We start from the raw sequence: 144,179 nt of genomic DNA on the forward strand, positions 1-144,179 counted from the left end.
GAAAGAGATCAGGGAGTCTTAAACACTGGAAGGGGTCACCTTGAATCTGTGTTGAGTATGAGAAAGGCAGGTATGCCAGCCCAGATGGTCTTTCTTTATACTTTTTATGCTATTACTGCTGCTTGGAATGAAGGGGTTTTATGATCAAGAGCAGAAGAAAAGGATTTAGAATTGTTAATATACTGCTTGAGTGCTTAGCCATTTATATTTACAGTAATTGCTTCTGGGAAAAAAAAAGTCTTTCTCCTGCCAACATGTAGGAAAAATAAAGGCTGATTGAATTAAGTCTGGGAACCAGTTTGATTAGAAACTGAAACAAATCTCCTAGGACTCTAGAAACCTAGTTCATTTGTGGCATTCCTTCCATACTCTAATGGGCTCTAATGCTTGATACCGAATGATAAGAAAAGCTTGTTTCTGAAAACAGCTGTTGTGGGTTTGGTAGCTTGGAACCACGTTTTGAGAGCTGAATGTAAACCATAAATAAGTGGAAATGCAGGCAAGTGAGATTGTTCCTCCTGATAGGATTGGAACCAATGGTCATTGTTTCAAAAATGTTCACAGAAAGGTAATAGAATTACACCTTTCACTTTTGGAAACAGTCATACTGTGTAAAAGATCTGCAATGTGTAATGATGTGTACACTCTGAGACTTATACCAGGCACCCAGAGGTACCACAGATCAGCATTTTGGTATTTGCTGTTTACTGAACCATAGCCCAGTGCCATTATGCTGGGATGATGTTGATACTGCTTCAGAATTGGAAGAAATTAAAACATTTCTGTTCTGTGCTCACATTAAGGTAACTCAGGCCTTCAAATACCTGAAAAATCAAGACCCTGCTTTCTAACTTTCCCATCACTCATTAAAACTTGTAAGGGACATTTGGAGCTCTTCACCTTTAGCATTGTTTCAAGAGAAAACCTGAAAATGAGTTTCTTGAGGCACTTTGCGGGGCACAACTTGGGAGCTGAGAGCAACGAAATCCTTTGGTTGTGAGATGCAGCAGTGAGATTCACTTCCCCGCTTTCCTGCTCCTATTCTTTCCAGTCATCACAGTTAAATTTGGTATGAACTCCTTGGGCCATCCCTGATGTAACCCACAGGCCTAAGACTTGTGGGTCACAGTCCCAGAACAAACTTTGTGGTTTTGCATATTTTTAAACAGAAAAATTATTTTTTTCCTTTATTGTTAGTAGGAGAGATCATATTTTTAAAAAGAAGTTGTGTAATACCAAATAAATGTCTCTGTTTTGCAGGTAGCTCTTTGAAAATGACAAATTAACAACGATTATAATTTTATTTAATGTATAATTATCTATTTTTTACAGAATAAAGAGTAAATAGTGGAAGCAAAGATCATGTCATAACCTGCAGTATGTGAAGTGCTAGAGAAGATCACTTTTTTATGTGGCTACTTCTTTCATCACTCAGAAATGGTGGGAAAATATTTCTAAAATACAACGTGAACAGGCACTGGATTTCAAACTGAATTTCATGAAGCAGCACAACAACTCATTAATACTGACTTTTAAAAATATTTAAACACCTGTTTTTTGGTATCAGCTAATCATAGCAGAGACTTGTTAAATTAAATCGTTATTGGATTATTTTTTTAACTTTTGGCATATTATATGTCAGGAATGAACAATGTAAAATTAGCCCACATTTTGGAAAACAGGTTTTCACCCACTTCGGTGTGTGATGGAGTGATATTTGATAATTTTGCAACAGTTGTAAAATGCAATTTTTTGGAGAAAAATATACAAAACTTTGAGTGCATAAGGTGTACAGTGGCAGTTTGCATTACACAAATTTTGTGCAAATAGAAATTAAAATACCCCATCTGGCATAACCTGGAAATGTAATGCATAGAAACTGTACGTGTTGTTCTGAAAAAAACCTCTTATAACCTTGCTTCCTTAGAACAAATTCATCCTGTTCTACCAGGATGATACAATGAAGCCAGTTCTATCTTCTTCCTTAGCAACACAAAACTTTTACAAAAAAACAAAGAGGTAGTTGGAAGCATTTGAATTACGAATGTTTCCAAACCATTAAACATACAAATATTAAATTTATTAATGATATTCAAGAAGTAGATGCAATGAAAAGTTGATGAATTAACAGATTCAGATGAAGGTTATGTGACATTTACCAGACATCTTGGTGACACAAACCTGTGGACCAGATGGGAGGGTTAGGGAGAAGATGGTGATACAAAGCTGATGTTTCAGTACATTCTTGCACATTTTCTGTGGTTTTTGTTTTGTTTGGTTGTATTTGATGGGATCTTCTGGATGGCTCCACACTCACTTGGACACTGTGCCCAGCGCATTCCTGGGTGCACTTATGATTTCATGGCTTTTGGTTAAAACCTGTAGAATACCCCATCTCCTTAAAAGAGCCCAAATAATTTTTAAAAGGTTTTGTGGACACAATTTCAGTCTCAGCCTTAAGAAAAAGAAAGGATTCATTTAATGCTGGAGACTGAGGAGGAAAAAAGGAGGCTGAGAAAAAGATGGACAGGAAGGTAGTGGAAAGGTAGGCAAGAGAAAGTGGCAGAAAGCATCAGGTTTATATATATGAAAAAATGAACATAAATAGAAAAAACAATGCAGTAAAGACATATTGTTTTTCTTTTCTTTAAATGCCCGTTAAGCAGAGCAGTCAACAGGTAGACAATTATACCACCAGGCACTTTAGATTACATTAGGGTGCAAGGCAAGCTTTGGTCTCCATGGTTTATGATATCCTTTGAACCCTCTGAAAGGATAAATGGTATAATTTGTGATGTGACTCATACAGGAAAGCAGATAATCAGTGGTGTGCCATAATACAAGTGAGAAAAAGACAAAATAACAGTCAAAGAGTGCTTACATTGTGTTCCTTTTATCTTCTGATATTGTTTATCATCTTAGTATTATCATTATTATTTGCTAATGTTATCATATCACCTAATGACAAAAATTCAAGGCTTGGAGCCAGGATGCCAGACAAAACATCCTAATGCTCATGGCAGTTTCTTCCTTTGTTGGTTATTAAACTCTTTCTGTGAATGGAAATAATGATAACAACAAGGAGAAATGTACACCACGCTGGGACCAATTTCCTGCCACACCATGAGTGATGCAAATAAACTGCCTTCTGCAGCTGAAATGATGCCCTGGTTGGAGGGAACCTGAGTGAGGGGTGACAAGTGTGGCAGAAGTGACCTGAATTGTGCTGTTAGCACTGAGAAGACAGATGCCTGATTTAGTTATTTCGGCTGCACAGCTTCCTACTGAAAAATTGAAAATGAAGAAAATAGGTCTGGCAGGGCTGGGAGGTGTTCCTAGTGAGGTTTCAGTACTGACTTTCTGTGGGGATATCAGTTTTATAGCAAAGAGAAAAACTTCCTAGCTTACCATCTGTATCTGTGCTTTGCTTCCTGTGTTTTTATTTATTAAATTAAGCAAAAGGGCACCAGAGCAAACCCCTGATGAAAATGAAGTGCCCCGTTTTTTTCAAGAAATGAATAATAATTCAAAACCAGGCTATCATCCACAGTTTTATGGAGAGCCTTGAGCTATGCTATGTGTCATATTTTTCTAAAGCCCTCTTGTTAATAGTTCTGTAGGCAGACTTGAGTACTCCAAGAATTAGCTAATGTTACACAAGTAAAAATGTCCCTTGGAAAAGACAGATATAAGGAACATTTCTACTGGGGATTGCATTTGATCATGTTTTTTCCATTAGATCATGCTTCTGTGGAGTTCCTCGGCTCTTATTGGAAGATCCTGCTGGTTCTTGGACTGTGATGCAGAATGTCCCTTACATTCATTAGTAGCTTATGTTGGAAGCAGAGGGCTTCTGAGCCCTTCAGCTGTAATTCAACAACATTAGTCTTAAGCAGGAAAGTGAAAATTTATTTACTGAAAGTAAAATATTTGTTTTGGCCAAAATGCAATTTTTGGCACTAGTACTGATGTCTTTTAGGTCAAATTTTGGTAGTAGGCTTGTAAGCCTGGGATTACAAACATAGGAGAATGTAATAAAAATTTGATCCTGTCTCATTCCTCTTGGTGTAAATCCAGAGTATTTTACTGAAATCTATTGCCATCTGACTAAACTTTCTGTTTCTAGGGTCTACCAGTGTACACAGCATTTGGTGTTACTAGCCCAGAGTATGTGGATATTTAGATTTTCTCATTATTACAGAAAGCAAAAAAAAAAAAAAAAATAATAGCCAATCCACTTTATAAGTAACCAGGTAACATAAACTCATGTTACTGATGTGACAATTATCTGAGTTAATAAGTATGATTAATGGTAGCAAAAATAACGCAAAAATGACCTCCTGAGGGAAGTGAGTGTTACTGTCCCTTTTGTGCAGAGAAACTGAATCCAAGAGGTTAAATAGGCTGCGTAGCACTTCCACATAAGATGGAAATGAAAGATGTGCAGACTAATGATGAATTGTGTTATTTGTTAACTTTTAGATTAAACCTCACTGTGCTTATACTTTACAACTTGTGGAAGTAATCAAACCAAGACTGAGTCCTTCACATCCCTACAAGATAAAACCTCCTCTATGTGCCCCACAGATTAGTTTAGCAAACAACCTTTGCTTCATTGCTCTAAAAAAAAAATAATTTCTCTTTGTATGTAATGGAATTTTCTTTCCTTTGTTTTCTAGGATCTTCATGCTTCCAAGAGGACAGCTATTCCCAAGAGCCATACAGTTCCTGTAAATTTGTCCTTATATCTTGGCTTTGACAGCTCAGAGAAGATATCAGTGGTAAGTTTGGAGTCCCTAACAGTTGTTTCTGTGTTTTCCAGGAGACTGTGTAGGCAATCAGTGCTGATATTTCACACAGTGGTCACCTGCTGGAGAGGTGTGACTGTCTGGGGATGCGGGGCAACGCAGATCTCTTGTAACTCTGCAGAACTGGCGCTCTCATCCAGAGAATTAACAGAAATTTTACTTGCTCCAAAGTTTCACTTCCCTTTTGAGTGTCTCAGAATTTCCAGTTTTGATTCCCTAAACTGAGACTTTGGAAATGAGAGTCAGATACTTAGACTTAATAGACTAAAGTTGCTGTGGAGGCTCTGAGCATGCTGCACTGATAATGTCAAGCACCCCAATGCAGATGCTTCGAGCTCAATGGTAGGTGCCTGGATTTAGCAGCTAAACCTAAGGGTTCTGCTTTACACTTTTAGATCTGGCCTATGCTTTTCCATGTCAGAAATTATTTAAGCAGCTATTAGACCTGCAACAAATTGCAGTGGAAAGATCAGCAGAGCATGGAGAAGCTCTGTTTACAAGATACCAGGGACCACTTGCATAACAAACCTGTCAATGATTTGTAAAGTGTACAGGCACAGTACCGTGGAAAGTCTCACTCAAAACAATTGGTTACTCATTACTGTGTTGTTTCAGTGATCTTCTCATCTTACTGGATGTGCTGGACAGTAGGAAGGCCTGCCCATCTCTTTAGTACCTGATGATCCTTGGACAACTTTGTTGCCCTCTCTGTAAATGAATGTCAGCTTTCCTATAGAAGTATAGGACTGCCTAGTGATGTACAGTGCCTGTTTTATTTGAATGTTCTCTGGGAAACAGTTTAGAGAGCATCCATATCAAACAACTCCTGCGCTGCAGTATTTGTACCTCAAAGAGCTAGGTCAAGGGTTTTGGATCAATGCCTAGCTGAGACTGCATACATCATGGGGCCCAGGGAGAGAAGCATTTAATTTCTTGCTTAAAATTGGCTGTTAAATGCAAATGTATCATCCTTTGTGTTATATAAAATCTGAGATGAGTGTTCTGTATTTTCTCGAGGCAGCAAACTGTTGAACAGATTCTCCTCCATTTCAAGGTCTTTCCATCAGGCTCTTGATGAATGCATTAAACTATATATTCATTATAGGTGATGAAAAGTATATAACCTTTCCGGAAAGGAAGTGGGTCTGCTCCATAAATAAATCTAGTTTTGTAAATTAAAGATGTGCTAGAATGAAATACTTGAGTCCTACAGTGCTGAAACTCGAGCAAGGCAAATGTTGTAATGGCAGCTTTGGGAAGGAGAGTGCTCACAGTGGAATGGATGAACCTTATGAAGTACCCTGATGGTCTAAAAATTCAGACTGTGCTGGATCAGGGGAAGAAGTTCCATAGCCAAGGTCCCTTGTGGAGGAAGATCTGCCAGAGTTTCTCCTTTGCTGTATATTAAGGTCTGAGCATGACCTCAGATGAAAGCACCATACTACTCCACCAACAAAGTAGGAAAGTTCTGATTATATTCTGAGAGGTCATCTCTTAATGATCTGTGTCATTTTAGGAGATCAGAGGGCAGGAACTCATAGAACACTCTCCCTAGTTTCTTACTTCATCTAGTGCTGACTCCATTGCTTTTATGTATTGTTTGGAGCTCCTCATGACTGTGAAAACTGGCTCTAACATTGAAACTATTGTAGTAGTCCAAGGAAGAACTGATGAGTCAATGAGTTCCACATATTCCTTTTGGCCAGAAACATGAAAAAGTCTATGGTCTTTCTCACTGTGATTTTCAGGTCAACTACTGTCAGGTGGCAACTAAGTACTTAACCAGATCCATATCCAGTAATGTCAGGTGAGAAGCAGCAGCAAGAAGGTCAGGTATAGCCTTTGCCATATCTTGTAAGTGATTTTCCTGACATGCCAGTACAACTTTGGCTTTCTGTGAGTTATACTTCATATGTTTCCCTAACCACTGACTTCAAAAAAGCCGAAATCATTTACCTCCATTATCAAGATTTCAACACTTCAGTGTTGGTTATTTTTTGTTTTATTTTTTCCACCACCCTTCTTTCAAATGAACTATGAAGCTTTGCATACTTTGGTTCTAACCGTAAGTGCACTGCACACATTTATCCAAGGCACAATTCTCTGACCTTTTTCTCAGTTACAGCTTGCTTCTGGTATCATTGTCAGATTTGTTGGCAGAGGGAATTGGCCACAACTGATGTCCTCCACAGCACTTGCTATAGCAGTTGGATGCCAATGAAGAATGTTTTATAGCAATGGCAGCATTACAGCATCTCAGGGGTTTTGCTTAATGATTGGACACATTCCATGTTGGGATACAAATGTAATCTGTGTTTGTGGAAAAACAAACATCCCAGTTAAGACTAGAGCAAATCCTCCCCGGTACTGACTGTGACCAAGGTATGAGCCAGGTCAAGTGTGGAGAAATAAATATTGACCTCATATAATGGTTCATATGAAAGCTGTACTGTGTTAAATCTGTAGCTGTTTTGCACTGGAGTACCAACTAATGACACAGCCAACTTAAATCTATTGAGTACTACCATATTTTTTTAAAGTTGGCACTCTCCCTCCCCACTCCCAGTAATTCCATTTTGATCTCATGGAACTGATTCTGCTCTAAATGAAGCTCTCAGGAGCCTTGCAAAGCTACTGTAGACAAAGGGTCTACAGTCAGTCACTTACCAGACACAATGTACTTTTTTTATGGTCTAATGCAGCCTCAAAATAAGAGCCACATTTTTAAATTTTAGCATGACAAGTCATGTGCACCCACAAATCATGCTGTTGTCATCAAGGTCTTAAAAAAACATATTTCTTGGAGAAAAAGTAGATTAATGCAGTTAAACAAAGCACATTACAGGAGATGGAGAGAAAAATCCACAGAGGGGAAATTAGTGCCCTACTTATTAGTACCTTTTAAAATCTCTCTTCTGTACTTGAAATATTAAATAGCAGGCTGGAAAAAATGTAATCTTCCTGCAGGAATGTATTGCTTCCTTCAACAGAAATATTAGTCTCTTAACATGCAAGTTTGTCACTGCTTGAATTGTACTCATATTGTGGTGCAAGCAAATGCTTCGTGCTATTGAAAGAGTTTTCCTTAATAAAATGCAGAAGCTAGAATGTTAAATCTTTTGAAGTTGCTGCTAAACATGTAATATTTAGCTTGAGAAGCAATAGTGAGGAAATGAACATGATAAGAGCTCATTCAGTAACAGGCCTAAATTGATTATTTCCTTCCTTATGTAAACTTATCAGTCAGCCCTTTGGGCTCACTTCCGAATACCAGCTCAGCACAAGAGTCTTATCACAAGGAAATGGAATGTAAAAGCCCTGACAATTTTGATAAGGCACGTACTTTAGTTATGATCCTATCTTCCCCCTCCTCCCTTTTAAATAATTCATCTGCACTAAAAGGGGAGATGCCCTCCCTCTAACTTTTGTATAAATAAAAGTTAGTGCTGTTATAGGCAGAGTAAACCCTGGTTATTTATTGTGCTGGTTTCTCAAAATATTCTTAGGGAAGGAAACTAGAAGATGTATTGACAATTAGAAGCAACTTTGGAATGGAGTGGCATAGTGTTTTGAATAGATTATTTTTGAGTTTTTAGAGAGACTCATATGAGTTTTGGACACAATCTAAAGATTCTCAGTAGAGTGGATACTGTTGGAAACTTAAGACTCTCTGGTTTTATCTGCCACTTCTTTATTTGCCACCTTTACCCATCTGTGATGCCGTGGGTCTCTCATCTCCTTGTGATGGCAGAACCCAGACTGCATAAAGATCCAACAACTCACAGTACAAAAGTCAGACATACAAACTGAAAAACCTACTACTCCAACACCAAACCACACACCCAAACATATATGAGGCAAAAGAATACTGACAACCAAGCTCTACCCACCAGCCACAACAGCCTTAAACTTCACAGTTTTAGAAGCCAAAAAACCAGCAAAGCAGCCCAAAATACAAATTTAACTTCATTCATTTGTCCCAGTAAAGTAATAATTTAAAAATGTAAGTAACAAGTTTTGTGGTTCATCGCATACCAGGACAACAAGGCCTGATAAAAGGACTCAAATGACAGTACTGTTTTTGTTTGAGATGTGGTGACATGCTCCTCAAGCAAATGTTATAGGCAGCAAATCCATGACCCAGTAAAATACACTCCAGACCATCAAAGTAGTTCTACAGCTTGATGAAATCCACTCATTTCTAGCAAGAATGACCTAAAACTCTTCAGAGAAAAAAAAAAAAGGTGTGGTGGAATTCAGAAAGAATGTTTTTTAAGCAAACAGTGACATACCAAAGCTGAGTGTAACTTTTCCAGCGAAACCTAAAACTAAGCCAAACTCACCTGATTAATTTTTTCTGCAGAAACTCAAATTTTGAGTCACTTTATGCAAATTAGGAAAAAGTCATGACTGAGGCTGGATTGACATATGATTTGGATTGACTACTTCTCTAAACCTCCTCTCAGTAATAATTATCATCAAAACAACATCTCATCATCGTAAGTCAAGAGGGGTCTTAATCCTGACAGCATTGAATTGCACGGCAAAGATACCATTGATTTTAATAAGGTCAGGATTTCTCCAGAATTTTCATGATGCTTTGCACGAGAAAGCCCTTAGACTTTTTCACAAAACATCCTAAATCCTTTCTATTGGAGAAATGTTGCTATGGCAAGTCTATTTCGTGAAACAGTGGCAAAAATTAGACCGGAAAAAGGTCATGGAGCAAATCCAGAACATTCTTATACGCACATGAACACCCAAAGGAAAAGAAGGCTTCTGATGGAAGATTTGGGATCAGAGTAGATGAATCTGTGTTGCCTTTTCTTCCTGCCTTTGTGCACAATATGAACTTTCATAACTCTGTGTTTTCTTAACAAACTGTACATAACAGGAACAAAATCTTGTTAATGATTTTGGAGAGAAAAAACACCAGAATTAGCAGGGCTAAGGAAAAACTAAACATTTGCAATGTGAATGCTAGGTAGTAAAATAAAAGAGGGTGTAACTGCATTGCCTGTCATTTATTTCTTTGGGCCTACAGCAGCAAAGTCCTCAGGGAAAAGAATTACAGTAGGAGATATTATCTTATTTTACTTCTGTATTTCCTATCTTAAATTAATAGTGCGTAGGATTTTCATTATAATTGATATAATTATTCATGAGTCTATTTTGTTATACAAGCGAGTAAAGAACACTTTGCTGCTCCGTGAAGCCTGGCTTGTTTTACGGTGTTTAAATTAGGGCTTAAAGATATAAGTGAGGGGGAAAAATACTATTGCTGAAATTCTCGGTCCAACAACTGAACTGGTGTTCGGAGCAAAGAGCAGATGGAAGGGCTGGGTTTTTGCATCCGTTTCTGTAAATCCATAGGGAAAAAAAGTTTTGTGACCTCAGATACTCTACAGCAACTGGCTGTAGTGTGCATGGGGTTTGCTTTGTGATACAAAGTTCAAGCACTGGAGAACTGCAGAGCTAGTAATCAGATGGTCTGTAAGAAGGCCAGGTTGAACAGGGCTTGGAGCAACCTGGTTTAGTGGAAAGTGTCCCTGCCCATGGTAGGGGGTTGGAACGACCTGATATTTAAGGTTCCTTCCAATCCAACCCATTCTGTGATTACCAGCACAACCTCTGTTCATGATAGGCTTTATTGGCAGTGATAAAAATGGGGATGGCATTACACTAATCAGTCATTGATTGCTTGAAGATGGAGAACAGGGTAAACCTGGAGGGGGCTTTCAGAGATAATTTCCGGCAAAGCTCAGGTGGGGACTGCCACCTTTACTGAGTGGAGTATTATACTGTGGGAAGAGGCGCATCAGAAAATTTTTGTGGTCTGCTTAAAGGTAGCAGAATTGGTTATTTATTTAGGTCAAATAGACCTGAGTACTTGGAGACTGTGGGGAGCTTACGTAGTGCACTGGCATGGTGTGAAGGAGATACATTCTGGGGGAGAGACACAGACGGGATAAGAGCACAGTTTCTGAACAGATGTCTCATGACATTTCATGGTGATCAGGAAAAAATTGTATTGGCCAGAGACTGTCTAATAAATAGATTTGCAGAGTCCCAACGAAAATTCCTCCAAAACCTTCATATATTCTTATATTTTCATATACTGTGCTTATTAACCATGAGGTTTTGGAAACACATGGTGATCACTCACCACCCAGGCCAGTTTTCAGGCTTCTGTATCAGTTTGGAAGAGTTCAGGCTGAATCAAAGTTTCAGGTATTGTAGAAGATAAACCAGTACATTTTATTGTCTTGAAACTTACAGGAACCGTTCTAAGAAGTTCAGCTTATCTGTTTGGGTTAAGTAGAAAAGCCTAAAGTCAGGCTATTTTTTTGGCTAACAATGATTATGTTTCCTTTTTTGCTAAACACCTAGATATTTATGAAAACAAAGCAGAATATATGTGCAAAGATTCCATCAGGTTTATAGCCAAAATTAATTGCAAAATAATTTTCTCTTAACCTCAATTCAGATTTTGAAAGAGCATTTCTGTTACTTCTCTTTGCCCCTTTTTTTACAAGCTACACTTCTATCACCAATTAAATATAATTCCTGGTAATAAATGATCCATTTTCTGCAATATCCTGAATTGTTGCTGTAAAAGATGCAAGTCATGAATCAAAATGCATTTATTGTATACTGTAGCTCTAGTGTTAGTTATGTATTTATTAGATATTTGAAGCTCCATCTTACATTGTCCCCTGCATTTCCACCAAGCAAATAAGAGGTCAGGTGAGCAACATCTGTTCACTTTGCAGGCTATCACAAGTTTCAAGGGAGTGGTAACAGAGGGCTGTGCCAGCTGGTGTGATAAGCCATGAGGTGACATACAGGTAGTGCTCTGTGACAGACTTAAGCTCTGGGGAACAGTGCAAAGGTTGTGCAACTTGGGGCAGTGTGGAGCTGCTCCAGTGAGAAAGTCCCCAGGGAAGGGTTGTGGCCTGTGTTACCTGTGATGGCAACATCACGCTGTGGAAGCAAATTATTATCACCTCCTATGTCCACCTTCTCCATGTTGTTTAGTGCCTGGTGACTGTGGAAGGGTCAGACCTGTCAGACCAAGTGCGGGTTGCCCTTCTGCTTGGCTGGGAACCAGCTGTTTGCAGGCAGCCCCGGGAGGATTTAGATGGTGTTTTTGCTTCTGTGGACATGGAATACAGGTGAGACAACTGAGATCTGAATCACTGCTGGTGTAAGTGGTAAAAATAACCTGATGCAGACCAGATTCTTGTCCATCTCAAGTGGCATAATGTGATCAGCCAAAAGATATGATCTACGGTAGTAATAAATTGACTTCTGACTTGATAAGTTTTTCAACTTGGTTTTTTTTTCATGACTCCATGAGTGACATAACAAAGAACATTGCACACCAGTCTGTGAAGTTGTTGTATTTTAAATGTATATTAAATTCTCCACTCTACATAAGTTGTACCATGGAACAGACTCATTTCCTCTTTTGGTGAGTTAATCTTGTAAATTAGCATTACAACAAAGCCTGAAGAAGCTCCCTCCCCTTCCATTTCCTTTTCTTTTGTGGTAGATCAGTTATTCACAGGATGTTCTTTGTTTCTGGAATCAACTCTTTGTTTTGCCAAACTTACTTCCACTCCTGTGTCTAGTAGAGACCTGTTCCAAGAGGTGTTCCACCGCCTGAGAACAGGAACAGGCAACAGAAGGGCTTTTCTTACAAAACTGTCTTTGCAAACTTTTTATCTGTTCCCCACCCTAGAGAGGAAAGATTTTTGTTGAAAACAAGTAGATCTGTATGCATTCCCTTTGGGAAATTCTCCTTAGTGCCTTCAAAAACTGCTCCTGAAAATCTGCCTTTGAGGAAATGTCCTGTATATCTAAATAGGTGCAGAGATCTCTCAGACATCTTCTTTCATGGGAATATATTTCTAAAGGAATATGGATTGTTCTGCTTTTAGTGGTTTCAAAATCTTGAGTCAAATCTATGAGGTACATTTTACTTAATTACGTGTATAAGAGTTTCCATTCCTTCAGGTACTGGATTCCCTGCTAGTGATGGAAACTGCATCTTCCATTTCATAACCAATAATCCTAATAACAGCAATCTACACTCTGTACATTTATTTTGTGGAGTGTCATTGACTCTTGAGACTTGCATATCCAAAGGTGACTTTGTCCTGATGCAAATACATGGATACTCCTAGGGTCTGCATTGCCTTGTGTAAGTTTCAAGAGGAAAACATGGTAATAGGAAGACAAGAAATATTAGAAATGTTCATTATAAAGTTGGAAACAAGTCTCATCAAGCCTCGAATGCATTCTTTGTGGATGGAATGGAAGCAGAAAAAAATGCTTCAAAGGAACTGACTGCTCCTTTGTGTGATTCAGGCTAATAGAGAACTGTGTTCATTACAAAATCTTTTGCAGAAGACACGTTTTCATTGAAGGCGGTGACATGTGTGGGTCTAAGATAAAAATAATTCTTATTTTATAAAGAAGTGAGTAACCTCTGTGTCTCATCCTTATGTACCTGACCTGGTACCATGTAGATGGTTTCTACATCATGTCTGTTCTACAGAAAATGAGTGTCCTTTTTAATTGTCTAAGGGCTTGCTGAGAAATTGGTCTGTTAGGGTTACCGCAAATAAAAGAAGATCTCAGTAGTCAATTATTTCTTTGTCTAAAAGAAGTCATTAAATTTGATGATAGAAGCTGTCAATGTATAAAAATATACAACTGAATAGAACGTGAGAACAAATGCTGACAAGTGTAGTATACAACCAGTGCTCTTGACAAGACACAGGATTGAATAAAACAAATGGCTCATAAAGCTCATTTAGCAGGAGGACAGTAAAATCCTTCCTTTAAGATGATTTAGCTTTTTTATATGGAGATAGGGGTCTACCCCAGTGGATGGGGGTGCTTGCTTTTACCAGGCACTGCAGACAGCGCTGCAATATAACTTTAGTTTATTATGGCACTAAAACTATTAAACTCTGACAGTCTTTTTTTCACTTGAAGTGAGGTTTGTCTGTAACCAAAAGGGGACAGCCATTCTTTTCCCATGCTGACTATTGTTTTTGATGAGCAGTCATCTCTGTGTCTTTCAAAAAAGCATGAGCTCACTTTGTGCTAATTGCCTGAGAGGGAAAATATAGAGTTAACTGTAGAGGTTGATCAGTAACTCAAAACTACAGTAGCTCCACTCAACATACAAAAAGGTTAAAGTAGGTACTCCATTCTCTGTCTCATTGATTAGCATTATCCAGATGATAAATATTAGTAACCTCCAATTTCCTGAGGGACAAAAGCTGTGTGGGTGGGAATAGGAAGAGCCCAGGTCAGCAGCCTTCCCACGAGGATGAGGATCTGACTGATGACCCAAGCAAAGGATAACTATGGTGGCTTTCCCCCAGGAGGCAGTCACCTCTGTGGATAGGTGGGGGTGTTGAATATGTGGAAACCCCTTGGAGCCAAGTTTCCATTCACCTGGGCGACCATGTTGGACAGGGATGGGGGGCTGTCTCTGCAAAAAGCCACCATCCCTCTGTCTGATGTCCTGATCTGCTTGTGTCCATCATTGGTCTGTCACCACTGTTCGTGGTAAAATACTGTTCCTGCCAGCACCACCCATGGAGTGCCCCATATGGTATGTGGCTCCTGTAGGATGCCAGGCCCATGGTCCTGGATTCACTCTGTTGTTCCAATCTGAATGTTTGTTCTGGGGAGCACAGAAACTCTCATTCCAACTTGCAAAAGTGTTTTTCAGAGTCACTCTGAGGTCGCAGAGTCCTCTGAATCACTGAGGTCACTTAGACATAACCTAAGTGTCTTCAACAGTCCTTTGAAAATTGCTGGCAGTATTTTCTCTGACCGGGTCATTATCTGCTTACTGAGAAAGAGGATGTTTTGTAATACACTTTTTCTGTCAAGCTGAATGTTTGCAACATGTAAGTCCTCATTTGGACTGAAAGATCATCTTTAAATTCATGAGTTGGGTTAGGGAAAAAAATCCATCACTGACAAATCAACACTTTCAAAACCAGATTTATGATAGTGTTTGAATCTCATGTAAGCTTTAGATCAATGCTTTATTGATTTTACTCAACTATTTCTTCAGCTGAATGAAATTTGGATGAAATAAGATTTGCCTTCCAGTACCAATCCTTCTGTTGATTAAGAAGGGACATATTCACTCTGTCATTAGCATCCTCTGTTAGAGAAGCTCTCAAATACCTGCTTTGTTGAAAAGAAAAAAGAAAAAAATATAGGCTGCCATCACAGGCAGTCCTAAATCAGGGTCGGGTGCTGTGGATCTGGTCCAGGATGACAGAAATCTGGTGCTGTGCAGAGTCTAACCCAAAGTAGGAGACTGTCAGTGTTGCTTGCCCCAGATATGATGCTGACCAGTGGTACAAAATAGCTGGTATTGCAGACTGTCTGTGAGTCTGTCCTCAGCAGAATAGCCACCTCATTCCCAAGGAAGCTTCAACTCTAATCTGAACTTTTCAGTATCTGTTCCATATGGACACCAACAGTGAGCTTTCAGCTGTCCTAGAGACTTTTCCTGGCTCTGTTTCTTCACCTTTTGCTCTATGACAAATCCCAGTAAATGCATATTAGCAGATTGTTTTTATTATCCGCAAATCCCACAAAATTTAGTATGTTTTTCACTGTATCTCTCTCATTCCAAGACAGAAAGAAAAGAAAATTCTCATGTATCCGTGTTAGGTCCAAAACCACAGTTTATGTCATGCCTGTTGTTATTCAGGTTGACCAGTTTACTCTGGTATATTTTGACTTTAAACCCATATCTAACCTTAACTCCAGCATGATGACTCTGTTAAGATCAGACCTTTAAAACTTTAAGCTTTGTGATCCCCCTATAGAGGAGTACCACTATTCTGGGGCTCGAGGTCATTTCATGTCTTTGGTAGCTGTCTAACTGAGCATCACAAAAAAGGCTCAAAATTTTATTAAATCATTGGTTGTATTTAATATCTAACAAAACAAAACAATGAAGTAAGAGCAGCAACCAGCAGGTATGTTAGGAAAACATGGCAGGCTTGCACAGAATGTGAGCTCTGCTTCTTAAGTGGAAGAGACAGACAATTATTTACTACAATTTCAGAGCACATGGCACTAAGTCTCTTGGCCAGGAGAGACGACTTTAGGGAAAGCGATGTTTATCACAGTGCCCTGTTAAGTGGATTTGACTCCAACAGAAATAAACAAAACAGCCTCTGGAAAAGTTTCAGGGCTTTCCAACTGGTGAGTGCTCCCGTGTTGCAGACAGCTCAGGTCATCTATTAGGAGCCAAACAGTCAGTACAAATGGCAATAGGAACTTTTATGTTGACTTCTTCCTTCTATTTTTGTTTGTTTCTTTGTAAAGAAGGTGGATTTCATACAGCTATGAAAAGCTACACTTAAAGACAGTCTCTAGCCTGCCCATTTGAGAGACCCTACATCTTTCAAATACACTCCTTTTCTCTGCTCCTCATGAGGAACCTCCCATTTGCTGCTCTGCTTTTCTTATCTCACACAAACGAGACAATCCTAGTTTTCTGTAAGTGTGGTAAACCATTCAAATTTTAACTAATCAGTATGGAATTTGCTGCCTGCCTTTCAGGATTGGTATAGCTGGTAGATGACCTAAAATGGACAGGTTGTATGCTACAGATTCCAGGTCGTAATCATCTTGCAATCCTGCATTTTGCTTGCAAATGTTGCAAGATTTTTGTATTGGCTGTTTTCTGCAACTAGATGTCACCTTGTTGAATCATTTCTGAGATCGTCATGTTACCAAATTTACCAGGCCCAGCAATATCAAGAAATCCATGATGGGAATCCAGGACTTTTGTTTTCAGGTCAATGATAGTGGTGGAGGTTTTGTAAGACATCCCCTTATCTTCTCCTTTGGTCTACTAAAATCTCTAGACGTGGAATGTGTCTCTGCATTGCCTTACAGTTCTCTGATGCAGAAATAAGCATTTTGATGGGAGAAAGCTCATGAAATCATTTTCTTGTTGGTGTCTCTTGAGACAGTTGCAGTTGTTCTCTCCAAATTTGACATGGGAAGATGAACGTGAATAACTAGGAGAAGGTCATGGTAAAAAAGCAGTTCTGGCCCACTTGTTTCTCCCATACCCTGAGATCCCTGATATACCTTATTCAAAGTAGTATAAATTACTGCTGGCCCTGGAAAGAATCTACATTCAGGTAAAAAAAAGTTAGGAACAGAAGTCAGTACCACTTGATATGAACAACTTTAGAAAATGTTAAAAGACAGTGAAAAGAATGTGTTAAAAAACAGTGAAATTTTACTATCATGCCCTTTGTCGTTAAAATGTGAACATTGTATAGTTTTCTTTCTTAATAGTGGGTTGTAATGGACTTTACACTAAGAGCACATTCAGAAGATTGGTATTAAATACCTTTCCTTGAAGCTTTGGCTGATATGAATATCATTACTCTCAAAAAAGAAAAAAAAGCCTGCATTTTCAGCCTATCATGACATATATGAGGCAAAAAGTAGTTCTCATCCTTAGCAATTTCTATTTTTTAATGGAAAATTTATTTGCATCTTCAATTTTTCAGTTTGGGGTAAAACTTCTGCTTCTGTCTCTTTTTGAAATCCAAGCAAAATATTTAATTCTTTTAATTATTCCATGAGAATTTTATTGTCTGAAATCCTACTATTTTTTCCTGTTAACTAGTTGTTTCAGTGCATTTATGCAAGACAGGCCATAATTTTGATCAATGGTGCATTCAGACTATCAATTACAGAATCCTCTGGAGTTTGCAGATAGGAAATCCAATGGATTCAGTGTCTCATATGCGTCTAATCGGTAATGTGTAGTAACTTATCAGATAACAATTATCCCCAGCAGTTTTGGACAGTATTTCTGGGAATCATCCTTTGACACTTTATTTAGAACATCTGTCAGCATAGATGTTATTAAAATCATTGGACATCACTCAGCAGCCACTATTCCAGTGTTTGCAGAAGGTAAAGAGACCTCCTAGATCACCTGTAGCACAGCTTCTTGAAAGATACCTGCTTATTCTTCTCTGGTTTGAATTTTGTTTTGGTGTTGTTGTCTTTGATGAAAGTGAAAACACATGTAACGTTTCTGGCTGCTTGTCTTTGGTATTGTTCTTGAAATATTTGGTGGTTCTGATGAAATTGTTCCTGTGCTTAAAGAAGTAAAAGAATTCACTAGACAGGGAATGTATGCAATGGTTATCTTGGGGTGGAAAGGATCTCCAGAGAAGGAGTGTAATCTCCCTGCTCAAGCTGGCTCCAGCTAGACCAGGTTGCCCAGTGCTGGTTCAGTCAAGGTTTGAGCATCTATTCCAACAGATGGGTTAATAACTAAGCTTTTAGTGGTTTTGATAGCAGAGCAAATCTGGCATGAGAGAGGTGAAAGGGGAGGATCATGTTGGGGGCATCAGACCTTGCAAGAACTCTGATGTGTGTTATGGGGCCAGGAAGACAGAGTGAGGGGAGCATAAGGATGAGAAACTTCACAAATCTGGGGAACTACCAGGTGCACTCATTGAGTCCAGTGTGGCCACTGCTTATTTGCACACCAGAGAGAAGCAAAATCTCCAAATTCCCCAAGTGACTAGAAATTCTACCAAAACAAGTTTTTATTGAAGAGGTTGAGAAAATAATGATGCATGATGTTTCATTCTGATTTTGATTTCTTTTGTGTTTCCCACTGTATGATTAATTAAATGAAAATAATTTTGAACAGGAAAACTGAGGAGGAAATCCTTCTTCCTTTCCCTGTATTTGTAGGTAAATACTAACTTAATTTCAAACTGAAATATAACAGAAAGGTGCTTCTTTCTGCAAAATGTGTTTCTGTTAGTTACTCATCATCACTTCTTTTGATGAGTATGTGAGCAATTGTACTTTAGACTCTCCTCTTGAAAGAGAACGGGATATGTTTACTAGTGTGATGTATATTAAATGATGCACTAAAATGTATCATACATACTTTACAAACATATGCTTCATAAGGAGGTATCATCACTGCGAAATACCAGCTTCTACTTCAGTATGAGTCTGTGAGATTTTGCATGTCGGCAGCCAAAGCTTCCTAGTGTTTTTCTAAATTGGAATTTTTTTTGCATAAAATTGCTGAAGATCACAAAAGTGTCTTTGCCTAAAATGGGATGCTACTGGGATGCAGTGACTTCAATGACACTGAATTCTTGAATTGCACCTAAGAAGGCTGCTGAGAGTGGTTATCTAAGGTGGTGTGTGCTTATACATTTCAGCAACAAAACTTTGGAAGATTTTGTGTGGGCCCTGCTTCAGCAAAGTCCTTGGTCTTATGTTTGACTGTAGATAAGGGAACTCATTGCTTGTAATGCATGTACTAACACAGTTTACTCTGTCCTAGAAACATGTTGAAAACAGCTTCTGAGTCACTTTAAATCCAGCAGTTTGTTGCAAACAAGATTGCATTGTTGCAGCAGAGTGTTGCAAATAAAATTGCAATGGACCCCCTGGTACATCTGAACCTCTTTCTAACATTTCTTGTAGACTTTTCCCACTCATGAAAAAATGTATGTATTAAAACCAAAACAAAACAACCTTACAAAGCTTCTAATTGCAAACAAAGTTACAAAACCAAATCCACCTTAAGGGGAAATGAGAAACAAACCCAAATATACAAGCCTGGGTCATAATGTTGTTTTCTGTATCGCACACTCATTATGGAGGTAGCTTTTACTTAACCTCTTAGTTCTCACATCACTCATGTTAATGGTCAAGTTTCTGATACCAGGGACATTTATCAACTGATCATCTGTGACTCCATGAGTCACTGTCTCCAGGCTTGACATAAACCACTCAGGCTCTCTGCTAGGGTCACCTGGACTTTGTCACTATTTAACAATTGAAAAGGAGTAGTATTTTCTTAAAGCACAGGCCAGACCCTCCAGTGATGTAAATGAGTACAAGAGAAGTAAAGTCAATAGAGCACTAACGTTTTCCTTAAACTCCAAGGCAGTTGAACAAATGCTGAAGATCTGTTTTCACTCTCTACCTTCTTTTCCTTGCTCATTTGTTCCTTTGCCCTCTTCAGTTAAATCAAACGTACCTAGATATAGGCAGTACTTGAAAAGCAAATCCCATGGCTTATTCTTTCCTATGCCTGCATCTTTCCTGTGGAGAAAATTCTGTGGTAAGAGGGAGAAATGAAGAGGTAATATCTCTTTAAAGACACTTTACCTTTCAGTTCTTGTACAGTTTAAGGTCTGTATCAAACCTGGGACCTACAAACTGCAGATAACTAGTAAAGCTGTAGGGTCCAACTGCAACACAGGGGCCAAGGTGTGTACCCCTGAGTCAGAGCCACTGACAAAAGCATGTTGGAATTTAGTCCTGTTCTTGGCAGTTAGTTTGAGAAAACATACAGACTTTTTCCAGATCAGCCTCAGCGTTTTCTTCTTCCAAGCCCCAGGAAGTAAAAAAATGCATGTTTAATGAACCTCTTGAAAACTCTAGTTCTTGTATTCCTGACCTGATAAGTAAGAGATATTGATGAAGTTTGGAAATTTATTGTAGGGAAACTTTAATCCAAGTGCCCGACATATATTTCTTTAGTACATGAAGTCTTTAAAATATTAGACTAGGTCAGGAGAATCAGACCACTGACTCAATGTAGAGAATTTCTCATTGTCAAAACACTGTTTGAAACTTCTGCTGGGAATTTAGTGCTGCTGCTAATGTGCAGCTGCTGAGTAGTCAAAGGACATGCTTATCCACGTGTCTCTGCTTCTCTACTTCAGCCTGCCCTGAAGAATGTGTCATGGGATCTATTTCTGGATCAATGGCAGAAGTCACCAAACAACCCTTCCAAATTATTCTGTTGACCACATGAAGGCTTAACTCTCCTCTAAAGACAACAAGGCCGATGTAACGTTGAATGCTGTAATTAACTCCATGTGTTTTGAGGCATTAGGGTAGAGTGAAATGACCAGAAGTACACTAATAAATAAAGACCATATCCTGGTATTGATCTGTATGTGGAACTCACCTCTGAAATCAATAGGGAGCACTGAAAAAGAATCAATGGCAGGATATGACCTTAGATAAGCTGTTTTCAAATCATTCGGTCTCTCTACTACAAGAAGACAGGTTACTTTGTGTTATCTAAGCCCTCAAACATCCTCAAGAAGTTTGGGAAGTAGGAAAAAGCCACATGTAAGGGAACTGCTATAGAAAGATTTACATGACAAAATACTCGTGTTTTGTAAGACCTTGATTAGTTGTAAGACCTTGATTAGTTTGTAAGAACTTGATTAGTTTTGTAAGACCTTGATTAGATATTACAAAGCAACTAATGCTTTGTAATATCAACTCTCTGGGTGAAATATTTAAACTGTTTCTTGTAATTAGGACTGAAAGTCTCTGAGAATTCCTTGGGGAAGAGTGAGTGATGTAGTAAAAGGAGCCAATGTTTACATGCACTTCCCTCTAACACAGTTGATAACCTTGCCCTGTGTTATAACATGGGGAAAACTCTACAGAAATGAGGCCTTGAGGCAATTACTCTGCATGAGAAGTCAACCATTTGTTGTTGAAGGGGAAATGGAACTAAAAAGCTCAAGAGACACAGCCTACCTTCTTCTCTGAGATACGGTTTTGACAGATGAGCATGGTATAGTGTGGTTATTTTTCCTCTTCTGGAAATCAAAAAGGCTGAGTTTTGCATCTCATAGTTTATGTTTCTTGGCTCTATTTGCCTGTGTTAGATAAGTACAGTGTGGGATCTTCTGAAGCGCAAGAGGGCAAACAGGCACCTCACTGAAGGAGATTATAGATCCCTTCAGGCTCACAAATTTGATTTCTTTCCTTCAGAAAGCATATGGACGGGATGGGCACATGGATGCCTGGATACTTGTCTAATACGGTCTCAAGATGCAGCTGAAGCTTACACCCAGGCCTAGTTAAACTAACTTTGTTGCTCCCATGACCAGAATGAAAAAATAGCTTTAAGATGGCTGCATGGATATTCCTCTCACTAATTGTTTTCCACAGATGTGAGTATTCATTTTTTTCTCTTTTAATTTTCTGGGAGAGAAGTCCTCAAACAAATGTTTCTGGGAGTGAGAAGAACTACTTTTAATACCCCAAAGTTTTTATGTGAGCTTACCCTGATGAACAGTACAGTAATATGGTATGAGGCATGTCCCATATCAACTAAAAAGAATATGGAGAAAATTGTAGATTTGAACATGGGGGTAGGGAAAGGGGAAAGAAAGAACCAAAGGCATTTACCCGAAGAGTTTCTCTCTTCAGAATAACTCTTTTTACTTGCCCTTGCTTGCCTTCTGCCTTTTTGTTTTTTTTAATTGCATACATGCATTTAATGCATGTGAGATGATTCACCTTGTCAAAGATGGTATAAACCTGCACTTAGAGACTCGTAGACTTCTTGTTCCTAATACTGGAAGATGCAATCCAGCCAAAATCTCCTCTAGATGGCTCCGAAGCTTTCATTACATTACTAGTCTTTGCTCAGATCCTTGTCTGACTCTTTTCCCTATCTGTAGCTTTGTTCTCACTTAGAATTGCATGTTTGAAAGTTCCTATTCCTTTTTATTCATGAAGGAGATCTATGTCAGTAATACAAGCTTTTGCATGCTGCCCCATTAGTGTCTCATCTTAATCCATGCCTTGAGGGTCCAAATTCGGGGAGGATAGAATAATTGAGTCTCCATGCAGATCTTGGACTCTTGTCAAACTGTGCCAAAAAATGTGCCAATTAAAATTGCATTTTCATGACATTGCAAGCCACATGGTTGCAGAAAATGTGGATGAACAAAATGAAGGTTTATAAATTAGGTTTAAGAATAAGACTAATTTCCCCTCCAAAATTACCTGACTTGTATTGTGTCATTGTTCATGATTTAGTCAGAACCTGGAATGCTACCTTCAGATTATGGAAGCTGGCAAAATTCATAAGCTGGCAGAAGGGAAAATATTCACATAACTCTCGGCGCGAAACCAAATCAAACTATTCTTTTTAATTGCAGGTGAGTAATAGCACTCTTACATTTCATACAAACAACGTCAGCACTCTCCTGCTCTGTGATTGATGGGATGTTTTAAGTGGAGTGCTCTAATTCAGCACAGCTGGTCTCTTGCTGGATTTCCCTCCTAGTCCAAGAAATTTTTGGGTTTAGATGTGTTGGCAACAACTTACCCTGTTAAGGCTGAAAAATATTCCTCAAGAGAGTAGATGTTGAATTGTCAACTCTTCACTTGGTCTATATCTCTGCTAGCGAACACCAGGGATTACTGTTCAGTTGTGTGGTTGGTTTTTTGAACCAATTCTTTTGGCCTTCAAGGTCTTGTTTGAGCTTTTTGGACTGAACCATAATGGTCTATCATGAGTAATATGTCTGTGGCCTAAGTGCTTCCTCGTAGTACTTTCAGAAGGAGTTTTTCTTTTCCCTGGATCTCTGCCATTTGGTTGCTTCCCGTGGCTGGGACTAAGAAGTTGGCTGCATATTTAGGAGGCCCCGGTAGAATTCCCCACACTCCTTGAACCCATGTGCATGGCCAGTGGCAGGAGAAGGCTCCCATGAGGGTCACAGGAGAGCACTGATAGGGAAACATACACACTGTGGGATGCTTGAGAACCTCACTTAAATCCAGCAGGGGTTTGAAGAAGGGATTGCACAGCATTAGTGCACAGTTCTCCATACCATGTGCAGGCCATGGTGCTTTGCCAAGCCTAAGGGTATCTAAGGAAAGAAAACTGATGGGTGTTTGAGAAAGCAGAAAGACTAAACCACTTCTATTATGCTTCCAAAGTGGAGGATGTAGAGCAAAAGATGGGATTCTTTAAGGATCTTACCATGCTACAGACTATGGAGATCATTTAAGTAGGCATATATCCATTAAGTTTCCTAGCATCAGACTCATATGGATTTATTTACAGTCCCTGAGTAGAATCCACATGAGCTTTCAGAGCCCTTGGAGTATATAATAACAGGAAAATCATGCCTCTAGTTAAACACTTCCCCAGGGAAAGCCTGGTAAATGTCCAGGGTGGTGATTAGGAAAGGTTAACTTATGATGTGACAAGGAAAGTAGTACAACTTAGATAACACTAGTAAATGACAGTGGTGCCAAAAAATGATAGACTATTCCAATGTGTTCTGTTAGAAATAAATAAATAAATAAACTAAGCAGGTTTTAGAGGAATATCCTGAATCTATCTGTACCCATATACAGTTATTTACTGTTCTAGCATATCAATTTGGATGCTGTGTGTGAGAAACATGTTACAGAAGTAATTATTTAATACATAAGGAATTATATATTGTGTTCCACCTAGGAAAGGATGGGACATTATACTGTGCAGCTGTCATGAGTGAGCACCCACAATGACATTTATATTGGAGGAAAGTAGCAGTAATAGAAAGCATTTAGTGAATGACTGAAAACAAATTTGCAAGGGAGAGACAATTTTCTCTTTCCTCTTGTTGGTTTTATGCTCTGCATATGGTAATCCTTAGATTATGGAGTTAGTAAATCGAATTGATGGGGAGTTTATGCCATAAACAAGTGAAACCCTAAGCTTCCAACATTCAAAAGCCTTTTTATTCCCAAGGATTAGACTTTTGCTTATTATTGATTTTCTTATGTTGGAATTTACAGCATGATCTTCTTTCTTTCTACTGTAGTTATATGAATTATTATTGCTGTATTACTGGCAAATATGTATTTTTAGACTTTGTTCCTAGTTATGTTGCAACCTCTCAGTCTTGCACAGACTCTCAGATATGCTCTCCCTCTTATGCACTGATCTGAAATACAGATTTCAGCAGGAGAGATCATAATGAAAAAAATTAGGGAACACTTTACCATTTGGAATCTAAATAGTTCTGTCTTGCTCAGTGGCTGAGTAATTGCTCAATATTCCGGACTTCCTGTGATGGACCCAGCATGTCTGTTCAGCGCCAAGGACTGTGGTGCTCAGATATCTGATCTGTCTCTGAGAAATCCTGGATTGTCTATGCAGGGCTGTCTGGAAATTGTAGAGCTGGTCTCACAACTCAAGCAGAGCCCTGCACCGACACACTCCAGTCTTGCAATTGGTTTAACTGCTGTTTATTTGGGTCTCGCTGTATTACACTCCACTCCACTGAGGAGACATACTCAAGCAGTGTCTTTTAGAGGAGTTGATGGAGAAATGTCTTAGCACAGTGAAAACCAGAGACTCCTTGCTGATGCTTTGAGATACTGTGGGTATCTGTAAAAACCTCTGTTTCCTCAGTCTGAAACAGATGTTTTATTACACTTTTACTGACTCCAAGGACAAAAAAAAATCTCACTACTTCAGCAGGAACATCCTGACACCAAAATCTTTGTTCCAAATATTATAATGTGTATTTTATGGCATATAAAGAAAAAGTTACTCAAAATACTGACTAGGGAGATGTTTTCCCCACCTGTCCCATAGTGGATAAAATTTGCCTGGACAGTGCTATTATAAATCATATATCTATTATACAATAATGCCAAAACATTAAAATCTGACTGTTTATATACAGAGTAAGGTCTAGCATACATGCCTTACACTGTGGTCTACAAGATGTCTTGCTGAAGTGTGAGCAGCTAACCGCGTGGTATGTCCCTCACTGCTTTCTAGATTCAGGCATTCAGCATAATTTTGGCAGCCAGTGAGATTTAAAGACCTCAAATTCTCTGGGCATCAGGGCAATTCTTCAAGGCATAACAAGGTTTGGGTCAGAAATAAGGAGCTGAGAGATTGTGGCCAGTTGAGAAGGTCTCTCTGTTACATCAACACAGGTGTGTACCTATGGTTGCTTTCTTCCTGGCACAGTTTATTGCTGCTACTCTTTCTCTTCACCTACAGTGGCAAGGATTTCAGTGTGTTTTTACCATTTGAATGGTATTTTTAGTACTGCCAGGGCGTATCTGACTGGAAGTTTTTCTGGGACAGCTCTCAAGGTCTCCCCTCATGCCCAAAGTGCTGCCATCTCTTTCTTTCTTGAGCTGTGTTCAAAAGCAATTGGCTGCAGGAGGCTGATGGCCTAAAGTACAAGAAGAAAAAGAAGAACACCATAAAAATTTGTGCTTTTCAGTGAGGTAAAAATGAGCATATCTGCCACTGAGATTAAAAAAAAAACTTGGGGTTTTTGTTTGTTTAATTTTATCATCTTCGTTTATGGGACACATGAACAGATTTCCTTTACATAAAGGTGCAAATTCAAAAAGAAAAATGTTGCATATAAACTTTTAAGGAAAAAGGTACCCTTTCATTTTTGCCATTTGATAAGAGAATCACTGAACAAGAGCGAAACACAAAAAAAAGGCTGTATCAAATGGATGCTTGTAGTGTGTAATACATTTTTTTTCTGGCTGCAGTTGAAGCTGCAGTCAGTCTCTATGCAGTGAACTAAAGCTAGAAACCTACGTGGTTCAACCACTTAAAAATACTAAAATGACTTTCTTCCCTCCTGCTCCTCCACACTTTCTTCTTTGCAGATGGTAGAGGACAATATGCTGGGTCTGCAATAACACTGACTCAAAATTCCTTGCTAATTGTAAGATAACTTCCTAAAGATTGCAAGCAAAAGGAAGTCAGAGAACAAAGCAATGTCAAGTATGCACATGTCACAACACAATGTGCTGATTCCAAGCCTTTGGAAACATGCTGAAAGACATGTCTGAAAAAAAAAAAACAGGGAAGTGCTTCCACACAGGCTTTCAGCATGAAAACAACAGCTGAATGTGTCTGTTCCCACCAGGAAAAAATACCCTGAAATAACAAAAGGTGCTGGAAAGCTAGAAATGAAATCATCAGATGACGAGTACACCCTTTTGTCTGTTCCTAAAATTTACATAGACTATACTCCCAGTGCATTGTAAACCAAGGGATCAATCTGGAGTAGTGTTTGACTGCAAGGTGCCAAGAAGACCAAGAAAAATGGAATGTATAAATAGGTCTCTCTTACAATGAAGGACTAACAGAACAAAACAGAAGGAAAGCAAACAAAGGGCCACACTTTCAGATAATGTATCTGCAGGAATGCAAACTCCGTGCATTCCTGATCACTCCTGTAGGTACTGAAGGCACAAAAGACAGACTCTTGAGGAGAATGGCATACACAGCGTTTCTTTGTGAAACAGTCTGCACACATTCCCTTCATAACCACAGGCAAATCTTTGCATCATTGCTGTACTCTAAAGATGTAAGTGCTTTCAATTAGGTCTGTCACTGTTGGCTTGCTGAGTCCAATTTTCTGTCATCTTAAGAGCTAAGGGTTGAGTAAATTCCAGGGAAAAATTATGGGATCCCAGTGAAAGACAACATGCACAACCCAAATGAAACACTGAGTGCATCTGACTAAAAACATTACAAAATATCACCTCCAAAAGCAGGGAGAGATCATACCTAAATGCAAATGAAGCAACACTCAGGAATGAATAATGATGTGGCTAAGGCATTTTTCTTTTAAAGCTGACAGAAGGAAATAAAATTATCCCTAGTTTCTGCAGGCCCGAAGTGAAAACCAAGTTGCATAACATTGCATATCAGCTCAGGAATAAAACCTCCATCTCCAGATTCTCTAGTGACTTTATAAAACTGTTCCTTTTTTTCGAGTGCCAAGCCCCAAAGAGCACTTAGGACAAGTGCACATGAGAGGTTTGTTTTGCATTTGCTGCTTCTAGTTGTGCTCCCACAGATACATGCCATAAAATGACCTCAGAGTTTGTTCATGTTTCCTATAGTGGCCATAATATGCAAGAAAATGAAAATCCAATCTTACCTTAAGCAAATTGTTTAGGTACATTTAAGCAAAATTTTCCAGAGATTTGTTAAAACCTAGCATAAGTTTTTCTGCCAGAAATAGAAAAAGTGTGTCTGTGATTACAAAGACTGAATATAAAATGAGCTGAGAAACTATTTCTTTCCCCTGGCTGCAAACTCTAGTATCTCTCTCAAATCTATTTGTCTGTTAGATATTCCTTGTCAGTGTACTTTTGGGGATTCAGATCTTTCTTGCTGATTCTAATTTGGACTCCAACTGTATGAGGCACCATTTAAATTTGGTGTTCAGCTGTCTTCCATAGATTTCCATCCATTTAATGAATTTCTTCTTCCCTCTTGGGCTAAACTGACAATATCTGTCTCTCAGTCTCAAAATAGCAAGTTCATGGAAAATATGGCTTCTTTCAAATCAACATTGGGTTTCTTTTATTATTTGTGTAAACAAGAACCTGACCAAACTGAGCCTTCTGTTTTACACTCAGAGGAAACCCTCTGCCATAATAAATCATATTGCAGATGCCCTTTGAGGCTGAGACTATGCCTGACTGTAGCCAAATGAGGGAGTGATATACTCTGTTACGGCTGTACATGGCCACATAAAATTTGGGAACTGGCAGAAACAGGCAATAAGGCACATGAAACTGTTAGGCAATAAAGGAGAGATGGGGAGTGCACATTAAAAAGAGCTTTTGGTTTGCACTCTTGTAGGGCCTGCCAGAGGTTTTGAAATAATGCAAAGGATGAGCTTGCTATCCTGGGAACAATATTCTAGCAAAGTGCTTTTTCAGGACCAAGGAAATTGTATCTTTGATCGTAATTCCTTTCAGATCCCTGAGTAAATGAATTGAAAACTAACTTTGGGTTAAAAAAAAAAAAAAGGAAGAAAGAGAAAAAAAAAGAAAGGAAATATGAAGATTAAATCCAAGCACTATTATACTGTCCAAAAGCACTGAAGAGATTGTAGCAGGTGGTCCCACCACCTGTGCTTGTCTGCTTCCATTCCAAATAATCTCCTTATCAAATGCAGAGAGAAGCAGACACCCAGGAGGGTCCCACAGGAAGAGAAGTGGCTGAAAAACAGAGTGACTAACCAGAGAGATAGGAACCTGCAGTGGGGAAACTGAAACAGAGTGGGAAACAGTGGAGACAGATCCTTGTCCCATTTACTTGCATATGTACAGCAATGCTGCTGGCTCCAGCCCTTCACGTTTATGTCGTGTTGGTAATGGGAGATAAGAGATCCTGCAATTCAAAGCTTTAAGCTACCACGTTCTAATGGTTTGCAGAGAAAAAGGCCAATCAGACAATGCTTTTATAATAGCACCTATTTTCTTTATCCTTCCTCAATTGCTTCAGGAAATGCTTTAATTTAATAGAGTAAGCAGATGCATTGCGTGAATTCCAAATGGCACAGTAACAACGTAATGATCCCTAACCTCGGCATTGCAGGGAGGACTGTGGTTTGGTTCTCAGTGGGCTGCACTTACAATAGCTTTTTATGATTGTCAGACTTTGACTAAAAGAAAACAAAGCACTGGCTGAAAAAGAAATGACAATAAAGACCATTCCTGTCATGTATCTGAATATTCCTTTTCGCTCATTCTTTTCTGTGCATGAAATTTCTTAGGTAAATACAGCTAGAAGGGGAAAGGTGCCTCAAAGGAGCCTGCTGTTGCCAGTGCGTATCCTCGCATTCAAGTGAGATCTTTTGAAGTGAAGACATTCCCAAAGTTGAGGACTTCTGTGTCGAGCTGCCTGCTGGGCATGATGCACACCCTGGAGCTGATGGCTCTACCTTTTCCTGAGTTGTTCCCTAGTGGAGCAAAGTTCTTGCTCTTTGGGTGGCAGCCAGTTTCCTTCTCATCAGGTCTGCTCACTATGGTGCAGCATCACACTGACATGTTTAAATGGCTTCTCAGCTGGGACTGTGCTTGGTACCTCTTTGCCACCTTCCACTTTGCACCCAGAGATGGTCCTTGAGCTCTTTGTAAATTCTACATCTGGACCCAAAGGCTTCCAGAGCTTCCTGTCCACACCACAGTCTGGAATAAATTGTGATAGCCTCTTATGAGATGGAATCCTCAGTGCTTTTCTTCCTCATGGATAGGACATTTTTCTGTCCTGTAGGGAACCATTTGATAAGAGCCCTGACGCTGGATCTGCCATTCTGGGAAGTCCAGTTGTTAGACCTGGACTTTCCTTAAATCTCTTCTCTGTTTTAGCAACAGAAGAGGATATGGACAAAAGTTAGTCCTGTTGAAACTCATCAGAAAAGTTGTCTGGCACCCTGGGTAAGGGGGACAGACTTGAGGATCCACGTTTTCCGTAGTGATAATTATCCATAAAAATAAATACAGTGTTCTGTAGGAGAGCTAACCTCAAAACATCCAGCATAGCTTCTACAAGCTTTAGTGGTTTGTCCTTATGTAGCATTGCTTGATATTGTTTTTTCAAAGAAGGGAACTTTGGATTTAACACTGCAGTTTTGAAGTGAAGTCTTCTTCACCTTGATAGCTTTTTGGCTCGTTCATTTTGAGCAAAGGTTTTGAGATCCCTGAGAGGAATATTCTGAGGTAAAAGCAGTTTTCTTTCATGAATCAGAAATATTTCTTTCATTCCTTGCATGATGTTGTCAAGACAACAGTGCCCTAATTGCACCTGTACTGTTTGCCACAGTGTTTTGGAGAACAAAAGACATTTTTTTGTTTATATGACTCTCAGAATACACAGGTTTTGATCTAACTTTTAAACCAAAAATGCCATATATACAGAAGACGGTCTAAGGTTCTTGAAGTGTAAAAGTCAGATAAAGAAAAGTGATGGGTCTCTGCAACTGACTCAGAAATATATGACATTTTCTATTATTCTGTAGGGCGATGACTTTGTACCATCATATACTTACAAAGTGTGGTAAATTTTATAGTAACTTCATTAATCAACTTGGCACTTTTACAGTCTCAGCTTGCATTGCACTTAAGATACTTTTTCAATATTTGAATTCCCTGACTAAATCCATAAAGCAAAGAAAGGAGAGATTAAAATAACAAGAACTACATTGACTTCAATTCAGCTCAAAGTTTATTCTGGATTCTGCTGGCTGCTTTTAGCAGAGAAGCAAAAAGTTTGCTCTCCCCTCTTGTGAAAGGGTCATGTTAGAACAGGACAGGCCCTGAGGGACTTGGTGTGAAGAAGTGGTGGTTGTGTGGTGACAATTCCTTCAGACCTTCCCCTTCCTAGAAGTGTACAGTCCTGCTGATCAGAAGGCTTTTGGTAGGAATGTGTAAGGTTCCTGTCAATGTGAATCTTCCTTAGGAATTCTGATCAGCCTCTTAAGACTGGTTAGGAAGAAACAGTTCATGTTGCTCTGAATCTAGTTTTAGGAATCTGATAACTGGGCTAATTAACAAAATCAGCAAAATGCATGTGGTAAATTCAGATCTGGGCAGGAATAATCTTTGTTTCAGTGTGGTCATTTTGATATCGATCACAACATTGGCCAGTAAACAAGAGAAGAAAACCCAATTTTATGTGAAGTTTCTGTTGACTCCACTCCACGGCCATAGTAATTCTTCCAATTCCAGCAAGAGCATCTTTCTGCAGATGACTCCTGATTTTCTTCTTTCTTCAGCTCAGGAAAGCTGTTCTGAAGCAACGAAGGCTCAGTAATCAGGCTAGAATTAATTCCCACCTATATATAAAAGCCATCTGAAGATGTCACCTGACAGAAATTCTGTGCTAAGGTTGCAAAGCCCAGAATTTAAATGTAAGGAAATGTTTTACTCACAGCTGCCAGCAGAACCTTAATTCAAATGCTCTTTGTGTTAAGATATAGTCTTTAATTGCATAATCACATACTATTTTTTCCAAAGGACCTCTGTCTCACTTGGGGCACAGGACCTACAAGAGGGCCAAGTAGAGGTTATACAGGCACACATAAATCTGCCACTTCCTAATTTAGCTGTCCTTGACTTTGCAACCTACGTAATTTTGCTTTCAGAGATATATATATATTCTTTTTCTTACACCATGATAGAGAAGGTTTTCATAAATGGTTTCTTTTGGTGGGAAATGGTTGGATGTCAGCTTGCGAAGGCTCTTAAAGGAGACATAGTTAAGAAATGGATAATCCAGTAAACACAGCCTCCATGCATTTTAAACATGCATAGACTAACACTTCATTTGCTCTCAGTTTGGAGTGTCACACGGTGTTTCAAGTGCTAAAAGATTTACTATGGTTTATGACTCAAATATTTCTAACTCAATTTGTCGTTTAGCACCAAACTCCCCTGTCCTGCAGCACACTCAAAGGCTAAAGGGCATCGAGGCATTCTCCTGCTCAACTGCCCACGGATTGGAATAGCCCTCATGACCTTTCTATTGCTCTTGGGATCTTTTATGAAATTAATTATTAAAATGCAAGGCCTTGGGTCTATCTGTGATGTAATGCTTGAGGTTTTCACTGCAAAACCAGATTTTCTCAGTCACAATAATTTTTATATACTAAACAGTTTCTGCTTGAAAAGAATGATACTGCCCTTCAGTATAATTTTGCTTTTTTAATCCACCTTATTACCAGTTTGCTCTTTTGCAAAGCAATATTAACTGAGTGCATTTCCATTAAATTTCAAAGTACATCTTGGTCTTTATGACTGGATGTTGCTTATAAAACATGCGAGTTCTGGCAGGTATGACCTCGGGTGCAAACATAACTTTATTTGCTAAGAATAAGTTGTTTAGCTCTGTGGCTTTGCTTATGGTTCCATAATTAAAGTGCTTGGACACTATTACAGCAAATGGACTGAAGCTACAGGTATAATGAGCAGTAAACAGAAATATAGATAAGAGGAATGAAGTTTGAGGAGCAGGTTGTCATATCCAATTCTGCTAACTTCATAAATGGAAAATATTCAACCTTGACTTGTATTAATACTTAGAACAATAGTTATCACAAAGAGCCCTTCAGCACAAGAGGACTGTGTTTATTAAGTGGCCAAATCAGTGGGTTTGTGATCTGTAAGAATAATTTGCTACAGTGTATTGGAACAATAATTATTGAGTGGCAAACGCATTTTAAGGTATTTTAGTGGCAGCTCCACAGTTGATCCTACAAACAGAGACTATTACGAATCCAGGTTTTCATGCCTTCAGCAAATGCAGGTTTTGAGTAGGAATTCAGCTGTGGAACATTGAAAACTTTCCATACAGATACGTGCCTGAGCTGTATAATAGATGAGCAATCTGAGGCAGCACTGAAAGAATCCATTTTTCTCTTTCCAATTTTTCCCCATCTGGGTTTACTAGATTACCCAATGAATATGAGCTAATATTTTAGTTTGCAGAGAGTTCTCCTCATGTTTGGAGGAACTGGGAATTTCATAACAGTTTTATGAGATGAGTTTAGAGCTGCTTTTTGGAAATGTGTTTTTAAACAGAGGATGTGTTTTATCTTTCTTTAGAACATATTTTCTTGATTTAACTGGCATAGGTTCATATTTTTTTGAATAATTTAAGCAGTCTGGATCCAGGGCCCAAATTGTGTTGACCTTCAATATAATCCTGGTGAAGTGAATGTTGAAATAGCAAAGGGAAGTTCACTTTTGTGTTGAAGACCAGGGTCAGTGAGAAATATTTCAGCTGTTATGCTATCCTGATTTAGAAGGCAAATGAAAGGCTTCTGTGCATCGTATTGACGTGATGTGACTGAGTGAGTGCAGATGCATCATGATCTGAAGTCTGCTAAACTTGTGTTTGGAGGGGTGTGAATATATAAGAAAGAGTCTGTTCCTGGGAGAAGTCAAACACTGGTTCTGGAAAGATCCCAGCAAATCACAATAAAGTTATGCAACTAATCTTTATTGGTAGGATGTGGTACAAAATAAGATGATTTATGGTTTTATTTGGAGTGTCTGAGCATGACAGACTCTAGCGGTTATCACCAGTGTCAGGTCAGGAGCAGGGCACAGGAGCTTCCCTAAACACTCAGGAAAAAGTGTTACGTGCATAAAACTTGTGGCCCATTGTGGGAGAAGCATTTTGTATTATGTTGAATATTTGAATTTTCTGTTAGGCTGCTCCTTGTGCACCTGACCAAGCCCAGGCCTAACAGAATGACTACGGTAAGTGACAATATATAAGATTTTATGCTTCTGCAGGACTGGAGATCATTTCAAGAAAACTGGCTTCTCAGGGAAAGTAGAATCTCAAATCTGTTACTACTGGTCAGAGCCCAAGAAAAAAACCTTCAAATCCACAGGGGCAAAAGATCACACACACGGCTGTGCTTCAGGCAGCCATACCCAGCCTAAGTGATATTTCTACATGGTCCAGACCTTAACCCGGGCACGGACCCCTCACAAGCATGGATCTGTGTTTGGGGTAGTTAGTCTCACTCATCTTAAGTATTTGGTGTGAAAAATCTGTAGCGGAGCTGTTTTTTTTAATTGGGTGGAGTGGGAGGGGAAGGTGGCGTGTTCCCCATCTGAAATTTGTTATTGGAAATCATTTCTAGCATTTGAAAAATTATTTGAATAATATTTAGATAGTATTAATCACCCATTTCCATCAGCTATTGAAAAGGGCTCAGTGAAAATAATGTTTCATTTTTCAAACTTCTCTCCTGCTTGAAATAAAAATTGGATGTAGAGAAACCTTGAGTTTTTGAAAGCAATATAAAAACAACGGAGTCCTCCTGAAAAAAAAAAAAATGGAATTTGTTCAGTTCCTTTAGAAACCCAGGCTCTGCCTTCAGAGCTTTCTCAACAGTCTATATTTTTCCCAATCACTAGCAAAACAAGGGTAAAGTCTTTCCCAAGGGAAACTGCTTAAGCTTGTTGCAACGTCCGTGAGGAGTATGGGTGCTGGTGGAGAGTGATACAGGGAGGAACTGTGCTGTCAACAACAGGAAGCTGGTGAAAAACGAGCGGTGCCCCTGGGGAGGTGAATGCAGAGCAGATGGCTCTAATTGTGAGTCACACTGTGACAACCGACAAGAGAAATTCTGCACTCTTGACACTTTAAAGATACCAAAAATACCAGAGAGCACATTCCATGGCTTCTTGAAGACTTCCATATCGAGGTAGCTGGGGGGGGGTAGAGCTCCAACTCCTCCTGTTTCCATCACTGAACAGCCCATAAAATTTGCTGTTGATAAGCTTCCAAGCAGCCAAGCATTCTAATACTTAGATAAGTCACTAATGTTAATAAAACCACTGAAGAAATAAGAAGGAAGAGGTGCAAAGGGGATTCATGTGCAGGGCAGCACCAGTTGCTTTAGATACTGATCCTTTCAATTAGGGGTGGTTCTGGATAAGAAAGGGGGAAAGTAACATCCTTGTTTATAAGCACTGTTAGATTTTGAAATATCTGGGGTTTTTTCTTTTTTTTTTTTTCTTTTTCCATCCAGAATGACTGCAGGCATTTCTTGATGTATTTCAATTATTGTCCGGATACAGGGTTGCAGATTTATATTGTGCTTCTTTAGTGGAGTTACAAAAAGTCAAGACCAGAAACCATTCACAGTTGCTTGCCAATTTTTTATTTTGGGATGAATGCCTGGCTTGGGTGGGTCTGCAGATGTCAACAGAGCTACCCCAGAAATACATTTTATTTGCAGTATTTTCTTGCTTGATGCAACTGCTTTACTACCAGTAGTTTAGTACCAGATTATCACTTGAGCATGGACTGGTTGTTTTGCATACACCCTAATAACATCAATCAGCTCCTTTACTTGGAGCTCTGTGACCACTGATATCTGGCTGAGGCACTATTGTTGTTTTTCTTCTGGTCCCATGCAAAAATGTTCCCTGGATATTTGGGGAGGTGTGTGTGTGTGAATTTCATAGTGTTAGAAATATTTTTGGGAGTGTCTCATTCTGACTGGATTCAGATATCTGATATTTTGGCAGTTTTTACTATTTTCCCGATTGTTGATATTTGTGAAAGCTGCTAACAATGGAAAAGTGCATCTGGACACTTGGGAAGGAACAACACTGCACAACTGTTCCTCCTACAGCTGTTAGGTAGCAACTCAGGGGTGCAATTTCAAAGGTGGTAGTGGGTAAGCGCTCGTGCAGTGAGGTGGTGGGTTTGCTCAGGGAGGTCGCACAGTGCAGCACTTCTCAGTTCATTTCAGTATTTCTGAGTTGGAGCTATCTTTATCATTTTCTTTTATTGTTATTTTGGTTTATGTTACACCAGTTAAGTGGCTCTGTAACTTGCAGTACCTGTGGTAGTTGAGTAATGTCCCACTGCATCCTCTGGAAATCCCACCAAGCAGCCTTCCCCTCAGTTCTGCTGTGTTACACTGCTGTTACACCAACGGGTCCTTCTTTGGTCCAATTCTCTCATGTCACCAGTGCAGCTTGAGATAAGGCTAAATTAAATCCTTGGGCATTTCAGAACAAGACTTTGCAACTGCTGTGCCAGACTGACACTTGACCTATTTGCTAGCAGATATTTTATTAATCTTCTGCTGTTATTGCCATTTTTAAGATGAAGTTACTCTGTGAAAAGCCCAGGATTTACACTAACTCGAATTAATCTACTGAAATACTTGTGTAGTTCACACTTAAGAATTTTTAGGTTATGTAACACCCATATACACTGGGTTGCATTTTCTAAAATCATGAAACTTTTTCATATCCAACCCACAAAGATCTATGCAGATACACACGTATGAGTCTCCCAAGACATGCAAAGCCCTGCCATCATTTTGTGGTATCACCACCACCAGAGAAACCTACTGCAATGCAAAGCCAAGGAGCAGGACTCATGTTTGGTGTGAATTTCAAAGTTTGTCTCTTGTGGTGTTACTTTTTCCTACTGGTAGTAGTAGAGAAGAAGAGGAGTAAGTACCATGTCATCTTCTTTTCTTGAATCCTTGGCAGGGATTTTGAGACCACAACTCTTCTCTCCTTTTAAAGGCTTTCCCTTGGAGAAGTTGTATGACACGGTGGAATGTCTTTCTTCTTTATGTCTGTGTTGGCTAAAGGAAGACAGAGGAGCTTGAAAAGGCTCGCCCTCCTCAAGGAACGCTATCTGATTTGTAAGCATTCCTAGAGGTTAAGGCTGGTGACTATCAAGAAAGCAAATACTTCACGCAAGGGTAAGTCCTCTAATTGTGTTTGTGTTGAATAGCTGCCAGATCCCCATGTCAGGATGTCTGCAGTCACGGCTCTGATCTCACCATTCCTTCCTCGGCTGTTGCACAATTGTGTTGCATGTTTGTGGTAGGGGAGAAAGTTGGAGAGCTGGGCTATGAAACCATCTCAGGGAAGGAAGCCATGTTTTGTTTTAGTTGCTTGGTTTGGATAAAAGCCTGTAGGAGATTGAATAACATAAAAACCCCATAATGTGGCCCATTCATGGAAAACAAACCTGGTCTTCTCTACAGATATGTGAAATATGGGCTTGATAGCCAGGTTGGAAAAGGAAATGCCTGTTTGCTGGTGTAGTAGAAATCCCAATGAACATATGTGATAAGACATTACATGTTTTACCTGGTCTCTCACCTGTAGTTGCAAGGTCTTTGGGCTCAGGCTTGTAGGTGTAATGAGGGAACTTTTGGAAAACTGGTTGAAAATCTGCACCTCTAAATGCTCACTTCAAGGATCTGTTGTGGCAGAGAAGTGAGACAGAACGACAAATAACAGGTTGTGAAAGAGGAAAGAAACCCAAAGGTACTGCAGGCAACAAGCTTAGCAGTGGAGAGAGAAGGAAAGAACATCATAATTCCTTCCAGCCACAGCAGAAGAGTTTTGGGGACTCTCAGAACAAGCAGGGATTGAAAGCCACTCGGGTTACACAAATACTCAATTCTGAAAGAAGACAGCAGTTGCCTTAGCCACAGAAATATTGAGTAAAAGTAATATCCTGATCAGTCTCAGCACCATAAATCTTTCTTAGATGATAAAGTTGTGCATTGCTCCAGCTTGGTTAGAACAAAGTAAATGTCACAGAGGTCTAATTTTAATATTGAAAAATAGTAAGAGGTTGGGTTAATCTTTGACCATCATGTCGTCTCACATAATAAAATCTGGGGAGCTGTTAGCGGTGCTCCAGGAGGATGTCAGTTCCACTTCCTAAACCAGGAAGGGGAGAATTATCCAGAGCAATAAAGAGCTTGTACAAATAATACTAGGGAAATCAGAAGTTAATCAGAATACCAACTCAATCTAATCAGTGTGAATAGCTCCCTGCCAACTTCTCTGTTACCTGAAACAGGGGTCAGCTGATAAATATCAACCAGTCCTCTCATTAAAAAAACACAACTAACAAACCCCCTTCATCTCCGAATCTCAAATTCCATCATTCCCGATAAGCAGTAACCAGTTCCTCATCTCTCATTTGCAGTTCATATCCTAAGCTACACAGATTTGCTGTTAGAGATAAGGATATGAAAAAGCAAAGTGATATTAATACACATGTTGCAACCTGTGAGCCTCTCCGAGGCTGCCGTGCCTGGCGTTGGGAACAGAGGTGGTCAGTGAGTCTGCACAGGGACTTGGGATCTGGCCAGGTGCTGTTTGTTTAACATTAGCCTGGATGTTCAAGGAAAACAGTATGAGACATCTGAATGGAGAAACAGATGATTGACCAAAGAGGGAGCAACGAAGGAAGAACGGGAGCGAGAAGGACCCACTGTGTGTCCGTGGGCTGCTTCTGGAGCTGGCAGAGAATGTCTGCCAGCTGAAGGGGGAAGAAGGAGAGGGATCTGTAACCCCAGGCTTATGAAAGATGTCCCCCAGTTGCCACCAAACCATATGAATTACCTTTGGATTCTCATCCCGTGCTCACCACTGTGATGAACTTGTCATAGTTCCAGCCAAGGCAGTGTTTTCTGCCTTTCCCTTTTACCACAGGTGAGATTTTGCTTCCTAAAACCCAGGTAACACCGATCAAAAGTGGCAGTCAGGAAAAGATGGCTCCTGAATCAGTATTCTGGGGCTCGAGCCAAACGTTCCTCCTCAGCCATTTTGTGCAATGTTTTTCTGAACTTTTGTGAAGGCACAGAAATTGCCTTTTTTTGCTTTTCTTGGTAACTCAGAGAAATAATGGATGAGTCAGCTGCACCATAATGCAGAATTCTTCCCTACAACAGGTTAGAGGCTTTCCAGAGAAAATCGTTCTTTTCTGTTCTGCCGACTTTGTTTCTTCATGTGTTTTAGATTTACAGATAAACCAGTCAAAACTAATCAAAAGCAAAACAGAACACAACCAATACAAAATCCCCCCACATACTTTTAAAGGTCACTGATGTAACTATATTTTTTTAATTCCAGCGTGTAGTGAATAAGCAGAGGTTATTTCCTCAAACAAACCAAGGTTTTCTTAGCTTGTTTTCTTGACTTCAGATTTAGCTAAAGTCAAATATTATGACCTGTAATAATCTGAGAACAATATGTCTTTTTTTTACACTCAAATTGCTATTCACTGTCACTTTGCCTGTTAACGGAAAAAATAAAGCCTGTTTCAGTGAGCCACAGGTAAATTAAATTTAACTCAATTCTATGATTGAGGGCAGAGGTCTGGGAGACAAGCTGCTTGTAACAGGTTATATATGCTTATATTTATGGGAAGTCTACACTCAAATTAGAAATAAGTCAAAATGATTTCAGTGAAACATTTTTGCCATTTTTGTCAAAGTGAAAAATAAAGAGAAACCTATAAAATGGATTAATTTACATGATTATTTGTGGAAAATAGATTTATTGTTTCACATTATGTTTCTCTGTGAGCTATCATTCATTTGCTTTTCCAAGGACATGCTCTCATTCCATTATTTACTTTTAATTTCAAAGGGGAAAATAATGGGGTGAGGGGTTTTGGATTATTGTTTCATTTGAAATGCCTGGGTAGTAATGAAATAGTATATTCTGTGCATCCTTTAAAAGCCAGACACCTGCTACTGAAGGGGAAATAATTTCCCCCCACTCCTCACCCCCCCCCCCCTAAAAAAAGAAGAGAAAGAAAAAGAGAACAGGTGCACTTAATGGGCCAGACTAAAGTATGACAGGAGATTTTCGAAGCCACAGATGAATTTAGCTGCACCACTTCCGAGGAATATAAATAAGTGTTGTTTACTTTGGTTTTCTGAAGTTTGAAATTATCCTCTCCAATGTAGGTTTTGGGGGGAAGTCCACTTGAAATAATTGTAGACATTTGAAATTAACATGTCACTGCCACCTCATATGACAAGTGTAAATGCCACTCGTTCATACACAGATTTTCCACAGATTACCAGAATGGCAGAGAATAGTACCAAGCATTGCCAGTGAAAAGCAGCAGTAGCCTTGCCTTACGTCTCCACTTGCTTCACTACTTTTTCCAAACTGTCTTTGAGTGGGGAACAAGGTCTGGGCATTTGGCCCAGGCAGGCAACCCTATCTCTATTTTTTTAACTCTAGTTTTAACAGAACCTTTGCTCCTACCTATACTTCCTGTTGCATTTGTTTATCTAGAATTGTTCTGGAAAATAATGAGTTTATAAAAATGTAACACTGTGTCTTGAATCTATGAAATGAATACATTATTAGGTAAAAAGTCTTTCAATCATACCACTACTCCAAATATATACATACACTGAGACACATATGTTGAATCTATTAAAAAACTACGTTCAAGAAGCTTTGGAATTACACAAAAATTAGACAATGCTGTACAATTAAACCACCATCTGCCTTATTAATGGATAACTCTTGCTCATCTCTGGGTCTAAATCACGTGTTCTGCTGGTCAAAACACACACCAAATGAATTTAGACATGTTATATCTGTGATCTTATTCTAGAACCTTAGTTCTTTATAAGGTCCACCATTTTGTAAGGCCATTGTGGACAGGCAATGAAAACTGTTTATTGAAGTGAGTAAGGCTTATCCTAATTTCCATAAGGAAGCTTTTTTCCCTCATGCATTCTAACCTTAGTAGACTATCATCTTGCTTTATATTCAGTATTTAAAAATTGTTTTGGCAAAGTGCCTGCGTAGTGAGAAATGCAAGCTGCCTTTATTGGACTGTTTTGTTCTTGTTTTTATTTTTCATTAAATACCTCTCATGTTTTTTTCCTTACAATGATCCACTGCAGGTAAATTCAAAGTAAGAACCATGTTATTTCTTTTGTTCCAATGACTCACTCCACTAAGGAACAGATTCTGTTAAGTTGTTGCTTCTAAGATAATATCATACACTTCATTCCAACATAATAATAGTTTTTAATTTGAAGTAATAGAAAAACAGAATGATTGAAAATAACCCATAAGTGATTGAGTGAGCTACATATAGAATCATCCTCAGGTCTGGATTTATCTGTCTGTCTTTTCTATAGATTGGGAGAATTTTCTTTCCTCCTTTTTTTTTTTTTTTTTTTTAAGGCAGTTCTTAATGCTTGAACAAATCCCTTTTTCTTCCCTTCGGTAATGTGGTTAACTGTCTGGAATGTGAGCCACTGGAAATTCTTCCCCACAGAAGAATCTCCATTAAGCTTTCAAACAGAGTTACTTCATCCCCACAGCTGCATGGATAGAAGTCTTTCTAGTGCCTAAATACTTACTGTATATGTCATCCCTAAATTTAATTATTTTTTTTTCCCCAGCCAGAGCTTTAGGAGCAGGTGCTAGCCTTTTGCTTCCTTTCTGCTTCCTCTGTGGGGAACGGGCTGGAAAGAGCCAACTAATTAGAAAATTCTACAGGGAAATTAATTCTGCAAACAGCTGAGGAATGGCATTTCAGTATAATGCTCACTTTGTCTGTCAGCAGAGCACTGGTTGGCTTCACAAGTGGCAGCTCTCCCAGATGTTACACATGTTGTGATGAGACCAGAACTGCATCATATGTTGCCCGTTTACTAAGAGACGTGGTGCTCTGGAAGAGTAAATACACTAAAACTAACTCTGGGACATGCTATGTTGCTGTCACAAGGCAGCTGCGTGGTTTTTTTACATATGCTTGAAGCGTAGCAATGAACCAAATCATTTTTAGTGAGCTTAGTTCCGAGTGTTGCCTTTGCTTTCATGTAGGGCTGAGGTGTGGGGGGGGAGGGTGAGAGGAGACATGCTAAACTACTCGGTGTGAAGGGCTGTGCATTGTACACTTGCAAAAATGTGTGCAGATCTTTAACATGTCTGAGCAAAGCCCTCATATAAGCAGTTGGCTGGTCACGTGCATATGAGAATAGTGAGATCTGCATCCACAGGCTTCTGTGTTCGGAGACAGTGGTGACTGGAAAATGCAGAGACAGGCTCGGAAGGAGCCTGTTGTGAGATGTTTATGGAAACAGTGCTTAGTGAAGATGACGACAGACTGCTCATTTCTCAGAGATCTCACCAGTACCAGTTTTGTCATCTTGGTACTTTTTACTTGTGGACTAAAGCCCATTCAGCCACTCATGTTACTTTCAGTGACGCGCCAGGTTCTCAGCTCGCTTCTTACTACAGATCTTTGTGACCCTCAAGCCAAGAACAGCACAAAAGCCCCAGTCCTCCTCCCAGCCACATTGCTTAGTGGTTCCTTCCAGAGCCCCCAAATTTTCCTTGACCTATTCATAACATGAGGTAACCCTCAGTTGCAGGTTTCTCCTGCACATTACTCCCAAACTGGCTTGGCATTCCTTGCTTCTGTCCTGCCAGGAGATTGGCCCTGGGCTTCATTTTAGTGTTCAGCTATGCACGAGTGGTGCTCAGACTCCAGATGTCTGAGAATTGGCCCTGGGTTTAACATAGGAAGAGAGACTTGTGAGTGCCCATTGAGTAATATAGAGCTGCTTTTCTTGTCTCTTTGGTCCCAACATGATGTCGAAGTTCGCAGTGCTCTGAATACCTCTTTGTGTGGCAGCTGGTTCATTTTTCAGATGTCTCACTCTCCCTCAGTGGATCTTGTATTCTTGAGCTCTCTTTTGCACTCTCTATCTCTGTCATTAGTATCTGAATGCTTTTTCTTCCCGAGTCTCCTAAGAATTCATTTGTCATACCTAAGAATGTAAAGAAAAAGAACATTCACGGAAGTCCCATGGAGATACGTCATTTTTCTGCAGCTGAAGGTTTTCCAATGCATTTTCCTTTTTCTCATATTTGCTTGACTGTAACAGGACTCAGGTTTTTTTGTTTTCTTCCCCCCCCCTTTCCATTTTCCTGTACTTCACAAATGCAATAATATTCTATATTCTATCTCACTCAAAAATCTCATCTCTCCTTATTTTTATATCTGTTCTTTCCAGCATAATTACATTGCTTAATACATTGCACAGTGTTGGGTTCAAGAGCTGTTTTTAATGGTGAACTGTCCATATCCTGTTACCAGTGCACTGTTAACATGCAGATGTTGTTTAAGAATTAGTTGGTTATGAGCTTTATTTAAATTCAAAAGTTGACATTTTTGCTATGCTCATATTGACGTTTGATCATCTTCCAGCATTAAACATTAACTAAAGAGCCTTGATTTTGAAAAAGTCCTTTTCAGAGATGAAGAGCATGCTTTCAGAAGAAAATAATAGCATTCCATTCTTTGTCTTTAATAAAAATCAAGCCAGTTTCTATACTTTCTAAATTTACCTTACCTGATAGAAATTACAGGTTTCCTAATGAGATATAGTTGCTTAAGAAACCATTGAAATTAAATCCCAGATAAATATTAACACCTTCCCCTTATCTAATTCATAATTTAAAAACTTCTGTGCATGTTTTAATTAATTTCTGTAGTTGCATACATTAACAAATTGGAAGGACTAAAAAGCATCTCTCTCCAAAGGAGAGGTGCGTGGACTCTTGAATGTAAAGAAATTGATTTTAAAGTCTCTTTGAGTTAGAGAGGTCCTAATGTCACATAGAGAAGATTTATTGTGCAGTCACATATTCTGAATTAATTGACTTTTTAATTTTCGGGTCCTGAATGCATCACTGCTTGGCAGTTTTCCAAAGTGCATTGTGATATAACTGATGCATTTATTATGGAAGTTTGTCAAATGGTCCATGCTTAACATGAAGACCTGTTTGCATTTAAAATAAGAACACATTTAAATTATTAAATACCGTTATCACATATTCTTGCCAGAATTACATTTTTTATTATGGAGTGCTTAATAATTGCAAGAACACCGTGAGATGAAATTTTTAAAGTGATTGTCAAATAGGAAAGAAAATGGAAAATGGGAAATAAAATGTGCTATTTATTGCAGGTGAATGTCTAGCTTTATATACTACCTAGATAAAAGTTCTTAGTGATTTAATTTTCTGTATATTGTCATCCAGATGTTCAAAACACTGACCCAGCTGGTATGGAAATTTCATTTTTTCCTACTCAAGATAATGAATCATAAAAAAAAAATAAATCATAAAATATCTCCATATTGCATCCATGGTGGTTCCCTAGGATGATTTGCACTAAATGGATTTTTTACACGGGATAAATTTCTTTTCCAAAGTTCTACAAGAGTCAAGGTAATATCCAAACGTGTTTAGGAGCCAAAAGTGTAAATGAAGGAGAAAGACACATCTGTGTGTGGAAGTTGTTGAATAATTGCACTGTTTGTTTAATGATATAACTGTTGAATCCTATGAGTGCTCCTGGAGAGAACAACAGTTAGAGCACCATGGATAAGGATGTGTTTATGTGATGTGACGTGTGAAGATTAGGAGGGGTCAAGCTAGAAGGAAGAGAAGTCCTTGGTTTTGGGGCATGGGTGTGTGTGTGGATGTAAGGAGGCCAGGGCAGCTAGGTGATTTGGGCACTGAATTTAAAAAACCCTTAAAATTAATTAAAATGTTTCATTATGTTGTAAACACCACACATGTTTCCTTTGGGGTAAAGTGAAATGCTTTTTTTTGCCTTTGTATGTTCAAGAGGACTGAATTTCTGTTCGGTTTCAAGAAATCTTCCCTTTTGAAAATTGAAATTCTATTTCAAAATGGTAATACTGGCTTAAGAAATCAAAACTTTGCTTTGAAGTGCAAATAGGCAATAAATAAAAGTAGTTCACTTACCCATTTTGGGAAGAAAGCTACTCACTCTGATCAAAGCTGATCAAAGCTGATCAGAGTTTGCAAAGGGTTTTAGTATGTCCAAGATTTCATTTCCTAGTTAGTTTTGTATTCATCAAGAAATTTCATTCATCTCTAGCTATAATGTTTCTGTTCACAAGATTTTTTAATTTTTGTTTACCACATGTTGCAAGAGTTAATAAATAAAACCAAATTGATTTATGACTTGTTTTGCTTGGACAAGTTTATGAATAGCAATGGTGTACATGTTTTTTAATTAAATTATTTCTTTCCTCCAAAACAAATTGAGAATTTTGTTCAGAAAATGTGCTCACACCTTGTGTTATTATGATACTCTTGAGATAAACTTGTATCTGGGGTAGATATTTAGAAGGATGGTTTCAAAAGTCTGGAATGGAAACTTTTAAACTTTCATACTGTCCTTAAGTTTTAATATATGCCTGGCTTGCTATTGCATTGCAATATTTACATAAATTCTATATTTTGCATAACAGATGTGCCTCAGCAAAATGTGAGCCTTTTTCTTAGTACATTTTTGCAGCAGCTGCAGATAACATCCCTTGTTGAATTTCTAGATTGTTCACTAAGGTCAACATGCATAAAGTATTTTGTCTACTACACTTTAGGCATTTCCCTCTATCTTCTCTAAAAATGTGAGTGTTATTCTTTTTTCTGAAATCCCATCAATTTGTTACTTGTATGCATGGCCTGAAAAGGAAGGAAGGATAAAGAGACAGTGGGAGTGAATCAATATTTTATTGTAGTGACACTCTGGTGTTATTCCAGGCTGGCAGTTTTACTTATGACCTACTGACTGCAGTGCTGTCCATCCCAGTTGCTCTGAAATGAAAGGCTACATCTTTGCTGCTCATTCATGTGTTGTAGCACAGATGAGAAAACAGGTAGATATTTATGCCAGCTTTATTCTCTGACTAAAGAATTTGACAGTTTAAAGCTGTGCCACCTTCCCCAAAGGCCAGGAATTTGATAAATGGACCTGTGTCCATTGTGCTTATCAACAATATCCAGAAATACAAGAACCTAATTGTGCTAAGGATTAATCTAAGGATGTTATTTAAACACCTGTATTTTGTGGTCAGAAAACCACTCTGTTAAACTCATCTGAGGGCCTGCTGTTGCCATAAGAGGAGTGTGTTGGGGTGGCTAAGGGGACCAGGTCATATCCCTCAAGACTGAAAGAAAAAAAGTCATGGCATGTGAGTAAAAAACCAGAGATTTCCAGAAAGGGTCATGATTCTTTTGCCATCAGTCAATAATCTTTTTGCTGTTGACACTCACAAAGTTAGGCCAGTATTGATTGCTTCTGAAATCCCACCCTTATTACCAGCCTTCTTAAGTGTCAACCTGTTTGCCTTCTTTCCAAATGTTGGGAAAATCCCTGAAATTTCTGACCCTCAACCCCACTGAAAACAAAAGAAAAAAGGTTATTTGGTGTTTTTTTTTATTTGGTGGTTTTTTATTTGGTGGTTTGGGGATTTTTTTGGTAAGCCCTCTAGAAAAAATATGCAGCGGAAATCAGATGAACATTAGGTGATTTTTGACACATTTGGCAAATGGTAGTGTTTTTAAGAAGTCTGCTCAGAAAACCTCTTGTGTAAGCATCCACTTTCTCAGTTTGAGTAAGAGGATTTCTTGCCAGAAAGTGGAAAAAGAAAGATCACCAGTTGGTGATTCATCCTTTCCACTCATATTTTCTTTGCCTATGACTCCCAAAGTGTTTGGTGGAAATGGCAATGTTGTTGTATTTTTACAACTAAAGCACAGGAGATTAAAGTGAAGATATGAAAACATGAATGCTTGAAAAGTTACATTCCTGGAAAAGAGAGGCACAGATGAGCTGTCAGAGAAAGCTGATGCTCAGAAGTACACTAAGAACCTTCAGAGGCTTGGCATTAATGGAAAACAAAATAGTTATTTAGTAGCCTAAGTTATACACTAAGCGACAGTCCTAAACTTTCATAACATTCTAGGAAAAGAGCAGGAAAAATAATGTAAAATGCTCATAATTATCTATATTAATGCTAGACTGTATATTATATCCCTTGTCTCTAATGTTGGGGAAAAAACCTATATGGTCTGAATTATTATAATTAAGAAAAAAAGCATAATCTGCAAGAAATTTTTATGTGCTGAGTTGTTTTTTAGCTGGGTTGTTTATGAAGCATTAAAAAAAGCTGCAAGTCTCACATTTTGCTTTACATAATCAATGTTTCAATGGCTGACTAAATACTTGTCATTCTGTTCCATTCATAAGATTATACCATATACAGTCATGTGGGGTTTGTCCAGAAGTTGACATGTCCTTTCATTGCTAAAAAATTGGGTTTGGAATGGAATGGAGTCGAGTACAGGAAGGAAATGATTATGGAAACTGTAAGAATTTGAGACCTCAGCTATCTTCAGACACAACAAAACATTTCCTCCTGTTATCAGAAGGTATGTAATTACTGATCAGACAAAAAAATGTCAAGAAATATTTCAAGAAGGTATTTGGCTTCTGAAAGGTAATTCTGCCATCCGAGTCAGACATAAGCAGAGCATCACGTTGTGATATTTTTTCTTATATGAAGAGAAGTAAAAGGGGTAAATATTTGGAGTTCAGGTTTTTACTGCCTGTCTCAAGGGACTCTACTGAGTGTCTTTACACCCTCAAAAGAACCTTTATTAGAAGAAAGATAAACTCCAAAGAACACTGGTAAACTAATTTTTTTTATTTAAGTGGATAAGGTTGTGATGGATACACCTGATTACATTATCAGAGTCTAGGAATTTTAAGATAAACTCAGGCTCCAGAAAAATTCAAGCTATTCACAAGTCAAAATAATTTTCAAATACATCATGTGAAAGACAAATAGAACTACAATTGTGATGCTGATGTAAAGAATTTTCCAAGTTAGCTGGAGAAATTTAAGTGTGGCATTGATTGCTTGCGTTTAACCTTCACACAATAACAATGTTGCTTTCAGCTGGAAATGATGAAGTCATGCATAAAAAATATTTGCATATCTAAAACATATTCATAGACTTTAAGTCATTTCAAATAAAACCATTTTCAAATAAAATTTTGATTCTTGTCCTATATATTGATAAGACATTTTTATTCTGTTAAAATTATATATTTTAGACAAGAATATAAAAAAACCAGCAGTATTCTTTTGCTAGTGTGACAGAGTAAACATAAATAAAAATATAGAACATTTACTGCACAAAAAGAAGAAAATATGATGGGCATGGATAATAGCTATTGAGAAAATGTTAGCATGGGGAAAGGCTAAGAAGTGTTAAGCATATTGGTTGTTCTTAATTGAGTTTTCACTGGAAACCACCTCTTTTCTGAATAGGGCTGGTTGTTATTCATACCTGCACCCTCATATCTTAAAATGACCTTAAAGAATGTTAAGTGTGAGCCAATTCTAATTAACTGCTATTTAATCAGTTAATATTTGAGGGGATGGAAGAAGTACAAGGCTAAATCTGCAGAGAGCACAATGCTGGCTAGCACAACACCTAACTTTAAGGCATCCTGCCAGCTATCAGGATTCTTGCTCCAAGATTAGGCACATCTCTTCCTTAATGAATGGAGGGTAAGAGCTAAGTCAGCTCAGAATAATGTCACTGGAGAGCAGCGGGCTGAACTCTTCCAGAGAAAAGCAGTGAGATGTCAGCTGTATCCCTGAGTAAGGCATTTGACTCTGCTTGGGTTTCTCCACTGTGAATCTGCTCTTTCAATTAAACATCTCCAAATTGGCTAAAGGAAATCCCAGCCCAATATTTAAAGCATTCACCTGTGGACCTGCTTTCAAAAGCCATTCTGCTTTAGCTTGAAAACACATTTATCTGTCTTCCAGTTTTTTTAACTGAATTTTAAAACTTAGTATATATTGCATTTTGAGAGATGGGGAGGAGAGTGTGATTGATCAATTAATTTGATATGTAGAAATTCCTTGGCCAAGGAAAGAATTGCTCCAGGTGCAACAAATACTTATGCAGAAAAGTGCTTCAGCAGGAGAGGCTGGTACCTGATAGTCATAAACTGCCAAGATTACTGTGCCAATCAAGTAAACCAGTGCAATCAGTATTCAAACACAGTCACATAAATATGGAAACAGAATATTCAGCCAGAAACCTATAAGTATAACATTTCTTCATGTTTACCACAAAGTAAACTGTCTCAGTATATAGAAAAAAAATAACAAAAAGTACTTCTGCCTTTTCAGAGCTGTTTTTGTAAGTTCTGAAAAATCATGGAAGATGCCACTGCATGAGGCAAAAAGCTTTATTAAGATGAATAAAAGGAAAAAGGTAAACTTAGCAAAATGCTTTGCTCTGCATACTTAAGGGAAGCACAGAGAAAGCCACATGTGCAAAATGGCAGAGATTGTTTTGTCTATCCCTGCAATGAGTTGAACTGTAACCACCCAGCAGAGTGAGGAATTGCTGCTCAACCAAGCACATATCACATGGAGAGGTAGCACTCTCCTGTTCTTTCATGACAGAGTAAATAGTTTAATGTTTCTGTGAGCATGTGGCTGGAGGCGCACCCTGTTTATGACAGGCTACGGATGTCTGTGGAACGTTGCCCTGGAAGAATCTGCAATATTTCCAGCAGGAAAACCAAATGCTAAGCAGATGTATTTTCTTCCAGACCCAAACTGTTGGACTCTTCAGTTTTAGGTTCAAGCTGGCAGAAAACCTTCACTTCACTCAGTTTAACATTTTTAAGACAATGATCACAAAACAATGACTTTTCAGCCCTATTGACAAAGCCTGGAAGTCACTGAGTAGGTCATGCAGATCTGTGTTCCCCTGAGGGCACAGAGACTGCTCATTAAATCTGCTTGGTCTTCTCACTTATGCATTGAACTTAAAAAAAATCACAACAAAACAAGAAACTCAACCCCTAAAAGCAAGTAGTACTCTTGCCCAGAGAATGCTTAAAAGAGTTACTCCAACCTGATCTTTCTGCCACTTACCTTCTATGGGAGGAAATACTCATGGAGGAACAAACTCAAAAAGATCACAAAGATCCTGCCACACAGATTTCCTGGTGTTATTCTATAGGGCAGAGGCAAAAGTTCTTTCCTTGAATTCCTGTCCCCATGTAAACAGGGGGAAAAATACTGTCTTTTGTCAACATTTTGTTTTGCTCATTTGTTATCTTCAAAACTATTCTATGAAGATGCAATTTATTAATTTCATGTTTGTTCAATTACAAAAATGATCCTTTGGGACCGTATTTGTAGTATGTGCTGAAATGTATTGTTTGCTAAGTGGCCTTATCTATAATTCAGAGAGTCTTTGTGTGCTTTGGAAGACCATTTGGCAAACTCTACGAAAGGAAGTAATTTAGTTATTTGGCTGCATTAAAGATGAAATCAATTTAAGATGAATTAGGACTTCTAGAAAAATGATATGAAAAAAACCCTGATGGCCGAAGTTCTTGCCTTTGGAAAAAGTAATAAACCAGTATTGTAAGAGCCTTGGTGAACTTGCAGTAAGATGTGGATCTAGAAGAGTAGTTTAAGAAGGTGTTGCTGCCAGCTTCTCATTCCTATCTCCCAACTGGTTGTTACTTTCTCAAAAGTTTAGATATGCTGTGTACCCTGGTGAATGCTTCTAGCCTGTTTCAGTGGCAAAATAGATTAATATAAACCACTGTTTTAGATTATTCATGGTGCAGACTTCATTTCGGTTTGAGTGCCTGTCTCCTCCTCTTGTTGCTCCACGGCCATAAAAATTTTGAGGGGATGTTGCAACCCAAGCACCCACATGAAGGCAAAGCTTCATCTGAGACTAACTTCAGTTCCAGAAGGTTCAGGTTCGTAGCATGAAGTCGGAGTCTGGTTATTGAGAATACATTGGTAAGTGAAGATACAGTTCACAACCATTTATTCTGAGTCATTTACAATCTAGTGATAAATCTGTGCAGTTTTACTTCCAGCTGAACAGGACACTGGATGTGCTAAACTGTTTAATGTATGTAACATGATACTCTATGATAAAAATGATGCATTAGTGAGCCAAGTGACAAAAAAAAAGTGTCTAAAAAAGATACTTAAGGAGAGGCCAAAATCATTTGCAGTTATTTTAATGGTATCCAAATGCTGTTCCAACTAAAGATGTTAATAATTACAATGAGCAATAAAACTCCAGAAAGAGTTAAACTTACTGTCAGGCTTTATTCTGCTGCAGTGTTCTGTTTGACATAATTCCATAACCTCTTCCCTTCAATAAATGTCAACTACTTTGTTTTATTTTTTTAATTTCTTCAATGTCTTAGCTGTGAAGAGAGACAGAGCATGGAAATTGTCAGGGATATATCACGTTTTGCATTCACATGCTCATGGTTTTTGTTAGGGTGACTGAAAGGTCAGAGAAGATGCTGCAGGAAGACTTTCAAATAACAATAAATATGGAAGTTGTTTCCAACTCAGTGTTTTGAAAAGCTTTAATCAAAAGGCCTCGCTATGATCAACTCTGGTAGAGGACTAAGAGTAGTATTTCCACAATAAACATTTTCTTTTTGATGGTATCTTCTCTGAAAACCACCAGTGGGGAAGGGGTAGGATTTGATGACACCATAGATTTAAAAAATGCTATAAACTTATCTAAAAGCAGAAGATGATGCCAGCTTTTGAAGACTGACAATCCCCCAAGAACTGCAGAGGCTGGATGGAAAACCTCCATTGCTTTTCATGAAAAGGTCTGTGATACAGCAGTATCTGACATGAGGGAACAGCCTCAAAGGCCTCTGAAGTTCTTTCCTCTCAAATGTCCTTTAGAAGGCAGAATAACATGTAGAAACAAGACCTGTGTGGTAGCTCCCTGTCATCTGCAGGGACCTCTCTGCCCACAACTGTCTGGCTTTCAGTGCTCCTCTCTGTACCTGGTTTCAGAGTCTGGGAGTGGTCTTCTATTTATCTGGTACTAGAGACACATTCGTGGGCACAGGATTTGTAAATACTATAAAATGATCATAATGGCCTTATCCATCTCCTACCAAGAAATAAGGCACAGTAATAAACTTAATCCTCAACCCTTCTTTAACAGTATTTCCAAAGGCTGTTTTAGAAAATATAAACAGATTAAGGAATAGCCAGAAACTTAATCTGGTCAGCAATCACAGATTTTTCAGTTGTGTGTTGAAGACATAGCAACGTAAATTACCCTTGAAATGACTCTATTTCAAGTAATACTCTTTTCCGAGCTATATTTTTAGACAACTTCATACTAGTACTACAAGAGCTTATTCCAGACAAGGACTTAACTTGGGTTTATGTTAACATATAATTTGTAAAAGTTTGTAATAAACACTGAGACTGGCAGAAATTATGGGAAGGAAAACACTGCTACTAACTTTGGCTACTTGCTTTGATTCAGACCTCATTGTGTTTGTTATGTGAGCTTCAAAACGGCAGAGAAGTTCTGGATCGTCGCGTCACCGAGACCAGAATTTCCAAAGCAGCCTCATCTTTTTAGAAACTCTCCTTTGATTGAGGATTTTGACTTCCAATATAAATATTCACCAGAGGCCTGATGCTTAGATGGGGAAGTCGACTAACAGGCTTTCATTCAGATAGGAAGAAATATGCAATGCATAATTCAAGACCTTAGGCCTGAACTGGCATCCTGGAATACACCCACTGAAGCTGATGAAATTTTAGGGTGTACAGGAAGTACCAACTGAAGTCTTACAAATAAACACTTGGTGAATATTTATATAAATATGGTAAACAGAAAAGGAAAATACCAGTGTGCATGCTGGTGGTCAGTCCAAAATGACTACTCTTCTCAGCCTAGTTTTTGTATCCTTTAGAATAATAGGTCCATCATTATTTTTCCAATGCTTTTCAAACTTGTGGTAAGAGATAATTTCCCCTCTGTTAGTCACACAAACTAAAAGCAGCTCTGTAATCTCAGTTTAGCTGCATTTGGAAACTAGTCTTTGTAAATGAAGGAAGAAAACCAGGCAGGAACTTATTTACCAAGTGTCTCTGTAGAAGCATTCAGTTTTTCCATGATCACACTTTTCTCCACACTGACCAGCTTCTCTGCACTGGAGAAAGTTTTTGACTTCTTCAAAATACCATTTAATCATTGGTACAATTCAGGATGCATCAATGCCTTTGAAAATGTGATTTAGAAACTACTGTGATGTTGCACTCTGTGTGTGTTTTTATTATTTAAAACATGTAGTTGTTTTGGTCAAAATTGCTCATGACATTGTTTGAGACACTGAGCAAACTCATAATAGGAAAATCCATTGCTCTGAAGAGCCAACAATTTAAATAATTTAAAGCTATGTTTCCTGTTATTCCAAAATGAAGCTTAATCTATTATTTAACTGTCCAGGAAGCTACTGTACAAAGGTGTTGGGCAATCTTGAATTAAGTGGAAAAAAAGTTGGTGGTATAAATTAAATAAATATTTCATTACAATCAATGGTGGCATTTTAATAATTAGTGAGAAGTGTTTAGAGATTTTTCATAACATGGCATGTAAGCAGTGAAAAGAAAAGGCTGTTTATTCAGCACATAAAAGCCAATTTTAGAAGAATTAGCAGATGGAGAGTGCCAGAGCCAGAGGAGAGTGAGTATTTTTTAAAAGCTGTATGATCATGTAATTAAACCAAATGGATTAAATATGAGAATTCACAAAAATTCAGGTGCGTTTGGTTCTATTCTCATTGACACTGGAGAAAGAAAGACATTTCTGTTTCCCTACATGTACATGCTTTTTGGAAAACCATTTATTAATGTTGGAATTAACGGCCTCACAACCATGCATTAAAACTACAATATGACTTAAAATGATCAATTCAGCACAAAAAAGTGTTTATGGGGGCAAACCCAACAGCAGAAATTATTCCAAATTCCTGGAAAATTGTATTACCTTGTTAGCATTTGTTTCAGAAGCATGACCAAACCAGTAAAACAGAACAGTGTCAGGATGTCAGGAAGAAGAGTGGGAAGAAGAATGGGAAGAAGAGGGAATGACTGATCTTTTCATTATTACAAAGCTTGACAAACCTGGAAATAGTTCCATCTTCTCCAAGTCATAATCTCAGAAGACTATATTCTCTTCTTAAAGAAACAAATTAATTTTAAAAGCCTTTAAAAACATCACCAAGGACTGTGTATGTCTAGATATACCAACCAAACTGCTATTTCTTTGAGGTGTTTCAGCATCCTTGATGGATGAATCATCTCCACCATGGTTTTTTCAATCAAATAATTTATTTTTATACATGTTTTCTACCAAATGGATTGCCAGAGGGAGGCTATGTCACAAGCAGGGCCAGCTAGTGCTCGTCTGAAATATGCAGGATACACTTTGTACTGGTACTTGCTTTGATTTGTTTCCTTACTAGATGTAGAAATAGAACTAGCTGTAATCCACTTTCCTACCTCAGGTCTGAATAACAGATAAATTGATACAATCAGGGAAAATTAAGTGTCCAATAATCACGTGGAGTGTCTTTTCAAAAGGTAACTGTTGGGCTTTCCATTTTCCCAGAGGTGCCATACATACCTGTTGAACGTTTGTGTCTTCTACCACATCACTGGATATACAGCAGGCACTTGGCTGGCTTTATTGAGATCACACAGTTGTTCTCTTTCCTCTTTTATGGTGGGTTCTTTTTCTGTGTTAAGTTCATATGTAAATGGGGCGAGCTTCACATGGTTCTGGAAGTATGTGCCCAGCCATGCAGTCTCTAAGAAACAGTCAGCTTTCTTTTAATTTTTTATTGCTGTAGGTCTTTATTGGGCTGCATACCCTGCTCCTTACAAGTACCTTTCTGTCAGAGAAACAGAAGACAGCTTTCTTCTGCCATCCCGCAAGGTCCTGCATGTAAGTCTCCTGAAGCCCACAGGTCTCAAAGCAGTAACTCAGTCAAGTGCACAAGTTCCACTCTGTCCCCCGTGTTTCTTACACTGGTGTTGACAATCTCTTTGGGGAATTACAGTGAGGAGACTGGATGGCTCAAAATGTTATTGATGGACTGTTGAAGCTCTGGCTACAGTTTTTGTAGAGCCATGAGGGAATTGACTGTGCACTGTCTATTAATCATCTTGTGCATGAATCCCTCAGCTAACACTGAAGGGTTCAGCCCCCCATTAAGCCAATTTGGTCAAAGGCAGGCTGGTGGCAACTGAAAACTATGACCAGCTGAGTGCTGCATCCAGTGGTAGTTTGTGAAAATTGCTTTAGTGGCCTCAGACAAAATATCGGCATCTCCAAAAAATTCCTCAAAAGTAACTGCTAGCCAAAGGTTGAGGGACAACAGAGGGTTTAAAGACAAGAAGGGTGAACTTGGCTCTTCCCAAGTATTCTCTGTAAGCCAGCAATGAAGTGCAAAGGGACACATTGATGTTAGCACCACCCAGGCTGTCAATAAAGAACTTCTGTCCTCAGAAATACCAAATCGAGTTCATATGAATTTCCCACTCTCCCAAAACCACTTTCCCACCAAGCAGAAGAGCTCACAAAACTGAAGAGCATTCCCTCCTTCTCACATCTCTGCAGTCTGTAAGCACTGTGCCTGTCAGAATGTTCCCAGGAGGTTTCCTTTACCATTGTGTCTCATCTCTGCAAGCAGCTGCTTCCTTTTTGCGTAAGAGTTCTTGGAGACTTACTTTGCTTATCAAAACTAAACCACTGAAAAGCTGGTAAATAACTAAGTTCTACTGGGAAGATGAAATCCCACTGCAGATGGAGAGGTTTGCTTAACCTATAAAATAATTCTGGAATAGCTATTGTTTTGGCATAATTCTAAAATGTAATAAAGTTTGATTGTTCTTGGCTTCTCCTAATTTGCTTACTTTAAGGTTATAGCTGATCCTCACCATGCAGATGTTAGTCCCATTACTGTTAACAGGAGTTAAATATACACAGATATATAAGAGGGACTTGACCACTTACTCTCACTGTTCCAAGGTCAGCTGAAGTCTGGACCTTTTACTTTCTCTGTGCTCCACTAACTGAGAACAAAGCTTATGCAAGACTTCCTTGGGGATCAAGGGGTCTGAGGTTTTCACAGTCCACAAGGCTAAAATTCAAATATGAAGCACAGCTGTTTGGATAGGAGTCTTGGACCTCTTTGTTTTGAACTATAGTGACCTGCTCAGACTTCCCAACATGTGAAACTCTGAAATTCTTGCACAGCTAATGACTGGGATGTGAAAATTACCTGGCAGGTAGACCTAGATAAAGTGACCAATTTAGAGTGCTCTGGGATTTGCAGGTGGAAGGGCTGTTCTTTCTCTTCCTTTCCCCTCTCCCTCACGTTTCTAGACATGTACATAATTCCATACACATCTCTGCATATGTGCAAATTTGAATCTATGTTCACCCGCCAAACTGCTGACCACAAAAACTGCAGAACAAACTATGGTTTTGTTGCAGATGGTAACGTTCCTCTCTTCTGCCAAGTACAGGTATTTTTATGAGTTCCTGATAAGAGGTAAAATAAAAAGGGAAACAGTATGGGATAAACTAGTAACTCACTTTAAGTAGTGATAAACCTCCACTTTCAAATTCATTCTATATCCCCCTGGTAGTGCAGGCATTTTGAAGCATATAATACATGTAAAAGTGCCAGTTAAACCTTCCCTTTGATTTAGCTGCAATTCCACAAATATTTAGAATATCAGCAATGAGTAATCTTGCAGAATTGAGACATGATATGCTGGATAATATTAAAATCTCAAATAAATAGTTAAATGGACTGGCAGTAGCCATTGTGGCTTGGATGAGGTGATGACCTCAGAGGAGAGTGCTTGACTGGTTGGGCTTTTCTTGAAGTCAGTGATACACCTTCTAATATCCCCTTACATTTAGAATCCAATTCCATTATCTTCTTTCCAAAAATTATATATATTAATGCTAGATTGTAACAAGATAAAGAATATTTGATCTGTTTTAGGTGTATTTATTTTGCTGCTGCAAAGCATATGAAATACTATGGAAGGAATGTGGAAAACCCCCACCATTCTTTATGTAGCGATATAATGAGTATCTTTGTGCATCCAAGATAATAGGAATCCCAGCATTCATGCTTACTACAAAATATAGCAAGCAAAGACCTAGTAAATCCTGGCATTTTTTAATACAGAAATAATTTTGACTGCATCTTTGGCTTGGTATGACATGGAAACTGGCGATTGTTTATGCTTTGCTACTTTTTTTGGTCTGCATTAAAATCCCACATGAGAAACAAATTTTTCTCTAGGAACAAACTGTTACTTTTTTTGGGACTGAGTTCTAATTAGCTGGGTCGTACGTCTGTTTCTTTTCAGCTCGGAAAATGCAATGCATATAAAATCCAGATGGATAGCATATGATGCTGGAACCAGCCCCGGCCAATCAACCATGTCACTTTGATTAGGGGAAACCTATAAGCATTTAAGCAAAAATCAAAACCCAACAAGATAGTAAGAGCAGCAAACTGGCTTCACTCTGGGGTTTCATCACAGCTCTGGCCTCCACACACATTACTGAAAGGTATTTACACCCGTATTTAATGTAGGATTTGTGATTTAGGCCCTGAATACCAATGGCAGAAGCCATGTGGGAAGCGGGATGGGGAGGAAATTTGTCATCAGAATACATCAGGCCACAAGGACCACAGCTTTAGGGCAATGAGCTCTTTGAAGAAGCTTGAAATTCACCCTGAAATGATCCATAATATCACAGATCAATTCTTTTTGTATGGATTGGGGTTGTGGCAGAACAGCCTTTCAGAGAGCAACTGAGTACATGTGGCGATTACTCACAGTCTCGCTGTACTCAAAAGCTCCTGGGGTTTCACCAGATTAAGAGCGAGATTTTCAGAGAAGAAGTCTGAAGGGAGAGGCAGGCAGTCCTTGTGGAGGGATGGAGCAGCATCTGGAATCCCTACGGATAACTGCAGGAATGTTTATTATTCTTTGTTTATTATTTTGAGTGTGTGCTCTCTCCCTCTTCCTCTCTTTGTCTCCCTTTGTTATTTGTGTAATAAAGTTCCTCTAGGCACATAAAGTAAGTCATCTGGAATTGTGCAACTCCTTCTGCCAGGAAGTTGGAAAAGCCCCTCTCCTGTGCAGAGAGAAAAATACTGACTTGTTGCAACCATTGAGAAATTACAGAAATACAACATTTGTGTTTGAGTTACACTGAATAGCAAAGAGCTGTGGCAAATAATTGTGCTTCTCACTGTTAAAAAATTCTTCTTTTATCCTGTCCAAGGTGTTATGTTTATTTAAAACTTGAAAATTAATTTGCATATTTTAATATAAAAAAAAGCACTCAAAGTACATTAGAAGGGCTCAGTGTCAAAGTCACTTTCCCTGCCAGTGGGTGCAGAGAAGGAAAAGGAAATGAGTAAGGAGAAAGGAGCATCTTTGCAGCCACATGGCTAGTGAAATTTTCTGTTTATTCTTTGGGGGAAAAGCAGAGTAGCTGCAGAGCTGCTGGTTGGAGAGGTGCCGGGACTGTTTTTATTGGCAGGCGAGGCTGAGTGGCTGAAAGGTGGCCATTAACACCCTGACACCAAGTGCTGACAGGGCGATTATAAGATTAACACCCTATGTTATATTAACAGTGTCAAAACCTCCCCTTACCTGTCAGTGAGAAATAATGGCACGAAGGAAAACATTATAGACATACAGAGATTTTAACATGAAAATACCACACAGCTGCTTTTTCAAATAGATCTAAATATCTAGATGACCTACTAAAGCTCAATAAAATGAAAGACTATATTTTAAATTAATTTTCAATTACAGTTTCACAAATGTGCTTGGCCACTTGCCTTGCAGTTTTTATGCCACAATTGTCCCCTTTCCAGTTTAAGTGCATGTATTTCTACATATATTTTAATTATATTTCATATCGTATGTGATGATAGTATATTCTGTATGCCATAAGATCTGTAAGATCTACACACAGAATGCATAATACATATTCTATATACATATATATATATATATAATTCAGTTTCTAAACAAGATCAAGGCAGAATCAAGGCATCCAAAATGCCAGAAAGCGTTCATGTGTTGCATAAGAAAAGTTCAGTAGTTTTAAGTCATGTTTTGGGGATTTTCAGAGTTGCAATTCCATCGTATCATGAGGGCTTAAAGGTTATTGAAAGCCGTTAACAAAGTGGATGTAGTTCACTTAAGACTTGTTACAAATTACTAAAGCGCCATCTAAAAAGTTCAAATGTCTCTGAAACAGATCCAACAGAAACATTTAATAACTAAACAAGGATAAAGGATGGATTTATGAGTACTGTTTAGTTTGGGGGCTGTTGGAATACAATGCAAAAAATTCACAAACACTTCCAGAGCTTCTGTTAAATGAACACTGTGCCTGAAAAAAATGCAGTATTTATTATAGCAACTGATGAGAATTGCCAAAGGTAGGGAGTTTCCAATAAACAGGATTCTAGTTTTAGGAACAACCTGCTAAAGTATTTGTATGTGTAATTTTATTACAGCATGTGCTTTGGCTGACACAAAGGTCTCCAGGGCAATTCTGAACTTTCAAGTCATCTATAGAATTGAGTGTTTTCATCTACATATCTTTTGTACTTCAAAAAAATGAAAAATATGACATAATTCAGAGAAAATTATGTTTAATCATGTTTTAGTAATGATATTCAGGCAGTTTTCCATGCTGACAAGAGCCTCAGCATATTTTCTGAAATGTCAGAAATGCCTTTAGAGATTTTTGGCATTTCAAAAAATTTGATTTTCAAAATGAGGAAGAGACAAGAAATACTATCAAGATAGTAGGGTATTTAGTGGTCTAATTTATGATAAGATCAAGTGGCCATTAAAAAGACACTCAAGCAGTGAGATCTTGCATACAGTATAGTTTTCTGAGAATTTAAGTAATACATGAAGGCTTTGTTTGCCAAATGAATGACATAGACTTGAGCTAAAAAATGCTTATCTACACTGTTTTAAGTGTTCAGCAAAGGTGTAGTTCCCCCTGCTTTATTTTACTTTTCTGAGCAGACATAAGAGACTTTGTGGGAACCCTGATTTGTGTTTATCTGCCTCTGGAAGAGAACAAAATTCCTTTTTCCTAGTAAAGGGAAGATCATGCAGCTCTCCTGTCCAAAGGGCCTCTGCTGGGTGAGACAGAGATGAGCTTTTCAAGTGTTGCTTCTGCTGGAGAGAACTAAGGGGGGATTATGGCCTTGATAGTGCTAAAATCAGGGATCAGTGCATGCCACAGATCCACTGTCTCTGAGCTCTGAATGGGAGCAGAGCAACAGGCTGTATCTGCTAATCCTTATCCCTTTCTTTTTGCACATCTTCGGTGAGACAAGGAGAGACGATGGGTCACATTCTGCCCCAGCCCAAGACCTTCTTTCACACTTGCAGATCAAGACAGACTTTGGCAAAGTAGGGGTGGCAGTCACCAAAGAAAGAAAAAAAAATAAAGCCACAACACAGTGAAAGCCACTGAATTGTTACTAAACTATGAAATCATGTGTAGACATGAAAGTGGGAGGAGAACTACCTAAGACCTTATTTACAAAGGAGTAAAGACATAAAAGATGACCTTCTGTGACCACTAAAAGAATAACTTCATCAGGATATATTTGTGCCAGAACACGACTCTCACATGTCAATCATGTTGAAGTGCCAGAGAATTTACTGTAGTCATTTGCAAGGGGTTTTGAGTGACAAGGTATATTATTTTATTTTATTTTTATTTTATTTCATTTTTTTTTCTTTTTGGTTTGTTGGGTTTTTCTTTTTCATTCCTTTTTTTTTTTTTAAATTTGATCTGATGCCTTTACACACCTGGAAGAAAATTAATATACACTCACGAGATAAGATTCATAGTCTTGCCACCACTGTGTAGCCCAGTCAAAGAAAAAAGTGATTTTAAAATGACCTGTGTAAACCATGTTTTAGTGTTATGTGACAAGCAGCAAATCATCTTAGTGCTTTTTTTAAAAATAAAAACCATGTATTGTACCTTTGCCTCAGACAAATTGCTGAGTGACTTAAAACTCACCTACTTTAGAACCAAAATTCCTCCTCCTCCAGAACCAACATGACTCTAATTGCACAGAAATCACATCTTCAGCAATCCCTACATTATCTGTGATGTAAGGTGTCTACTCTCAGCTATAAGATGTGCTTATTTTCCTTGTTCTGGCTTTCCCAGAAAGGCAGCATGTGAGTGATCACTGGCAGTCCTGGGAACAGATGGAGGGCACATATTGCTGTAGGTGTGGGAAAAGAAGTAAACCCCATGTACTCTGTGTATCTGTGTATTAGTCTGTATTAGGGATATACTTTATCAGCTACTTACATATTTTCCAATGAAAGTATTTAATTAATTCTGATTTAAATTTTAGAAAGCTAGTAAAAAGTGAAAATTTGTCATATAAATGTTGGCCTGTGTTGTGCAAGGTCATCTATGAGCATTAAGAAAACAGGGGGAGGAGGTGGAACAGAGCCCACAGATAAGCCACATTTTAACATTGACAACTGTTGTCCACCTCTGTATCTTTTTATCTGCATTACTTTGCCTTCCTTAACATATGGCTAGGGAAGGTGGATTTTTAAGGTATTTACAGCATAGTATACAGAAAACACTACTTTCTCATCTCTTTCAAAAACACCTCAGTGCACTATTTGGAGACTCTTTTTTTATAATTTCTTTAGATGGATCAATTTTATTTTCTCCCCTTTACTTTCCAGGCTATTTTAAGCACATAAACAGAACTCTACTGCTGTTCTGGTTATGCTGAAAAAAATCCCCAAAGTCTTACATATATCAGTGACTTCATGGTGAGTTGCAACAGCAACACCAAGTGAAAGAATTCCTGCTTAGAGTATTGCAGTTTGGAAATGAGTCAAAACTGGACAGAGTATTGAACAGTGACTGCTGTCAGCAGCTGACTTTTCCCATATAACCTTCACAGATCCCAAGTGGGAAGTTTACATCACCAACATCCCACAAGCATGGACAGATGGAGTCAAGGCACTGTCCACAGGGTTGCCCCGAGGGCACAGCTCTACTGACGCCACCACAACATCCCAAAACAGAATAACTGTATGGATATGAGCCCCAAAGACTTTCCCATCCCCACTGCATGTTATATATGGTCAAAATACTTCCATACTTGAGAAAAGGAACACAGTTAAGTGTCCAGGGTAGCTCTGCTGGCTTCATTGCTATTGTTCCTATTTGTTTATTATCATCTGTCAGGACTGACGGGTGTTTAGAACAAAACAAGCCCCGGTTTTGAAATGCTGCTTAATGAGAGGAACAAGTTTCAACTTTATTCTCTGCTTTCATGCAACCAGAGGTTCTGTTTATTTAGAAAGCTAACATTTATACAGATTATGCACTCGCAGTGGTTCTGTGCCAAAAAACACATGACTGAAATGGGTCTTTCCATCACTCTTTCAGCGTTGACCTATGATTGTTTTTACAGGAACTGGATCTTTTAAGCAATAGCCTCTGGTGGAGCAAGGGGAAAGCACGGCACCTTGTGTAATGATTTGCAAAAGGTGGCTTGGGCAAAAGGATATGAAAATACTCCAAATACTATTTGATTGCAGTAACTTCCAGTGAGAGTGGGAAGGGTCATCCAGCAAAGCTGAATGATGGGGGAAGGTCACCAGTTTAAGGAAATCAAATTTTTATGCAATGTGATAGTTTTGATTGATTAAGCCATCCAACAAACTTTTCAAAGTATTAAAACCGGTAAAGTAAGAGTTATTAGAGATGGCAAATTGAGCTGGAAAAGTCACTGAGTAATGATTTAAGTTCTAAATTTGCTGTTGTTGTATGTGCTCCTTATTATCCTGCTCTTGAAAATGTTTGAAATGTTTCCTGAGTAGAGTCCTAAGAAAGAAATGCTTGTCTTGTGTTTGTATGTAACTGTATATTTAAAACTCTTTTAAAAAAAATCACTTGCTGCAAAAAAATGGAAAATTATTATGCTCAGAAAGATCTATCTGGTCACTGCATTTGTAGTAACATATTATCTTCAGGAGTAAATATCCAGCCTGAAAAATGTCCTGTGTATCAGTCAGTGAGTAGAAATATTGCAGAGGTGTGTGATTAGAGAGTGCTTGAAAACTCTTGATTTTTCTGGTTTGAATGTCTTTCCTGGGAGACAATGGTCTTCCTATGGAACCATTCTACGAATTAAGGATGTATGAAAAAAGAAACATCTTTCTGCTTTCCAATATTTTTCCGGCTGAAAAATGGTGACAAAGCTGTAGGATGTGATTCCCCCCCCTTCACATTCTCACACTTTCTAAATGTTTCCCAACTGGCAAAACAGTCAGTGTTACTTTGTGCTCTTTCCTGCCTTTGGAAAGAAAGAAGGTTTAAAGTACAGGAAAGCCCTGTTTGAAAACAGTACTAGTATTTCTCTGTTCTGAACTATTCTTGGAGAAAAGAGTAGAATCAAATTATTATTCGTTTCATAACTATGAAATGAAAAATTCACCAGTTCAGAAAACATTTTCCTCTGAAACATCCTCCTAGAAGTGTATTTTTAACTTGCAGTTATTTTTCACTCACCTTTGTGTTGACACTCTTTAGTTAAGCCAAGTCTATCTTACAGAGTCACAGTCTCTCAGAAGATTTTTCTGTATTTTCCTTTGAACAGAAGTCTGTGGGCTGATTTGCATCAGCAAAGTGTTCATTAAAAAGGATTAAGCACAGTTAAGCACTGCAGCCCCATGAAAGAAAGTGAGGCTAAACACCATGCACCTTCTCTCCATTGAAGGTGCCAACCCATGCGTCCTAATTTAGGGGCTTTTTGCCTCCCATACATCAGGAAATCTAAAACTTTTCATAATATAGCACAAATTACCTCTTCAGCTAGTGAGTAAATAATCACTGTTGATTTCTCTCCTGCACAGCTTTTACCTCAGGGCTGTGTGTTGGTGGCAAAAAATGTGCTGTGACTTGGGGGTAGGAGGGTGGTCACTTGTCTCTTTCTCCGCTCAGCCATTCCTGTCTTTCCCCCTGTTCCCACCCAAAGCAAGAATTAAGTGCCTAAATTGCTTTGCTCATCACTTTATCAGTGGACCCACTGCTTCTTTTAGTGGCAGCAATTCCCTTAGCACAGGGTTTGGGACCATTGGTGGAGGTAGATGTGCCTCACCCCTACTGGGGGAAGCCACTCAGTGTGGGGAAGCTCCCCCAGACCCAAACAAGCGGGAGAAAAGCGTGACTTGGAAAGACAGCAGGAATTCCTTTCCTTTCATCTCCTGTGCTTTAATTTCCATCAAGAAGGAGGCAGTTGGACTCATTTCTTTAAGTAGGTTCTCCCCATTTGAGACAGAGATAAAAGACGCAGAGTAAGAGCAGGATCCAGAGGTGGGTGAACCTGCTCTATGTCTTTGCACAACTGTCCCAAAGAGAGGAAAATACTGCAATTTGATATTTATTTGCTTAGCTGCCCCATTTCATCATTTTATCCTTTGCTGCTCTGTCATGTAAGTGCTGCAATTATCTGCCATGTTGCTTAAATGGAGATTTCACTTCACAAAAAGGAGAAGAGGGTCCAGACTTTTACTATATTTCCTACAGTCTTACAGGGTTTACTGAAGTGGTTGTAGGGTTTAGCAGATTTTCATCCTGTAATTACATGTTGTGTCTGAAGGCTTCTATTAAAGCTGGGGATGGAAGCTCCTCAGAAGACTTAATAAATAACTGAAATGTGTAAGACTCTCTTTATTCAGAAAATCTGCCTGGAAAGCTCATAAGAAAAGGCTTTCCTGTGAGATTTTCTATACTTCCTACTTGAAGAGAGGCTGGAAACCTGAGAAGAGTCATTCTGTTCCAGCTAAAGTGGGTAGGTGCCAGGGGTTTAGGAGGCTGAGGGAGAGGCGAGGGGAGGAAAAGGGAGTTACACATTTTTTTTCAGAAATTCAAGTTCATCTTGAGTTTTTGGAAGAAGTTAGTGTTCAACTTTTGTTTTGTCTGAACAAATTTCTTCACTGTTATTTTGTCTAAATCATCTGGCTTAAGTGGGCTTGGCTTGCCTGAGAAGTCACATTGAATTAATAGGTCTGTTCACAACACGTACGTTGAAGCCTGTTTGTAAATCCCTACAAGAGCTAATGTGCTCCATGCACCTCTTGCCAGGCACATGGAACCTCTTTTCCACTCCACACAGGACACTTTATTGGAGATGTGCTTGCACTGCGCTGCACCCAAGCTGAAGCTGAGCTGAGCTTCCAGGAGGGTCTTCGGTCCAGGAACATCAGTCGATATGAACTTATTTTGATGAGAGGTGCTACATTTTCCAAAAGAAGCGACTTCATTTCTCTCTGCTTGTGCTATTTAAGACCTCTGCAGTTCAGCTTTTAAGGTGCTGAGATAGCCTTCATAACTGATAACCCCTTCACAGCTTGGAAACTATGATTTGAATTTGACAAAACAGTCTGAATCAATCATGGACAATGGTCAAAGATGTTTGAAGTGCAAAATTCAAGAAACTAAGAAAGGAAATGAGAAATAAACTGCAGACAAATTATGAAACAGCCATTTTTTTCTTCATCCAAACTTTAAAGCTAATTTTCAATAGGAGGAAAAGTACGTTAAGAATATGCAATGCTGATGAGCTCAGAACCACAATGTTTTTTCACACAGGTCCAGGGTCAGGACATACTCAGGACATCTCCCAGAAGCTCCAAAACAAATTGCTTTTGGACTTTGAGACCATGAAACCAGAGGGACCAAATACAGTCCCTCAAAGGTACACAATGCTTCAAAGTCCAGCCTCACAAATGAAAGATACGCTTGTCCTCCCTCCTCTCCCCTCCCCCCCAAAAGTGTCATCAGTAAGATGTCAGGAAGAAACATGATTTATAAGGAAAATCCATCAGATTTTAGTTTGGCTTCAATGTGTTTACAGTGTAAATTACCCACAAAATGACTTCTGCCAGTGGTTTGCTGCCACCCTTCTCCAAAGCAGTGATGGGTGCAATATTTTTTAGGTTCCTGGCTTGAAATAAGGCAAAAATTAGTATTTTTATGTCCTTTCTTGAAACCAGTCCCTATAAGGTGTCTCATGTCTGACAGTCAAGGCTCTTCCAGGAGAGTAGCTCCATCCTATACTGTGCTACCAAGAATAAATACTCTCTGAGCAGAGGTGCCAAAAGAGGAAAAAAAAGAAATCCCTCCCTTTCATTTTTTTTCTTTCCTTGCAAGGCCCAACATGCTGTCTTTGGACAGATTTCAATCCCGCTTTAATTCATTAAAAAAGTGAAACAAAATCACCATTTACATCCTTGACAGCTGGCAGGTTTTATGTGTTCTTACTGCTCCTGCCAAGTCAAAAAAAAGTTTTCATTCAGCTCTGTCATGGATCTTTGGAGTGCTGGAAGTGTGAGAGATGTCAAAATGTACTCATAACAATGACATACAGTACCTGAAGGCAGGAACGTATTATGCTAATGTACTAGTGTAAAGGAAGTTACAATTCTCCTTTTCACTTAAAAAAAAAAAGAAGAAAGAAAAACAACAAAAAACTCCACGACAACATCAGAAAACATACCAGTCCCGAAAGAGGGAGCATTTTGCTTTCCTCAAAGCCATCTGACATGTTCCAAGAGCTCTCTGTTCATCAGATTGCATTCCAGCCTATAGTGGGGGTGGGGGGAAGAGGGAAGGAAAGGCAAAAATTTGGTGGTTTATTAGCATTTCTTGATTCTTCTTGCTTCTGTGAGATGAGAATGGTGGATGAGCAGTTCAGGTGCTGGGATGGGCTGCCAAAGTGCTACAGGCAAACCCTGCTGCTGCTGCAGACTCAGCAACATGGACTCTTCCCTTCTGGGTATCAAGATCATGGAATTTAGGAATTTGCACCCCTATGCACCCCTATGTGATTGCAATATACCACAAACAGGGTACCAAATGGAAACATTACAGTGATTGTAAGGTAGTGATAACAGTGCCCTGCAGCTACTTGGGCAGAAATAGGAACAGAAATGGCCTCCAATTTACATTTTCTGCTCTTCCACAGCCCTAATGAGATACTAACAGAAGGAAAACCCCTTTCAAAGAGAAAGCAAACATGGCAGAGCTGAGGCATGATGCAAAGCCCCTGTGTTTTATGTCCCAGTGCACGTAGACCGAGCCTAGACCACATTGCAGGGAATATGTAACTCGGAGGCCTACAATCTGATCCTGTGCATTCATGCTGTACTCAGCCCATGTGTTCCTTGGCCAGAAAGGGGATGTACAGAAAAGCTTGGCAGCTGTTTGAATTCTGTGGAATTAGGTAAAGTTATCTAGATTACAGTTCAACAAAATCTTAGTTGCCACTTGATTTTTTGATGGGGACAAAGATAAATCAGGCCCTGCTGATACTGTGTTTCCTTGTCTGGCTGCCCACCCCAAGGAAATGCAAATGTGAGTTAAATCCTCCTAAGCACAAGTGTAAGAGGCAAAACTTTCCATTTCCACTCTGCACAGCTGTTTACATTAGAGAGAAACCCTTTTGGAATAAAAGAAGAGAAGCACCCCATGGTATAATTGCAATGAGCACACCCCTGCTATCATTTCCAGAGGCGTTTGGGAGGGAGCTGCCACAGCTTTCAGAACTGAATCCTCACTCAGGAAGGACAGACGCCAGATCATTATTCCTGGCTTTAAGATAGAAAATAGCTTATGGGCATAAGATGCTATTTACTGCCTACAGTACATTTCAAAGAACAGCTATCTTGTCAATCATACACCCTTTGTATTGCTTGACTAGGTCATTTTAGTTTTACTGTGGTTAGTTATTTTAAAATCAGTGTTATTCTTATGATCAGCTATCCCTTATCTGCAGTGGTGAGAATAGCTTGGGGTTGCGACTCAAAGACCACAAATATGACTAGTCTTGGCTCTGAAACTTTGAGACCCATAGGCACAGTCTTTTCTTACAGAATGCAATCATTATGGCATGCACACAGCCCTGAGCTATTTCACTTATTAAGCCAACAACTGCTTAAAATGGCAAGCTGCTCTTGGAAAAATCAACTTGGTGCTTTTTGCCTGTACAAGATCCCTTTTGATACACATAAATTTTGAGAAAATCTAAGCCTAGGGCAATTGTCTACCTCTGAGATACAGTTACAGCAGGATAATGAGGAGACTCTTAGTTACATTGCTGTGCTCATCTTCACCCACAGTACTGTGGATGCAACAGGCAGAAATTATTTGTTCTCCCCAAGAGAACAAAAAAACCCCCACACCAGTGGAAATGTGGCTTTGTGTGCATATCTGGGGTGAGGGAGATCCAGAAAAACACCAGACTGAAGGAGCAGGAACAGTGTGGTGTCTTTTACCAGAACTGGCTCTGGGAACCTTCTGGAAATCTTCACTGTGAGGGTGGTGAGGCACTGGCACAGGTTGCCCAGAGAAGCTGTGGATGCCCCATCCCTGGACGTGCTCAAAGCCAGGTTGGATGGGGCTTGGAGCAACCTGATCTACCAGAAGGTGTCCCTGCTCATGGCAGGGGGTGTGGAATGAGGTAATCTTTAAGGTCCCTTCCAATCCAAGCCATTCTTTGCTTCTATGATTATCAGTGCTGTTTCTCGGAAATCCCCTGCTGTTACCCCCAGAGCCACTGGAGAGGTGACGTGCAGACGTTGTGTTGGTTGACCAGCATTCAGAGCTTTGCATCTGGATGAAGTCTTTCATCCACAGCTTCTCTGGGCAGCCTGTTCCATGTATAATCACAGTCATGCTTTTCCTATGCCAAAATTACCTTTTGGTTGCCCTTCCCAAGAAGGTTGCCGTGCATGGCACTCTGGCTGTCCTCCCTGTGGGGAAGCCACTCCTTTCACCAGGCTCTGGTGTATGGTTGGACATGTGCAAAATGCTGCCAGCACTGAGGGCTCTGGAAGTCTTCAAGATAAAGTGCACTTTCTGAAAGTAAGATTACTCTTATTACTGAGATGATGTGAAACTGTTTATTTTATTAGGAACCTTTTCAAATCATTTAATTATCATATTAGTTGTGTTCATAGCTTATATTCTACGAGCACAATTGTGTGACTGAATGAAAGACTGTCTCCTGCCAATTTCATTGTACAAACAGCCCAGAGCTCTCTCTGCCTTAAATATATATCCAAAAGGGGTTGAACGTGTGTGAGAAGTGGAGACAAACTTTGGAAACAAAAGGAGCTCTTACCCAAGGTCTCTTTAAAAGAGTCTTGCTAATTTTTTAAAATAATAATGATCTTTTGAAGACCGAAAAAAAATAGTTCTGTACTCTACTCAGTGCTGATCAAATGGTTTCACAGTTGTCTACAATCAATAAGATTTTGCTTTGGCCCTATCAAGGTAAATTAAAAAAAATCACAAAATTCTGCGATTCCACATCTGGGAAAGTTCTGCTTTTCCATATAAAATATATGGCAAGCCTGGAGTATTCGGACTGCCAAAAAGCAAATCTCCACACCATATAAATGATGCAGTTGAAAAAATTATTAACTTATGAAACTTATAGCCAGCAGGGTTATAGAAATATTATATATAGGCATATAGAGAAATCAGTAAATAGAATTGCTATCAAGTATGACTATTTTTTTTTTTTTTTTTAATATTCCAAAGTTATTCTCCCTTTGGAACAGGGAGTTAAAAATGCAATGGTACAAGAATTCAGAAATATTTCTAGAAAGGAAAAAAGCAACCTTTAGAAGATACAATCCATTGTATGTCAAAATTATATCCTTCCTTTAATTCCTTCGGAAGGAGAAATGACAGTGTTTAATCAGAGAAAGCATTTTGGTCACAGTACAGCAATGCATTTTTCAAAACTGCACTTTTCCAGGTGAAATATTCTTTTCATGAGAGGCTTGGTCAATCCTCTCCCTTTTTCCTCATCTGCTGGTACATCACACTGGCTGGAAAGGCATCTCCTCTAGGCTGGGAAAACCTGTGGGCACCATGTACTCTAAAATCTACTCAGGAAGCCCCAAATGGCGTCAGAGTGGCCAGCTCCATATTCCCAGCCAGGTGTTCCACATGAGGACATGGGGTGTCACCACGGCAGCTGGTGGCTGTAACGCACCTGCGTGGAAGCTGCTGTGCCTCTCCCAGTGCAGCTGCAAGAGCATTGCTGTTTGCTGAGGCACTGGAATGTTCCTCACCCAGCTGTACTCCACTGGACACCTCTCCCTGGGCTGGAAGAGCAGTGCTGACAGCAGGGTGACACTAACGTTGGCCAGCTGACAACCAAAAGTTGCCTACACACACTCTTGATTGGACTCGACGTCCTTCCTTTGACCCTCAGCTCCTTCATCTGACTCTGAGTAATGAGTGTAAGCACTCCCAGATACTTCAATATATCTTTTTTTCTATTTTTCTTCTAGCAGAGTGGGTATTCCTCCTTCATTGCTCATAGTCCTATTTGTCCTGTCTTCTAAAGAAGTGAACACATCTGCTGGGGGGTTGGTGAGTCTGAGCTCATCCATTAGGAAGGGTCCATGAAATACTCTGTACTACTCAGGTAGCTTGTGAGAGCATCCTCCTCACAGCTGGAGGATTTTATTTCCAATATCTGAATAAAATACACCTGCTGAAGAGCCATATCCTATACTAGGACCAGCCACAGACTGGACATGTGCTCGGGGCTTGTCCTCTTGTATAATTCAAAACAAAATGGAGAAAAATACCTTATTGAGCATGAATTTCCCAAGAGAATATGGCTGAACTTGTCTGCAACTAAGTCACAGTTGTTTGCATACTCTGCTTGCCTAAATTCACACTTTCCAGCCCATCTGTGAGGATTATATTTCAGACAGTTGTTTAAATGGTCATATCAAACATAACACAATCTGGGGACATGGGATGTTTATTATTCCAGGAAGATTTCTTAAGTACATCAGTAGCATGTTTTCACATTTCACCGTAAACCAAAGAACGGTTGCAAAAGACAGTCACTGGCGGGGCTGAGCCACAGTACCACCCTACTATCAATAATATCAATACATGGTAGCAAACTGTTCCTCCATGTGCCTGTGTGGGAAAAGTCTTAAATGCAAAGCCTGTGTGTTAGACCAAGAAAACCTCCCTAAATAATTGTGGACCAGAAATTTTTTTTTTTCCCCCATGAATGGGGTGTTTTATAGCATGTTTCTGTCTGAACAGCAAACATGGTCAAGAGGAAAACTGATGAGATTTAAGATGCAAACCCAAAATGCTGTAGATTCTAAACTGAGTGTAAAGGTTTTTGTCAATGTGAGGGCCACAGTTATACACTCTCATGTACAATCAGACAAGCAGGCAAAGTTTCAGATAAAATTACGGTGTGAGAAACAGAATCTTAATTATGTTTTTAAAATGCTGATGCTGATTTTTTAATGCTGCTGCTCTGAGCATCTTCCCATCCTAAAGACTGCTGTGCCTGAAAACTCAGAGTGGTGGCTCCAAGGGAAGGATTTTCCTCTTCCTCAGTTTCCCACCATGGAAAATGTCTACAAATGAACACAAAGAGCAAGGCAACAGCTTGCAAAAAATGCAAAGTCAAGCTTACCTGTGGCCCACCTCTGCAGCAATCTTGTTTACCCATCAACACCTCAGGAACAATCTCTACTTCATTCACATTCCTCACTATCAGTCTTTATTATATGGTGCACCACATCCTCACATTAATTAGCACCTCACTGGCAGGCTAAGTATCATTTTTCAAAAGGACTGCAATTAACAAAATAAACCAAATCCCTTTTTAGTTCGAGCAGCACTGCTTCTCTACCTTTCTTCAAAGTGATGGGGTCAAATTGTTGTTTTCCTATGTAAACCAGCAATGGAAATATTTCCAGATGTGTGACAGTTTTCACTTGCCTAACACCTTTTGCCTGAATATTTTAAAGGGAAGGGTGGGGAAGGATATTGATTTTCTTTGATTTTTCTTCAGTTTGTCTGGGAAGTTGGAGGCATGGAGATGATAAGTAACTTACCTCAGGTTACAGAATGACTCATGAGTAGAGTCTGATTTTGTGGGCCCTCAGATTATTTTTTTTACCAGATGATCCACAGCAACTCAAAATTTGGTAATGTGTCTTTCTTGAAAAAAAAAAATTATGTTTGTGTTGGGGGAACATCCTGGTTTATTCCTAGTGTTGATACAGTAAATTGCCAGCCTGTCCCGTTCATCCAGCCTTTGAGACTGATGCCAATGGCAGTCCGAATGCAGAGCTTGGGAATGAGTCTCACACAGCCATCAGCTTGAAAGCTGTTTACAAACTCACCAGTATGAAACTGTAATACCACAGCAATATTAGTCTGTGACAGCTGGGGAACCAGAGAGGTCTCAATGGCAATAAACAGAACACGATCATTTGAAATACGCTGTATTCCTTTGGATGCTTTGCAACATGATCTTCTCTCTGTGGAGAAAACCCTTAGTGCATGGGGCTTAAAGATTTCTTTCCCTATTTTTAAAACAAATGCTGTGGAAACAAATTTTCTTGACTTGAAGTTTTGTATATAAAACCAGCTTAGAGTTGCCATTAAAATACCGTGACTGAAAAGTGCCAACAAAACATAAAAATATTGACTGTCAGTGGTAATCCAGCTCCCTCAGGGGCAGCCAGAGATCCCCATGGTGCCATGGCCTCCAGGCACGATTTTCTGGTTGGATTGGCCCTTCTGTGGATAAAAATGTCTTTCCCTCACCAGAAGGAGCCAGCAGTGTCTGAGGCAGCTCGATGAAGCCCTAGGACTTGCTGGTGCTTTTTGGATTTCCTGGTGGGCCATTCAGAGTGTGAGAGAAGGTAAGTTTGGAAAAATGCAATATTGCCTCTGGAATGTAAAACTGTTTATCTAAGAAAAAAAAAAAAAAAAGAAAAAAAATAGGGCCAGAACCTTCGTTGTGTGGCAGTTAAAAAAACAATTCAATAATTTGTCCTCACAAGCCTGTTAAAGGTCTTAAAAGAGACTTCCAAAATCACCCTAAATAACCTCAGAAGGGAAAAGCTGATTTTCTAGGTTCAGTTCAGCCCTGTTTTGTGTGAAAGCCACAAGGCATGCTGTACTGCAGAACCCACCCCGTGGTGGCCTTTGAGATACCTCTCAACACCAGTAGTATTTGTGCTTTGTAATGAACTTTTAAGGCCACTATGTGGAAAAGAGTGCCATTGGCAAGTGCAATTCCCTCCTCATTAAATATTCCCATGCTGTGAGAAACTGTGAGTCCCGGTGTTTTTTTAAGACCTGGGAAAAAGAATGATGCCACATTGCTGTTGAAGATGATGCTGGTCCTTCAGGCAGGCCTTGCTCTGCCCACCTGAAACAGTCCTGACTTTTTGGGACAGACATTGTATGGCACAGCTGGGATTTCATAAACCCTCTCAACACAAATCTCTCTGCTGCACTTCTAGATCAAAAAAAAAAAAAAAAAAGAATCCGAGAAAACCCTCACAAAAGGACCAAGAGCTATACTGGAGGTATCTCTCCTGTGGGTATTATTCCTCTGAACAGGCCAGAGTTTAGGGTAGGTCAAAAGAAAACTGCTGATCTGGAAATAATGCTGCATGTCAGGAAGATGCCACCATCGTGCAGGGCCTGGCAGCTGTGTACCCCCTCCAGTCAGCACCACACAAGGAAACACAAACACAGATCAGTTGCAAAATTATTATTAAAGCTTCCATGAATAATAATAAATAACAATAACAGCAACAATAATAATAGTACTAGTTGTTGTTGCTATTACTGCTACTATTATTACTATGCTCAGGTCATTAAAGACTGCAGTTCAGTGTCAGAGAGGTGAAGCTGCCTCAAACCTCTCACTGCTGTCCTGTTTTCCAAACAGTCGCATAACCTCTGATAATGCATTTTAACACTGTTTGCCATTATATATGTCCAAAATAAGTCAAGTTTGCCAAAAATGATATCATCTTACATGGCATGATTAGATGTTGGACAGCCCAACGGAGATCACCTCAGCTTAGTTCCAGTGTCTGTTCCCTCTGAAATAGAAATTCTACATAGAAATGAGAAAAACCCTCCCTTTATTTTGTTTCATTATATCACTGAGGCTTTGACGCACCCCCTAAAACTCTCTCAGAGAATTATGTGCTGTGCTCTGGGGGTCATGACATTGCAAGCATCATGTATTGGAATGGTGGAACAAACTTTTCAACAGGCCAAATTTTTCTACTGGCTATAAATATTCCCTATCAGTCCTACTAGTGCCTCAGCAATCCTCTTTAGAGCCTTCCAGCTAAATGGCAGATATGCCCACCAGGTACAATTCTAACTTTATCAGGATGGCTATAAAACCAAAAATTTTGGCTAATAAAATCACTTACAGTGATTATAGGTACTCAAGCTTGGGGCATTCCCTGCTTTTCTACACATCTTCAATTTGCAAAGAATAAATAGGCTGTAACCACCTTGAGAAGATTCTTCCAGGCTGAACACAAGGGTACACCATAAGGGCAACCATGGCCACACTGAAAGATCTGTGTTTCCCTAGGAAATATCCTGCACCACTGCTCGCCTTTGGAATATATTTGAAAATACCTGCCATGGAACACTGTGTCCCTGTTTGCTTTTCACACTAACAGTGGCCACAGCTCAAGTTACAAGTATATCAAGTTGCCTCTAAGAACACCAAAGAATAAAACTGTGATGCTTCCAAGTGAAGCTGGACTTTCCAACAAACCTTGTACAATTCCTTGCCTGCGATATTTCCGCAGCTTGGTATTCTCCCCTCCACAAAACCATTAGATTCTCTCAATGGATGATGGAGAGCAAAGATGTGCATATATTCAGGTAGGATATATCTTTTTTTTGGCGGCAAACCAGGCTAAAGCTGTTCCCAGCAACTTCTGGTTTCTTACTTTTGTTTGCTTTAAAAGCAAACTAAGGCACTTCAACCTCAAGAAGAAGAAAAAAACTCCATGCTGGTTTTTGCAATTGATGGATATATAACTTACTGTTACATTGGGAAAGATATCAATTCCCTTGTATTGAAATAACTTGTTGAACCTCAATATTAAGGAAACCCAGTAATTCCTGTCAAACCTAAAGTGTTAATAAGGATACAATTATATATAGTTCTGGTCTACACCATTTCAAGATGTAGAGGACAAATCTTAACACTCCATGCACTGCAACCATCTCACTAAATCCAATGTTTCTCTGAAACACCTAATTTAATTTAAATGCAGGGAGTCACACCAGAGCCAGCAGATGAAACAAGAATGTAAAGGGCGGTCCTAAACCAGTTGTATATTTCTGAACATTTCCACCTCTCTACATTAACTGTAATTTCTTTGATTACAACTCAGATTCTCCCACCCTAGTTTTTTTCCCCTTTATGCGGTTGAGAGAGCTTTACTCATGGTCATTGTTTCCTTTACACCACTGATTAGTCAGACAGCTCACCCGGTTGTGTGGGGTTCTCATGTGAGTGTGAGAAAGCAGCACGAAGAAACCAAGGAAAATATGAATGCAAAACCACAAAGGAAATCCAAGCATCACCAAGGCCAGGTGCAGGCTCTGAAACTGGATGTAACTTGGTCCCAAGCCGTCTTAGCATCAGTTTGTGGTTAATATTGTCACCGTTGGGTTAGCAGGTTTGTTAGGCTCTGAGCATTACTTTTTTTTAAGGTACATCCTAAGAGATTCAAGTTCCACCTACCAAAGATATTAAGAAGAAAACATCTGACTGCGAAATTCCATCAGGAACCAGAGTGCTGCTTTATTAATAAATGGAATATATATATATAAATTAAATGAGATCTCAAGTTCTTTAAGCAGAATCATGGGAATGGGATTATTCACTGTAGTTATTGGTGCACGGTTACTCTCTCTGTGTCTTCATTAAGCTCCAAAAAAAAAAGCAGATAATTTTCAGGTTTTACCTACTCATCATTTTCAGGTTTTACCCATTCCTCCTTCCTTTCTATGATGCTTTTCTTCATCAAGCTCGCTGCCCACTCCTCTCCTCTGGCTGACCTTCCTTGGAGGGTACACTCTATTTCCTACCAGCCCTTTTCTCTCCCATCCCATACCACCTGAAGGTGTCCAGCCCAAAGCCACCATGATGAGGACCACGCCAGTTGCGTCTCCCTCCCTGGGAGCCGAGCTCTGGGACAGGCTTCAGTGCCCTGTTTGAACTCATGGGGGGAATCTGTGCCCAGCCACCCAGAGCAGCTGCCAGAGCAACCCACAGCCCTTCCATGCCCCCTCCCTCCCTTTTTGCTCCAGTTGCTAGAGCCCTTATCCCTCCTTTCTTCCTTCCTCCCCAGACATTCAGGGCCACAGCTGTTTGATCAGGTCACGGTCCTATTCTCTCAGAGTCACTGACAAACAGCACAAAAAACCACTGGTAGAGAGATCAGATTTTCCTTCTCATTCCTTTTGCACCAACAGGGAGCTCTCCCCTGTTCATCTGAGGGCATAGTGGCCATCACAGCTGAATGGTTGCTGCTTTGTGGCTGGCAAGGCACACACAGCTAAAATCCATATATTCTCATTTTCCATTTATTTTCCCTTCCCATCTACCCTAGCAGAAGGAAGAGTAGGTGAGCAGTGCCACAGAGTGCTGGTCGCACTACTGCTCCTTCAATCACGTTGTGAATTATAAAAGCAGATCACTTTGATTGAGTGTGAGGTACCAGAAAACTTTTGGATGGCCACTGCTGTATGATCTCATGCAGACAAACCACCTGTTAGTGGGCTGCAGCAGTCATAAATTGGTCCTGGGAATGCTTGGATAAAGAACCGTCTTCTCTGTTGTCCCAGGAGAGCTGATCTATCTGTATAAAATATCTATTTACTCTGCAGAAGTTGCCATTAAAATATTAGCTTAGAGATATTTTCCATGAGGAATTCCTGGGCTTTCCATGCTCCCATGTGCGTGCAGACGTATGTACCTACATGTGCACACACCGCAGTGTGTTGGAAGAAATGTGAGCATACGTAGCACTGAAATATAAATGCAACTGTTCAGGTTCAGTGGAGATCAAAAAAGGTAGGAAATGATAGAATGAATTATTATCAAAAAAAATAATTGAAATCTATCTTCCAGAGTTTTGTCTTTGCTAGACCTTTAACAAAGCTGTTAACAGATTCTATAGGGGATCAATGTTTTCATTTTTTGTAGTACAAAATTGGACTTTGCCATAGACCTTTCTGCTTTAATTTTAATTCTGTATTGATAATTTCAGAAAATAAATATTGATGCTTTAAACCTTTTCCCCCTTTTCCTTTCTCCCTTTTTCTCTCTTTTTTTGCAATCATCTGTAACAGGAAATCTAGTAGGTTTGTATCATCTCTTTCCTTTTCCCATTTTCTCTTTATTAAGATTTTGAAAAGCCATAGAATGATGAGAAATGGAATTTTTCAGAAGCAGAAAGCTGCAGAATGGCCAAGGCAAAAGCAGAACCTCACTCTGCCCAGCACTTTTCAATTCAGAGCAATAAGGAGCAAGGAGAATTGAAGACAGGTAGTAATGACAATGCTGCTGCTGCTTACAGTATTTCCCCTTTGAATATTGCCAAAACAAAACAATGCAGTGTTGGAGTGTTTCTCAGAAACACCTTCCTCTTCTTTGGTCAGAAGGGGTTGGAACCAGATGATCTTTTATGGACTTTAAGGTCCCTTCCATCCCAAGCCATTCTATGAAGAATTACAGTCTGGCTTTTACAAAACAAGTGTGTTTCACTGGAACTGTTTATCAGTCTCGATGATAACACCTCTCAGTGCCTTTATGAAAATGGAGGTTGAGAGCCACACTGAGCAGAAATGGGAAACCAGAGCACCTCTCAGCCAACAGAAGGCTCTGGTGCTCTTGGAGCATATCTCCGCCAGGGATAAAATACACCTGGACACTTTTCACACCAAATCTCTGTCAGCTGTGCAGACAAGCTGGTGTCTTTTCCAAGGTGGCAAAATTGGGAAAGTGTGTGTATATGTGTGACATACAGTGGGAGGAAGGGAGTTAGAGGAACAATGGGGTTTCTGGATGGCTGAAACATCTCCATTTTAGTGTCCAAAATCAGGAGCCTTTTATTGCACTTCACCGCAAATCTAGCAGAAAACCTCTTCCTCAGACATGGGTCTCATGCCAGTTTTGAGATAGATATTCCATTTTGTGTTGATTTTGGATTTGGAGCCAATATTGGCCTGATCGTGGAAACTGAGTTGCAGCTTTAAATTTGGAGAGGTAACTGGTTCTCCTGAATGCTTTTAAAACACTTTCAGCCCTTTGGATGAAAAACGCTCACGTTTGTTTTACCATTAGTCACTTGGAGCAAGACCACTGGAGGTCTGAGGGACCAGCTAAATCCTACTAGATCCATAGCTTCTTCTCACCATCCTTTGCATTATAAGTACCTAAAGAAAGGGTATTTATAGAAATGAGTCATGTGCCAAGTGGCATTTTCTTTCATTCCAAAGATGAGAGGTTTACGTACATAAAACACACAGCTCCATGTGCAATACTCTCCCCAGTGCATTTACAGGCAAAATAACAAGCTGAATGCCAAGACTACAAGTTGTCCAACAGCAAATCCAGCTGTCATTATTGCAGGTATCCATCCTCCAGTGGAAACAGTCTCCATCAACAGCAGACAGCTGTGGCTTTTAATATAATTCAGTGGCAGATAATACAAAGCAGTACTTTCACAGCCGGAGCATGGATGAAAAATGACACAGCCCAGGAACATGACAAGTAACAGGCCTGCAGGGTGAAGTTCTCACTGGCTTTAACTGGAAAGCTTGTTTTCTCTTGAGCACACATGTTTGCCAACTTCAAATGGCACTTACTATTTTTGGTAAAGTTGTTGCAAGCCCTCACACATGCTTCATCCAAGCACCGGTTCAATACTATATGATAATCATTTGGTATTAAATGCTGCTAGCAGAGCCAGAAGGTTTCCTTCATGCATCCTCCTACCACTGCCAAGGCAATCAAATTAATTCTGTTAACAGCCTGCCAAGTCCACTAGCCCACTAAACTGTCCTGTGTTAAAAACGAAATCGAGACATTGATATCAAACCGTGCCGTTTCCCCGCGGAGTGTGACGGCTGGAGCCCTGCCAGCGGGAACGACTGCTATCATCAGACGATGCCATGCGATGGCTCTAATGAGCTGACATTTCCTGTTGCTAAATTGCCACGTCTGAAAGCCAAACCAAACAGTGCTCAACCTCTGCAGAAACCAGACGATGGTTTCTGACTTTTCCTTCTGCCTTCTGTTTCTGTGCTTTCGGCGTTTCTCCATCCAAAGCTGCCTAGATAAAGAGGAATGAAGTAAAAAACTGCTCCTGCACCATATGGAATATATCAGACTGCTCTGCAAAAACCAAGCTGTCTCATGTTGCTTCCCCAGACACCACGGACCGTTCTGCAAGCTGAGCCATTCCCCTGTTAATTGGAATGGGGGGTTCTTGTGAGTGAGCACTGCAGGTACAGGTTGCCCACACTGGCCTGGCCATGTTGTTTTTCTGACTCTTTTCACTCTCTTCTTCTTTTTTCACCCTCTTCTGGCTGCTTATTTTAGCAACAACAGCAGTGGCAGGTGGAGGAGTTCACTTACCTTTTCTAGGATCTCCAGGGAATCAGTGCAGAGCATTGAAGGTGCTGTCACTGTTACATCTCCTGAGTCTCTCATAATCATCATTTAACACAGTGAAATCTTAATGCTTCTCTTCAGAATAGGTATCCATGTAAAGTTTTTCACCTAAAGGAATACTCTTTATGGGGGTCAAATCATCAGTGTGTTGAAACCACTGTAGCCTAGCAGTGCTCACTGACATAGACACTGTTTCTGAAGCAAAATAGGTACACCCAAGGAATATTAATAGAAAGAAATATTACAGGCTCAGCCTAAAAAAACAAGCAGTAGTCCTCTGGGATTGTTAACACGTGCTCCTCAGCAAATGAGCTATAAGATAAGTCTAGTTGAACAAGCAAAAAAGAGGTGTTTTTCCAGAAAGAGGATGGAAATTATGAAAAATGACAGGTAGATTTTTTTTTTTCACCCACCAAGAGAAGACCAACAAGTTCAAGGTAGCATCAGATTTTTTTCTCATTATTTTCTAGGCTAGGATAGAGACAGAGAGGGCATTTTATCTACCTGCACCAACCTACTGTCCTAAGACTGTGAACTAAATAGGGGTCTGTTTAGCTGGCAACATAGTTTTCTTCATAGCCTTTGCTTTTGTCCTCCAAATTGCACATGAATTTCATAGACCTCAAGCTGTACTTGCAACCTTTTCCCTAATTCACAGCACTGGTAGTCTTGGCTGTCCTCCATCAACTTAACTATTAAGTCTCAAAAGTCTGTTATGGATTTTATAGACTTGGGGGAAGTTAATTTTGCTCGTGTGCAGGCTCTTATCTGTTCAGTTTGGTTTGCTCTCTTCTGTAGCGACACATTTAATGTCTGTGGTATTAATAAATAACTAAAAATTATTCCACCTATTTCTTTGTATTAGGTTGAAGTCAAGGAATGAAAACGATCTACCATGGACAAGTGTTTCCTCTGGTAGCAATGTGCTAAAAAAGCAACAGCACTGGTAAGAACTGAGTGTATCTTTACAGTTCCAGTTTTCTCTGCCGTGGGTTGAAGTAAGTCATAGAATCATAGAATCATTAAAGCTGGAAAAGACCTTCCAAGATCATCAAGTCCAACCTTTAACAGAGAAGGCAGTGCATTGTGAGTCAATATAATCACTACATACGCCACACATTCCTTAGAATTTTGAAAGCGTCTACTTCATCCCTTCCCAAAATAATATAGCAAAGATTTCCAAGGAAACCTAAAGCATAAGGGAAATTAATGAATAAAATAGGTACTGACATGGATAAAAATAATTTTCCTCTCAAAGCACAGAGAAAAGCTACTGATGGCATATATTGCTCTCTTCCCCATCCCAACCACTTCCCTTGGCTGGGGGTTTCCATGACCAAGATAGCCATCTGCGTTACAAGTCTGCATGGTTACACAGGACCAAACCAGCCTTCTGCCTTTATTTTTAATTAATTTTTTAAATTCTGAAATTACTAAGTAGAAAAAGGCTGGTTATCCCAGGCACTGATCTGTTTTGTGTAACCTGGACACAGGGCTATTGTATGCAAAATTAATATTCATATTCAACCATTATTTCTCAGGCTTTTCTTTAAAACCTTTTTATAGTAAAGAAAAAGAAAAGGCAGTATAAATGTAACAGCGTGAATATTAAATTCATAAACCTGAGATACATAAACAAGGAAGTAAAGCCTGCAAACCCTCCTTACCCCATACCAAGAAAAACCTAATGCCATTTGGGAGCAATGTGAGCTTTTCAATACACTGCAGCTTCTTCTGGAGTTCTAAAGTGCACAGATATGAGTGATTTCCAATTTAAAGACCTTCTTAGTTGTGTGTATGTGTTTCATTTTCTATATACTTAGTAGGTCATAAAATCTTATCATATCAGTCTAGAAAGAAAATATCACATCCCTATCACCACAAAAGCTCAAGGTTTTGTTCTGAGAGGCCAGTCTTAGAAATTTTCTACCTCTGAAGAGACTGTGCTCTTTAATTTCTAACACTTGGCATATGCAGTGCTAGACGGCACAACAATTGGGTTTTGATGTGTTAAGTGGCAAAGGACATTCAGCAATTAGCCTCAGTGTAGAAATGAGTTTTGGTTTAAGGACAATATCACTTGAAATCTAAAAGGCAATGTTTAAAATATAGGAGGAATTGTTATGTTTACAAGGATATGTTTTTCAGCAAGAGTGCCATGATATATGATGCTTTCTGTTGACACTCTTTTTCTTCTACTTTTGGGTTCATAATGAATTGCACGTAATTACAAGAGGTGATCTTTCAAAGTAGTGTTTTCCAGAGAACTCCAAGAGAAGAAAATGGGATCTTTGTGCTAAATAAATGCCTGTTCTGCTCTCTTTTGACCAAGAGAAAAATGATGGAAATAAAATTCAAGTGATTTTCCATTTCTATTTGCATAATGTTTGCTTTAGGTTAAAGGTATATGCAGACCTGTTGCTGGAAGGCTGAGCACATTGGAAAGAACAAGAAAAGGAAGGTCACATCCTGACATGATGATGTACGTTAATCGATTAAGAGAATATTATGTCATTTCTGAATAGGCTTAGTGTCAAACTCCTGCTTCCCTCCAACTCTGGCAGCATTAACAGCATGCTGTTGATACTATAATTTGAGGTCTCACTACCTTTGACAGCTCTGCAAGGGTATTTTGGAAGGATTTAGTGGTTTTGAATAGCTTATTTCACTAACCCCTGAAGAAACACTTTCCTTCAACACAAGCACGAGTGGTTATTTTCTATACTTAATAAGGCCAAGGTAAAGAAAACCTGATTGCATATTTTTAAATATTTTATCTTTACACGAGCCTGGGTTGTGCAAAGCACAGAGCCATATACACACTTTCGCAGAGCAGGTAATAATATCGGAAAAAATCTCAAGGACTGTCTAACTCCCATGCCAAAACTTTCAAGCAGGAGTATAAAATCAAAAAAAGTAGTCTCAACAGAAGGGTTGTTAAGGATAGGAACCTCCCCACCTGATGAGAAGGTGCATCTTCTGCTCATCCTCAGGGATAGAGGAAGCAACAGGTCAACAGGTTCTCTGCATTTCCTACCAGAGTATAGTATTAAACACCCAATTTTTGTTTAAAGTGTATGTGGACGATCTATGCTAAAACTGGTCCTGCAGCACACATATGCAGAATGTGTGTATTTATCCTGTAGATTTCCCAACATGGGGTGAGAAAAACTGGAGAGAGGAGTGAAAGAACTCAGAGTTTTCCCAATATTGTTGTTAAGTTCCCAGCTGCCCCTATTCTATGGGCACTCCTCACTTCCAGGATTTTCTGTAGCCTTGGATAAATATCCTCACTCATTTTTTTGAAAACAAAAGATAAGAATGGTGGTAACACATACGATGAAAAGCAATCAAATCAAATGCTGTCCATATAAACCTGAGAAAAATCTGAAAAGTAAACAATGTCTCCATCAGAGAATTGTTACAACACATCGCTGTTATAATTATTATAATATTATACTATTTTCCTTAGCAACAGCCTAGGGTTTGTTTAAACTCTATAAATTTTGAAGAGGTTGACACTGCAATAATTCAGTGGATTATATAGTTGGATTCTTCTTAAACTACAAATTTAATCCCATTTCATTTCCTAGATGACCCCTGATTAAGCTTGTCCAGCATCTCTGATATGCCACAACAGTTACCCTGATACAAGAGCTAAATTGACTGAGAAAAATAACTGAACACGACCAAAACAACAATCATAATAATTCATCCTTCCATTTCGGTTTGAAAAGGAGGTAACTATTCCTGACGTGAACAGACCAGAAAAAAGTGACTTTCCCAAGATCATCCAACAGACTGGGGTCCAAATTGCCAGAATCTTACCCAGTACTGTCTCCCCATTAGGTCACAGAGGAGGTCTTTGGTTTTCAGTGACAATTCCCATTGCAGTGATCTTTGGGATTTCCTAACAGCAACCAACCTGAATCAGTGTAGAAAATAAAGGAATAAGTTGCTCCAGAAGGTTCTGAAAGCAAGTGCAGAAAAATTTTGGCTGTAGTGCCAGTAATGTCGTATCCTACTGTCCCGATTTCCCATCTGGAATGACAGTAAAGGGAGCTGAGAAGTTACCATGGTGGCTGCAATAAGAACCGACTGCTTTTCCCTGTCTGGAAGCCATCTGATCTGTTTTGCATTCAAAGCCTTTGCTGGAAGGAGTTATGGCTCTGTGAATATTATTGTGTTCTTAGTCATACATTTATTAGATATGAAATATTTTCACTGAGCACTTCTTAGAACCATTACAGAGCAATTTAACACTTTTATATGCTTTAGCCAGTCTTATTCTTTGCCTTCGTGACTCTGACTATCCCTTTCCCTCTCCCAAATAAAAGAAGATGATGATTTAATCTAGAAGACATGCTGGGGGCACCAACAGATGTGGTTTTGCTGCTCCACACTCTGACTCAGGGTCTTTTCCAAATCCCCAGATGAAGTCAATGCAACTGTTTCATTGCTTCAGAAGGGGTTTGGATGAGGCTTTTTTCATGATACTGGTAAAGGACTTTGCCCTCCCTGCTGAACACACACTCTTATGAAATAGGGATGGCACTGGGAACCCGTGTTTGAACTGCTTGCCTGGGAGCTGCCATAGGACAAACCACATGTTACGATGATGGAGGAGGAAACAGTTAATGGTCCAGCCACTATTAATAGAGGTTAAAAACAAGCAACTTTTGTTTATATTTCATTGTTGTTTAAAGTACTCAGAACTAAAAAAGGAAAAATCTGATGAATGTGCTGTGTTTACATTGACTTAGTTCCCATTCACATTTTCCTAACACGAAGAAATACCTCCTCAGCTCAGAAACATGGGAGAAAGCTTCAGACGTCAGAGGGAAAGTTTCTTTTACGTGAGGGCTCTGTTTTGCAATTTTCAGGCCCCAAGCACGATAGAGGAGTCATTTCTCAGGCCCCATTATGGCTGCTCCAAGCATGCCTGGCACTGGGGGGGATTGTGTGTGGGGCTGGACATGTTTGCAAGACCCTTTGGGGGCTGCTCATGGTCCCAGAGAGGGGACAAAGCCATGCTGACCCCACGGGGGGCTGGTGGTAGCCAAGACAAGGAGGTTGGCGTCTGGCTGCCCAGCTCGGAGGTGCTGTGCTTTGCTTTGCTACTGGGGGATTCCTGGTCCCTCCCCCACCGCTCTGCGTGTCCCTGCCCGCTCGCCGAGTCCTCCGGCTCCATTGATTTATTTATTTCTTCACGCAGAGCTCTCCGAGATCAACCCCGAGCCACGGGCAGGCTCCAGGACAGGCAGCCGAGGAGGAGAGCAGCGAGCTCTTAAAAGTGAGGCTCTCCAGCCGTCGCAGGAGGCAGCCGTGCCAAAACAGGGAATGATTGCCTAGCCCTGCTTTTGCAAGGTTTTACAGCTCCGTTCACACTTCCATCTGTCTCCCTCCCCCCTTCACTGTTTCCCCCCCCCCCCCCCCCCCCCCCCCCCCCCCCCCCCTTCCCCTCTCTCTTCTTCTGTCGGATGCTTCAAGGAAAAGAAAATTTATGGAAGTGGTTCCACGAGCTGTTTTCTCTGCCTTGGTGCTAGTCGGTGCATGCTCCTGGCTGGCTCAACCCTCCCTTCTCTCTGCCCGGCTCCAAAACTCCTTCACCTCACACAAAAGATAGATCATGTTACCCTTCAAGCTGCCTTCTGAGCCCCGGCCCCCAGAGTTGGTGAGTGCATCCTTAAAAGTGCCAGGTACATGCAGCTCCCTGCCCCCTGCACCTCCTCTGTAGGATAAAATTCCCTTTCCATGTTCCCACCCTGGGAAAAATGTGAATTTCAAGGTTTTTTTCCAAGACAAAAAAAAAGTAAGTGATGTTATCTTTCTGTGAAGGGAAGAGTGGTAGGAAACACAGGTTGTCTTCCTTTCTGTTTTAATCAACAAATTACTTAATAAATGTAAGGTAATAAATCAGAACAATGGCACATGCTTGGTTTTGAGGACAGGTTGCCTGAGTGGCACCATGCTTGTCCTACATTCCCAGAGCCAGTTTCAGGCGTGGTCCAACAGGGAAGGCAGGATCCCCACTCCCTCCCATCTCTTTTGCCTCATTTTGCCAGAAAAGCAGCTCAAATGTCATGGACAGCAAAATTAATTTTGCCGGGACTTTTGAACTTGTAGTGGTCACCCAAGCCCAAGCAGCAGCTGCAAAAGGCAGTTTTCCTGCCCTCCACCTCCTGTCCCACTCCTTGTTCATTTGCATCTTTGCCTCCCTCGTTTTTTCCCTGTATCTCACTCCAGGGCTTTCTGACCTCAGTATTGCTCTGTCAGTGCTAAGACTGCAAAGAGAAAAACTTGAAACCCCTGATTCAGACTCTAATCTTGATTCCGTGCTCCTCTTCTGAACCCTGATGACCATTTTTGTCTAGAGCTGTATCCTGATCTCACCAGCAATTTTAAGAATTCAGAGTTGTTCACTGCCTCTTTTCCACTGGCTCAAACACAGATCAAACCTGGATTTCAGGGTCTGAATTTTCTCGTTCATATTTCTGTGTTCAGACTAGGATCTTGAATGACAGGAATCGGTGACAGCGATTTTCTGAAGATGAATTGGTGACTTAAAAATGGAGTGACAACTCTGATGGGCCCTGATTCTGGGGACATTTGTAGTGCCCTATCCAGGACTGAAAGGCTGAGAGATACAGCACTAGTATAAAAACAAGCCTGTTTTTAAAGGTTTGTCTCTTGGCCTTCCCTCCTTGGTGATGTCTCACCTACGATACAGCCAGTGACTCATCCTTCAATTATTGTTGCTGTCATTCTGGTCCAAATTGCTCGGAGGAAGGGAAATACTGACAGAGACACTTTGGGAGATTAAAATACCCGTGTCTGCGATGCTTTATAACAGTTTTGCTATAAGGAACCCGCTTTCTCCATGATTACTTTGTTATGAATTCACTTGTGTAACACATTCTTGGAACAGCACCATTTGTTTCTGGAACAAGGAATCAGTGACAGGAGATTCATTATAGACGGGGAATATTTTCTTTAGAGAAAAGCTGTCAGGTCAAGTCAGGCTTTTATATTGCTGTTTGTAAAACAAGGTGTTTACATACCTGTAAACCTGCCATGTATTTTTTTTCCTTCTGACGAAAGTCACCTTTAGAAATGTAGGTGGAAACGGTTCTTTGGCACTGAAAGCAGAGCGAGAGCAGGAAAGGCTAAGCTGCCACACTTCCTTGCCCTTTCCCTTGCACCTTTTCCCTTACAAGGTGCCAGCCCCCCCCCCCCCCCCCCCCCCCCGGGAATGTGCCCAGGGTGCTGATCACCCCCAATCCCAGGAATGTGCAATCTGCACCCTTCACTGTCCAAAGCACCCTGGCTCTGCCCCTGCTGCAACATCACCTGAAGAGAGGGTGCAGCCTGGTACCTGCAGCCTCCCTCCTACCAATCCCTACATCTGTGCCCAGGACCATGGGAGAAACCACTCTGTCACAAGGTTAATAATTAAGATACTCCAGCTGATAAATAGAAGTGCTAAGAACTCGGTGTGCTGCATATCCCTCCTCTGCAGGCAGCTACTCAACTCTTTTATCTAGATTATCATCTCTGAAGGAAAGTATAATTTGGCAATCATGGTCAAAGTGTTTAGACAATTCAGTCAATGGAAAACCCTGAGGCAAAAAGACAACTAAAACAAAAACATTAAGACAGAGGGATGTAAGAGGAGAGCAACCCCCACTCTATTTTGTCTTTAGACAAAATCTCTCTTGCCCATGGTGAATGCACAAGGCCTCCCAAAGATGGAGGAAAGCAGGCTTCCTAGATAACAACACAAATTAATCCAGAAATTAGATGCTCAAATCAGAAAGAGGAAAGCTGCAAACCAGGCAGGATCTCTGCACTTCTGCTTTCCTTACTCTGTGGCTGGTGGAGTTGTCATTGGATGTTTTAATTCTGGAGTGAACACTTCTGTCCCCTAATTTACCCTGTCATTTGCCCACCCCCAGGAAAACAAAATTTGTGTTCAGATAAACAGAGACTAACTCCCAAGCCTACACAAACTATTTAATTAAGAGTTTCCAAGTGGAAACCACACATTATTTCCTGAAATTAAGGGACCCTCCATTCTGCTCTAGGGACAAACAGAAATCAGGAGGCAAGGAGCTGGGCCATATCCTGAACTCCCATTCCCTCAAGAGCATCAACTATCAGACTGTGCAAACACAGACATGTGCCTCTGATGGGAAAAATCAAACCAGAGGGCTTTGCAGGCAGAGGGCTAGAAATGCCCGTCTCCTCCATAGCCAAAAACCTGGAGTGCGGCCAGGCTCCACTGGTCTGACTGCTGAGGAGAGGAAGGAGCTGTAAGCCAGCAATTAGTAATTCTGCTACTAGCAGGAAAGATTGCTGGGAAGCATAAATAGGTTTGCTGTTTATATGAGAGTTAGTGCAGGAAGTGGTGTTGCTGGTGGCTGGGGGTTTTTCGGAAAGCTGCCTTGCCCAGGGAAGGATGCGGTTTGTTGGAATCGCAGCCCCTGGGTGAGGAAGAGCTTCATGCACAGAGGTTTGGGACTGGTTTTATGGATTTACATCACTTATATTATCACTTCCAGTCCAAATGTGCTTTATTAAACTCCATAGCATAAGAGGTAACACATAATCCTTTGGTACACCCTGAGTTTTATTCTTACATTGTGGTGCACAGGGGAAAAATCTTGGACTTTCTGAATGATTGCTTTTTATTTTTCTCAGGAACACAGCTCACCCACTGAGATCCCTGCAGTTTTTGAAGGGATAGGTGCTTTTCCAAGCAGCATGAAAAATAAAATCATGAATGATGCACAACTTAGTCATAATAAGCACAGAATCAAAAAACAAGGAAGATAGTATAAGCTTTGGGAAGGGAACCAGTTTGTTTGTGCAAATGATAAAGCAAGGAAATATGCCTCTAGAAGAATTTCAGTATTACTTAATTATCCAGAGGTCCGAGATGAAGAGAAAAAAAGGCCTAGAAAATGACCTGACTTCTGGTTTTCACCAACTTCATTCTCTGTTGTTGTCAGTCACCTTCTGCTTCTCTTTTAGTGGAGCAGTTTCTCTGAAAATCAAAGGACTGTGCTGTTACTGCAGAAAGGTGTGGGCACAGTGACTGACCCCTTTTTAGGAGGTGGACAGAAGCCAGGGGTAACTGGAAGCAAAACAGTAGATAAGCATTTTGGCATGTGTAAGAAAATAAACTCTAAAATGCAGAAAGTAGAAATGGGGAATTCTCCCTAAATTTCCTATTTATTTATCTGTCTATCCATCCATTTATCCCCAGGAAAAAGAATGTATTTCACATGAGGCAAGACGGAAAATGAGTAATCAGAGCAAAATTAAAAATTTCCCCAAGTTCTTAGAAATGAGGGATGTTCATTTATTAATACTACTAAAAATGAATGACATTAGGCTGGAGGAAGGTGACAAAAGCATTCCTCTTGGAACATCACATCCTGGATTTCATTGCACATGTATATTAGAATTTGGTCTCTTAAATATGTCAGCCATGTGCCCACTGGAACTCACAACTCTGTGTTGTTTGGCCAGTCCATCTAACCACTGAATTAAAGGGTAATACAGACGTGCTGTGGGATGCAGGAATTATTGGTGATGACATGTATCATGCTGGGAGCAATAGGGCAGAGTGACAACATAACACGAGGAGAAAATTATCTCTGACATGCCCTTTACTTTCTTTAATGGCATACAATTTCTGGTCCAAATTAAGTAAGGATCTCCAGTGCTATTTGACAGTACCTGGAGGAGACAACCTTAAAAATTTACCAGTTTTGCCTTAGATAAATAGATAGAGTTTCTTCAGTGCTCCTTGCACTTCCTCCTACTTAGTTTAGAGAGTGCTCCCAATCTCAGGCAGTGATATTTAGCTCTCTAGCAACTGGTAAGTTTTAAAGGATCATTGTATGTTTTCATGCTCAAGTGATAAATCTAGAGGTGAGTTCCTGGCATGGCCAATGGGAATGTGGATGTGTGCTGCAGAAGACAGGTTTACAGCATTAAAACCTGGGAGAAGTAATTACATGAGCCACTTTGGATGAAATCATAATTAAGCCTTACTGGGGGTTTGAAAGTTTGGATTTACAATATATTTCACTCACCATTTTTCATTTTCATGAACCTCTGGCAGTTCCTGCTTCCATCTGGGATGAGGAGAAAAGTAGCTAAAAGCACTATGAATTAAATAGTGGGAAACCCATATACATTCAGGAGAGCACGCTGGCAGTCTGGAGAGAAACCTTGTTCTTTAGGGACACAGAGCTCCATTATATTTCTCAGGCTGAAGAGGAGCTGTGTCATTTTGGGGGTTCATTCAAAGCAAAACCCTTTTCCATGAAAAGGAAAGAAAACATTGGCAGTTCAGTTGTGTTTTCCCTGAGGAACCCTTGCCTTGAGGCAGGGCACAGTAGAAAATACAAAATTCCCATCCTGGGCAAGAATCAGAGAAAAAAGGACCCTTTTCCCTTGAAAGGGATGTCTATTGCACTGGTCTGGACTAGTAACAACACATGCATTACTATTATGCTTTCCAATTTCTATCCACTGCAGGAGCAGTAAATCGGGTGCAATAGGAAGGACCCCACTGATAGCTTATAAAACTGTGAGCACTGAAAATGGTTAATTTGCTGTGTAAGGTTTTGCAGTATTATTCCTCAGATCATTAGAACATGCTACTAGCAATCCCCAAAAAATCACATTTTAAAGGCCTTAGATTTCATTCCAGGTCTGAAAAGTGCTGCAAGAAGAACTGAGACATGGAGTTTTGCAATGGCAAAACACGTAGGAGTCCAGGAGAGAGACCACGTCAGACATATGTTCAGCACTTGTCCACGCATTGTGAAAAGTCTGAGCCTGTTTATGTGCTCACCACAGCCATGAAATGACTTCCCAGACTCCTGTGTCAGAGCTTTACACCTGCATCCTACCCAGACCTCAGAGCCCACAGGAAAACTGATTCTGCTCACTGTCACCTTCTTGCTTTTTCACAAGGTTGAGGAGGTAGAAACTCCAAGGTTGATCTTACAACAGTGTGACTATGCGCTTGGTTGGAATTTTGGCCAATATGTTAATAAATAACGTAAATATCAAAGAATGCAAAATATTGTACAGTGGCAACACCCATTACCTCCAGCACTGGCAAGAATTCTAATGTATAAACATCTGTGTAATACAAAAATTCCATTAATTTAGATAATAAAGATTAATACACTAACCTAAATCCATACAGCCCTGAAGAGAGTTTGAATGTTTTTTCCATTAGGTTCTGGGAAAAAAAACAACAAACAAATTCAAAAGCAATTTCTAGTTTCAAGTCATTTCAATAGAGATTTGCTTTTTGGGTCACTTTAAGCATAGAAGTTGGATTGTAGCTGCCTTTGTGCCTCTTGTATAGAATTCATAAAATTAGCGTATTATTATTATATATAAAATTCATAAAATTAGCATGTTATTATCATCCAGAGGTTATTAAGACAGACTGAAAAGAGTAGACTTTCTGGGAAGAGAAACAATAAAAGTGGTGGAGATGGAGGATATAAGTAGTTCCAAGGATGGATACCAGAGACAGCCTTCAAAATAAGGGCTGTCACGACCTCCTTTCTCACCCACAGTATGTGCACAGTTCATCCACAGTATTTCCTCTTTCAGTTCAACAGTTGCTTGACAGGTTGCTAAATTTAAGTACATGTGCAAGGACATGCTGCGGACTTCTCCTGGGCTTGAGATGAGGGATATAATTCACTGCTTTCCAGAATCAAGGTTTAAAAGCAGATATTGAGATCTAAACCCTATGCAATACAGAAAAGGTCTGGAATTAGGCTTAGACTTCAAGTGCCTCAGTAACTGAAGCAATGTCCAAACCCTCTGCCTGGTTTGGGTTATCTGGAAGCAGTCCAGCATGCTGGATTATCCGGAGAGATAGTGAGTTATATATGTTAATGGGGAATTTAAGTAATACAATTTACAAATGGCAAGTACGCACTCCTCTGGTTTCCCAGCTAAATCCCAGGAATGCATTGCTTGGAATTTCACAGAGCAATTGTAAACCCTCCAACACACTCCTTGTATTCCTTCTTAGGTCAATGCAGTACCAAAGATCATTACAACTCCCTTTTCAAAACTGATTTTATCACTTCAGTCTAATTCTGTAGACAACATCATCAGGCCGCATTGCAAAACTATACTTTCATCACAGCCATTGCATTACATTAGTCTTTCTCATTTCTGCACACCCTACAAATAGCAGAACACAAGTGAAGACTGAAAACAACCAGCAGAGTTGGTTTTCCATCAGCCACATGGACATCTGGATCAGCAAGAGTGACAAAGCCAGATTAATATTGATTTTCCTAATAAAATCCCAAGCCATCAGCTTTAGGCTGAGTTTAATCCTAAGCCTTATAACCTCATATAATCATGGCAGCATTGGCTGCTTTCTCTTGGAAACCGCCCCCTGGGCACTGCTGGAGACAGAGCATCTAAATTAGATTGTCTCTCAGCTTGACATTGCATGGCACCAGAGAGGGGTGGAAATAGCCTCCCAGCAAGGATAATGAAAGGCCCACCTTTCCTTATTCTCCCCTTGTCAAAATCAAATTTATAGACTTTTTATTTAAGAGTGTATCAGCTATCTTTGCTTGTAACATTAGCAACTGCTAATAAAGATAGCAGGGAAGAAGCAAATGGAAATAGGGAGAAGGTGATTCCTCTGACTGGCATCTTTACTGGCATGGGACACTGGAGCAGTTTAGGAAGCTTTTCTAGTGGTGGCCCAAAACCAGTCAAGATTGGGTCTATGATGTCTTGCCAAGAATGCTATGATCTTCCTCTGCAACCTCTTCAGCAGGAGACAGTGGCATAAGAGCTCTGAAGGAGGTCACAGTATTGCATCAGCAGATGTGCATCGGCATATCCTATAGGATGTACATAGGTATAAGTGTCCTCTGAAACCCGGGGTTTCTCTCTGGGGCTGAAGGAGCATTTGGGGTAAGTTTAATGCAAAGCTAAAGGGTCTGTTTCTCTGAGGTGTTTGGTGTTTGTGTGCTACCATCTGTGAAGAACCATTCTGGTGTCTCCAGATACTCCGTTTGGAGTAATAAGAGGGATACTTCATTCTGGAGTACTTATTAAAATTACTGCACTTGTCTATGTTTGAGGCTGGAGCTAATATTTGTTCAAAGCAGAAGGAATGGGTGGTTCTTGTTCTCTCTTCACGACCATATTGTTTGCATTTTCTGCAACCTTCAAGTGATAAAAGAAATATAATAATCTGTCTGTTGTCTCCCTGCCAAACTGTCAGCTCAGCCAGTCCAGCACATCAGCACCCTCAGAGATTTTCTAAAACAACTTCCAAGCCATACATACGAGATACAGGGCACTTTATAAAGCAAAACCAGTTCATTTCTCAATCTAAAGCCACCCGTGAAGTGTCAGTCTACGGGAATCAATTCACACATGTTTTAATCAACTTGTAAGTTACACTGGATATATGGGAATAGTTAAATTTATAGAGCTTGGAGTCTGGCCCATTAAACTCTGTCTATACTGTTTTAACACTTCTGGAAGCCTACATTTAAATTTGCCTCGGGTCATGAGTGAAATGAATACTCCTATTTCTAGTGAAATGCCAAGCACAGATCCATGAATGTGCACTGAAAACAAAATAAAAGCTTCCCCATGCTGTCCATGGGAATGGCAGGACTCCAGAGTGACTGGGGAGCAAAGGACAGTGGGGATGTGCAGGGATGTCCCACTGCTCTGGTTGCAGCCACTGGTTCCAGGCGTGCAGGAGAACAAACCCTGCCAACCATATACGAGCAGAAACGTGCCTTGAAATGGGATCCAGCTGTTTGCTGAAGGGTTCTCAGCTACCGACAGCCAATTTGGACATTTTGGGAACATCTGCAGGTTTGCTCTTATCGATGGATGGGGGGTTTTGACTGCATTTGCTCTTGGAGTAGGTTTGGCTGATAGGATCAGCATCTGCTCGGCAGCATTAGCAGCCCTGCCTATGCAGGTACCGAGGAAACCAGAGACAGGGTTTTTACCAGTCAGGACAAGAATGTTTATTTAAATGTAAGGAGAGAACCAGATCTGCAGCTGCTGGATCTGCAACGAGTCTCAGAGGGGCAAAAACTGACTTGGAAAAAAAGCACTGCGTCCTGTGAAATGGAAAAGGAAAAAAAAACCACTGAGCCAAACCTCTTGCAGGAATATGCACTCCCCACACTGAAAAGGCATTTTTGGTTTCCAGAAAAGATGGCTACAGCCCTCATGCCTCTGGTTGCCCAATGACAGGCAGCTTTACATGCTGAATAACAACATGAAGATTTGCAAAAACAATTACTTCAATTATCTTGTTCCCTTGGCAACCACATAACACGCACTCATGTTTTAATGAGTCACTGCCAGTGATGAGCAGGGGGCTGCTGTGCAGGACAGGAACCCTATCCCAGAGCCCCACAGCTCCCTGGGGAGCCCAAGGGGCACCCGGAGGACTCCAGCAGCACCTGCCATTCCCACCTCATGTTTTTTCCCTAACAACCAAGAAAAAACAGAGTTTACTGTCTTGAATATGAGGGTGTTGGGTCAGAGCGAGCACCACTGCAGCCATAAAAGCCTAATGTGAACTACTGTAAAATAAAGCAACGTGAAAACATAATTTCAACTTCTCAGGTGCAGTAGACTGTGTATAAAATTGCCATTACTGAGCTAAATTCTAGCTGAGATACCAGTGGTGTGAAACCAGAATCATGTCACTGACTGACTGCAGCTTTTTTGGGTACGCTCAAGGACACCAGCTGATGGATAAACAGTTGTATGAAGACTGTTTTCAAAACGCTGAGATTCATAGCCTACAAAAAATAAGTTCTGCATGCTAACACAAGCATGTAGAATGTATAACTTTTATATCTCATTTTATATTATATGCATCCATACACACATTCTGAACGGATAGGCTGATTTTTATTGTCTTATCTTAGTCCCACAGCAACTGTGAACTGCTAAAAGAAGCAAGAAAAATGACAAAAGTTCCTGAGAAAGTTTGTATTAAGATGACAAATAAGGAAATTACTTTAGGTGTTCAGTGAAGGAATTGAGTAGCAGGAAACATAATAGAATATCTATGACAAGGCTTGTGAGAATGGAATGACAATGAACCTGGGGATCTTATTCATCTCTTTAGTGCAGTTAGACAAGAATATGACCTGAAAATAAAAGGAAACAATACACATACAAGTTTTAGTGGTGTAACTCCCTGCTACGTGCAGTCCTTGCACTTACTGCTGCAGCAGTACGTTTGATTATGGTGGTTTAGAAACACCACGTAGCTACTGCACTTGCTAAATCAAAAGTTTGCCCAGGAAACAAACTCTCATGCACAAGCAGAGCACATGGGAAAGGTCAGAAAGGACCCTCACGTCAGGCCAAGCAAATCCCTCTCCAGATACTTTTTAATGAAATGTTAATTTAAAGCTCAACAAACCCCACTTTTGTTGTAATGATGGAAAGGCAACTGAGCAAAAGAAAAGAGCTTTTAGTCCAAAGTTTTGGAGCTTGTGAGTATTTTGTTTCTGGAAATTTGATCTCTTTTGGTTTTCTACTGTGCCTGACCCATCACAGGTATGATCATGCCTAGAAACTGGTATTTTTACCACTGGTGTGGGTAAAAGGCTATTTTGCAGACAAAAGACACCAAAACATTTGTATTGGGTACTCAGAAGTGACAAATTCAGCCTGCTATCCAAACCCACATGCTTTCCCATCACACTGGTAGCAGAGAAAAGCTAGGAGCAAGCAGAGGTGTTAAACAGATAGAAAGCTTGAAAACCAGTTGCAATGAGGCAGCAGCTATCAGGTACAAAAATAGCAACATTTCCCCATGTAATCACAACAAATTGTTTTTAATCACAAGCAGATGTGATTCATAATCAGTTTTCCAAATTCAATCTAATGAGAGCCCCAGCAACTCCCAGCTGAAGAAATACTTCAGAGGGCAAGGGAATACCTATAGGTCAGTTTACATACCTTGGCAGCAACATGCAAGCCAATGGGGACATCCAGAAGGAAATAAGGTCACAAATTGGCAGGGCAGCAGCTGCAGTTACCAGTTTAAACAAGATTCAGTTGTTGAAAATCTACATCTTAAAGGCCAAATCTGCAACTCATAGACCAAACTATGAATCTTCAACTCAAATGTTATTTCCATCTGAACGTATGGATATGAAACCTGGATGCTCCCCAGAGGTACACAGAGAGGCAACTTGAAGCTTTTGAAAGAAAATGGAATGAAAATATGAAATGGAATGGATTCATAACGAATGCCAGGAGCTATGGAGGAGCTCAGTAGTTTGGACCTGTGGCAAAAGAAATGGGGGCATTTGGCACATGTCCAGACTGAAGGCACACAACTGCCCCATCAGAGAAGCCCCAGGGTAAATAGAGGAATGGTTGTCTGAACAACTCCATCAAACCTGCTCAGAGGATTCATGGGAACAACATGATCTTGGATGTGTGACAGCATCTCTTGCTCCAGCAGAAACTTGGTGACACTGGGTAGGGACTGTCAGGCTCTTGTACGATGGATCCACCTAAATATCTACTCAGCTATCTCCTGACATGACAAGGTGCGATATGACACATACGTGTGGTACTGGTCCTAATGAATATAAAGTTCCTCTACTGTTTGCTCCATTCCTGTATCATTACAGGAATGATTTTCAAGCTTTGCAGTTGCTGTGTAAATGAACAGAATTTTCCTAGATCTTTTTCCCGTTTAGTTATTAACATTTAAGTTACACTGTTATGCTTTTGTTATGTTACTTTTGTCTACAAGTTGCTAGAATTATTAACACTGTATTGAACAGATATTGGATCTCCTCAGTTTATAATTGATAACAGCTCAAAAGGAAAGGTAATTATTTTTTTTGAGAGTGGATTTTCTTAACCTTGGGAATATATTTTTAAAATCTTACATTTATAAGAAAAGTTCCACTTTGTAACCCTTAGATACCAAACCCATGGATAGATTGATGTCAGTGAAACTAACTCTTGCATTTAAAAAAAAGCTTGAAGAACAATTCCTGCTCCAACAGCTGAAGCCGGGGAGTCACTCAGGCAATTTCAATCTGAATTCCCAGATTACCACAAACTTTGGCAATGTTTCCTGAAGGAACCAAAGCCAGTGCTACTGGGAGTTCAGAAGCAGCTTTCCCAAGCTCCATGCCCTGCCTGGGGCACTCTCCTGCTGGCTCTCCCTGCAGACACACACATCCAGCCTCGCTGGAGTTGGGATACCTATAACATGGCCATCCCCACTGCCTGCCTGATGGGATGTGTGGGATTAAAGCTGTCACTATCAATCAGAGCTAGTGAAAAAGCTGCTTTCCAGGTGGCACAAACAAGCTCTGAAAATCCTTTCCTAGCCCCCTTTCTTGTGATTGGGGGAAAATATTTCACTTGTTTTCTGTTCTCAACGTGAGGGTATTTCAGATGCTGTGAGCACTCCACCATATAGGACTAGATGCACAAACAGCAGGAGGGAACTCATATTCAAAGGAATGGAAAGAAAATAATGAATTACTGGAACAACGCTGGCCACTTCAGTAAGAACACCAGTCATCTAATGAAAATATTGACATTTATGGGAATCCACAGGCAGAGTTAGGCATAGTTGTGGTCTCTGCTACTGTATCACTTTTCAAAATGTTTTATTTCTGTTTACCTTCCAAAACAAACTACTGTAACTAATATGTTTATAATAATTAAGGAAGAGACAGCCAAGTTTGAGAGAAGAATGGCCTCCAAAATTCACGCTTTTCCCAGCTGGAAGGGAAGGCTTAATTGGGCTGAGGACTTCTTTTCTTTCTCTAATCAGATAGGAAAGCCGGGAGGTAGGAACAAGGGCCCTAATTATTGCTAGTATAACTCCATGAAAAACAGTGTGCTTGCACAAGGCAATAATTTAATATGCTTTCCTTTGCTAATCATGCCATTAGCAGCTAAATAACCACAACTAATATGTTTATATGTATGCCTGTGTTTGTATATACATGTGTGTGTATGGATATACATATAAGAGAATGTCATAAGTGCTGGTCAATGCTGAAGCTGGAGGTGGTGCCCAGTGCTGATTCAGCCTGATAATAAGTATCTTGAGGACAGTCTTTCCTCAAGCCTCAAAGCAGCCTTTGTAGTCTGTCATTGCAGCAGGACTGACAGTGCACAGACTGTGCCTGGGAGGCACAGGGAGACAGTTTTCTTGGGGAAAGGTCTGTGACTGTTTTGTAACCAAAAACGGTCCCAAACCTGAGGGGTCTCACTGCTGAAGGAATGAGATGGCACAGAGCATTGGGTAGACGTGACTGTGTTTGTGGTTTTGCAAGACAGGCTCAGGCTGATCTCTTGTGGCGGGGAAGTCTGATCCCTTAATCTCACTGAGAAAAACATATTCTGTGCACGTTCTCTTAGTTACTCATCAGGGAAGGCCTTGCTCAGTATGTAGCAGAATTCAGCCTGTTTTACAGCTTTCAGTCTTTTTGCTCTGGGAGCAAAACAGAGCTGGCTTTCCTGATCAGCTGGTGGTGACGGCTTCCTCAGGTTTGTCAATACGACCCTCATGTATCCAGCAAAGATAAGCATCTATCAGCCTCTCATCAAAGGCTCCCACAACTTTCCACTTGCCCAGCTGACCTCTTCTGTGGCCAGACTGGAGATGTTACTTCCTAAAGATAACCATGACATGGATCTACCAATTATGAAATAATGTTTATTCCTTCCAGATCAAAAAGTGGTCAGGGGAACACATTGTAATGCCAAGGCACACTTGTCCCTTTTTGCAATAAAGTTGTATGCCCTTACAGCAGTTAGCAATCTATTTTCTGGCACTTTGTTAATCATGTGTATCAGCTGCTTCCTTAAAAGTATTTTGTTTCCAAACTATTGACCAAGTAAATTGATAAACCCAGTCAAACCCAAAACAAACAGTGAGGAGTTCCTTAGCTGAGGATAGGAAGGGTCTAGAACTCACCTCAAACATTTTGTATTGCTAAAAGAGATTCACAGGCATGCAAACCCAGCATGCCAGGCAGGAGAAACATGCTTCTTCCTGTCGATGATGCTTTCAAATTTCAAATTACAGGATGTGCACAAAAGATTTCTTCAAGTTCTGTACAGAGCATAAGGGAAAATACTGGCCTTGGAAATGCAACTCTCTCTCATTACAGCAAATGTATTCTCTTCTTAGAGTTGAGGAAGGATGAGATTAATTTGAAATATTTAATTTTTAAACAGGACAGCAGAAAGGATGAATCTTCCCACTTATCAACTCAGAAATAAAATCTGATTTATTGCTTTATAAGTTATGTAGAAGCTTCACTGGAAAAGTGTAATATATCTGTGATACTATATCTTTAGAAGAATCAATATAGAGCTTTAAATCAAAAGATTTTACACCATTCAACAGTAAATACACAATGATAAAATGTGGCAATAGAAGAATTCTATAATGACAAAGGGATTCAAATAAAATATTCATAAACCCAATGCATCTCCATACATTCTCCTAATTCCAACTGGAGCTATGTTTGCACGGCTGATTACTGGGAAGAGTTACTGGTTAAAAGGCTAAATTTTCTAAGTTGTCCTCTTCTGAGGGCAGGAGTCTCTGAATCTGGAAAGTATTTAGGTTTCACAAAACGATATGATCAAGCATTCCTGACAAAGCCTCCATGCTCCTACTTGATTGGAATTTTTGAATTGCAGGCTGCAAGCTGCTGAGCTCTCTGAGAGGGCTTTGAGAGACCAGTGTAAGCTCCAGTTCTAACCTTTCTGTATTTTTTGGTATGTGATGGGTTCTCCACATTCTGTTGAAGATAGCAGGGAGCCCTCTCTGCTGCACAGGAACCTCTGAAGCATTCCCTATCTGGAAAATCACCAGCCCACAGATATTAGGAGAACCTGTTACTTAAATCTGTTTTTGAAACTTCCTGTACTACTTTTTTTGTTTTCTTTTCTCTTTTCAGGATTTATCCCATGGCCAATTTTGGTTGTTAATGGTCTGTGTTTTAGAAAATGATCTCGCTGGTTATTTATGCCCTATATCTCTATTTCAGTTATGCATTCAGCAGCTGGAGTCCATATGGAAATGTTGGTCATTTTAACTGAGTGAAGACCTTTGCAGATAAGGGATAGGAAATATAATAATGTTTTTCCTATTGGGTTCCTAATCATATGCCATTTAGGAGAAGTATGTATGGAACAGGATATTTTTCCTAATATTATGATTTGCTATTATCAATTTCAACATGCAAATTGACCCTGGAGTAGGCAGCAAACAAAGAAATATTTTATTTTAAAATTGTGAGCAGGAATTAATGGGCCTGAACACATCACTACCAGTTTGGAGGAGCAAGACCTTCTTCCTGTAGGAACTGTCACCTTTTTCACTTTCCTACCTCCCTCAGGAATATTTCTGCCTGGGAACCGGCTCCACTTTCACACAGTGACACAGCAATGAGGTTATAAATATCTAAAGCCTAACAGACTCATTCTCACCGGGGCATCCTTTCCTGGTTTACTCTTTGCCAAGCTGTGATTACAAAAGCAATTCCTTACACCCTTGAATAAACACTGTGGAGCTCTTCCAATGAGTACAACCATATCAGACAACACGGGGGTGCTGTATTTAACACAGTTGATAGCTGTGCATAAGAGAGCAGGGAACAAGTGCCACTACTGGAAGTCCAAGGCAGTGATGGAGCTGACAGGAAAATCAATTACAGTGAGGCAGTGGAAAGAGAATGATGGAGAACTTAAAAATTAAAAACATATATGTTCTAGAATTTCAATTGAATAACCATCTTGCATGCCTACACAGAAGAATGACTTGTGTAAAAAAAAAAAAAAAGAGAGGAATATGAAAACCATAACCTAATGTTACCAAAACTTTCGAGGTCAGATGGAAAATCCATGTAATAATAAAGAACATAGCTGATCTGCTGGTGTGCAAGTGTAAAGAAAACAAGCTGCACACCAGCCTTATTAAAGTTAAAAGAAGCAATGATTTCAGGACAGTTTGCCACAAACAGCTGTGAGAAGTTGTCAGAAGGAAGTTGCAAGTGTCAAAAATTCTACACTTTCACTTTTCTCTGACCAATTAAAGTCTGAGGAAGCTGAATTCATGGATCAGTTATTTTTCAATAGCAAATGCTCACGTAAATGCAAAATTTGCTTTCAGAAATGCAGAAACTGCTTCATGTAGATAGCAAAATAGTTTCATATTAAACTCTTTGGTGACAAAACTTCTTGGACAATTAGCTCTTCTGTGCAAGTCACTGTCCAGCCCATCACTTGCTTCAGGTGAAGAAGAAACCTGGGGAGTTTCAAACCAGAGTTTTTCACTTATTTGTTTTTCATTATGAATATTGTCTGAGCTGATATTTGTGATGCACTATAAAACATAAATCTTCCAAAATTACACATGGGCCAATATTTAATTACTGGAATGGAGTGGGCACTAGTATTCTTATACATTTTAAAGAGGAAGGGCTAAATCCGGGTATACATAAATGTGAATACTTCATAAGGAAATATTTTGCTTATACAGACAATTAGGTGTTTTCACAGCCTCAGGGTATGCCAGGGTGAAAGTGTTCCCTGCCACATGGTTTGTGCAGCTAATTTCTCAGGGGCCCAAGTGGCAACATTTTCTACTTGTCAAGTAGCATACCCTTAGCATGGTATTTCAGAGCTTCTTTATTTTCAGTGTTTGAAAGTTTTTCCCAGAAGCCAAGCCACATGTTACCTCCCATTCATTTCTTCGCGACATTAATTTCTTCACAACATCTCCACAGACTTCGAGGGAGGAATCTCAACTACCAGTCTAAACAGTATTGGAAGAAAAATTGGGAATAGGGTGGGGAAAGTTAAGGAAGACACTGCTCCCTTATTTTGTTACAGAATTAGGACAGACAGGGTAACTCATTCTAAGAGTGACACAAAATCCATGATAACTAACAACTAGAATTTAAGATCTTGACAGTTCTACACTCTTCCCAATTAAAATATTCCTGTGCCTATCAATGGAAAAACTTCTCACCCTTCAGAGCTTTCTAGAAATATCAATCACTGCCTTTTCACCTGCATGTTAACATGTTTGTTCAGTTGTCAGTTCAGTCCCAAACACAAACACTTTCATCCTGCTTTCCTGCAGACAGGAGAGGGGAAGGAAAGGAGCAGAAGATATCTGTGCTGATTGTAAGTTTGATCCATAACTCCTTTGGTCACCTAGGATGCACATGATATGAACAAGTGAAACCACAAAGCAATGAACCACAACATCCACAACAGCTCGACCTTTTATCTTATTTAGCTGAGCAGAAGCCCAATTTCCCCTTGGCTGGTGTGGCTGAGTCAATCCTTTAATGACAAAGTACTTTGAAGCAAGAGAAGCAGATGATAGCCTGAATATCTGCTGTGAAAAACAAACTGAGTTCTCTTTGGTTTGCAAAAGTCATCACTTCTAGATTCCATGTAGCTACAGACATTGCACTAGAATCCCTCTGAGAAATCAGGATCCAAGCAGGGCATGCAGTGCCCAGGGATGCAGGGCATGGAGTACCACCTGGAGAGCTTGTGGGGTGCTGCCCCTCTCTGCCCAGCAACAAATTACTCTAAGGGTTGGTCTGGGGGGGGGGGGAAATCTCACAACTTATTTTCTCAGGTGAGTGGAGCATCTGGAAAACTCTGTCACATCACCCATACATGTTCCTCTTTCTTCGATTTTAATTTTTTTTTCATGGGCAGTTTTGCAGTATGAAATCTTCAGAGCTGAAATAATATTAAAAGAAAGAGATCCTTCTTTGCAAGGTAATTTGAACTCTAAACTGAATTTGGGCTTGATGATGTTTGCAGGTCTGTTGTGTTCGTTTTCCCTGTACCTTTCAGCACTCCAGCCTTCTCTCTGAGTATACTCATGGAAAGCGAATTTGAGTTAATAGCTCACTTTGGACTTTACAGTTGACTTTCAAGCTTGCCCTTTGCAAATCTCATTATAGCAATTAGCTAGATAGATGGTGGAAAAATGAAAGTATCCCATGAGGGAAAACCTGGATCTAGCGAAATTCAGGAGAGTTTTGCCAATGGCAGGATTTCAGCCCATATTTGTAATGGGACAAACAAGGTAGCTGCAATTTTCATGACTGGTGACAAGATTTCCACTCCAAAGAAATTAGTGTAGTCAAATGATGGTTACATCCAACTCAGTTTGCAGACACGAAAAAAAGAAGCAGTTTTTATTGTGATATGAGTTATTGGCTCAGGTTAGAATCCCTAACCAGAACAATTTTGCCAAATTTACAAAAAATTTGAATGAATTAAATCTATTCCATAATAGGCCCTGGTATTCGATCTGCAATTCCGAAGGTGCACAACTTATAAAATGAATCTTTTTATAGTTTATAAAACTGGCAGTGGAAAAGAAAGCAGCCTTATTCTCAGGTAGCATTTAAACCCCATGAAAAATGTTGTGAGGAGTTGTGTTATTGTAACACTGTCATTGAGGTTGACTTAGAGGGTCAGTGTGGAGTATTGTGGGACAGATGGGAATTATGGGAGGAAAGAGTCCATTCCTTGAAATGTGTCATTGCTGTAATTTCTAAAAAATTAAGAAAATTAAAATAATATTAACATAACAACCTGCTGGCACAGGTTTCCAAGAGAGGTGGTAGATGCCCCATCCCTGAAAACATTCAAGGCCAGGTTAGATGGGTCTCTGAGAAACCTGATCTAGTTGAAGATGTCCCTTCTCACTGCAGGGGGGTTGGATTAGATGACCTTTAATGATCCCTTCCAACCCAAACCATTCTATGATTTGACCATTTTCTCTTTCTAGATCCATTTTAATCTTGGATTAATTTTGGAGCAAATTTTGAGATTATTTTACCCTAAACACTGAGACAGATTTTCTCTGTTAAAACCCTTTTTCCCGTACAGTGTTTTTTTTTCCAGACCCAGTTCTTTGCGTAAGCAGTGGATTAAATATAAATAATACAGAACTTCAAGAAAATACTTGGTCATTTAGTCACTGGTGACTTGTTTGGATGAGATAATGAACTGGAAGGCTTACAGTTTTCTCAGAGGAATCTATGTCCATGCACAAAGTAGTTGTCCATCCAAGAGCAGCAAAGTCTTGAAATGTTTTATCTTCCTGGTAAATCCCTGTGTATTTCCACTCAATAATGCCCATCACAATACTGGAAAGTGTGACTACCCCTCCAGTTGCCCCAGTTTTGGTGGGAACATACTTCTCGATTACATCTTGAGGCCTTAGAGAACAGGGAGAAAGGTAAGTATGGACTGTGAACTGATAGTTCAGGTATGGTGGTTCTTTTCCTCCCAAACCAAGTTTGGTAAATAGCATGTTTGGAAAAATAGTCGCATGCAGGAAGGGCATTTGGAAGGAGCTGTAACACCACGCTGGGTTTCTGGCCTAGAGTTTCGAGGTTTCATATCCCAGCACTGTCTTCTAAAGCAGAGAAACAAGATGGGCAACCTCACTGCTTAACACAGAAATGCAGCGTCTCATTTTATAATCTCTTCACTTTATTAGCCTAGGGAGAAAGGGAATTATTCAGAGAGGAATTGTGTAAGTGCTGTCTTTGTCAAACATGTGCAAAAGGAGAAATAAACATTTAAAACAGCTGAAGGGCAAAGAAGGCACTGCCAAAAAAATGCTTAATGGAAAGAAGAAAATTAAATTTAAACCGAGTGCTACTAGTATTGCAAAAGAACAAGAAGCAGAACCTTCTTCTATACACAGCACAGGAGCCACAATGCAAAACCCGTGAAGGGAAAGGAGGGAAGGTGCCAGCACAACACAGGAGCATCACCGGCAGAGCCTCAGTGGGAGCACGGGTGTGGTGAGCCAAGCACGAGCCAGGACTGACTTGGGCAACCTCCACAACAGTGTGTCTTCCCACAGCTATGCCTCCAATGCCTCCATCCGCCAGCAGTGGGACCAGCCCTGTTGCTGGTACCTGCATGGGAGTTACCTGCTCCCGTTGCCATCACTTGCTGGGGTTGCCCACACACCCACCTTCCAGCATCCTACTCTCTGCTGCATCCCACCCTCTGTCAACACCCATAAATCAACACTGCAAAAAAAAGGAGTCTGATTAACACAGAACTGCCTCGCTCTGCTTTGCTACTGAGTAGCAGGAGGACCCTTTCCTGTCCCCTAGAGTTGGTGCAGCTCCACAGTAAACATCATGCAGCCTCCAGCTGCGAGGAGCTCCTCTCAGGAGGGCACATCTGCACTTGCTTTACAGCCTAAAGTTTGCTCATCCCATCTGATTCCTGTCCTCCTGTACTACTCACAGTGATAAAGAACAGCCAAGACGTAGTTTGGCCCCGCTGCTCCTTTTTTGTTACGATTACGAAATATCATCGTATCTTGGTCGGTTGAAGGAACAGGGTGTTTAATTTCTCTCTCTTATTCTTTATGGAGATGGGCCTGAGCCACAACGTTTGGATCCAGCTCCTGCATTAAGCATTTTCAAATGTTTGGACGTAGCCATCCGGCTCATCCCTCTCTCCCCGCGCCTCACCCGGGGCGCTGCCAGCCACATTTTGGATTTTGCAAAATCCCTGTAAATGGATAGAAAAAAGGAGAGGCAGAGCTCAAAAAAGAGAGGAAAAGCTAAGAAATGGACTGCAGGGAAAAGGCAAGGAAAAGGTTATTGTGTAGCTGGCACTGCCACTAATGTCAGAACACACCAGATCTGTCACAGGAGCGATCCCAGGAGATTTATGCCTGAGACTTTCCAGGGACTAGTCCCAGAGAAAGGCTTCTGCCTTTCATAGTGTATCAGAGCTGCAAGATGAAGATAAGGACGAGATTTCATCAGGCACCAGCTGCAATCTAAACCACTCTGCAAACATATACATGTTAATAAAATAAAGGTACATTTCCACCTCGTTATATGGCAAACTGGAGATTTAAATGAAGGGATCCTACAGGAGAGTATCAGGAGGTGAGAACAGGCTGGTCTTTCTTCACAATCCTAATTTTGCAAACAGCGCTTTAAAGTCTGCATCCAGTGGTAAACTGAGCACTCCAAGCTTTGCCCCCTCACTTATGTATGTCATATAATCAGGAAATGGAAATTATACAGTCTGCCTCTGGCTTCTGTAGCTAAGAAAAACACTGCCCAGAGTTACTGCAACAGAGCACAGAATTCCTTAGTAACCTGGAATGCAAATTAAATGAGATGGTTTCCCCTCTCTGATGCTAGATATCTTGTATGAAGAAAAAACCCCTAATATCTGAGCACAGGATTATGTGTGAATTACTCTCTTAGTTGCACTTAAGTGTGTTTTAAGGTGGTTCCAGTATCCCATTCAGACACTTACAACCAAAACATATTTTTCCCCTTTCCCCCCCCCTGAAGTGAGTAGATATATTACTGCCTAGAGGCATGTAAATCTGTACAAATTTATTACTCTGTTCTAATTAAGTTTATTTGTTGATTTATCCATTTCACCTCCTTAAAGAAAACAGAGCTAAAAGCTCTTCAAAAGTTGTGTGATGACAGTCACCATTCTGTTTTTAAGTTTTTGGGGAATAAGTCAGTCCTGCCTCATCCCAACAGCAAAAGTGTCACACAGCAGACCCACACTTTGTCAGTACAAGCAAAATGGACATCTTTTAATTCCTCTCCTGAGCTCCATGACCTTATTTGGGGTGTGGGGGTGAAAGAAAGAGAGGAGATGGGGGTGTGAGTGATCTACAGAACCCTGACTCCCATCCTTCTTGTCTCTTGCAGTCTTCCCCAATCTGTGGGAAAGGAGGCTGATGAGCCTTCATTGACAGCTCTCACTGTCAAGTGTGACTTCAGGGGTGTGTGTGGGGGGGGGCTCAGGCAACAGGGTGTGATCTCAGCTGTCTCCTTCCTTCCTTCCTTTTCCTCTGCTGGGACCCAGGACCTGATGTAAATCCACTGACGTCAACAGGAGCCTGATCAAAGGGGCCTGGGTTAGACCCCAAGGGCATTCCCTCCAAGAACTGTTTATGGCAAATCGATGTGACTTCAAGGAAGTGCCCTGCCTTCAAAATTAAACATAATCTAATTTTAAAAATCAGGTGGGGCAATCTTCTATTTAGGTCCTGATTCAGGAAATCACTGAGTAGTTATTTAACTTTAAGCATCTCATTAAGTTCTGTGCTGTCCAGCATGAGACCAGAATACAAGTTCACACATCTTTGATTTAAGTACATAATTAAAGGTAAGCATGTGGCTAAGTGTTTTGCTGCATGGGGATGGAATTACTTGCATGCTTAGATGTTGTGCTGAACCATGGAGACAGGGGCTGCTTTGTACTTGCTGAGCAGAGAGAACAGGGAACCTGTACTATGCTGTCACAGACTGAGGGGTGGAGTGGGCAAGACACTGCATAAGCTTGAGAAACATCACTGATTTGTGAGGAAATTAGTGGGACTTCGGGACCTGCTGCAGAAATATTTATAGGAATAGGGAAATCTGTGTGTGCCTTATCAGTCTGCGCTACTTTTGCAGGCCTTACCTCATCTGGCTTTTCCTCCATCTCATAGAGTCACAGCATGGTTAAGGTTAGGTAACCATCTAGTCTAATCTCCCTGCTCGAGCAGGGTCCCCTAGAGTGTGTTACTTAGGGTTGTGTCCAGGGGGCTTTTGAATATCTCCAGTGAGGGAGACTCCACAACCTCTCTGGGCAACCTGTTCCAGTGCTCAGTTACCCGCACAGTAAAGTTCTTCCTCATATTCAGGTGGAACTTCCTGTGCATCAGTTTCCGGCCATTGCCTCTTATCCTATTGCTGGGCACCACCAAGAGGAGCCTGGCTCCATCCTCTTTACATCTTTTCTTCAGATACTTAGATACATTAATAAGATCCCCTCTCAGTCTTCTCTTCTCCAGGCTAAACTCCATTACCTTTCCAGAGGGGTCTTGGTGGAATACGTAAGAAGAGTGAATGTGAAAACAAAACAAGATGGAAAAGCATCCAAAATATTTTTAGGAACTTGTAGGCTGTTGAATATTGCATTCCTGCTGCAAGGGTAGCAGAAAGGAAAGTCCTTAGTTTTCCTTACTTCAGGTGTTCCTTGAGTTTTGTTGCTCAGATAAAGTGCCTGGCAGTTGAGTGACACTATATAGGAGCTATAAACGAGAGCAAACAGGATATTTTCCAAATGCACCGTGTCGTGGAGCAGTGCAGCGGGGATGTGGATGGATGAGGCGCTGGTGCCACCTACTGTCCCACTACTTCCCCCTTGGCCATAGGGATTTCGGCAAATGGAGCTTTCCCTGCTCTCTCACGGGCTCCATCTTTCTCTTATCTTTAAGTCTCCAGGAGTAGAAACATCTCTTATCGTTTTGCCTTTTTGGTTTGAAATTCTCAAATCGATCTCCACATCTTTCCAAGCAAAAGATGCTCAAAGCCAGGCTTACCAATGTATTATTGCCACTGATATTCCTGGGTTACATGCTACAATTAATATTTTGTTTAACTGCACCCTCATTTACCCCAAAACACCCTAAGCATTGAAAAAGCAATCAACTTCTCGGGTTTTCAAAATCTAAGAAAAAAAACCTACAGCAGTGTTTGTTCTTTCTGCAAAAAATTTGCTGATGGATATTTATCCTGATACTCTGTGTCCTTCCCTGGAAAAAACCTCCATGATTAACCTTTACAAACTCAAACTGGCTGATAAATTTCAGGGCACACCAACCCCTCTGTCATCCTCAGGGCAGGCTGAGGGAACAGAGCCAACCCTGCAAGGTTCAGGTCCCAGGCTCCTAATTCCAAACAAGGGGAAGGAAGAAAGAGGGAGGGAGACCAAACCACCGCTGCATCAGTGAGCACTGGAGATTTAGACAGGCTTTTGGAAAAAAAAATGCACATTCAAAACATTTAATGCAGTATACCAACAGGACAGGACTACACACACAGGGAGCCTATTCCCAGTCTGACACCCAGCTTAGTGTCCAAAGGCACTTCCCTTCAAATGCTGTGCACTCAGATTTATTAGGCAGCTTTATGGACTGATACTTCCTCACATTTTACTAGTTTGATTAATTCAGCTGGCACCTCTGATCTTGCTTCCACTACTAACATTTTCTCTTGAATGGAATGACTCTGTAGTCTCACCATTCATGTGTTTGAGTCAGATTTTACATCAAAGATGTCCTGGGTTTTATACTGTCAGAAGCAATTTTGTCCCAGAAGAATGAAGATTGTGATTATCCCAGGAGGAAAGCTGTCAACTCAGCTCTGTGTAGAAAAACTGCTGTCTACAAAAGCTTATATTGGACACCCTCTGGCAGACTGCCCTCTTAAAAAAAAAAGTCCACTGTTACCTACATGAAAGACTTTTTCTAAGAGCATTTTTGTGTTTGCTGACTTGGTTCGGACAGCAAATTCAAATCAGACAAAAGAGAAGTATGTCTTTCCTTTATAAGCACTCATTTTTCAGGGCAATGTATAGAAGAGAGATAAAGGGGAACATAAGGGAGTGGCAAGTGCTGAGCTTTGATGATACTCTGTCTCTCAATTAGATCCAAAATTCTGCTACATCACACAGTGCGGGCTCTCCATAGGCCTCAAATGCTGCTCTAAACACAGGGGTTCTCTTTGCCACACTATAAAAATCAGCTTCGTGTCCAGCTGAGCCAATGTGGTCATCCAGGAACCTGAATGCCAAGGGAATTTCATATGGTCCAAGGATCATTTCCTTTTTCTTCTGATTTCCAAAAGTACCCCCGAAGAAATGAGCAAAGTTGGCATGACCATATTGACGTGAGATCTAGGAACTGAACCAGGTGCAACCCCCCCCATCCCCATCCCCAAACTAAGACTGAAGGACAAAGATTTTGATTTAATGAGGCACTTGAGCAAAACATTAATATCCACTAATTTCAAGAGAACCCCAGTAAAGCTTAGAGTGCAATATATTTTCAAGTGGTTTAGTGATTCTAGGCTTGGTTGCACAAAAAAACAGATAACAAAAACTTTATGAAGGAAAGAAGAAACCTGAGTGCCAAAGCCAAAAGAAAATAGCTATTTTGAAAATTCTACAGTGTGAAAACTAGAGGCTGTCATTCTATTCAGAAACACAGGTTTCTCCCTTTAAATTCATGCCTTCCAGGCTTAATCTAATATGGTGGTATTTTGTATAACTTCAAAAAAAAATCCTACTTAGAAAAATGACAGGATGGGGTACATTTCTGTTACTGGAAATGGAATTTTAAGCACCGAGTTTTATCTTGTCAGTTTAGCTCAGCAGTGATGTGAGCTTGCAAGGGGTGAAGTGGATCACTAATTGCCAGAAAGCACGACAATAAAAAACTGATAAGCACAGAAGCTAAGAGTCTTTTAGATGAGAGATGTTCCAGGAAAGGGGGGACTGTTTGAACAGGTACTTTTTCTCTGCAGATTGGCTTCTCCCACAGTTCAGCTGTGTTTGGCTCACTTTTGTTCTCTGATCCCAAAAGGAGCACAGTGAGGGTTGTTTGGGCCAAATCAGGAAGACAGGTATATACCTGTACACACCTTGCTGCCAATGCCAGCTCCACCCTGCAAATCTTGCAGCTCTGTTTATGCTACATTTTTCCATGGCTCCAGACAGCCACAATTTTAATTGGACTGGCTGATTGTTTTTTTAACCCTTTTTTATTTGTTTTATTTCATTTTATGATGCTAATCTTGGCACAGGAGGACTCCTCTAATTCAAATTACAATATCAAAATACACATCAGCTAATATAACAAATGGCCATTCACCTAAAATTAGGCAACCTACCATAAACAATAAGCCAAATTAAACCCACGCTTCTCCTTTCTTCCTTTTGGCCTGACCTGCTTCCCAAACATCTAAGCAAGAGGGAAGGTTAACAGATGCAGGAAGGTGAGAGGGGGAAGTACCAACCCTGCCCTGGGCTTTCAGGCCTTGTGATGCCTTTTCCTCTTCACGAAGGGAGTGCAACAGAGGAGAAAAAAAACCCCAAACCTTGGCCAGCTGTGAAAAGGAAATCCCAAAAGTGGGAAGGGACTATTCAGATGCAAGTTTTTCCTTCTGAAGAGTTGCCATCACTGTGAGGAGAAAAAGAAAAGCAAAGGAAAGGAGAGAGGGACTGGCTCCATTTTAGGTGCTTTGTTGTTTATAATGCCTCCTGGATCTTCCCCTACACCCCCAGTCCTCAACTATTAGAAATAACAGCAGCAAAGGAATAACAAAAGGATTTCAGGAGCACATGAAAACTCTAACTCCCTCAGGAGAGAGACTGGGTCTTAAACTTATCCTGGAAAGTACCCTCAAGACTTGGGCTGGTCTATCCAAGGGGTGCACAGGCAACGTTTGAGCCTGGGCATGTCAGCATCAAGCAGAGTAGAGGTGTTTTGCTCCCAGGTTTAGGCAAAAGTTTCCCTCATTCCCATTTGCTTAAATGGTTATTTATGAATTAGTTAGCTGGATTTATGGCACACAGCATCTCATAAATTCCCCCAGATCCCACTGGACCACTCCATTAAATACTTACATACGCTACCGACTGTCAGAATAAGAAACGGTTTCCAAACAGCCTGAACTCTGGGTATCCCTGAAATAACCCAAAGTGAGTTTTGTGGAAGTCCTCCCAGCTTTGGCTGTTGTGCCAGCAGGGGAGCTTACTGCTGCCCAATGTAGGACACCAAGTATTGTGTTTCCCGTTCTGCCTGTATGGTTTACACTCTGAAGGAAAAAAAGTGCAAAATAAAAGTGCCAGACAAAACTTTAAAAGCATTTTTGTTTAAGGTAATTATGATGTCTATTTATGCCTATTAAATTACAAAGATTAATATTAAAGAACGCACAAAAACTGCCAGAAGGCAACACCTGAACTGTGTATGCTCAGTGCCTGTACTGTTTCTAAAGTAACTGCTCACTCACCTCCTTAGAGCTGCCTAGATAATTGCAACTTTTTTGTCTAGAGTTCATTTGAGATGAAGAAAGCAGAGATTTCCTATTCCCCAGCCTGGGAATGCTTGGTGGACTTCGATCCATGGTTTACACACTGTTCCTTTGATAATTCCTTACAGTACGGTGGGATTTTGTTCACCTAAGTGCGGTGGGATGTTTGCTGTAACCACGGCTGTGCCAGCTTTTCCTTCTGAATCTTGCACACACAGAATTGCCAGAGCTTTCCTGAATCCAAAATAATCATAGACAAACAGAAGTACATTTTAATATTTGTGTTACTTGGGCATACCTGTGCTATATAGCTCCTAAGGGCAGCAGTAGCACTGACAGTAGCACATCATAATTTTATTTTCAAATTTATTCAAAGCTTTGTGATGTTACCTCAGAGTTTCAGCTCAGAAATCATACTATGGAGTGAGTATCAAAAGGACCTCTACAGACTACTCGGATTTTTTGTAAGTAAAGAGCACATTATCTTCAATTGTAAGGAAATAACAAAAAATAAATTTTGTGAGGGCAGTTCTACTGCCAAACATATGAGAGGACATGGCCTCAGGCTGCACTAGGGGAGGTTCAGGTTGGACATCAAGAAGAATTTCTTTGAGGAAAGGGTTGTCAAGTATTGGAATGGACTGCCCAGGGAGGTGGTGGAGTCACCATCCCTGGAGATGTTCAAGAAACAACTGGACATGCTACTTAGTGCTGCAGTCTAGTTGACAATGTGGTGATCTTAGGCTGGACTCTATGATCTTGGAGGTCTTTTCCAGCCTAAATGATTCTATGATTCTATACTCAGCCCTCAAGCATAGGTTGGCAGCCATTTGAGTCTGTAAGACAGACAGTGAAGATCTCCATTCTGACATGTTCTAAGTCTCTCAGTTCTGACCCCAAGGAAAACTGATAATTTTGTCTGTTTTAAAGAAACTGACAAAAAAGTGTTTTTGAGGAATAATACTGATTTTCTGAGTGTTATTAACAGCTTCTGTTAATAACAAAGTTTCAAGAAAAAATCAAGAAGAGAGAAACTTGGCATCTTCTGTCCCTCTGCTTGAGCTGGAAACCTCAGTTATGAAAACAGGATGGATAATAAATAGCTCTATCCAAGTCTCATGTGGACTAACATGATTAAAAAGATAGCATATCACTCAGCACATTTCTTTGGTTCTTCATTAATGTATGGTTGGTACAGTGCTTTATTAAAATGCCAGAACCTCATATCCTGCTGTAACTATCGATTTAATCTGCCTGGTGTTCACTTGTGTGGAGCTACTCATACTTTACATCAAAAGTACAGGAAGAACAGTTGGATTTTCCACACATTTCTGGAGGTAATAAGAAAACCCAGGCTGTCTGGTATTTGCTATAAAACTCTAGCCTGTGTTTTTGGGTTCTATATCTATTCTCTGGCACTGAATAACACTTACCAATGCTTTTACAGGCTGCAGGTATATCTGTGAGGGAATATCATGTTTAACTTCCAGAGCAGGATCTTTTCCTTGAATTTGCCCTTGATCTGCAATTGTGGCCAAGTAGATGCAACAACACAAGGATGAAATAAAGGAAGAGTGGAAGGATTGGGGTTGGGTGGGCCAGGGGATTAATGAGGGCACTAAGCTGAGGTTCCCCCTTGCAACACAAGTTCCATAGCCTTCACTGTTAAAACAATGAAGTGGCTATTATACACATCTTTAACAGTTTCCACAAGTCCAAGCTTCACAGAAGTCTTCAAAATGGGAAACATGGATTAGGCCCCATTGGAAGGTTCTTGAAAGCCCCTCTGCTCTACAACTGGGAGAGTTGGCTGAGGGGCCAGTCCTTGCATACAACCTGCAAAAGAGCAGCAAACATGGACCAGGAATTTAGATCTTACCAGGAAGAAATCACTTGCATCTGACAGCTATCTCACATAATCTGACTTGCTGCCTTGGGGAATGACTTTGGATCTTGGCAGTCAGGACACAAATACAGGAGTCCTACAGCTGCTACAGGAGCACAGGACACAAATACAGGAGTCCTACAGCTGCTACCACTTTTTTGCTACAAAAAGCCAACAGAAAACACCAAGGGTCAGTCAGAGTTCCCTCACACAAGGACATGGTCATGTATGAGTTGAGCCTGGACATGGCATTGATACCTGAAGGGTTTTGCCCATGGGTGCTGCAAGGAATGGTGGCAAAGCACACACTTAAAGGCACCAAGATGTGAAGAAGTGTAGAGGTCTAAAAATTCTTGGGGCAACCCAAGGGCTTTCCATGGAGAAGTGAGCAGTGCTTTTCCTCAGCAACTTGGCAGAGCAATGTTTACACAGCCAGTGAGGTCCCATCGAATGCAAAGCCCATAAGCTTTTCAAACAAGTTATCAGGAAGAAGAAAATAAATTACATCTTTACTTTCAAGTTGTGTAAAAATAAAGGCTCCTGTATTGTTTCTGTCATGAAGAGCTCTCTTATAAAATTTCAATCAGAGTTTTGCCAGCAGTAACTAATTCTACATACCAGAGATGCAAACAGCTCCTTCCTCATACCCTCCCCTGCCTTATGACTTCTACCTGCAGATAGGAAAAAAACCACCACAAAACCTCAAATACTTGTTTCAAGACTGTCATCAGTTTGCAGTTTTTCTCCCTATCAGCTGACCAGGTAAGCTAGAAATTATAGAACTCCTATGGAAGATTATACGTTTAGCCCTTCAGAGTGGGGAGGTATGTAACCTTTCTTTCAAGCATCCCTCTGTCACCTTCCTACCCTCTCCCTGAGGCTCATTCCGGCTTGTTCACAAATCAGAGGTAACTGACAGCAGCAAATCAGATCCCATAAATCACTCAGGAGATGCTGCAGCAGGGAAGGTGAGGGTGCACTACTGCTGTGTGAACTGGAGGTCACCAAGATGTTCCTTATGACTCTCTTTCAGAACCCATTCCCCTCTCAGGTTTGGGACCACATTTAAGACACCCACCCTTGCCATGAGGGAAACCTGTGATTGTGTCTGAAGGGTCAAAATTTGGGGCTTACCAGCATCACCTTCAAGAATCAAATCTTGACTTGATCCTCTCTGATGCTTGTCTTCTTGAGAGGCGGTCACTTATTATTGTGCTTCAGAACAGATTTTAATACCTTTAAGAATTAAATCTTGACTTAATTCTCTGATTCTAATCTCCTCAAAATAAGGGCAATTATTAGTACACTTCAGAACAGATTTTGACACTGTGGATGTTGGTTTATAGTTCCAAGAGAGAGGGGGAATTGCACCATTCTGCATTACCATGAGGTTTTTTACACAGTGACTTAAACACAGCACACAGGTAGGTTTTAATAACACCTACCATGCTGACATTAATGGGAACTATGAGCATAAACCCACAGAGACAGGAAAAACAGTGCTGAACCCATAAATTAGAACTAAGTGGGAAGTAGGAGAAATCTCCAAAGCACTGTTAAATGCCTGTTTACTGACTGGAGCCCCTCAGTGAAATGATCTGCTTCAACGGGTCACTAAATTACCAAAAATGGGGTGTGGGTTAAAGCTGAATATCTTAACACCATTGTTAACATCAAAGAGTTTTCATTTTGCCAGAAAAGACCCCTCAGCACCTGCAGAATGACGTCAAAACAAATTAAGTGGTTGCCACTATACTGTCATTAACCAAATTCTAGACCTTTATGCCGTATAAAAACTTGACAGACCAATTTTTGTTAGAGAAAACACTTTCCCCGCTGTAAGTACTTCACTTTAATGAGTGATAGTTTCTGCTCAGAGTATCCAAAAGGTACATGGATAGAGGTGCTGAAGTGTAACTATGGAGGTGAATTTTCTCCTAGATACTCACCTTTTCAAATTGTGTTGAAAACCTAGAAATGGAAGAAAAACCACCCCAAAAACCCCTAACCTCATGTCTGCAAAGTTTTGGTGCTTGAAAATGCTTTGCAAGTTGAAAGTAACACAAAATCCTACTGAATGCTATTAAAAAGATGAAGCTTTTAGATAACCCTAGAACCAGGAGAATAAAAAGGAATTTAAGCCAAGAAACCAAACAAAATTAAGAACTCATGACATGCTCCCAATAATATAGCAAGTTTAAATTAATTTTTTGTCTTATTTCTTATTCTAACCTGTGTAACTTTGTTTTAGGACCAGATAAATAATTTTCTAAGGATGCTTAACCACCTCTGAAAACTACCCTTGTGGAATACACGCTGTCAAATAAGATACACAACATGATCAAAATACCAAGTTTTTATAAACTTTGGTTTACAAACACAAGATATGGAAATGCTTGATATGGGATCACGCAATATTACTTAATTGAAGATAATTGCCAAAATCCTACACCATGAATTCAAGTCATTCATGAACTCAGCACATTCACTTCTTCTTCAAGAGTTCTCTATCTGACTAATTAACAGAGCTGGGAGAAAAAACTTTAAACAACTTCCTGGAGATTAAAACAAGCCACGGACACACCAGATAAAGGCTATTTTTCTTTCGAACGTATCAGAATGACTTCATCCTGCACTGTCAGGGTGGGTGTTAAAGCACATTTCCCTCTCAAACTGAGGAATTCACCCACAACGAGGCTGATTTTGGTTCTAATGCTGTGGCCAAGTTAATATTCTCTTTTTCATTATTTCTATTTCTGCTTTAGGTCAAGATCAGATGTCAAATACTACAATACCAAGTGAGAAGCTGTTGTATTATAGTCAGAAGTGATTAATGCAAGGAAGTGTTTAAAATCTCTTACTGTATTTCCCCAAATGAGGAATATTTTCTCTGTTAAAGACCATGAGAAACCACACTAGCAATAAGACACTAACATTTTTATCTTTTTTATCTCTTGCTAACACATACAGATTTAGAAAGAGTCATATAAAGCTGAATATCAGAAGCTATGATGGAATGTTCCATTCTGCTGAAACAACAGCAAAAAGACATCAAAGCTTTAGAGTCCAGTGAGAAGAAAGCTGTAGGAAGTTCAGCAGCAACCACATAGTTATTTTTAGTCCCTGTGTTTCACTAGTTCCTTCCTGATCCCTTTCTGTTCTCACACCTACGCAGAGGAGATGGTATCCCGTATCCTGGAGCAAATGTTGTAATGAATAAGGAGTTATTAGTTCACCCTTAAAACTATGCTCTCACGCAAGTACATATGTCATTCATTTCTATGTTGCTCTCATGAGACCAACAGGAAAATTCCGATGTCAATGGCAAGAGAGACGTATGACAGATTTCCATGAAAAATATCATCCTCCTCTGCTCTCCAAGTTTAGTAATCCTGGTTTGGATGTGTGGTATGTAGATTTTTTGGGATGTATTCACGTGAAGCAGGGTCACTCACCAAGAAGAGTAGTATTCTTCATTTTCTATAATTGATTAGCATCGTCTTAGGGAGTCTGGTACCTGACCAATTGGACTGTCTTCTTCATAGACATAGCATAAAAATCTACCCTCCCAATCTGGTACTCTCATACTGCAGTATTTTCTCAGTTTTCCATCTTTAATTGTAATGGCTGTAGCTTAATTCCTAATACTGGTTTCCCCCATGAGCCCTTTTATGGTTTCTTGTCCTTGGTCAGACATTTCACTGGCTAAACCCTGCATTGCAAGTCTGAAAATTTTTGCAGTTCTTACCTGCTCTTACCTCCTTAAGTAGTTGCTGATTACACTAATCTCTAAATATAACTCCAGGGAGAAATGAAGCTGTTTCAAAGGAATTAAATCTTGGGAGCCTTCAGTCTTTTGAAGTTGAGATGCTCAGTTTCCAATCAGAGCATAACATTAGCTGGAAACTGCTTTCTAGCCTTATTGTGTACAGGAAGATATTGGCAGCACCAGAACAGCACAAAATATTACCCTTATATTGGGAACCTGTTTGACATGCCATTTTCTTTGTTGATATTTAAAGTACTACCCAATTTTCTGCTAAATGTTAATCTCAAGGTGATTAAAGCCAAGGAAAAGGAGAGGAGGAAAAGCAGAAATTTACTTACAAACCCTAAACGTGGTTGTAGGCTATCTACTCTTTCTGCTGCTGGTCAGCTTGAGTTTCCATCATATTTTCTGTGTTGGAGGAATTTTGACAGGTTTATGTGTGACACCAGGTTACCCTGCAAAATGGAAAGTCTGTAATTAGATGCTGTGCCATCAGGTACCTCCCGCTGGCAACCTTAAATCTGCCATCGGGAAAACACCCTCAGGGAGGCCAGTGCCTCTACAGGCCACTCACCTGTCACCTGTGGGATGTACCTGAACACAACTACCTCTGTAAAGGACCTGCCCCCCAATCCATGGGATGGCTACAGACAAAGCAAATATTTGTCCTCCCACACTGCTGCAACACTGAACTTGGGAAAAGCATTTTCTCCAGCAACAAAAAGCAAGTAGAAGAATCTGATCCGAATCTACCACCTTCAAAGCCACCAGCAGGACCCCTCCTGCACTGCACGAGGGGACAGCTACACCTTTACACTTAAATGGGTTACAGGATGTTTGTAATTGCTTTGAAAAGAGTTTAGTCAAAAGCTGGGTTATTGTTTGAATGAAACACACTTAACCTGTTTGTGCTGCTGTGCTTACCATCAGGTAGCTGCTGGTTTTCATTTGAAGAAAAAGCAGTACCTGAAATAGCTGAAACTATGCAAACTGAAAGGCAGGCATAACAATAAAATACAGTAAAGCTTAAGGAGCATGAGACAGGATGGACCGCCCTGAAGAAATTTGTTGAAAATTTTTTCCATCTGAAGTCATTAAAACATTTTGTTACTTCTTAAATGTCATCTACAAAAGAAGATGCCTTACATAAGAGAGAGGTATTGCTAAATACCCAAACACGTGCACCAGCCACGTGACTGCCATAAAACTTCAAAGGTGGCTGCCTAACTAAAATGCTAATGTTTTTAATAATGTATTTCTTGGAACTGCTTTTTATGTGCTCAGATATACATAGATGTTTACTTCTCAGATAACAGGAGAAGACAAGAAGATATACATAGATGTTTACTTCTCAGATAACAGGAGCAAAAGGAGAAGACAAGCCTATTCCATGAGCATCATGTGCACATCACTGTTGGATACAGTAGTGAGCAAGGAAAAAACACTCTCAGAGGGACACAAAGGGATTTGCATTTGTAGATCCCAGTTAAAGGTGAGGCACCATAATTGTCCTAAGTTTCTTGGACAAGTATTGATCACTTTAGCAAGGGGGAAGAGAACCTAAACTCCAAAGTCTCCAGAAATTAAGCATTTCTCTGCGTTTTCAGAGCTGTTTCACGGGAATAATTTCTTCTGCATCTTTCTTAATTGTAATAGGTGCCTTCTTAATCATAACAGAAACAACAGTTGGTACCACGTTGCAGCCATGGTTTGGGTTTGAGTATCTAACTACACCTCATTTTATGGTATTCAGCTGTTCAGACCCCACAGCTCAGTTGCTTTAACTGTGATATCTCATGCAACATTACCTTGCAACGTCACAGAATCTGCTTTAGAGAACGCTAAAATGCAGGTTGACTGTAAAAGTCATACATATATGTAAAATATGTATGGTAAATATGTTATTTTTATTATAGAGGAAAGGCAGCATTTTAAGAAACAAGTACCCAAATTCTTTGAAGAAAAGCTGACCATTTGAGTCTTTGGATATTTCAACATCCAATACATAAACACAGAAATTAAATAGTAACATAATTTGAAGGTGACCATTGAGACTGACAAACATCCATGCTTAAGTTTATAACTTTCACTCCTTTGCTGAAATATCTTATGACCAAAAAAGTGTAAATGAAATAAAGTCACTAGTTTCAGTCTAATCTTTCCTTAGAACTCAATCTATGAAACATCCTTTGTCAGAATTATTACAAGGGTCGATTTGTCAGCTTCTATTCTGTCCCAGCAATAAACCAAGCAGGGGATTGGATTACCGAGACCTGCCAAGAAGTTTTGCCAAAGTGTGAGAAGCAACACAAATGATTACCAGTTACCAACCTTGTGGGGCATTTGGCAGCTGGAACCCATGACCTCTATTTTGCAAAAGCCTGAGCCACAGGAAAGTGACAGGAATGCAGAGACCATGAAAATCTGGGTATGGACAAGTCCGAGACAGGGAAATTCAAGAGGAGGGAAAATGACAAAAATAATTGAATGCTTTGTCTGTCATAGGAAACTCTACCCCGATGTCTAGAACGGGCTGTCACTTGATTAAGAGCTTAGGAGACTGCACAGATCTGGCTGAAGTTTGTTGTCATCCAACACAGAAATCCTGGTCTCCCCTGAACACAGAATTTGAAGGCTTTCCCATTTTAAAACAAACACCTACACAACTCTGATTTTTGAGGTTAGTAATTTTCAGTGAAAAATCTGAAAAAAACCCAGACTTTCAAAAATGTGAAAACCATTTTTTGCAGTGTGTGGATCTTGCACAATATTTTTTTGTGCAGCTGCATAGGAAAAACAGTATCCAAGCAGTGTGCCCATATGGCTTCTTAAGAGCATTCCTGTTCTTTGGCTCAATCACCACTGATGCATTTCATTGCAGCATGAAGGCTGGAATAAAACCCCTGGGAATGTGCCAAGGCTAACGTGCAGGGAGCTGAGGGAAGGTTCACACTGCTGGGATGAGGTATTGATGTAGGACATCTAGGAAAATTCACTTCATCCTACCCTATCAAGGGAGAGGACTCCACACTTTGCTCCCTCATCTTTGTCCCATACTTAGTTCTGGCAGGTTATCTTCTGCTTTTTGCCCTTTGGGCAGAATCATTCTGCTGTCAAAAGACACTTGCAGCATGTAGCTTTTTTATTCAAACACCTCTTCGTGGAGTTACTGCTCCCATGCCATTTGAGGGGGAGAATAGTCCTCCAAAATACCTACAAAAATAAAAAAACCCCAACAAGCCACAACTGCTTTGCTAATTTTTTTTTCTTTTTTTTTTTTTTCTTTTTTTTTTCTGAACTCCTTGAATTCCAGCCTAGGGACATCACACTAGTTTTTAAGATTCCTCTTGATTAAGAATCACAAATCCAGTGATTGACTTAGGGTTTTCACTTTGATGGCTTTTATTAACACCTGCATTCCTGTCACTTTCCTGTGGCTCAGGCTTCGAGGTGACTGCCGTGCCAAAGGAATCGAAAAGGTGGATGGTGCTGAATTCCCTTAAGGACATATAGTTTCTTCGTTTTATTACCTTGGTAGTGAGTAAGTTTACCTCAAAAAAAGTACTTCTGTGCCACCTAGTGGTGTCATAGTTTAGTGACATAATTATTTAACACTTCATTGCCAAACCACCAAGTTCAAATGCGGTCCGAGGTGTTACGGAATTTTCTTATCGTTTGTGTTTTAGTGTGCCCAGGTCAGGACAGGAGCATCAGCCAGGTGGGACCTCAGTTTGCCAAGCTCTGTGTACAGCCCCAGTCTCCACAAAGCACTGCAGAATCGGCATCAGCTCAGTCAGAAACCATCTCGGACAAGATTTTTCATCAAAAATCTAGCAAATTCTAGCCTTTGCTGGTGAGAAAACCCTCTTTACTCCTTTTCCTCTCACCTGCACACACTGTTCAGATGAGTCACAGTGCCTCGGGTACAGTCTTCTCCAGGTACTTTAGTGAAACATACAGGGAGATCTGCAGGTTTTCCATGTTTCACTTCCTAAATTCACTTCCAAAAATGAATTTGTCAATTGTTCTGGAATACTCTATACAGCCAGAAGACACTGTCCTGCCCTTACGAGAGCCTGTCCAAGGGAAGGGTTAATAAACCAGTCCAAATACTACTGAATTCTAGGAAGACTCCTCTCTTGAGTGCACTGTTGGGTCTTTTTAAAGGTGCAGTGTGAGAAATTACTCCGAATGAATAAATGCCATATTTCACTTGAAACCTGCATTCGCTTGCTTTTAATGAGAACAGTGAACTCTCCCTTACATGGCAAGGTTTACTGATTTCTGTGAAACCTCTGCCAGCCAGACTTCGTCATGACTTGGTGTTGCCTTCTCAAGTACTGCAGCAGCCCTGCAACAGCCATCCAGAACGTGATGTAGTTTTACCTCTGCAGCTGTGCAGGGAAACAGTGCCTTTAAGCCAGATGGCAGCTAGGAGAGTTGAAGTGAAAATAACCTAGTCTGGAGCTGTGCAATGTGAAAAGCATTAAGGCACTACCTCGAAATGTGCAACTCCTGTCCCTATCCCCAGTGACCAGACCCCACTAGATGGCAATCCACGCCTTGGCTCTGTCCCTGCAGCTCTGGAAGTTGTGTTACTTGGCTGGTTTAAAAATTAAGAGGCCCAGGGTCTTAATATATGTATCTTTCGTTTTTCTTTTTGTCTCCTTTTTCTTTTCTCCCTGATCGTTTAGCTTTTTAAATATGTAGAAACTCTTTTTTTTCCCTTTAAATGAGCTGGGCTTTTTGTAGTGTAAGGCTTAAGTAGAGCTTAAATTTTTCTGGTATAATACACATTGCTTTACAGAATAAATAAAAACCCTGTGTATTTTGAACCCAGGAAGTACCAATAATGCACACATTTTATAACTTAGTTGTTGGCTTCAGGCTTACAGAAGAGGGAATCAGTCAAACATCAGTAGTTATACTGCAGAAAAATAACTTTGAGTCTTTCACTACCAGTCAAAAACTTGGTCACTGACTGCTAAAAAACCCCTTTATGATCCTCCCCTACCATAATTCCAAAAGATGTTTCATGGGATGTTAAATGAACACCTAGGCCAAAAGGATATTCTTTCCTTTGAAAAAGTCTTAAACTTTCAGTTTGCAGCAGCATAAGTCATTTATATTTACAAAGCTTCATTAAATAATGTAATCCTTCTGTATTACAGCTATAAAGGAATTGCTTTTATTCTGCCCTGTGATTCTCAAGGTATAATTTAATAATTACTTTCTTCTTATTTGCTCTGCAATGATTTCATCGTAGAGCAGTTGGCTATGACTCATCATTAAACAGGAGTTCTGCAAATTAATGAGGGGCATTCACAGAAATAGTTTGTTCACCAAAAATCCAAATAAAAAGCTGCATTGCAACATGGGGTTTACAGAAGCAGAAAGAGAGATTTGGGTATTTGTGAAATTCAAACGTCGTATAAAGCTTCAAACTGCAGGCTGGGCAGTCATTTTATATAAATCCTCATATTCACCGCCTCCCTGGATAAAAATATATTCCAATGCACACTCCAGAACTTTAATCCCTTACAAGTTCCCCTTCAGTCTTCTTTGTGCTCTCCATCATCTTATCCCCAGCACTGGCACAGGTTGCCCAGAGCAGCTGTGGATGTACCGTCTCTGGAAGTGTTCAAGGCCAGGTTGGATGGGGCTTGGAGCAACCTGGTCTAATGGAAGGTGTCCCTGCCCATGGCAGGGGGTAGAACAAGATGATCTCTAAGGTCCCTACCAACCCAAACTGCTCTGTAATTCTATGAAACACAGAGCCAAACAAGTTCAACCCTTCTTCAGGAACAGCTTTGTGCTGCTCCAGTCATATCCTGAATCCAAGCACAATCTAAACTGCATTTAAACCAGTGTTGCTGCAGCTCCATCCTGCTGGAACAAATGTTCTAACATCTAATAAGTTCCATTTGAATGAAAATGAGCAGTTACAGTAAACTCGCTTCCCACTTCCAAAAGCAAAATTTCCTCTAATTTCATTTTAAAGAGCAAATCCTTCTCTCCCCAGCTGAGTACAAACAAACATCTGGAACTGCTGCACTTTAGGTTTTGTTTATGTATTTAATGGATAGCCAGAGGCTTAGAAGCTGCCAAATAATTCTAGTCTTAGGAGTTTATACTAACTAATTTCTGTGGGATTCAGGATACATCTGCCAAGTTTCAGATACAAGCAAAGCTCTTGCAATTGAGTTTTGACTCCTTGAAAGAATGGTCAGTAAATTGAAAGGCCAGACATGCATCCCTAATTCATCTTCATCCCCAAGTATTATTGTACTACGTGAAGCTATAACATTTCACCCTGCGTGAATTATACTGAGTAGGAACTGGCAAACAGCTTAAACCACTCTGTTGGTCCCAGAGTTGTGTTTGGGGGGAAGATGTGGAAGTGACCACAATGTGTTTATCTCTCCAGTGACTAATTTTACAGATAACTAAACCTCCATCTGAGTATTTACAAGGGCAACTCCTATCACACTGTCACTGCCAAAAATCAGTTTACTTGGTCAGGTCTTTAAAACTCTTAATCTCTGTAGAGATGGATTTCCAAACCTGTATTTGAGCAACAAAGGCAGGATCCATATAAATACTGCAAGTTCACAACCACTTGTGGGGTTAAACCTAGCAGTGTAACAAGCATTTATCTGCAATGCTGCCCATATTTTGGGAACAGAAATATTTTTTGGAATAGAAGGTTAAAGTAGTAGTGATCACTGGATCTTAATCTTGGGGGGAAAAAAATGGGTATTTTCCTAATACCCATTAGGAAAAATGGGTATTAGGAAAAACCACAGATGACAGGTAGATTTGATGTCTGAAAAACATAAATTGTTTGCTATAGAAATAGATCACAAAAACAAATTATTCAACATAGATTGATTAGATGTGTTTTCATACCTACCTATAAATCTGTTTACTTATACAGACAGATCACAAACATACAGTTGTCACAAACCACGACAGTTCTGCAGAAAGAACCCAAGTGTTGTGTTTAAAAGAAAAACGTGTTGCTACACACGAATTATCTCCCAATGACAATAAAAATATATTCAGATATTACTTGCCCTAGGGATATCTCAGTTCTCACCTCCTTACAACCATCTATAACTGGAATTTTTAAGGCATGGATTAATCAGAGCTTCCCAGGCTGATTATTTCCACCCCACAGGCTTTGAAATTGCATGTTGTTATTTTAAATTGCTCATTTACAACCTCAGTCAGTGCTTCCCACTCCTTCCCTTCTCCAGGGCCAGAAGGAGGAGGAATCTGAGCAGCAAGCTCCCCGTGGTGAATCCAGTTCAGCTACTCAAGTGTTTTCCTTCCATTTGGGAGCTGTTCAAACCCCTCAGTTTCAGTTACTGACTGTGTGCTTTCTGTGTTGCCTGTGTGTATGTTTGCACAGCTTCAAGGATTTTCATCCCACTACCAGGCTTCCCACTGTGGCAAACCCTCACAAGTACAGACAGTTGAGCCTCGCTGAGAATTTCATTTCTCTGTACAGAATCCCCTCACGTGGGCAGGCTTCATTATATACGCATTTTGCTTCTCTTCCCCTACACTTCTTTTTTTATTATTCAAGGAAAAAAATGCATCTCACCTCTACGTAGGAAGGGATTTGATGATCGATATGTCTGTGTTTTCTCCCCTCCTAGTGTTGATTTTTCTTTTCCTAAGTACCCATTATTCTCTATTATTTGAAACCCATCTCAAAATGACATTAAATTTAAGAATGGCAAGGGCTTTTTTTTGTTATTCAAAATCAGCTTTGACATATACAAATTGTGCAAAATTGACCTAGAGATATGGGAAGAATTCCACCAAGAGACACAAGAGCATTTAAAGTTTCCTGTGTACATTTAGATGGTTGATTTTGAATTCTTGATTGATTTTATTTCCCAAATTTGACATAAACCAAGAATTTTGCCCCCCCCCCCCCCCCCCCCCCCCCCAAAATTAAGTACTGAACCATGAGTAAAAGAGGACTGTATAGTTTCCTTGCAGTTACCTCCTGTTATTTTCAGGCTATTCAGGAGGAGATAAGGCTCCCTGAGCAGTGATGAGCATGAATTGTCTCCTTTTAAATAAATACAACCATTACAAGAAAGTAACAAATCTGATGTAACTACCCAACATACTGTCATGGGTTCACAATTCACTGAAATTGTAGCTGAAAAGCACTAATTCTGTATATAACCCTGCCTGGTTAAGTGTCAGGCATAGACTCCTACCTGCATTTTCAACCACAATTTGAAAGCTGACTCATTTAAATTAAAAAAAACCCCATAATGTAATATTGTTTTGTCTTCAACCTGGCAGCTGTAAGTATACTGAGAATGAAAATTGTTATTTCAGTCCCTTATGGGTTTTGGTAGATGGCATTGAAAAGGGAAGAAATATGAAAAGAAAGCAAAACCATTGTTTCTTTAATAGATTCTTATTCTTTACAACACAGAGAAACTTTCTAAGCTTGCATTATTAATGTGTTCTTTTCTTTTATGCATAACAATGCTAAAAAAGATTTACAGTGATTTTCAAGGTAAAACAAGGAAATTGAAAACTGGGGCAATGGTTGGTTTAGTACATTTTTCAAAGTTAAGCCTTTAAAGTAGGTAGTAGGGGGGAAAAAAACTTGTTCACTACAGATTCTCAATAAGTCAAGCAGAAAATTATAATCTGAACTAAAATAGCTTTTAAAGAAAGAACAGACTTGTAGCATTTTCTTACAATTACTGGAAGATTTTGCATCTCACAGGAGTTCAACACCACTGATCAGAAAGTGTAGGCTTGGTATAAATACATAAATCAAAAACTGATTTCTAATTCCAAGCCTAAGGTTCCAGAAAAAAACCAAATCAGATGAACATGGCTGCTGTTTTTTAACACATACACCCCCCCGCACCCCCCACCCCCTCTTTTAGTGTAGTTTTTGTTACTTGACTCTTTCACTGTTACACTGGTGAGCTGATTTCAGTAATAATCCCCCTATTTCCACTGAAGATTTAATTCCAACACTATTCATGAGCAGGACAGAGAAGAACACACAGGAGGAACAGTGTATCAGCAAACTCCACAAAATGATAAGATAGATTAGGAAGTCTAAAACATCAGTGTTCTGACTTAAAGCCCTGAAGAAGTGTTCAGTTTAAAAAGCCTATTTACCGTGGAATTGCTTCCTTTCCCTACAGTGGGATCTGTAGATTGCTCAGAGCTTCCAAGGACAGCCTGCATTTCCAATAACACAGGCACACCTACAACCATGGTCTTCACTCCAGACCCTCTCTTACCTAAGAAAACTAAAATCAACATCATACTAATAGGAAGGGAGGAAAGTTGTCAAAAGAGAGAGAAATCTTCATTTCCCCCCCACTCTTAACAATTGCAGAGTCCAGAGCCCACCTTAATGCACTAACAAGTAATGAATGCAGAGATGAGAAATTATACTTACCATAGACTAAGCCACCACTTTTGAAATAATAGTTTTCTATCAATGCCTTTATTTCAGAGAATGACAAATACTACAGTACAGCTTTACACTATCTGTGGTTGTCCTAAGCCACTTGATCCTGTAAATTGTTCAACTTCCATATAAATACTTCCACCTCACCTTTAAGTCTTTATTTCAAAGAAAACCCCCAAACAAACAAAAACCAAAACCAAAACAACCCACCATTATAACCCAAGACTATTGTTTCCTTGCCTTGGCCCTCCTACAATAAGCAGCCTACTCCCTTAACTTTTATCTCCTTCCACTCTTTGTGCAACAGTCATGACTTTTCTTAGTTATCACTTTGCTAAACCATAATAATCTGCTTTGATAAGTCTTTCCAGCTTTCCTGATGGTCCCCATGGCTTTTCTCCAAATTCCATTCAGGTTATTCAGTTTTTCTGTATAAAAATTGTTTTCCTCAGGTTCGTTTGCAGCATTATATAAAACAGTTTAGGGAAAGTTCTCAATTGTTCCTTGGATAAGCAACAATAGCCTTTCACATTCCATATTTTGGGGAAAAAGTCTACCAAAAATATAAACCTTAAAATATTTTAGACTGAACATCGGTGAAATATTCTGGAAGGACACTGCATTAGGAGGAGCTTGCACCAGTTCACTGCTGATGCAGCATTAGCCTCTTGTCCACCCCAAGGCTAGTCCAAAGCCAGCTAAAGGCAATGGAAGCAAATCTGCTAACCCTATTAAAATATTTTGGCTGACTTCATTGAGTGGAGCTCTAGGCTACAGTTGCATTTGAAAAATATTATGACAAAATTAAAGCTCCTTTAATTTATTAAAGCAGTTACATGCCTGGTTATTGTGGTGTTTAGTGTTTAAGTATTGACTTGACTACATGGCAATTTGTCAAATGGGTTCTAGAGATGAATGGAGAAAAGCCACTCCACAAAAAGGCAGGAAAAATAGCCTTGAAACACAGAAAGGGAAGGTATTGTGGAACATTTAAGTACAACTTTCCCCACCCCAAAAAGTTCAGAAGTATCTGCAACTATAGCACCTGCAATCAAAGTTAACAGATAATTTAACATCTTTAAAATATTCTGTTTAACTGGTGACTATTATTTAATCAAACAACAGTGGTTTGTTGTTTTCTTTTTAAGATCTCATGCTCTCATAAATAAGTTTGTTTTCCTTATTTTGCTTAAGTCTTGAAAACTTGTAATCAAAAAACTTGGAAACAGTTTTGGTATCTGTGTGGGTGCTGAGAGTGGACAGAGGAAACAGCCTTGGTATAGATATTTCTGGTAGTCAATAGTTCCATTTTTTACTGGGTAAGGTCACAACACATTGTTATTTCCATGCAGCTGCCTATGCCAAATAATAGCAAGAAGGCAGAAATCTTGGTTGTTCATTACAGAACTGACAGAAAAAGCCTCTAATTGAATTCATGTGTTAATAATCCATATGTAACTGTGAAACAAATGTCCAGTTTCTGGGTTCAGTTTGCCATCAGTACAAGATCCAATCAGACAGATCCAATTTGTCCTGATTTGTTGTGCTGAACCTGACTACCCCCTGTCCCTTTAAATTCCCTAGGTACCAGAGGAAAAGCAATAATGATATTTCTTATGTCTATTTACAGACATTGCACCAATTCATGAGAAGATTTTGACTTTTAACAGTCAGAAAAAGCACAGCTTTCACCAGCTGTATAGGCAGGCAAAAAAACCCCCTCAACAAACAATTGAAAATGTTCTATTTAGCAGGAAGGGACTGCAGAATCCATATGGCATACCCCTAGACTGAGCAGTATGGTCAGTAGAATTCATAGATTTAGTTCTTAAAGCTGAAAAAGACCTCTAAGGTTGAGCCCAATCATTAACCCAGCAATGCCAGATCCACAACAAAACCATGAAGAAAGAGGGTTTAATCCATGTTTGGATTCCCTGTCAAAAAGAGTTTTAAGCATCAATTAGACAAATGAGTTTCTGTGCAGGAATGGATTTCATCCAAGTGAAGGCACTGAAAAAAAGAGGACACACATCTCCATAAGATGCCTATGAAATTTGCTTCAGTAAACAAGAGGCAGGAGGCCAGACGGATCCAACCGGAGAGGCAAAGGAGCACAAAGACTGTGTGGTTACAACAAAAATATGCTATCTTAAACAAATCCCAGAGAGAGGACCTTCCTGATCCTGGAAAGCATTCATTCTGAGTCGCTATTTTTAAACAGATAAAACCAGATGTATTTGAGAGATTGCCAATTGCTGGTTCAGCATTTGTTTCAGACTGCTGTTGGAAGCAACAGCAAGTAACACAGCAAGATATGACAAAGCACACTCAGATATTATTTCCCAATTTGCCATCTAAGAGATTAATGGAATAACAGAGGATGGAGAGGGGTCTGTGCACATTTCCACTCCCTGCAGTACCCCAAGATGCTACCCCGAGATGTTACTGAGCATTTCCCTCTGAGCACAGTTCTTGAAGCTCTCAAACAGGTACACTGGTAGGATCCAGCAATTTGTGTGTTTAATGCCTGTCAACCATTTCCAGGTAATTTTTCCCCTTAATTCTTCAATGCTTAGTACACATTTTCCAAGGCAGGCCAGTAAATAATACCTCAGGCAGAGTTTTTAATGTAATTCCTTAATTTTCTAACAGTCCACAGTTATCTGGACACACAAAGGAATTATTTTCTAGCCACCAATTAGCAGACCAGGAGTTCAAAAGCCTCCACGACTGCTTTAAGACTGAGAATTCCTTAATCCATAAAAATTAATGGAGATTATGTTAAAGAGACTTAAATATTTAAATCCTTCTCTGCATTAGTCACTCTCTTTTATGTGCAGGTAACTCCAGCTGAAGTCCTCAGGAGCCCTGTGTGTGTGTGGCAGAACAAACTAATCTCTTCAAATGAGAAACGTGAGCTTGTTGCCAACTCTCCCCTGAGAGCAGAAGGTGGCAGCTTCTGAGCTCCAGTTTTCCCCCCCACCACTGAACCTCTTATGACTTATGTTAAAGGCTTAATTGGCTTCAAAATTCCTAAATGGAACCATTTATTATTGTTGTGGATGGTTGTCCCAGTTACAGATAGCTACAGTGTGCAATTAAGTAGAACTGACTTCACAGCACCAGACAGAAGTCCTGACTTTTCGGTTTTTCTTGGATCTGAGGTCTGACTTCACCATCTTATACCAGTCCCAGGAAAATACCAGCTCTAAAGTATCCACAGAGATACTTCATACTGTTCTTTTTATGGCTACACAGTTTTCACACACACCTATTAATTGCAGTTACATTAAAAAGTTTTGAACTCAATTTCTCTCGCCATCATGAGTTTAAATAGATATATCCTCAGAAACAGAGAAGATTTTTAGAGCAGAGTAATTGTCTTGAAGATAAAAAGTTGCATTTCAAATATTTGCTAGAGGGTATCTACTGACTATACGTCAAAGAAAAAAGGGGGATTTTTTTTCACTTCCTTTTATTTCTGTTCTTCCTGGCCCCTGAGTGCATCTCCCAAAATATTTGGTTTCTCTTGAAGCCAGAGGCTCTTTGTGAAAGCAACAAAGGGACAGATTTCCCATTCTCCAGGTTGAAGAACCACATTTACTCAGGTTGGTTCATGCTGGAATTCATGGCTTAGTTTGACACTGAGGTTGTCTTTGATCAGTTCAGATGCCACCAGCAGGAATCATGGCCTCCAAAAAGGTTTCCTCTGCTTCAGAGTCAACATTCATGTTTCCACAGTGCCTTTCATGTGGGTGCTCTCCCCTTTGTGCCTGTGGATGCAGAGATGAAGCCTTTTCCTCCTTGCACCTTTCTGAAGGGTTGAACCCATTGCCTACACCCAGGAGCTGGGCTGTTGACAGTGCAAATTATATATAACTTATATTTCATAGAATCATTTAGGTTGGAAGAGACCTCTAATAAGTGATAGGACAAGGGGGAATGGCTTTAAAATCAGAGAGAGTAGATTTGGATGGGTTACAAACCTCAATGAATAGCAACAGCAGCACGCTGAGATCTGCAGCTCACAGAACGGTTTGGGTTGGAAGCAAATTTAAGTATCATCTAGTTCTAACCCCCTGCTATGGGCACCTTCCACCTCAGCAAGTTGCTCCATCCAAACAGGCCTTGGACACTTCCAGGGATGGGGATCTACAGCTTCTCTGGGCAACCTGTGCCAGGGTCTCACAACCCTCACAGTAAGGAATTTTACCTAATATCTAATCTTATTATCACCTCTTTTAGCTTTAAACCACATGCACATTCATCTCATCATTGACTCAACAGTGTTTTCTCATATTCATTAATTATCTGCAGCATCTTTTGGGGAGAACAACCTACAGAAAACCTATCCTCCCTATATCATGGGCTTTCCCTGCTCAGGTGTAGAAAACTACGAGTTCACACTCATACCCACGTTCTACACTTCCTATTTCACTCCCAATTGCTGCTTAAGCATCTCTCAGAAGAGATGCTTGGAGTCTTCCATGATATAACCTATATCATGTGCACATAAAACATGCATACAGGCGTTTTTCCCCCCTCTCTTGCAGGTGTTTGTAGCAGCAAGACACAGTGCATATCTGGGAAGGAGCTGCCCCTCAAAATCCAGGCAAATCCCCCGGACTGGCTCTGGCCTCCCTATTACCACTAGAGGTCAGCTGGAGCCCGGTGCATCCCCCTGCACGGATGGGAGGGAGGGATGGGTAGAGGGATGAAGGGCACAGTTCTGACCTCTCGGGCTGTTCTGTTCCAAAGTTAGCATCGGGCCAGGCAGCTGTGAAAGCCAGCCTTCAAACCAGCTTAAGTTGCTGCCTTCAAAGGAAAAATGTTGAAGAACCAGGAAAATAGTGCAATAAAATAAAGAAAACAAGTGAACCTTTTTGTATCTCAGAGGGACCTTCTGCTGAAGCTTTACAGCACAAATTCAGGTATCTGCATATGCTGCTTGGGCAGAATTTAATCACAAACACACAGCACCTTTTCTGGCAGATCGAACGAATCCTTCCATAAAAATCTGGGCTGAAACCCTAAAGACTTGAGACCTAAATAAGTATTGACAATTATTACTAATAAATAAATAAATAAATAATTATTGGCAATTATTGTTTCATAAAATCACAGAACAATTTGGATTGGAAGGGACCTTAAAGACCATTCAGCTACAACCCCCCTGCCATGGGCCAGGGCACCTTCCACTAGACCACGTTGCCCAAAGACCTGAAGAAGTCATCCCTACTTGGGAAATGAATTACGTTTCCACACAGCAGTTTTACCACCTTGCAAGAATCCAGAGCATCTAATTGCTCTGTTAGTAGTCAATGATACATTAGTATTGTATTTAAAACAGTACAAAAAAAGCAGATTTTAGCCTCTAACATATTGCTAAAATGGACATTACACAGCAGATGTACAGCACACTGGGCTCGTGGGAAAGTTTACTGGAATATTTTCCAAGCATTTTCAGCAAGCCAAGCTTTTTCTATTACTTTCATGCTTACAAATTGATGTTCCTTTTGTGAAACAATCTGATATAATACAATTTTGGAGGTATTTAATTCCTCTTACACAGTTCAATACATTCTTATTAAATTTTATATTCTTTTCCAACTTTTTGGCAAGGATTCTCCTAGAAACTACTTAGTTGTATGAAGAATAGGGGTTTTTTTGTATTTTTTTTTATTGGATTCTGCTGGAAGCCTTGCAGACGCATTCATGCAGCATGCTGAGAACAACATCTAATTCTTGTGAAGACTAGAAATGATAGTGATATGTATTTAAGGTGTGAAAAACTGAAGACTCCTGACCTCTTTCTCAAAGGAGAGGGAAAAAAAAGAAAAAAGCAGTAACCCTTCTGATATGTTTGGCAAAGCAAACCTTCAGCCCCTGGAAGCCTCAAGCTGCCATTTGGTTTCCCTCTCAGAAAAATCACCAAATCTCCTACTGTAACAGTCAGAGAGCTTTCTGGCTTTTTCAAAATTAATGACCAGGAAACAGGAAAAAAAACCAGACAAGGACTTTTCATAGTGAGACTGGAATGGTTTGAACATCTAACCAGGGGGTCACCTGCATTTCTCAATTTCATGCCAGAAAACCAAGGTTAAAAATGTGAATGCTTAAAGAGAAACAAATCAAACTTGCATGAAAAACCAATGATAAAAGCAGGTTTTTAGCTCTGGTGATCACAGAGTATGTGAATGGGAATTCATGGAGCAGAGCCTGGTTTCTGGAAAGCAAGTAGCTTGTTAGCAGTGCCTGCCTTGCAATTACTAGTAAGGTAGTAAGCTACTTAACTGAGTAAACCAGGAGTGAGGGAAAGAGCAGCAGGGCGTGATTCTCCATCTAATCAAGTGCTTTGCAGTGTCATTCAGACGTGCAAAAGCAGGAGAGTTGGGACTGGGAATTGGCAGATGCTGGGGCTGCATTGACCTCAAATTCAAAATCGAGCAGTCAAAGAATGGCTTTAAATAAGGATGACTCCAGTGACACGGGGGCTCAAGCAAAATCTATTCAAGTCATCTCATGAGTTTTGTGGCAGACAGCTTGTCTGCGTGGTCAACACCTTCCTGTGCTCACTCAAAGTTAGCCCATCACTCAAACCAAAGGAAGGCACTCTGTTCTCTCGTCCCATGCCTGTAGGACAGGGCTGAGACAGAGTATCTGGTAGGACAAGCCCCTTCATCTGTCTTTTGCAAAGCAAAAGTCTCTATTGTAGCTCATTAAGATCTGTAATAGCCCTACAAGCTTGTATACACCAGGCATTTCATGAATAGCAAGTTTTTGGCAGCTGACCAATCATCTGAATATTTCAAGGCTTGGCAATATTTCAGTCTCCATAGCAAAGGAGGTCATTTTCTCTCTATTCCCTGAAGTGGTAGCTCACAGTTCAGTCAAATTCCTTCAAGTAACCTTTTCATGTATTTAAAATATTTCTTTTAAACAACTTGCCATTCTTTTCGAGCTTGTTGCAGCACTTATAGTTGAAACCCCCAAACCTAGGATAAGGTTCTGGTTTTATGCCATATCATTACTAAGCCCTCCCCCGGCAGACACTGATTAGAAATGACCAATTAACAGTCTTCCAGTCTATGGAACAGGTCTAATTAGCCAGATTGAGGTGTGCCTAGGAAACTAATGACTTTTTTCCCTTATTTGCACAGGAGAGGATACCCAGTCAGCATAATTTGGCACCAGTAGCCAAGACTCAAGGGCTGTCAAAAGCAAGATAAATACTTGAAGGGCAGAGTGGAAGGACAGTATTTAGTGAAAAGGATGAGAAGATGAGAAACTGTCCCAATATAGTGCCGCATTTCACTTGGTAAGAGTAATCCAGAATGGCTTCACTCAGCAGAAAGGGAACCAAACCCTTTGGAAGGGAAAGCTCACAGTCTGCAGAGCTTAGAAGAGATCAATCTGCACTTGATTTCAATGATGCTGAAATGACTGGGGATACAACACAAACAATTCCCAGCTGAGGGGCCTGAGGCTTTCAGAAGGACAACAATAGGGTCAAGAAGAGGAAGTTTTGGGGCAAACATATTTTGGATGGGTGTGAGGACCCCTACTATGTGTGAGTTGTTCTTTTTTCCTTTAGATGCAAGTCCAGTTTGGTTAAACAGGATCAGGCAACTTTCCTCTTGAAGGAACTAACAGTTCTGCAATAAGAAAGTCCTCTGTAGTTTCTGTGAAACTGTAGAGCTCACCAAAATAATTCTGCTATTGTTAAAACTACTAAAGTAGGACTTTTAACTAGTTTTGATGACTTATGAAATATTTTTTAATTTATTTTACACAGTAATAAGAGAAACTATCACTTAAGACTGGAAATTCCCACAGTTGCTAAAGTGAAAACCAGATGAAAATCTTTTTAATGTCATGCCTTATGCAAAAATATTTAACAATTAACAGTCTCAATTTTTTTGTGCATTTCTCTAAATATTGCAGTTGTTTTGTGAAGACCACTGTGAACACAGCTGTGCCAAACCAACACACAGTTGAGGCCATTGTTGGTATTTTGGCAAAACTCTCTAAGAGAAAAGCATGAAAGCCAGCTGGGTTGGAAATTGCAGATTCCAGCTTTAAAGATTTGAGGAATGGAGTATGCAAAAATAAAAAGGGTTCATTCTGCCATATTTATCCACACCAGTAACAGCTCTTTGAGAGCAACTTGCGGCAGGGGATATATCCAGGCTGCAGAGTAGAATTACTGCAGGAGGAAGGGGGAAAAAAACCCAGCCAATGCATGTTGAGGAGACAGCCCAGTGGCACTGGAATGCAGTCTGGGAATAAAAAAAAACTCCCTCCCAAGTTTTAGATATATCCATCAACCCCAATAAGTGCATTAATAGATTAGAGAGGGGCTCAACATATATATACTAGTGACAAAAAATCAGGCATGGAATATATTGAGCCACCTCAAGTTGTTTTATACTCTGCAAGGGGGCCATTGGTTTCAGTGGCTGTTTGCTGCAGCTGTGTCTGAAGTAAAAACATCCTCTGTAGGTAGAGAGATCCAAACCAGACCTACCAGCCACACAAACATACAAGCCAGCCAAAATGCTCTGGCTAGAGTTTGCCTCACAGCCATATGTCGTCACATTTGCAATTCACAGCTCTTTAAGGCACCTTGAAGATCAAGATTCAGAGCACAGTGCATTTGGTGTACAACTAAAACCACTCACCGAGGTTATGATGCCATGAGGAGTCCCACAGACTGGGTCACCAGCAGGTCTGTCTGGTGATGGGACAGAAACAGAACAGCACCATGAGAGCTGTAGCCTAAGTACGTAGTCTATCTAATGCCTTAACTGGAGATGATGCCATGGTAGCAAAGGTTGGCTTGCAAATTTTAGTCATTTTGTTAACGTTTCTGTCACCAGCATCACTGGAGAAAGTAGAGATTCCTCCATCCCACTGGACAGCAGTTACTTGCAATGAAGTAAAGAGTTTAAAACGTTTGGTTCAGATAGGTGTTATTTTCCTTCTAGTGATGCTACCAGATGTACCCATGTTGACTAAAGATGCTGTTTGTTCCTGCTGCAGGATCCATTGGGATGTTCCTGACTGTTACCCCTTCCACACCTCAGCTGCCAGCATGAATCACCCCAGCACAGCTCACCTTCTCCAGCACTCAGTCCACCCAGGTGAGGCTGGGCTGTCACAGGAAGTCTGCAGGGATCTTGTGATCACAATGGGACACACATCACATGGGCAGCCAGTGGATTGCAGGCATTGTCAGCAGTATTTGTGTCTGGCAGAGATTTTACATGCTCATTACAGAAAATACAACTCACCAACTAGACCTAATAAAAACCAGCCCTCATACCCAAGGCAATTGTGATGCCAACATTCAAAGTGCTAGGGAGTACACCCTTTTTTTTTTTTTTTTTTTTAAATAGTGGAGGCCAAGAAAACATGATACAATTTGTGTTTAGGGAAGCGTATATTCTGCTGTGATGTTTGATCTGGCAAGAAACCACGGTTCCTTCCTGCAAGCTGGCAAAACACTAAGCATAGGGAATGCCATGCACAGACACTCTCAATTAAGCTATCTTTTCTGAGCTGTAAAGCAGCACTAGGCACATAAAACAGCATAAAACATATTTGTTTCCTTTCCATCTTCACAAGATGTGAAGTGATTCGGTTTTACTCAATTTACAACACAAGAGGAAGAACAAACGTGCATTAAATCATTTTTCAGGACTACTTTACCCTGTACTAGATACTAGCGTTTTCTAAACCAGTTGGCAAAGCCAACTTGAGCCTTGTGCCTTTAAGGGAACTTAAATTTGGAGCTGAAGTCCATTGATCATGGTCTGCACTATCCTAAATAGAGCCCAATAGCAACAGGGTACTAAGCAATTGGCAAATACCAAAAAAATCTCCAATCACATACCTACTGCTTTAGTTCCTAGTCATGAAATTGGGTTAGGCAACAGATTTTTAAAGCAGAAGTAGTGCCTCCTTATAACCTTTAAAAACTGACATTTTCTTGGAAGCCAATATACGTACAAATTAAGCAATAGGTTAATTAAAATTAGAGTAGTTCATGACATGTTAAGTTATTCTACAACACTTATGTGTATCTGATGAAGCTGATTGCATCCATAGCCTTGATGATGTATTATACATGTGGAACATCTCAAGAGTGCTGCAAGACTGAGAAAAATGCAAGCTATTTTACTGTCTGTCACAGCAAAAATCTTATTTAGTGTATCATCTTTTCTACTCTTTCCACCTATGGATATTTCCATAACTTTTTTCATGTTCATGGTGTAAAAACCCCACTGATTGCTGCTGACTTCCAGGGGCAACAGGGCATTGCCTAGCAAAAATAAGTGCTCTTTGAATCGTGTCAGTTCATTCACCACAGCTAACACACAGTTACAGTTGTCAAACCAGATTTAGCACACACAGGAAAGAAAGGGAAAGGAATAGAAATGCAAGGAGTGAGGAGTGAGCATTTAGTCTAGTACTAAGTTTGACATCTCATTTTGCATTTGGGTTCTCTAATTCACCAGCTCCACCCGCCCATGTAGGAACCTAAGTTTTGCTGGCTAAGCAAGGAGTGCAGGAAAACTGAGTTGGGAGACTAAACACATCAGGAGTCCCTTTGTGGCCAACTCCCTCTTCCATTCTGCTATTTCATACTGTCACCAGAAAGCAAATAGAAACCCATATGATAATTTTACAATCCAATGCAAGTTGTCTACTAAGAACAAATTTAGGTCTCTATGTTTTTTTTTTTTTCCCCCCATAGCTACAATCCACATGATTAGTACCACTTAACCATAAGAAGAAAATAATAATATTCAAATTTGGCCTTTGATCAGCAGCATTTCTCCTTTGCATGAGGAAAGTTCAATCTGGGTTTGGCTGGCGCTTTTGAGATAAACAGAAAATTAGCCTGTAGTTTTTCTGGCAAGTTAGTGAGGAAACAAGCCAATACTCAGCTAAAATTAATTTTAAAATTAGGATCTGGTTGCATCACCATTTAGCCTCTTCTGAATTTTAAGCTGTAGAACTGGGGTTTCCACATCTCGTATTTCACATGTTAAGGAAACTTCTTAGTCTGAGACTCTTGTGTTTTCAGGAATCTCGTCCTTAAAAATAGATGACTTTGGCTGCATCTGTGCTAATGTGAGCTTGAGGACTTGCCCAGTGTGGGTATCCCATCTGCTCAACATCCACAGCATAGGCTCCTTGGATATCTCTTGTTGGGGTTAGGTGCAGCTGCAGTGGGACAAACCCAGGTGTTCCACTCATTCCACAAGCCTTCTGACACTCCTGGTGCCTCTTGACAGCATTTGTGTCTGCTTTGGTGCATGTGTAGCATGCAAAACCATGTGGCCTTCCGTGAAGAACAATGCATGATCTGCCCATTTATCCACAAATTGGCTTTGGCAAAATAATAATAATAATAATAATAATAATAATGATAATAATAATAATAATAATAATAATAATAATAATAATAATAGATTCTGGGCCATAAATCAGTCTTCAGGACTTTCACAGATGCCCTGTCCAATTGTATGTCACAGAAGTCTTTTGAACCCTCTATCAACTGCTTTTATGACTAATCATGCCGACTATTTGCAGAACATTATACACAGATTGTCTTCATGTTTATGGCAGGATTAGCACTCTATCCCCTTAGGCAATAATCCAGTGCTCAAAAGCTCCTCTTAAAAACGCTTTAGGATGCTGCTCATTTCAGACTAGCAAATTCTAGGTGACCTATGGTAGTATCTAAATGACTCATAACATATGAAATACCGACCTTGGCCAAAGAAGAGATAGAAATATTCCATTTTAAAAATTGGCAGAAGCTACTTGGACACAGTAGGATACAACTTCTCTAACTACTAACATGAAAAACAGGTTACCTGGACAAATGTTATTAAGAAAGTGAAGGGAGCTTTTTGCTGATAATAACTTACCTAAATTAAGACAATTTGGCAACGACAGATGAAATAATTAGAGCAGAAAGAGCAAAAGCTCAAGTCCAAAGCGCAGTCAGAGACAACATCCGAGCAATATCTGTATCTTAAAACAGCTGACTGAGATAAATCTGAAAGCAATTGTGACATCCAGCTGACAAACTCAAACAAATGTCTTCAAGACAAAAACATCTAGAATGCAGTCCACATGAAAACTAGTGTTTCTCACTAAATCATAAAGAAAAAAAGGATACATCTGCCCAGGGGAAGAAGAAAAATCTATAGTGAATTTAAGAGATTCCTTCCTTGTGGCTTATTTACCTAATCTGGATGGGAAAAAAAACTAAAAAAAAAAATCTCGTTTATAATTGAGCTTGTAGTGTGGGTATGGTTAGGAAAAGCACTTGTTCATTTTAGGGTAGAATTTATCAGAATATAAACAAAGCTTGGTGAAAGGCACTTGTCAAAAATGCAGTATATGAATGACTTTCACAGAAATATGCAACAATTCAAAAACTAGACAGTCAGGACATACATATATGCCTAAAAGACAAGTCCCAAAGCAATGTTATGAATTATGAATTATGTATTACTCTATTTTATCTATTATCAAATAACAGTTTTGGAAACATGAGCCTTTCCACATTCCTGTTCCACATATGACACCTGAAACAAATCACATAATTTCTGAGCACTCATCTCTAGTAACAACATGCAATAAAGCAGCCAGGAGTGGAACAGGTGATTTGGCTTCCCAGTATTCCCAGCTGCTCAATGGCAGCAAGCCATTCCTAAAATGGCATATTTTGGCAAGGATACCAAAACAGTGAACCTTTTTTTACTTGATAAACAGCATCCACATTCCTCTCGGATACACATTAAGTTCCTCTAACGTGACACGTCAGCAATACCAGCCTTCTATCAGTCACTAAGTTTTGCAGAACTTTTTATTAAAGAAAGATCTTCTTTGCCCCGTTGGAGAGGTGGTCTGGAAAGGGCGGGGTGAAGAATAAACACTGGATTCGTGACCACTTATCACTAAAGACAACCTGGCCAGGTTAACCCTGGCCTCAGTAATTAATTTCTCAGAAGTTTGGCAGCAGAGAACTCATGAAATTCAATTTAGGTGCTTGTAGCAGACAGTCTCAGTGTGCCCCTCAATTCCAGTTCATTATATATGGTTAAAGACAGGTCAAAGCCTCCATTCTCACCCCGAGGCTAACCACATGTGCTGAGCAACACCGTACTGTTTCCTTCTAAACCCATTTCCAAAGTTTCCTATCCCAGGCTAAAGGAGAAAAGAGAAGTCAAGCAGTTAAAATTTTTTAAGGAGAAGCTGTTGAAATCCCCTCAGTCCCAGGCACCTTCCTTACAGCAAGGACATACCAGTGTAGAGGAAGTCAGCAGAAACCTCGTCCTTGCATTTCTGGTACCAAATGACATTTTTTTGAGTGTCTGGTGGCGATTAGTATCAAATTCCTTGCACAGAACCACCATGACAGAGACAAACACTGTTTTGTCCTCCTATCTTACTAAAGTGTCTTCTATCAGCACAGTACTTGAATTCATTACAGTGGCCAATGCACTTGTATTAATAGTGACATTTCTACTCTCAGTACCTCTATAATGGTTAAGTTACCTTTAGAAAGGGGAACAGAGAGGATATATGACTGTACCAGAGTGACACAAAAAGTCTACAGGGAGAAACTGAGTCCGGAGTCACATGTTAACACCTTAAGCTTCAAACAGGCTTTCCTTTTTGTGTACTAAAGGCTCCGTGTGCAGAAGGAAGGCATTTGTCCTTCTATATTGGATTTTATCAGCTGTTTAATGTGTTGTAGTGGTTTCAACCTTGTTTTCCCCCAGAGGCTGAAAAGTGGTAACCCCCAGGGGTGGAAACCCCTGGAAGTTTTGAAGTTCTGTCCAATGAGCGCTCCTGCAGAAATGTAAACATATCACAAGCACTAGAAGAGAAGAGTTGTAGTTTGTGTGGTTAGTAGAAGAAGTAGCCATGTTGTAGGAGCTACGAGGAAAGGGGCCCGGAGCCCCTTGGGGCCTCTGGGGCCCCCCAGCCCCAGTTGGGGGCTACAGAGACTTGGAACAGTGTTAAGCTGGACTATGTGTCTGTAGCTGTGAGCTGGGAGATGTTTTCCATCTTGAGTGAGCAGAGACAGAGCAGAAGTGGTGGCAGCGTCCAGAGGTTATGGCTAAGAGCCAGGACAGATAAGAACTGAACCGGAGGAAGCAGCAGAAGCTAGCAGCAGAGCTACGGAGTTCTGGGGGTAAGAACTGATACCAGACCCCCCAAACTCCTTTGAGACCTCCTGGAAGGAGGAAGATGATGGACTCTTACTTGAAAGAGCCTTGAAGTGCAACATGCACTGCAGAGAGGAGCTGAGAAACTCAGTCGTCCTGAGAGCTGAGCCAGGACAGTGTAGGAGGTTGGCCTTGGGGGGCACTCCCTTGCTGTAAGCTACAAAGAAGCTCGCAGCCTGAGACAGGGCGCAGAGGCCCTGCAAGGAGCTTGAATCCCCTGGAGATACCAGACCGTCACGAAGACCCCCTGCGTCTTGTGATATGACCGTGGTGGAGCGACCTTTGTCTGGGGTGAACGCAGCCCACGGAAGACCCCTTTGCCTGCGTCAAGGGGCCGAGGGGGATACCCCCCTCGTGAGTGCTGGCAGAGATCCAGCTATCAGCTCCTGCATGCATGAGATGAGGAGAACCTGCTGCCTTAGAAGAAGCTGCTGCCCTGAGGGACTGGAAAGGGATCTGTCCTTCTTTCCCTCCTGGACTTTTATTTGGAGGGGAGAGGAGATCTGATCCATTGTAAATACTATATGTCATGGTAGAGATAGTTGTGATCGTGTGTATAATGTGTTATAGTATTTATTTGTACAGTCATTGTAATATATTCCCTTTCCCCCATTCTGAGTCTGGTTGTGTTTTGTCTGCAAAAACCCATCTCACATTAGGTTGAGATGTGGGAGGGGGGATGGAGCTAGGGAATTGGATTTTGGGGCTATCTCAAACCATGACATATATTGATGTTAAAACAGAAAATTGAGAGCTTTGACTTTGTTGGTTTCTCTTTTGACAGTGCTGAACCCTCAGCTGAATGCAAATTAAATTTTAGTGCCCTTAGTTTTTATGACCATCATGGGTATTTGGTAACTCCTGGGATAAGGTCATTTCCATCAGTCCGTCCCCTCTGTCTCTCCTATCCTTCCTTCTCAGGTATTTATTAGAGCATCAATCACAGCAGTATCTGGGTACAAATTGTCACCTGGCTAATGGTCTGTGGCTTTCATGTACCATAGCAACTTAAGGACACACATCAGCATATACTGTCACCAGGGTGATGCAGGGTATTTAAATTACAGCACCCATGCTACCTATGCACGCAGCTCTTTGCACAAGGTCACGACAATTTGCACCAGACCTGCTGATCCCTGTGCCCAAGAGCATCTCAGAGCAAAGCCATCTCTTCACAAAGAACAAATAAATTGCTGAAGCAATTTCCTACAGAGAAGGAGAAAACCCATATGCTCCAATTTTGTCAAGGATTCTAAAGGGAGCAAGAGTTACTCTCATCCTGCCCCTCTGAAAGCAAGAAGAGGTAGGCAGCACATCCAGCAGGGACAAGGTACCTGGATCAGCAGCTTCCATATTTGAGTTATGCATCCTCCTCCTGTCAAGCGATGGTGCACACAGGATGGCTCAGGACCACTCATGCTCTCCAAAAACAATCTGACTCACTCAATAACATAAAAACAAAATTTACAAGTAGACAAGTGCTCACTGCCTTTCACAGGCTGCACCCACCCCTTCCCCCCCTTCCCAACCATAAGGATATTTGGTATTCTGTCCCTTTGTCTCCTTGCTCAAGTCGACTCACATAATTGATAGTGGAGCAATTTCCTACTTAAACTCCAGCCATTAACATACAAAAAGCAGAACACATTTGGAGAGCTTCCCTGCTGGAGGGAAGGAAACATTAGTTCCAGAAAGACTTAAGGAGAATGGAAGAAACTGAATGGTTTTTAACTGAATCAAGGCATTGATGTCTTGATTTTTGCCTCTTTTTATAGCAGGATTCTAAGCCCAAAAAATAAAACATGGACATCCTTACAGAAGACCAAAAGGCCTTTTGAGTTTCATTATTTCATACTTCAGCTGGATGCAGATATATATGTGCTCTGAAACACTGAAACAGTATAATCAGAATTCTCATCTGCATTAAGAGCTGATCTTGCATTCATCAGATCAAACCCAGTGCTCAGCCCATAAGCTTATTCTGTGCTATAATATATTCTATTTCCCTTGATCCATCTGTCAGCACATTTCTACGTAGAGAGTATGAATGGCTACATGAGGCTCTAAATAGAGGAGTTGGATTTCTTCTTGATCCTCATGGGGAAGCATATGAAACAAATTTCCCTTTACTATCAAGCTTTTCTTTCCACCTGTCTTGGCAGAAATGACTGTATGATGTACAGGTACCTGCAGCTTAGCAGGTGCTCTCTGATTCTCACTAAGCTGCTTGTCTCTGTGGCTTCTTACATTTACAACCCATAAATCGGACACTATGGGGTAGTACCTTCCCTTTGCCCTTTTGAAATATACCCCTTACAGTTATGAGTATCCTCATAACATCAAGTTATTGCTACTATCAATCTCTCCCTATTTTCAGATTATTTTTTTTTTAGTTGAAGTCATAGTTTTGTGTCTTTGGAGCCTCATTACGCTTTTGTCATTTTGCTTTTTTATGATTTACAGACAGTAAGAAACATTCTGCATTTTCAGCATCCCCCTGCCCCCCTCTCCCCTCCCTTTTTCAGGGATTTAATTGCAGAACCAAGGCATTTCACTGAACTGTGGCTTTCCCTTGAGAAGTGCCTACGCTGCAGCACATGAGACACAGGATATCAGTCAGCTTTGCTATTGACTCTGCACCACTATGGACGTTCAGGTTTCCTACTCACAGCAGCACTTCCTGAGGAAACAATTGCAGCTGCCTAAAGGAAACTTACTGGCAGGAAAAACATAAGTTGTTCCTCAATTCAAATGCTCACCAGAAACCTGTCAATTCTAAGATAACATCCAGATGTACTACCTTTAAGGGTGAAATATAACTTAGAACAAGACTGGGTTTAGCGTTTACCCTGCTGAGAGAAAGCTGGAAAGGAAACTTGCATCGTGGTTGATTGCATTTGGAGCTTAGTCTCTTCAATAGCACTATTTATTTTGAAATTTGAAGTCAAGTTGTCACCTGTGCAGTGCACAGATGCAAAGAGACATGAGATGCTATAAAACTAGCTTGGTTTTTATCCTCCCTCTCAAGGCCTCAGCTCTCACTGTAACAGTGTGGTTTGTAGGCTTCTTTACAGTGTTTCTGGGGACAGAATGCCTAGAAGTTACCCTTCTGTCTGGGCGTGCAGGGTTTCCCTTCCTCTGCCCCAAAATTCCAGCTTTCCCCAAGAAAACATGGACACAGGACACCAGTGGCCAGGTGCAACACACCCCAAGCTGGTCATGGGAAGCACTGCAGTGCAAATAAAATCCATCCCCCTCCACATCACCATCACACAGCAATGCACTTTATAAAGGTATCAGCATTTCCACCAGATAGCCTTGTATACATAGTTCTACAAGTGACATGCTTCAGAGCAGACTGATAAAATTCCTTTCGATAACTGCAGTTCAGGAATTCTGTATCTATCCATCTTACTTATCACATTCATTCCGCCCAGGCACATCAGTTAGGATGCTGCTTGAACTGAGATATGTATACCAAGAGCAGCTGAAATTAGGGTTTGAACAAAGCCACAGTTTTAACTGTGGAAGAATTACAGAGCAAGCAATCCTTGGATTGTTTTTCACCAGCTATATAAATAATCTAGATTTACACAGAGAAGCATGGAGTTATTTT

General features: G+C 40.1%; 1 long non-coding RNA gene across 2 annotated transcripts; it reads left to right on the forward strand.

Moving 5' to 3' along the window:
* The first annotated feature begins 4,685 nt into the window (after positions 1-4,685).
* On the forward strand, positions 4,686-121,346 carry LOC113954558. 2 transcript variants are annotated; one of them, XR_003530268.1, is made up of 9 exons: positions 4,686-4,781; positions 56,936-57,140; positions 65,268-65,373; positions 69,983-70,064; positions 72,291-72,385; positions 74,092-74,390; positions 80,066-80,146; positions 119,342-119,516; positions 120,523-121,346. It is a non-coding gene; the product is annotated as an uncharacterized LOC113954558 (long non-coding RNA). The 2 variants fall into 2 exon arrangements; XR_003530267.1 differs by lacking the exon at positions 74,092-74,390.
* The last annotated feature ends 22,833 nt before the right edge of the window (positions 121,347-144,179 follow it).

Source organism: Corapipo altera, unplaced genomic scaffold, assembly GCF_003945725.1.
Source record: "Corapipo altera isolate COAL_440 unplaced genomic scaffold, ASM394572v1 255, whole genome shotgun sequence".
Classification (NCBI taxonomy): Eukaryota; Metazoa; Chordata; class Aves; order Passeriformes; family Pipridae; genus Corapipo; species Corapipo altera.